The following is a 144,179-nucleotide window of genomic DNA, read 5'->3' as shown; positions in this document are numbered from 1 at the left end:
AATCAATGAACCAGCGTTGCACAACTCATCAATGGCGGAGGATGAAGAAACACAGTGGGAGTAGCAATGGAAGTAACAGGCACTAATTTCACAGCCGGCTGTGCCACGGGTATAGGAGCTGGCAAAAAGGACGCTGAAACAATGGGTGTGGCAGGAGAACTAACAGTCATAGTCGCCACAGGCAGCGAGGACAAAGAAAGTAGAGGAGGTGCCCGTGACCAAAGCAGCCTGAGCGACAGTAGCAGGAGCAGAAACAGCAGAGACAGAAGGAGCAGGCGGCTGGGACTGTGAGGGAATAGTGGTATATATCCTCTGCAGGCCGTATGGAGGTCGAATATCTAACAATTCTTCCACAAAAATATAATTTTCTTCTTTGGCCACATATGATTTATCAATCTGTAATCAAAACCGTATATCTTCACATTCAATACCCTTCTACTGCTTTTCCTTGTCATATGCTATGGCCTTCTGAGTCAATGTCTGCATCCTCCCTTTCTAAGCCTCTTTCTCTGCTTTTATTCACCTCTGTTTAGCTGCTTTTTGCCACATCCTGAGGGAATCAAACATAGACTGTCTACTTCTTTTCCTAAACAAGTGTTCTTGTAAACACTCAATATGTTGCTCATCAAAAGTGCTCGTCAAAGGCCCCTGCAATTTAGCATTTTCCCTCGTATATTTGTGCCATAGTGTACTAAACATAATGGGGCCAAGGCCATGCTTCACATACATATCACATTTTGGAGTGCTTTCTGGAGGCACTGGCTCACTTTCCTCTATTTGAGCATCAGCAGAACAACAACGACAGCCCAAAGAAACCAATTAACTTATTCCAGACATTCTCAAAAGAAAACAAGTTCACTACTTATGCCTGACAAAGTATTTGCAAACACTTTTTACCCAAAATCGGTCCTCAGAACGTACCAATTACAAACCATAATGGTACCATATCCATAAAGAACCAAAACAAACTCACCTGGTGCACGCAGGTCAAACAAATTTATTCTCCACTGTCAACTCTTCAGACCAAATGGTCAGATCCAAAGGTTTTGCCGTTCAGGACTCCAGTCGGAATGACCACTGGGCGAAAAACCATCCAGCTAGACAGAAGGGGCAGCTGTGAGTACAGGGACTCTCTCGTGCAGGGATCCCTGATCCGTCCGTCCAACCCGATGATGGCCTCAACCTCCCAACCCGTCAGGAGGGGATGGGTAACTCACCTGATGAAGTCCCTGTTCAGGCAACAACTGAAGGAAGTGACCCAATTAGGGTCACCTGGGTCCCTTTTGACCACCTCTCAGCCTTCCATACAAAAGAAGAGTCAGTCAGACAGTGGGAATACAAACCAATATATTTATTCATATACACTCGAGCGGAGCCCAGTTTGCCCAGTCTCTTAGGATTGCTGCAGAGGGACTGACATCAGAAAACATGGCGATACATTAATTCAAAAGGATACTGTTAGAAATGGGGGTCTCTAGTTGGCAGACGTAGGTACCTTTGTCTAAATAGGGACCTCAGGGTAAGGGGGATACACTCCTAAAACAACCCCTGCTCACCCCCTTGGTAGCTTGGCATGAGCAGACAGGCTCATCTCAGAGGCAGTGTGTAAAGCATTTTTGAACACATACAGTAATACAGTGAAAACACTACAAATGGACACCACACAAGTTTAGAATTATAAGTAATCTTTATCTAAACCAAGACAAGACCAAACGACAAAAATCCACAATAGAGTATCAAAAATAAGGCTCTTAAATGGTAGAATTAGTTCAGTTCAATGCAAGTTGTAAATGCAACACTTTTCCCACAAAGTACCTTAGAAGTGTCACGCAAAATTAATAAAAGGCTCGCACGGAAGTTCCTTGCTTTGGGAGAGGCGATGCGTCTGTTCCTTACTGCAGCGCAAGGGTAGCGATGCGTCTGTTCCTTACTGGAGAGGAGGAAATGCGTGTGTTTCTTACTGCATTCTGGTTATGACGTGACAAAATGGCTCCGCAATACGTGGTGACGATCCGGTGCGATATGACAAAATGGTGACTCGATGCGATGCGAAGATCCGGTACAATGCGTGAACGTTTGCAGCCACATGGCAGGTGTTGCGATGGTCTTCTCGGCGATGCGTCGGGACCCGGTGTAGATGCTGCGTGCTTCTTCCTGGTTGCTCAGCAAGGCGTCGGAACCAAGTGCAGATGCGCCACACTTCTTCACAGTGGTTTGGTGATGCATCAGGGCTTCTTCCTTGTTGTGTTGATCTTTCATCTCTCAGCAACAAACAGTCTCTACAGGTCCTAAACAGCAGCAGGCACCTCTTTGCAGGTTGGAATTCTCAGCAAGGAAATTCAGGGATGCTGGTGGGGAAGTCTTTGTGACCCAGAGACTTCAGAACAGGAGGCACGCTGAGTTTCATGCCTTTGGAGATCTTTTCTTCAAGGAGGTAACAAAGCAAACAGCAAAGTCCCTTTTCTCCTTTCCTTGGCAGCAAGTAGCCACTGCCGGTCAACCCCAGACAGCAAACAGCACAGGGGCAGTATTCCTCCTCAGCTTCTCCGGCTCTTCTCCTTGGCAAAGGTTCCTCTTGATTCCCAGAAGTGGTCTAAAGTTCTGAGGTCTGGGTCCCACTTTTTATACAGACAAATCCTTTGTTCTCTGAAGGCAGAGACGGTCTACACCCAGCCAAAACCAGTTCTGTCCTCTCTGGTGCAGCTTCCTAGCAGGAGGTGGAGACAGCATTGTTGAAAGCAGACCTGGCGCAGGCAGGTGAAAGAAAATCTCCTTCCCCTACTCTAAATTCAACCCAGGTCCATTCAGCCCAGCCCTGACTCATCAGACTGCCAGAGCCACTGCCCTCCTCCAGCCCCTGTCACTGACAAGCTAGACATGCAATACACAAACCTAGTAGAGGCACACTGGATGGTTGGGCAAGAAAATACCTACTTTCTAAAAGTGTTTTTTTCAAACACAGAATGTAAAAATCACCCTCACTAAAGGATGCACTTTAACATTCTGAGTTCAGGCATACTGAACTTTATTTTCCGATCTTGTTCCCAGGGTCAGTTATGTTTATGAGATGTTATAAAAAAAACTGCCCATTCTGGCCTATGGGAACAGCTAGCCTTGCAATAGTGAAAAACAAATATGGCAGTATTTTACTATCAGGACATGCCCCACACATCAGGGCATGTCCTACCTTTCACATACAATGCACCCTGCCCACAGGGGTATTTTGGGCCTACCTTAGGGGTGACTAACATGCAGAAAAGGGAAGGTTTGGGGACTGGCAAGTGTGTGCACTTGCCAAGATAACATGACAGTCCCAGACTGCACACAGGCTCTGCAATGGCAGGCCTGAGCCACATTTTACAAGCTTCTTCTGTGGGTGGCACAATCAGTTCTGCAAGCCCACTAGCAGCATTTGATTTACAGGCCCTGGGCACACATGATGCACTGTACTAGGGTCTGACAAGTAAATCAAATAAACAATCATGGAATCACTAATCCTTAACATCAATTTACAAAAAAGAGTACTTGCACTTTGGCACTGAACTGCAGTGGCAAAGTGCCCAAAGCATCTAGACCATCAAAAACACATGAGGCAACAGCAAAAAACTGGAAGGTAGACCCACGCCAATGGTGCCAAGTCTAACAGATATGGTTTGATCCTGGGTGCCGGGCACACACTATCTACTACTCAAGGTCGCTCTGTCCATGCCCACTGCTAGACTAGTGGGAGAAGGCCTCTATATAATGGAAAAAGAAGGGAAAGATTAGTTTTGGTCATGGTTCAAACTGTCGGCCAAACATAAAATGGTGCCACAAATGCTAACTTACATAGAACAATACATAATCAATACAGCGAAAATATTTTTATGATAACAGTCGGGTTTATTTTTAGGGCAGCAATGCCTTTACCACAAATTTGCATGGTAAAGGCATGCATGGTGAAGGCATGCGTTATAAAGAAATGCGTTGTTAAGATGCATTTTTTGTTTTGGAAGCATTGTAGAGGCACGTGTGATTTAGCCATGCACACCTCTGTCATAAAACCTTCTCGGAGCCTTCCCTGAGAAGAAATTAGTGCAAGATTTATTGTCTTTAATTTAGGTGGAATCAAGAGAAGAGTGTTATAGTGTTAGAGCTTCAAAGGTGTCTGTTTTGGGGCACTTTTGAGATGTTATTGGCAAGTTAGGTTGGTTTTCCAGAGTAGGGGGCTTTGTGGGTAATGCAAGCTGTTTTACAAATACTTCTAGCTTCAATTGGCAGCCAATTGAGTTTCTAAAGTGTGGAAGTGATGTGGTCATATTGTTCCTCTCCAGAGAGAAGTCTGGCTCCTGCAATGAGTGTGGACTTAATTGGTAAGAGGTAGATTTTTGTAGTGCTTGTGATCATTGCATTGTCGTAGTATAGTTTGGAGAGTACTAGGCATTCTGTTATGGTCTTCAGGTGAAAAAGGTATTTTAGCGTGATTTGTATTGTATTGTATTTATTGTTAATTGTACAATTAATTTAAATCATTACAGTAAAAGCAGTCATCGTGTTAAAGCTAAAACAGTGAGTAAACATTTAAAAAAAAATGTTTATACAATAAGTTTGCCGCCCCTCCCCAGTTCCACCACAATCAGCCTTCCCTAGGGTTTGTGGATGCGGAGGTAGGGCTTTATCGCAATCGGAAAGCCCACATTGTTCTATGGGGATGGATGACATTGTGCAACTGTGGCATATGTCCATTGACCATGGGTATGTATTCCTGCATGGCTCTGTCCTGGGGGGGATGCTAGAAGTATGGAGAAGCGTCGATGCAGTTACGAGGCCACCTTGCCATTGTTCCTTGGGTTTGTAATACATTGCTCCAAAGTTTTCTTTCGTTCATTTGCCTTTTTTAAGGTGAACCTGATGCTGTAGATCAATTTCCCCAGTCTTGCTAGGGTCATTGTGCTAGACTTGGAAAGGCACATTGCTGACGCTTCGCTACAGGATTTTATTCCATAGATGTTACAGATTGGGTGCAGTAGTCTTCTTCGATCGTCATTGAGATTCGGGCAGCAGCATAAAAGGTGCAGCCACGATTTCTTCTTATATGGGCAAAGTCTGCAATTTGTGGCATCTCCCCTTCGGGCCCATGCCGGATTGAAGTCCGCAATTCCTAGAGTGATTAATCTCATGGACAGTATTTTACTTCGGGTTGATGGAGTGAGAGCGTAACTTAGGTAAACCTGGGCTTTGCCTACCATGTAGGAGCTATTCAGCGGATCGAGGTGTGCACTTGAACGGAGGGATTTGCAATCAAGATCGAATGAAATTTCACCCACTTGTTTAGTTATAGCTCTTTTCCAGGTGATCATTGGAATTTCCGGTCTCGATATGCTCTCTTCCACTATGTTCAATGCCTTGATTGCTTTGTGCAGGGCGATGTGCCAGAGCGTGCTTGGTTCTTCAAAGATGGATCTAAGTTGGTGTTTTAATGAATTCGCTGGAGCCCTTAAAATCCTGAGATAAAGTTTTATAAAGTCCCCCTGGCGCATCAAATTGGGCCTTGCCAAGCCTAATTCCAGCCTTAGCCTTGCATTCCTTGCTGGCCTTGGAATATGGAGCACCGTTTTATGAGCTTTAGATTGTATTGAATTCAAGCTAGCGTGGTGTGACCCGGGGAAAGCAAGGTGGCCATAACGGATTGCTGGTTGAAGTTTCGCTTTTAGAACGTTCAGTATTGGGCCGGCAGTCGGGCGGCTCAGGTGGTAGTTTAATTGCTTGAGTAGATGTATCACCATGTTGGCCTTAGTACTCTGGTGTTTCAAGTGGGCCTTCGCGTTTGCCCGTTCCGTCGGCCAGTACCCCAGGTAATTGTATGACTTTGCTGTATTGATATGCAAGTTGCCCATTTGCCATTGCTCTTTCTTTTTCTAGTGGTTGGTCTTTCCTTGGTTTACTGTCAGGTTATTGATTCTGTTGAAATTATTTAGTGTTGTTAGGGCTCTTTGTAGACCAACCTTTGTGTGGTCCATTATGGCTGCATCGTCGGCGTATTGAAGGACCGGCAACCTCAAGTTACCTAGTCTTGGTGCTACTAGGCAGGCTCCTTTTAGGGTGTCCCCCAAGGTTGTACAAAATGGGTGCCTGCACACACCCTTGCTTCAGCCCGTTCTCTGTAATTATTTTTGAGGACACTGCGCTGGTGCTGGTTTTGACTCTTACCCAGGTGTCCTCATAGAGCGATCTTATTGCCTTTAGTAGGAATTCCCCAGTTTTCTAACTTCCACCATAATCTTCTGCGAACAACTTTGTCGAATGCTGTGCTGTAATCCACAAAGCAACAGAAAAGTAGGCGGTGGATCTTCCGGGTAGCCTGGGCAGATAGATGGGTCAATGCCAGTACATTAATTGTGACCTGAAGCCAGTTTGGTAAGGAGGAATAATACTATTCTACTCTACCCACTCCTCCAGGTCCTTTAGTAGCAGGCGGGCGTAGGCCTTGGCCTCAAGGTTGAGTAGGGCAATAAGCCTATAATTTGATGGCTTTAGGCGGTCTCCTTTTTTAAAAATAGGGACCAAGATGGAGCCCCTCAGGCATCAGGCGTTGTTGCTGGCTGGAAAGTGTAGTTGCATAGGGAAGTTAATATTGCAGCCCAAAAGTCGGGGACCTTTTTGAAAACCGGCGCTGGAATCCTGTTTCGCCCAGGGCCCCCATCATTCTTCATGTTCTTGATGGTCTTAATGACCATTTGAGGGTTTAGCTGGGCTGTTACTACACTGTGTGTGGCCGCCAGCACTCTATTACCCTCGGACCAGTTGCAATGGCTAGCTTTTGTGCTTTCTGGCATGATGTCTGATTCTCAGTCTGGGCCATTACCTCCGCGGGCCCCATCTGAGCTATCTTTGTATGCGGGGGTAGTTGTGTAAAGCTGTTTGATATAGATCAGCCAGTCCTTTTCTGTTACTCCGTTCTCTCTTGAGATTCCTCTGCTGCTCAGTTGGTTAATGTGTCTCCACAGCTGCGCTGGATTCTTCTGTTTTATTAGGGAGAAAACTTTGAGCCATTCCCTTTCGCTGGTGGCGTTTTTGTGTTCCCATATTTTCTTCCTTAGTGCTGCCCTCAATGAAGCAACCGATGGTCCCTCCGGTAAGCCGCCCCCTCTTTTCTTGTTTGCAAGGGCCTTGCGCAGGAGCGCTTTGCTGTCCTGTATGTCTTTGTTTAGCCCTATCCTCCCCCTTCTTGGTTGCCCATTAAGCCTGGGGAGATGTGGCTGGGGATTCCCGAGCTTAGCTTGTAGGTCCTCCACGATGTCCTCACAGGCCTATATGGGTGAGAGCGCCGAAGACAAATAGCCTTCCTGTTTTTCTTTGAGCCAAGTTTGTAGCGTGTTGCCTGTATTGTCCGACCATTTGATCCTCCTGAGAGCGCTGTATTTTTCATCCCCTCTTGATACTCCAATGGTTTGATGATAGAGAGCAGACGGAACTGTCATCTGGAAGACCGCTCTCAATGGCCTGTGGTCACTTTCCGACCTATCTTCTACTTCAAAGTCATCTATTCTGGCCACCAGTGCCTCGCTGACCATGATGTAGTCAATTCTTGAGATGTCTCTGAAGATGGGGAGAGGTTCCCATGTGTTCGAGTGGGCCTTTTTCAGTGCGTGATAGGCTGTGCCGGGTTGATGTAACAGTTAATTATTAAGATAGGCATTGGATATGAATTAAGGTACAGGCCTCTGATGTGTAAGGCTTGCAATCCAGGTGTGTTTAAGTCAATTGCCGTAGCTTCCAGGGTGCTTTCGTGCTTTATAAAAACTGATAGACCGCCGGCTGGTCGGCCAAATAGATTCTTTTTTATGACTGGAATGAAGTGTTTGTAGTACCCTACCAGTGGAGTGCTGGACGAGGCCCACGTCTCTTGGAGGCAGAGTATATTGCCTGTTTCCAGAAACTGCTTCAAAATGTCATTGCCGCTGATTTTTCTTATCCCTGCTATATTCCAGGAAATTATGGTTAGTTGCTGTTTGTGGCATGCTCTTCGCCTTGTCGCTCCCCTGGCTAGCTGGAATTCTCTGCTGTTAGGGATGCTGGTGCCCCCCATTTGGAATTCCTGATGGAATAGGAGAAAAGGGACCTGCACTAATGACCCGATAATTGTTTTGGCACGAAATTCTGATGTCCATTGGGACCCTTAGGGCGGTGCGAGTAATGCCCGAGCAACCCGGACTATTTTTCCCCGCAGGATCAACCAAGGGGCCCTTTCCCTGTTGTCTGGTGCCAGGACGTACGGGTATTTTGGATGTAGCGCCATCTGAACATCGATGCCACACTCTGCAAGTTGTGTGGAGTTGTTCACGATGGCTTGTTGTATTTTTATGTGGTTTAATCCCACCACTGATGAGTCGCCATGTGTGTCCCCCTTCGTACTCAGGAATTTCACCCATTCTGTGTCGCCTGTTTGTATTTGTTCTAGGGTGGCCAGGTGTTTAAAGAGGCAGAGTATATTACTTCTGTTCAAGATGTCATACTGTCCAGTGCTGTGATACCTTGGGATGAGGAGTGCCTCATGGACCACTGTTGGTGGGCTGTGAATTGGGGCCACTCTGCCCATGTGAGGTAGGGGCTCTGCCGGCCTTGACCCTGTGCTTTGCCTTCCTAATTTGATGCTAGGCTGTCTTGCTTGGGACCACTTGTTATGGCCTTGGTTGACCACGGTGTCAGACTCTTGTCCAGATTCCGGTTGAAGTGGGGATGGATCCATCTGTTCTAGCGCTATCGTAGGCGTCTCTGCTTGGGGGCTTGCCTCGCACACTGCCGAGCTTAGTCTGACTGCTGAATCGTGGCTGCTGGGCTGGTCAGGCCCTGTTAAGGGTTTTTGGGCCATCCCAGTGCGGGAGGTTGGGGAAGTCGGTTGTATTTGCTCTTCCACCAGGAGATGACAGTCCTGGGACTCCTTTTTGCTCCAGTTTTTGGCAATTTATTTTATTTTTATTTATGATCTTATATAGCGCTGAATCACCCCGAGGGGTATCTCTGCGCTTGTAACGGCCCTACTGCATCGGCGAGCTGATTAGAAGAGGTGGGTTTTGAAGAGTTTTCTGAAATGAGAGATGGTCATACAATCCCGGAGATGTTGCGGTAATTCATTCCAGAAAACCGGAGCCAGATAAGAAAAAGCTTTACCGCCACTCCGAGATTTTTTTATTCTAGGAATAGAGAGTAAACGTTTAGATCCTGACCTTAGAGAGCGTAAGGGCGTTTAGTTAGTTATTTTGCTAGAGAGATAGGACGGAGCAAGGTCGTTTAAGGCCTTGAAAACAATACAGCCTATCTTAAATTTCACTGTTTTCCTTACTGGAAGCTAGTGGAGCTTAGTCAAGAGGGGCACAGAGGGAAATCTGAGCGGGGCTCTCGTGACTAGGTGAGCCGCCGTATTCTGCACAACCTGCAGTTTATTTAAGGAAGCTTCATTGGTCGAAAGAAGCAGAGCGTTACAGTAATGATTCTACTCAAGATCAAAGCCTATATCAATGTTTTCCTGGTCGCAAGAGGAAGTAAGGGAAAGATTCTCCTGAGTAGACCCAAAACATAGTAGCAGGTGCCAATCGTAGAGTTGACATGAGCATCTAAAGTGAGCCTTTGATCAATTATGACACCAATATTTTTGACCACTTCTTTGGGGGTAGGGGCTGTACCCAACTCCTCAGGCCACCAATTAGGGGACCAACAGATGGCGGCACCACCAAACAGCATAATTTCTAATTTTTCAGAGTTTAATTGGAGAAAATTACTTTGCATCCACGAGGCAATAGCCATCATGCCCTTGGAGAAAATATGTTGGATGTCAGGTCTATTTTTGTCGCAGGTAAGGAGGAGTTGGGTATCATCTGCATAGGAAATGGGATTAAAGCCTAAACTTCTCATAAGTTTCGCCAGAGGAGTCACATAGATATTAAATAGAGTTGGGCTCAAACATGAGCCCTGGGGGACCCCCCTGGTAACCCGGGAAGGGGCAGATTTGAAAGGGCCTAGGGTGACTGTCTGCGTTCTATCAGTTAGGAAATCAGTCAACCATTTCAGAGCGAGTCCCTGAACTCCCAAATCCTGTAACCTCTCCAACAGAATCTGGTGGGAGATAGTGTCAAATGCTGCTGAAAGGTCAAGCAGCACCAAAATGAAAATTGGGTAAGGCTGAGGTGGATTGGTATTCCCATGCGGGGACAAGGTTGTACTCTTCATCAACTGCTGTTGTCTCCCTCTTATCTTCGTTTTTTTCCGTTGTATCCTCAGCTTCTTTATTGCTCGCCTCGATAGAGTGGTATCTTGTGCTTCCACTGTACTGGGGATGTGTTCCTGTGAGTCTAGTGCTGGAGTCTCCTCCCTTCCGCTGTGCCCCTTGATTACGCTGGATATCCCTTTGGCCCTTTTGGAGCAGACCTGATCGTCTGGAGTCTTTGAATCCGGGCCCGCTCGCCCTCCTACTTGTTGTCTTGCCTCCAGGTGGTTGTGGTTTATTAGCGCCATGTCATCTGTGGTGGATATACTAAATGTCTCCCGGCATCTTTTGACATTGTTCTACTATATTCGTTAGGATCTCAGGGAGGGAGGCCCATTTCTTAAGGAGTGTTGAGCAACAGCAGGTGCAGTCGCCCCAAATAGAAGTCGTGTACTGGTGGAGCTTGTTATCTGATTCATCCACTCTGGAACTTATGTTGACTAGCAAGGCTGTGATGGCTTGAAGGATGTCTATTTAAACTTCCATTTTGAATGACTGCCATAGCAGGGCTTTGTTAGTGGTATGACTCATCTCTGACGGGGGAGTTTTCTCCCAGTCTGCATCCATACTTACGTTGCAGGGTTTGTTGCCAGTTTTTACATTGACGCCCCCTGGGGGTGTCAAAGGCATCAGCAGATTTGGGGTAAATTCAAGGGTTCTTTCAATTTTCTGGCCCAGATTGTGGAGAAATTAGGCTGTTAGATCCCCTCCCACTGGGGAGGCTGGTTCCTCGATGACTGAGTGTGGCCATGTGCTTGTGCGGTTTGCTTCAGGTTCCATGCTCAGGGAGTCTGGACTGTAGGCTGTGGCCCGATGAATTTGCGCTTTCGTCATTAAAGTTGGTACGTCCTTGATTGGAACTGATTTGTGTGGCATGGTGGGTGTAATGTCTCCCCCCATGGCTGAGATTTTAGGAGGAATTGGGCATATGGTTAGACCTTTGGGCTGTGTTAGGACGGGGAGGCCTCGGGCTGCATCCTCCCTTTCCTTCTGTCCACAGGGTTCATTGCTCAGGAATAGTCCCTCTCCGCAAGTATGCTCTGGGTGTGATCTACCAAGCTCTTTGAAACTGCGGTCTTCTGACACACTTAGGCCATGGGGTAGAACGCCAGAGGATCCTGGTCATGGTTAGTGTTGGAGGTATCCTTTTTCCTCAGAAAGTGCCTTATCAAGCCCTTTTGTGCAGCGTCTTGCGGTGATTCCTTTCGGTCGTCTGGAAGTGATTTACTCCTTGTGGTCCTCGTGGACCCCTTTTTTTGGAGGTGAGCATTGAGAGTTCCTCTCGAGCCATGTGCGCTCGTCCTTTACTTTTGGGTCCCATGTCTAGGTGGAGCACTGGAATTGCTCCTCCTGCTGTGTCTCTGCTCACTTACAGATCTTGCCAGGCTGAGCAAGCGCTCCCTCGTTGGTACAAAGGAGTTGCAGTTATGCTGGGGGAGGAATGGCTTTAAAGGACCTTAACATGTCTGGCAGTATGCTCTGTGGAACCCTTCCTGCGGCCGCCAACTAAAGGGCAGCCGCGCTTGCCACCAACAGACACACTGGTCTTTTTCCAATTTTTCCAATTTTCCAGTTCCCTTTCCAGTGGGGGATTTTTCCCCAAAGCCCAAGGTCCAAGGGTCAAGTGCACACAGCCCATGGTTTTCTCAGTTTTTTGCCTCTCCAAGACCAGTGGTGCAATGGGGTTTTAACTGACAGTTTTAGCAGGCAGTGCTGGGGGCTGGCTGGAGTTCTGATAGAGCTAGTGAGGTGGAGCGAGCTAGCGGGCAGAGCTGGTGGGGGGAGCCGGTAGGGGGAAGGAGGAGGGGGAGGGGACGGCGGTGATAGTGGTGAGCGGCGGGCAATTTGCAGGCTAATTGCGTTTTGCTGTGATGGCTACGGCGTCAGATTTTGCCTGCTGCTGTTACCGCCACACACGATGTCCACACGCACTCACCTAGGCTCCACGACCCCCCTCCTTCCATGCAGCCTTGATTCCTGAGCTCCCAAGCTGGTGTATTCGGCTATTTTCTGCCGCAATTTCGGCTGCAATTTTTGGCCGCGGCGTGCGGCTCTTCCTGCTCTGCTCCGCTCCTGCTGCTTGCAGCTGGTTGCTGGTTGAACGTGGTCGAAAACCTGGACTGGACTTCCTCTGTCAGACTGATTTCAGTATGTAGAAGGTGCTTTTTGCAGGGGCATTAATGTGGTCTTTCATGTTCATGTTTTTTGTGGCGAGCGATCTGTAGAGATTTAATAGAGTTGGAGATGGATAGTTTACAGCATAGTGCATTTAGAATGTTGATCCAGTTATGGACAGGGTAAGGGCTAGTTTTTGGCTCAATGAGGAGAAGTTCAGTTTGTTGGGGTTGAGCTTTAGGTGTTTGTGGTCAGCCATGATTGTATCCAGGAGAGAGTGTTATTTAGGTTTTGGGCGTCTTTAGGTGTAGATTTCAGTGTCATCAGAATAAGATGGTAGGCAGTCCTGGCTTGTTTTAGGGTCAATGCAAGGAGCTCCATGAGGAGGTTGAATGGGGAAGGGGATAGTATTGAGCCTTAGGTAACTCCTTGATTGACTACTGCTGCTGATGCAGTTGAGGTATTTATTTTGATTAGGTTGGATATTTTGCTCAGGTATGATGCAAGCCATTGCAGACAGTACTGCTAATGCCTACACTTTGTGAGAGGGCGTTTAGATGAATGTTGCATTGACGGTATCAAAGGCAGAGGAGAGTTCCAGGTGGATTAAGAGGCAGGCATCGCCATTGTCGTGGGATCTGTGTAGATCAGCAGTGATGTTCAGGATGGCAGTTTCTGTACTGCAGCCTTTCCTGAATGCAGATTGGAAGGTGTCATGTAAGTTGGATTTTTAAATGTGGTTGTTTATCGTGGAGAGTGTGCAATTTTTCCATGGTTTTGGCAAGGAGAGGGATGTTGGTTATAAGTCTGTAGTTGTTGAGGTCAGTGGGGTCAGCATCTGGCCTTTTGAGGAGGGGATAATTTGGCTGAGTTTAAGAGAAGCCGGAATGGAGCCACTGGATAGGGAGGAGTTGATGGGTTTTTTCCAAGTTGGTGAGATGATGTGTCTTAGATTTTTGGCAAGAGAGGAGGGGAGAGTGTCAGAAAGATGGGAGGTCAAACATGATAGTATTTTTAGGACTTCCTTGTGAGAGTTATTTTCAAACATGGACCATGTTGTATTATTATTTTTCAGTGAAGGTGATTGGAGATGGTGTTCATGTTCTCTGAGGGTGTTGGTTTGGGAGGACCGTCTTCAGTTGTTGATGATGCAGGGGGGCATCTTTGGAAGAGGGGTCAACTCTAGTAGGCAGAGAGAGGGTCCCTAGAGAGTTCGATTTTTGTTATTTTATCTGAGAAGAATTTAGCTGCTCTTCACAGTGCTTGGTGGCGGTATCAATAGGGTGTTGTGTGATAGAGAAGATTTGATGTTTAATGGCATTGAAGAGGTTTTTTTTATCAGTTTCTAGAATTATCCAGTTGCATTAGGAAAAAAGATGAGGTTTCTCTGTAGATTTGTTTTGTATTTTGTGCATTCCACTTGAAGACGGAAAGATGACGTTGTTTGCTTCAGTTTCTTTCAATCAATCTGGGTTATGGTTTCTCCTAGGTGGTGGAGAGTGAGGTGTCAGTTCTCCAGGAGGTGGAGCTTGAATTGATTTAAGTGGCAGATAAGTTGCTTTGTGTGATTGAGTGCTTATGATACGATTTGGGGTAGGGCTTGGGGGCAAGGTTGGAACTGGATTGGGGGATGCAGTTGGTGAGGTCGGCCGTGGGATGCAAGTAAGTGAGGCTGTGTTCTTCGATGGTGGGAGGTAAGGTGGGCTAAAGGTAGAGGACAATACGGAGTGGAGCATGGGGAAGTGGCAGTTGAAAATGGTGAGATAGATTGCTGTGGCTTGGGTTTAGAATCTTTCCATTTCTGTAGATGGATATGGATAGTTCACCACCAAATGTTTGGGATGGGGATATGGTTAGTTTATATTCGTATGTAAGGTAATGTAGTAAGTTATCTCTCAATCTGGCAGGGTTTTAGTGAACCAAGTGAAGTCTGTTATAAGGCCTCTATATGTTATGTGGTGTTAGCTATCTGCTATTAGTGTTTCTGGGTGTTCATGGAGGAATTTGTGTTTTTAGGTTTTTGCTGCATGTTTGGAGAAATCATTGAGAGCATGTATTTTCATGGCAGATCTGAGTGAGGGCATAAATGGGTGCAGGGGTGTGGTGTGTTGCCAAAGGAGGAGTGGCTCTTGGTTGAGCTCTGGGCAATGGCTAAAGCAAACCACTTTTTATTCCTGAAGCATGTAGTTGGTGTAGGGACTGGGCTGGGATCAGAGTCCTAAGGTATTAGATGGGAATGCTTACTTGCTACCGTTGTGTGGGTGGGTGTATAGGGATAGAGGGAAGGTGGCTACTGTGGGGGAAGAGTATGTGACAGTTAGAATGGGGAGGAGACAATAGCATGGGTTTACGCTGTTGAGGAAGGTACGAAAAGCTGTAAGCAAGAATGAAGATGTGCGTAGAGTACTGTGGAAGGAGTGTCTGAATTGGAAGGTTATTCTGGTTATATGAGATGTGTGTAGTATATTGCAGATGGAGTGTCCTATGTGGGTGGGTGTTTGGTTCAAAAGGTCTGTGTTCAAAAGGGTTCTGAAAGGGATACTTAGTGATTATTTAATTTTTAAAAGAGTGATAGAAGGTGAGGAGTTTGATGGGGTTGGATCTTTGGAAGGGATATCAACTCTTGGACATTCAAAAGTTGAGCATTCAATTGTGTGGAAGGGTCTTAGGTGGAGGTCATCGTTGTGTGTGATAGGTAATCTACCACTGGTATTGTATTTACAGTCATGATGCATGATTGGGAAGTTCGGTGAGGTGAGGAGGTCAATAATAGCAGATGAGTGGTCATTTAGCCAGATTTCTGGCAGGATGCATATTTAAATTTTATGGAGAAGGGTGATTTTCACTATTTCAGTGGTGTGTTTGGCTGCTGACCAACAGTTTAGAAACATGCAGTTTAATGTGGTTGAGGATTTCCAATCACCATTTGTGAGTTGAACAGATTTGAGTTAGGCTGGTGGCCTGGGGAGTGAGGATGACTGGGATCTTGGAATAGGAGTTTTGACTGGGGGTGTTTGTGCATGAGTTGCTCAGCGTTTCCGCTTCAAGTTGTGACAAACCAGACATGGTGCAACCAGGTTTACGATGGTATTGGTTGAAATAGATAGTTACCCAGGTGGTGGAGAGTGAGGTGTCAGTTCTCCAGGAGGTGGAGCTTGAATTGATTTAAGTGGCAGATAAGTTGCTTTGTGTGATTGAGTGCTTATGATACGATTTGGGGTAGGGCTTGGTGTGCTTGCATAGTCAGGTGATTTCCTCCAATATGGTATTGATTTTGAGTTCTATATGATTGATCGTGGTGATCAGTTGAGGTGTGGTAGGGAATAGGGTAGACTGTTGGTCAGTGAAAGATGGAGTGGATCTGGCAGTTGGGACTGGTCTGATGTAGTTAGTTTCCTGTGTGGGTTCCAATGTGATATTTTGGGGTATTATCATTGTGGAAATGGGCCTTCATGTGGGGGAAGAAGGTTCATGTAATGCGATCAGAGATTCAAGGGGAATGGAGAGAGAGGAATATGAATGTGGGGCAAGGTTGGAACTGGATTGGGGGATGCAGTTGGTGAGGTCGGCCGTGGGATGCAAGTAAGTGAGGCTGTGTTCTTCGATGGTGGGAGGTAAGGTGGGCTAAAGGTAGAGGACAATACGGAGTGGAGCATGGGGAAGTGGCAGTTGAAAATGGTGAGATAGATTGCTGTGGCTTGGGTTTAGAATCTTTCCATTTCTGTAGATGGATATGGATAGTTCACCACCAAATGTTTGGGATGGGGATATGGTTAGTTTATATTCGTATGTAAGGTAATGTAGTAAGTTATCTCTCAATCTGGCAGGGTTTTTAGTGAACCAAGTGAAGTCTGTTATAAGGCCTCTATATGTTATGTGGTGTTAGCTATCTGCTATTAGTGTTTCTGGGTGTTCATGGAGGAATTTGTGTTTTTAGGTTTTTGCTGCATGTTTGGAGAAATCATTGAGAGCATGTATTTTCATGGCAGATCTGAGTGAGGGCATAAATGGGTGCAGGGGTGTGGTGTGTTGCCAAAGGAGGAGTGGCTCTTGGTTGAGCTCTGGGCAATGGCTAAAGCAAACCACTTTTTATTCCTGAAGCATGTAGTTGGTGTAGGGACTGGGCTGGGATCAGAGTCCTAAGGTATTAGATGGGAATGCTTACTTGCTACCGTTGTGTGGGTGGGTGTATAGGGATAGAGGGAAGGTGGCTACTGCGGGGGAAGAGTATGTGACAGTTAGAATGGGGAGGAGACAATAGCATGGGTTTACGCTGTTGAGGAAGGTACGAAAAGCTGTAAGCAAGAATGAAGATGTGCGTAGAGTACTGTGGAAGGAGTGTCTGAATTGGAAGGTTATTCTGGTTATATGAGATGTGTGTAGTATATTGCAGATGGAGTGTCCTATGTGGGTGTTTGGTTTGAGTAAATGCAGGAATCAATTGTCCTAAAGGGACTTAGCCATGCTGCAGGTGAGGTACTGATACAAAGGGAGCTGGTGAGAAACAGCACTCACACAAACCCTGAGACTGCTGAAAGCCAAGACCAACAGAGGATAAAATGTAAAATAGTCATAATATGAGTCAATTTCAGGAACCACACATTAAAGGTTTAAATTGTCCAAGTGGGGATCAACCCAGGCTACAAGCAAGAGACTAAGGTACAGATAGATAATACAAAAATGGCATTCAAAAGTACTGAAGACTCTACAGAGGAACATTAAGAACAAGGTTTATATGAAGGAGGTCGCCATTAAACATTTAGCCACTAGGTAGAGCTACAAGGTTGAGGATAGGACATAATCTTATTGTTGTTGCCTTGCATGTGGAGATCTGGGGATAAAATTCTTTTTTTAGTTTTTGGAAAGGTTTGTGGAGGATTATAGTGAAGATGGCTGCCTGTGGAAGAAGAGAACAAGTGGCATGGTAAGTGCAATACAATCCAAAATGACTGTCTTCTCATGACACACTAGGCCTGCTATCAGGTCAGGATTCAGAATGCTGGGATGTCTTAATCAGTTGCACTTAGGAAGAATGCAGGTAAGATGTAAAGTAGTAAAACTAAATGCATAAGAAGAACGACTCCAGTTTTGATGACAGGAGAGACCATTAAGGATCTTGGGAGCAGAGGAGCACCTCACACTTAAAGATTTCCTGTGGTCACCCTCAAGTAGTATGGCACAGAGCAGACAGGCTAATCTAAAGAGGCATTGTGTAAAGTATTTGAGCAACACACACATGCACAGTAACACAATGAAAACACCGCACAAAGATTCCATTCAGGTTTAGAAAAATATATTATTATAGTGTGAACAAAAGAAGACTAAAACAACACAAATCGACTAAGTGCAAGTTGAGATATGAATTTTAAAAGTATCAGAGACGTTAGAGGCAGTAGCACTTTAGGGGTTACTTAGGTTGTGCTGGACTAGGGCAAAGTGAATAGTTCAATCCGACCGCGATGGAGCCACACAGGCCCGGGAAACAGAGTATCTTGATCCTGGTCACAAACATGAAATGCTGGGTTGCTGCATCAATGTCACTCCCGCCGTTGGGGGGATTCACTCACACATTAATGGTGATGCATTGATTTCTGAAGACAAGCGTTGATGTTGTGATGCATTGATTCTGAAGGCGATGTGGTGGGTTTCTCCACACAGTCAAAGGAAGCGTCCATCTCTGTACACTGCTGCAGCAGCGATGCAGTGGTCTCAGTGCTGCATTGATGCCATTGTGCTGTGATTTTCCACTCTTTTTGAAGGGATGAGAGGATTCTTCTTCTGTGGTGGCAGTGATGCATCTGTCGATGCAGCGGTCTTCATGGTGCTGCTCGGGCCCCAAGTATGATATGCAGATTCTGCTCCCATAATAGGATCGATATGTAGTGCGCTGATTTCAGCGGGCAGGAGATGCATCTATTTCACAGGTGCAAGTATCCAAGTCCACTTCCGATGAACCAGGCATAGGAGCAGGGTTAGAGAGTTTGATTTTAATGAGTCTCAATTACTGGAGGTGAGCTAACAAGCCCTTGGAGATCACTTGGAGTTGAAAGACAGAGTCCAGCTCTTCATAGCATGGCTAGAGAGCAGCAGGACAGTCCCAGAGAAAACCAGTCCTTCCAGGCCAGCAGTCCAGTAGAGTATCAGTCTTTCATGCAGCACAGCAGCTATGCTGACAGTTTCAGTTCCATTTTCAGAAGTGTCTGATTTGACGGGGTCAGAGTCCCAGCTCTAATACCCAGTTGTGATGTTAAAGTGGGAGTGACTTCAAAGAAGGGTCTTGAAATGCACATAAGCCCTTTTATCCCAGTCCTGGCTCCAGACTTACTGTGGGTTGTAAATCAGCCCTTTGTGTGAGGACAGGACACTACCGATTCAGTGTCAACCCCTCACTTCTCTCTAGCTCAGGAAGAGCGATCAGAATGCAGATTAAATCTCAGACACACCTAACCTTCCTGTTTGTGTGGCTGTCTAGAGGGAATGCACTAAGTGTATCCAGCCCCCAGTCCAGACTTGTATTGGAGACAAGGCTGCAGGCTTACAGAACTTTAAGAGCAGAGACATGTCCACTTTCTCAAACTTGCATTTCTAAAATAATAATTTTGATTCCAACTTTATCAGTAAAGAGGATTTCTCATCACTATTCTAAAAATGTAAACCATCACAAAGCTACTCATTTCTAATCGAGAATTACAGTTTAATAGGTGTTTAAGAAATTCCCTATGAGAGGAGTAGGTCTTGCAATAGTGAAAAATGAGTTTAGGTGTTTTTAACTACCAGGACATGCATAACTTAAAAGTAAAAGTACTACCTTTTACTTACACAGCACCCTGCCCTATGGGCTACCTAGGGCCTACCTTAGGTGTAATCTATGTATATAAAAGGGGAGTTTAAGGCTTGGCAAAGGGTTTCAAATACCAAATCAAAGTAGTAGTGAAAATGGAAACACAGGCTCTGCAGTGGCAGGTCTGAGACCGGTTTGAAAACCTACCTGTGAGAGGCACAATCAGTGTTGGAGACCTATTAGTAGCATTTAAATTACAGGCCCTGGGCACAAGTGGGACACAGTACTAGGGACTTACAGATAAATTGTATATGTCAAACAGGCGTGAACCAATTATACCATGTTTAGAGGATAGAGTGCATGCACTTTAGCACTGATCAGCAGTGGTAAATTGGTAAGAGTCCTAAAGCCAAGCAAAACAAGGTCAGAATAATGGGTGGAGAAAGGAAAAATGTTTGTGGTGACCCTCAGAGAGGGCCATTTTCCAACACTACCCATCACCTAGTTCTGTGATACTCCTACATTGCTATCAACTGCTTCTCGTTGTCATAGACGCTCAACCTTCACCGTGATCGATCAGGGCTCTGCTCCTATGCCATAAACAAACCTCTGTTCTCCTCTCACCTGTTTAGAATCTGTCTCACCCACACTCACATGTTCTGCCCCCACAATCCTGTGTAGCCAGGTTTACATGTTCCTTGTGCCACTGACCTGAAATCACTTGCTGTTCCTTCTAGTCTGTAAATGGTGTGCTAGACTGGTACCACATTTGATGAATTCTTGAGTTCAAAATGTTTTATAAAATTTTTCCATAATAATGAACAAATACAGACAACACAGAAAAAAAATATCATAAGCGAAAATACCTATATAAAATAAGAAATTTCTAAAAGCAATTCTAAATACAATAGTTAAAGAAGTATAAATAATCAATTAAAGGAGGGAAGATAAACTAAAAAGAAGGGAAGGGAGGGAGCCATGAAAAATTGCAATGTCAACTTATTAGAAAAAAGAGCTACATTCATCATATAAGGCTTTAAGTAGAATGACTGTAAAACGGTGGATCAAGTATAAATATACAATTATAAAGATAAGTATACATCTATAGGTAACCAAAAAGAGTGAAACAAATTAGAATTATGATTTATCCCTTTCAGGGATAATTGAGCACCTCTTCTTGTAAAAATGACCCATGACCACCAAGCATGAACCGATAAAGACGAAATATCCTTCCAGCAAAATGTAATGGACTTTAAAGCAGCTGACAATAGGAAATTAAACAGTTTACCTTCTAAATCAGTTAAGTTATGCAGAAGACCAACAGATTTACATATTAATATTTTGTAAGAAATAACATCATGAATATGAAATATTTGTTGAATAATATCCCAAACATCAGACCAAAATTTAAAAATTAATGGACATTCAAAAAACATATGTCGTAATGATCCAGGAAGTAATTTACAATTCCAACAAATGTCATCTTGCATTAGTTTAGCACGAAATAAACGTACTGGGGTCCATAAACAATTAAATAAAATATAAGAATTGGTTTGGTAAAGTGAAACAGGCAGCCATCCTGAAATACTATTGAGCCAAACAGTCGTCCAGGTATTGTTGGACAACGAAAGTGAAAGCTCAGCATTCCAAAATGTTGAAATAATATTTAAATTGTTTCCTATAGAATTAGATAATTTTTTCTATAAAAAAGAGACAGTATGAGATGACGTAGAGATAGTTTGAATATATAGTGCTAAATCTGCTTTAACATTAAACGGAATACCATGAGGGAAGGAGTCTAAAATTGAATTACATAAAGACTCATATTTAATAAAATCAGATTGAGGTAAACTAAATTTCATTTGTAAGGCTTCAAAAGAAATAAAAACATTGTCGGAATAGATATCTTTAAGATAAAAGATACCAGCTTTAATCCAAGCATTCCAAAAATTAACATTTCTATTCAATTTAATCACATTACTATGCCACAATGACATATCTTCAGTATGAATCATAGGGGTAAAAAAAATTGAATCCAGGTCATTAAAATGAGTTTAGTGGATTTAATAATAACCGATTTATGCACATATGTTGACCTATTGGACATTGTTAGCAAGGTGGTCAATGGAAAAGGATCCACAAGAGACTGCTCTATATGAAACCATGTAGGTTGGTTATTTAAAGAGGAAGGAGGAAACCATATGGAACTTTGTTTCAGTATAAATGCTTTGTGATATAGAAAAAAGTCAGGCAAACCAAAACCAGCATTGCATTTCGGTATTTTTAATTTTTTATAACCAATACGAGTTAATTTATTATTCCAGAGAAATTTGGAGAGAAGTCTATCAATGTCTTTATAGAATTGTAATGGAAATTGAATAGGAATCATAGCAAGTGTATAAAAATTTTTAGGAGCAATAGTCATTTTAATGGAGTCCATTCTACCCCACCAAGAGAGATGAAGTGAAGACCATTTAGACGTTTTATCTTTGATATAATTCAGAATAAAGTTACTATTTAATGTTAATGTTGCTTTTATGGAGGACGTAAATGGAATCCCAAGATATTTTAATTCATCTTTTTGCCACACAATATCATCCATGGGTAACATATCAGGAGTACAAAAAATGTTGAAAGGGAAGAATTCAGTTTTATTAATATTAAGTTTATAGCCAGAAACCATGGAATATTTTGCAATAATTTCTAATAGGGCAGGCATTGAGGATATAGGTTCACTAATAAATAACAGCACATCATCAGCATAGGCTAAGGTTTTGATATTAATCTCCTTAATCTTAATACCTTTAATATCAACACAATGTCTTATATGAGTAAGAAAAGGTTCAATTCCAATGAGAAATAAAAGTGGAGAGAGGGGACAATCTTGTCTTGTGCCTCTAAAAAGAGAAAACTGACTAGATACTTGGCCATTGATAAATAAACGAGCAGTAGGGGCATAATACAGAGCAGAAATCATGCGTATAAACGAAGTACCAAAATTAAATGATAATAAGGTTTGAAATAAAAATTGCCAATGGATTTTGTCGAAAGCTTTCTCTGCATCCAAAGCCAGAATTCCTGCGGGGGAACTTAAAGTGGAACTCTGTTCAATAACGTGTAATAAGGTTCTTGTGTTATTTGTAGAATATCTATTCTTCATAAAACCGGATTGATCAAGATGTATAATAGAATCCAATATAGGGGCCAGTCTAGAAGCAAGTATTTTAGCATATAATTTACAATCTTGATTAATTAAAGAAATAGGGCGGTAATTTGAAACAAGAGTGGGGTCTTTATCTGGCTTAGGAAGTACAATAATTAAAGCATCAGTAAAGGAACCTGAGATCGTTCCTGAAGAACCAAAAAAAGTAAAAAGTTGAAATAAATAAGGCAAAAGTTGGGACTGGAACTCTTTATAAAACTCAGCTGGGATACCATCTGGGCCAGGGGATTTTATTTTTTTTAATGGATGTAATAGCAGCTAAAATTTCATCTGTAGTAATGGGTAAATCAAGCCTGTCCGAGTTTGAAATTTTGGGCAAATCACATGTATTTAAAAAAGAGTCCAGTAGGGAGGTATCATGAGTATCAGGCTTATTATATAAAGTAGAGTAAAAATCCAAAAATTCCTTAACAATATCGTTATGAGATATTGCAATTTTACCATTAGGGCCATGAATTGAGGTAATTTGCGTTCTATCTTTTTTTATACGTAAATAATTAGCTAAAAGTTTCCCAGATCTGTTGGCATTAAAACGGAATTTAGCCTTAGAATTAGAAATTTGGATGCCAGCTCTTGTACTAAGGATTGAGTTAAATTCATATCGAAGCTTTTGTAGCTTGACTTTAAATTGAGGATCATTTGATGAAATAAAAAGCCTTTCAAATTTCGCAATTTGTTTTTCCAAACATCTGATACGTGCGTTGAATGTTTTATTTTCATAGGCCATAATTGAAATAGTTACACCCCTAATGTAAGCTGTAAAGGCGTCCCATCTATTGACCATGGAAGTGGAACCTTCAGGATTGAGTAGCATTTAAGATTTTAGGCTTATTATGTTCATTAAGAACAATTCCAGTATTCATACGCCATCTAGTTTGGTTTGCAAAAGTTGAAGTTAAGTTCAGAACAAAATAAATCAAGGCTTGATCTGAGATGTCAATATTACCAATCTTAGGAGTCTTAACAGATTGGACTAGTTGTGTGGAGATTAAAAAATAATCAATTTTAGAATGCGAATTATGTGGATTAGAGAAAAATGTAAAACATTTTTTTGTAGGAAAGTGCAAACGCCAAATGTCAACTAACTTGGTGGTATGAATAAATGATTTAAAAGCATGAAAAACCTTAGGAGGGCGAAATTTAGTACTAGATATTCTATCCAATAATGGGTCAGCAATAACATTAAAGTCACCTCCAACAATTAAAGGAACTTTACCCAACTTTAGAACCTCAGTGGTAATATTAGACCAAAAAAGAGGGTCATCCGCAGTAGGTCCATAAACATTGAGTAAAAATATGACTGAATCATGAATTTTAATTTTAGCTATAATATATCTTCCATCTGCATCCAAAATTTTGCTTAAGACTTGGCAATGCAATTTTAAATAGCCACCCCATTTTTTTTTACCAATAGCAGGTGATGAAACAATAGTATCTACCCATTTCTTTTTCATATAATTTAAGATTTTGTCATCTATATGAGTCTCTTGAAGAAAACAAATATCTGCCTTACAACTACCTAAATAATCTAAGATTTTTGTACGCTTAACTGGATGACGTAAACCTTTAACATTTAGTGAAACAACTTTAATATTGTGAATATCAGCCATAATGAAGAGAGAAAGAATAAAAAAAGATCAAGAAGAGGAGAAAAAGAAAAGAAGGAGAACAATAATGAGAGAAAATAGTAGCTCCAGAACAAGTAAAAGGAGGTGAAAAAATTAAAAAAAGGAGAAAACGACAAACAGCGTACAGAAATATCAAAGATGAGACGCACATACGCTTAACAAGCATGACCGAACCGTTGGAGCCCAATGTAGTAATGACCCATTAACCTGTCAGAAAAAACGTAAATTAGCTATAATCAAGTATTAGAGTCATGAGTATCCATGGAGTGCTGTGAACGTTGATCCAAAAACTGACGCAAGTCATCAGGACGTTGCAAAGATTTTCACAGGTTGTCTTTCCAGATACGCATTGTTGAAGGGTCAAAAAGACCATATTTGAACCCAAGACTTTGCAGTTGAGGCCGAAGAGCAGAAAATTCCTTGCGGATTGCGACTGTTTCCTTGGCAAAGTCTTGATGAATAAAAATGTTATTCCCATTGACCATCAAGGAAGGAATCTCTCGTGCTGCCTTTCGAATCAAAACCAAATGATGATGTCTGAGGACTTTGAAAATCATTTGACGAGGTTTGGTATGTTGAGGATTGCGATGTGAAGGGATTCTATGGGCCTTGTCAATCTCACATTTTTCTGGAAATTTAATTTGTAGAAGCCCAGGAATCAAATTTTCCAAATACAGTCTACAGTTGCCACCCTCCACATCCTCTGGTAAATAAAAAATGCGTAAATTGTATTGTCTGTTACGATTTTCCATCTCTAGAAGTCGGGTAGACAAAGGAGATATTTTAGCTACAAGTGGAGTGAAAGTCTCAAGCTTAGCCTTATTATTGTGTATTTTAATTGCATTATCAGAGATTTTCATTGACATACTCGCCATTTCCTTTTGAACATTTTTAATCTCTGAGGCAAGAGAATCTGTGTTAACACGAAGCGCTTGAACTTCCTCCAAAATTAAGGATACTGAAGGTTCTGCTGACTCTACCGCCTTTGATTTAATTGGCGGAGGTGAAACCTGCTGCTTCCTTTTAGGATGAATATTTTTATTCTCCATGTTGATTTAGTATCGAAAGTAGGATAATAATAATAAAAATAAAATAAAATAACAAAATTGCAAAAATAACAGCAACAACGCAAAAAAATGAAGATAAAAATATTGCAGCAGTAAGAAAATCCTTATTAAAGCTGGTGCAGCAGCTATAACAGGTTATGGGAGTGGCTAGGCCCAAGCCAGGCCCTTTCCTGAATGCTTGCTCCGCCCCCTGACAGACAAAGCTGGGAATACCTGAAGGCAGAGCTGGAAGCAGAGGCTGGACACCTGAAAAACGCCTCAAACACCGTCCAAATCCAAGGAAAATCACAGCTGATGATGCTGATGATGTTCTTCATCCTATATCTAAAAATATGGATCACTTATTATTGCTTGGGTGGGTAATGGTCTAGTGTGGGCTATTGCTTAGGAGATCCTGGAGTAAGTTGGTGTTGCTTACACCACATCCACCCTACCAAGTGTGTGATCCATTGATGGTATAACTTAAGCTACCCCTTAATAGATCACACAGCCCCGGGCAAGAGGGTTAGGGGTTTGATGAATGGATGGATAGGAAAGGGGATTTGGGGAAAGGTGTTTTTTTTTTAAAGAGCTTTATTGAAAAATATGCATTTTACAGAGACATCATCAAAAAGCACATGTAAGTTAATGGTAATGTTAATATGATTTCTAAAGCGAGCAAATACCCTGGGGTGTCTTGGCGCTGAACTAGAATGTAAACCCTGAGAAGGTAGGAAGGAGGTGGAGTTAATTTAGAAATAACCAAGTTTTCAATCCTTTTCTGAAGGAGAGGCGAGAGTTAGCCTCTCTCATGTGTGTAGGGAGTGTATTCCATAGCTTGGCTGCACAATAGCCAATACTACGGCCTCCCCAACTCGCAGTTCGGATCCTTGGTACCAGCATTATTCTGGCATTGGTAGACCTTAACTGTCTGCATGGGTGGTACCAGGAGAAGAGGTTTTTCAAAGGTACGGGTCCTATATTATTCAATGCTTTATAGGCAAGGCATAGTGTCTTAAACTTGATGCGTTGCGCCACAGGCAACCAATGGACCTTCTGGATCTCCTCTTTGACTGATTGTCAAGTAGTTATGTTCAGTAAAAGCCTGGCTGCAGCATTCTGCACCATCTGAAGTGTTTTCAAATGTTGTTTCTGTAACCAGAGGTATAGGCCATTATAATAATCTAATTTTGATAGCACCTAAGTTGTTACGATCATTCTCCTGAGATCTGTGGGAATGTAAGGCATTACCTTCTTAAGTTTCCTTATCAGATGGAATGAGGCTGAAACTGTGGCATTGGTTTGTTGGGAGTAGGTGAGTTTGCTGTCCGTCAGCACCCCAAGATTTTTGGCCTTCTGTACTGGTTTTGGGAGCTGTCCAATTTCAGCCGGCCACCATAATCCATCTCATTTAGGTTGAAGGTTACCAAAGATCACCACTTCGGTTTTATCTGAGATTAGATTTAGACAATGTCTTCCCATTCGGTAGCTGATTTCCGTCATGCATTTTTGAAACTGTATTGCAGGTGATAATGTGTTTTGTGTGCCTCGACCATAATCTGAGTGTCGTTGGCGCATGATGTTAAATTGAAACCAAACTGTTGTGTTAACAGGGCTAGTTCTGACACGTAAACGTTGAACAAGGATGGGCTTAGCGAGGAGCCCTGAGGGACCCCACATGGCAGTACGTATGAAGTTGCCTGAAACTGATCTAAGGACACTGTCTGTTTTCTATTCTTCAAGAACGATGATATCAAGGAAAGTGCATGGTCCTTAACCCCTACGTGTTCAAGACAATGTAGCAATGTATCATGGTGCAGGGTATCAAAGACCGCTGACAAATAGAGGAGAATCAGTACGGCGGCACCGCCCTTATCCATCACTGCTCTGATCTCCTCGATGGCCTTGAGAAGTGCTATCTCCAAGCTATACCCTGAACAGAAACAAAACTGAGAGGAGTCGAGGAGTCAATTTTCTAGAATGAATTGTGTAAGTTGGGTGTTCATTATTTTCTCCACCATTTTGGCGGAGAAAGGCAGCCTGGCAATCGGGCGATACTTGCTAGTTATAGATGTGTCTAGATTTGCTTTTTTTAATAAAGGGAGAATGGCTGCATCTTTCCAAACCACTTGGAAGGTGCCTGATGAAAACATATTATTAAATATGTTTGTTAATATTGGACTTACATCCCCTGCTATATTTTTCAGAACGGCAGGGGGGCAGGGATCCAATGGGGATCCTGATTTAATTTCCTGGATAAGTTTTCCCACCAGCTCACTATATACCTGTGGGAAAGAAAAAAGCCTGTTCTTTTGAGTCTCAGTAATAGGTGGCGCTTCTACTGGCATATTGGGGGTGGCAGAGAAAATCTTATATATGTTGTTGACTTTATTCCTCAAAGCACTGGCAATGTCATCACATATGGATTGACTGCTCCCTGGTGTTGATCTGTTAGGTATGGTCGCGAGCTTCTTTACCACCAAAAATAGCTCTTTTGCAGAATTTTTAGAATGTTCTTTTGGTTGGGTGAAGAAGATCCTTTTTTAGTAGCTAGTAGGGTATTATAATTGGCTAGTGCGTGTTTGTAACTATTTTTTTCTTTTGCCTCATAATTCATTCTCCAGCACCGTTCCAGTCTGCGACATTTTGGTTTCTCTTGTCGCAGAGCTTCCGAAAACCAGGGGGCTGAGGGTTGATTGCGATTCCCAGTGTTTTTACAGATGTGTTGTAAACTTGGGCTTCTATTGGTATTCTCAAGGGCATATTATCAAGCCCATTATTGGCGCTTTAGCCGCAGTTTTCTGCCGCTAAAGCGGTGATAATTTTAACGCCCTTCTTGATAATATGCCCTCTGGCGCTTCACACAGAATTAGAAGGCACCTTGCGCACTCGTTCAACCCGTTGGAGACACTGCAGCTGCCTTAGTTAGACTTCTATAGCACCAAGATGCCCCTGGGCAGTAGTTGCACTCTATAAATGACATTTACATTACTAGGCACCATTTGCCTGCATCCATGGTCATAGCTTTCCCAACTACATCTCCTCCTCTTCCAATGACATAGTCATTGATCCGTTTGTGCTGCTCAAACAGATGTTGCAACATGTAAAAGGTTGTGTTGCAACGTGTTGGCACCTTCTGTATCAGGCTTTTAATTGGTGCTCTATTATTACTCTGAATAATCTTCAACTGCTTCCAGGCTTTAAAAGAATGGCAGAAATGAGTGCAGACTCTTCTGCAGGTGGTCAGTATGTTGCTGACTATGTCTTCCTTTTTGAAGTCTTGCACCACCAGGTTGATGCAATGGCCCAAACATAGGACCATGGAATGGCCTCCCTCTGATATGGCCCTGACTATGTTACTACCATTTTCTGTGGCAACAAATTTCGTTCTGCACCCTCTGGGTTGCAGCCATTGATACACCTTGCTGTTAAATTCCTCAAAGATGTTTACAGCTGTATGTGATTTCTCAGTGGTAAACATGGTCAATGATGCATGCCACCGAAATCTTTTAAAACTTTCTTCAGGGCCAAGACCTGAAGATATCTTTTGCTTTTCCGCAGCATAAGAGATCCAGTGTGCGGTGGTTCACATGTAATCATTCACCTGACAACAAGTCCACATATCTGTCATCAGGTGAATGGTGTGAACAACACTTTCCTACAAAACTTGTCCAACCAACTGAAACACATTGTGATGTAGAGATGGAACAGCAACTCTGGCCAAATTGATTCTACTTGGTACCTTCCATTTTGGGCAGATGTCTGCCACATATTGTAAGAATCCTGCTCCTTCCACAAAAGAAATGGACGGAGGTCCAGCGCTAACATTTTTGCCAGCTTCTCATTGTATAAAAAGTGCACTTGGGTGGTTCCACTCATAGGGCTCCTCCTGCCTAAACCTGCCCGTAATAGTACCCTGGATTTTTTTCTTTTCTATGGGGAATGACATAGGCATCCTTTGAGAAGTATATGGTAGTGGTAGACTCAATGTGCATCATGGTTGGGTAGTCACTGTATGCCCTGGTGTCTCCATCTCATGCTGAGCCTTCTTGTGCCATTGTGAAGTTGCTGAGGTGGGTGAATCTGCTTGGTCACTGCTGGGGACAGGGCTGATTTGTGTGAAGATGTCACCCTCTTCTTCCTCATCATCACCTTCTACCATGATTGTATTTTTAGCTGATTTTCCTCGTGTTTCCTCACCACCACAGTCATGTTAAAAAAAATGTTAAGGTGCTCCTCCCAATTGACTGTGTGGTGTTTTTTCATTTTAGTTGTCTGGCCTCCAGTACCATAATAAGTACCAGGCTTACCTCGATGAACATTTGTGTAGCAAGTGGTGCATACTGCAATGTGCTCCCCCTCTTTGCTAACCTTAGAAAAAAGTCCCAAACTGGGAAGGGGTACTTTTTTGCAGTGCCAATGCCTAGAGAAGAACATAAGGTAGCATGTCATTGATTGCCTCACTGCTTCTCCTGGGGCAGGGGTTAGTGCAGGTCTAATTTGGGGTTTTGAAAATATGGGAGCTGGTATTGGTGCTACCTGTGCCACATCCCTTGGAGCACTTTGAATTGCAATGTCAGACTCCTCTGGGTCAAGTTCCACCATGACTACCTACCATCATCATCATCCTCCTCATCATCCCCTTCCATAAGTCAAAGTCTTTCAGGAATATTTATTTTTCCTTGTCTCTCTGATTGCCTCCTGGCCTCTGCCGAGGTCCACCCCATGTCTCTATCATCATCATCAAAAGTGGTGCTTGGATAAGATGGTGAGGTAGTACCCTTCCTTTTCCTTGCTGAAGATCTGGAAACCATTGATTCTAATAGAGGAGGTTCAACTTCTTGCTTGGGCTTCTTGCTTGGAAGGAACCTCAACCTACTGTTCTGCTCCAACAGCAGACAAATGTACTTTTGGTGGCTGCAGCCGCTGTCCACTTTGCTCTGTTTCCTAAAAGGACTGTGTACTACTTTGCAAAAGGGACAAACCCAATTAAACATCACTACTTGTCAATGTCGACCTGATTGCACTGGCTGCCTCACTGACAGACATGGTCCTGGGCTTAGGTGGGGCGATGGGGCAGTTGATGCAGGAGTGTTGCTCTTAGCTTGATTGCTGGAAGCTGGTACGGCAGGCGCAACTTTGCCCCCAACAATTGTGATTGGCAAGCCAATAGTGGAAATCTGCTTCTTCTCCTCCCCAATGGCAACTTTCTTGGCTGCTCCTTTCTTCGGGGCCATCTTGAAGCTGTCAGTTGGCAATGGCATTCAGCCTCACGATGTACAGTTGATCGTGTTGCATAGTCAGTCATGTATCATGTCGTGCACAGGACTTCTGTCTGGCAGTACTGTGGGTGAAGGCTCTTTTCTTATGCACCTAAAAGCAAACAAGGAAGAAGAACATCAGTGAAAATTAGAACTATTGCATGACCGGTGCAGACCAGCAAGGTCTGAGGGACTCACCCAGCGAGGGTAAGTTACGGCAGGCCTGGCCAACCAGGGGAGCCCTTTGGTTCAATCAGAAAGTCTTCAGGTGACCCACAAGCCAACAGGCAAGTGACCGCCAAGACGCCTCGTGAGGAAATGCTTTATAGGAGCCCACGGTTCACTTGGGACGGGGTAGGCCTCTGATTTTCGCTGCAAAACTGCTGGAGGCTTGGGCCACAAATGGTCCAATGCACAAGTTCGTAGAACGTAGTGAAGGGGTTGCACTTGACAATAGTGCACAGTACCCGGGTATTGCTGTTCCTCGTCACTCGTGGGGTCCACTCGCCTCAGCTCTGCTGGGGACTCACAATGGCCATCGAGAAGTCAGGAAATCCACTTCCGGGGCTGCAGGGACTTCGGACTCCGGCGAGAGCGGGAAAGTTTGCAACCATTGATTGGAGTTTTTGGTGCCTGCCAAGCAGGAGAGTCACTCGTTGACTCCAAGGGAGATTCTTCCATCTTCTAAAGGTAGTGGAACGTCAAAGGACCAGGATTCATCTTGTAAAGCGTCATCCAGGGATATCTAGTTTGCAATGGCAAGGGTTCCCTATATTATACTAAAAGAAAGGGAGGGATTAGCTTTATGACCACTCCTCTGGGAGGGTCAGGGTAGGGGGTGGTTACACCCACTTCCCTTTGTCCAGTTTTGTGCCAGAGCAGGGACAGGTAGCCCCTGAACTGGTTTGAGCTGGCATACGCACAGAGGAGCCTACTGCTCCCCCAGTGCAGGACTTCAAAGCACTCTAGGAGTGCACCCACCCAGCCCCAATACACTAAATCCTGTCTGGAAGGTGGTGACACCACCCTGTGACAGGATGCCTATTGTTGTGCCTCCTTCACTGCGATTTTCAGTCATCAGCAGGAGGGCAGCCCAGTGTCTGTGCTGGTGGCATCCATTTTGTGATGCCAGGGCTCTTTCAGCTATCTACCATGTTACCACACTAGATATATGTCGCCCCCTCTAGAAGAGTGGGATCATACTCCCACACCAGTTACTGGTATGGGGGTATGATTCCAAGATGTTTGACACCAAACACAACATGTTTTGATGCAGTCATTCCAAAGTTAGCATTTACCGGTAGGTTATAATGCACTTAAGAGTATATGATTTAACCGCATACACAAACAGCCACAGAGAATAGACTCTGCCAGCTGCAGAGGGTTCCTGCTCATGCAGAGGCACCCCCTCACATTGTAAACCTAGCACCCTGCCCTCAGGGTTGATAGGGCCTGCCTTAGGGGTGAATGATAGGTTTATAGGTGTTTGTATGGTGAGATATAGGAACCTATACCTCAGTGAGGAGTGCTAACACTACCTCACCCAGGCTGCAGTAGCAGGCCTGTGGTGTCAGATTTAGTCTGCTTCCCAGGGGTGGCATAATACATGCTTCAGCCCCTGGTAGGCCTGTGAAGTACCTATGCCCTTGGTACCTAGGGTACCATATATTAGTGGCTCATAAGGTACCACAGTATCCAATCAGTAGTGCACCTAATATGCACACCAGTCATTTAAGGGAGTAAGCAGATAGGCTGGGGCCCCGGATAGCAGGATCCCTGCCAGACTAGTCAAACACCAGGAAAAAAGTGGGGGCAACCATGCAGTCAGATTCCACCTTCCTACATAACCTCCCCCCCCCCGCCAAAACGAAAGGAGATAAGGCTAACCTTGTCCAGATAAGCCTTTATTTCCTGAGTGGCCTTATAAGGAAGAACCTGCACTAGCATGGTTGCTCACTGTCTCATGGTCCACTTGGGGCATCCTACCCCATGGGGTTTTAGAGTTTCTCCAAAGTCTAGGGAAATTACCTGTATTGGGTTTTGGTACAGAAGCAGGCTGGTGGGGTGTCTGAGTCTGGAAGTGAGGCCCTATTTGGGGTGGTCTCAACCTCCTCAGGACACTGGTCACCACGGAAGCCTTTCTGTCCATGACTGTGTCATATCTGGCCCTAAGGGCCAACCTCTGGCTGCCTACAGCTGGGGGTTGGGTCCCTCTGGTTGGAATAGTGGAGGGCATTGGAATGTTTGGGGCAACTATGTCCCAGGTCTCCCTGTGCCCAACAGAGTCCATCTGTGGGATACCTGTACCTAGGGGTAAGGGGGATCCCTCAGTATGTAGAGGAATATTCACCTGGCTAGAACTACTCTGCTGGGTGTGGCTAATATGTTGATGTGGGGGTTCCTCTGGACAGGGGCCCACTAAGGGTCCACTGACCTCCCTGATCTCTGCAGCCCTGGGCTGACTGAGGCAGGGTAGAGAGGGGCAGGATACCTGCTCCAGACTGGGTACCACCTTGGAAGAATCCCCTGCATCAGAGATGTGGTCAGGACAGGCCTGACCACCTCTGGAGCCGTTACTTCACAAGGGGCAGGATCAGTTCCCTTAGAAAGCTGACCCTTACCTTTAGTCTGGTGGGGGGAGGACTGTTCCTCACCCCCTATGCTCTCTGTTTGGTTGGAGTGATCCATTATTTCAGGCTTTACTCCCCTTAATTTCTCCTGGTGTGGAGTTGAGGCCCTCAGAGTCTCATCCACTCTCTCAGGGATGCCTAACATTCTTTAATGGGCATTGTGATCTGCCTCAGCCCAGGCTGAGATTTCCAGATCATTCCCCAGTTGACAATCAACAGGCAAGTTTGGGGACACTGCCACTCTCTTTGGGCCAGTGAACCCTCCCCAGCTGAGATTTACCACTGCCATAGGATGGTCTGCCCTAATTCCATCAATATTGGTCACCTGGTATCTAAACTCACGTAAAAGCTGATCTAGGGGCACTAGTCTCCATGTCACCATGGTGACACTAGCTCCTGTGTCCCTGTAGGCCACAGCCTTCTTACCATTGATCATGGGCTCTTGTCAGTACTTGCCAAAAAAATTGGGACTCATGGTAAAGTTGGCAAACCCCATGCCACCATCACAGACTAGATTTGCTTGTGTAGGGGACCTGGTTAGGCCAGAGTCCACCTGAGTTCCCCAAGAAAACCCAACTTAGATTTTGGGGGCATTCCCACCACCTGGGGGATTACTACTGGTAGTAACAAGAGGTGTTGGAGCTGCAATGGGAGGAACATATTCTTTATTGCCATTCTTTGGACAGCTGGAGTCAGTTTTCCAGTGGCCAGGTTGTTTGCACTCATGGCAATATGGTTTCTTATTGGAAGAGGAAGGATTTTGGGACCCACCCCCAGAACTGGATTTTTGGGGCCCTTCAGAGGACTTTTCTGTTTAATTATCCCCACCTTTTTCTTTGGGCTTAGTGGAATCTTTCTTATGGTCACCACCTTGGTTCTTGGGCCTCACCCTGGTTCTGACCCATTTGTCTGCCTTCTTTCTCAATTCTTGGGGAGATATCAGATCAGAGTCCACCAGGTACTGGTGTAAGAGTTGGTTTTGACAATTGTTGAGGATCTGCTCTCTCATTATTAGATTATACAATCCCTTAAAGTCAGTTGCTCTACTGCCAATTATCCAACCCTCCAGAGCCTTGGTAGCACAATCTACAAAGTCCACCCAGTTCTGTGGCTGTGCCTTCTGGGTATCTCTGAACTTCAACCTGTACTGTTCAGTGGTTAAGCCAAACCCAACTATTAATGCACTCTTCAGGACTTCATAATCATCAGCCTCCTCTTCTCTAACAGTGAGGAGCTTGTCTCTACCTTTATCTGAAAAGGAGAGCCACAAGATTGCTGCCCACTGTTTCTGGGGGACCTGTTGTACTCTACAGGCCCTCTCCATAGCAGTAATCCATTTGTGGCTATCATCCCCACTCTGGTAGAGGGGAACAACCTTGGACAGGTTCCTATGGTCTGGAATATAATCTCTGACTCTAGGTACACTGTTGCTGCCACCAGGGGGTTCTAACCCCTCTTTTCTAGAAGCTCTCTGCAGCTCAAAGGCTTCTCTATCTAAGGCCAGCTGCTTGGTTCTGAGGGCAAGCCTTGCTTTCTCATACTGCAGCAGTTTGTACCTTCTTTCAGAGGAGGTCTCCCTTCTAGGAAGGTATGAGTTCCTCTGCTGGACAGATTCTCTGCCAGAGTGATATGAGTGGTCATAGTCCCTAGAAAGGGACCTAGGCCTCTCCTCCACTCTGTCAGTTCTCTTAGGGAGAATTCATCTGTCCTGTTCAGACCCATGTGGGTCTGGCCCTTCAACCACAGAGTCCAGGTCATCTTGATTTTCATCATCTGACCCAGAGACTATAGCTGACCCACCCCCTGATTCAGACCCCTTAGCTCCTAGAGCTAATCTAAGGTAATCTGTGGTCAACAGATCTATCAGGCCTAGTGTGGGGGGACTCTGTCCCAGCTTCAGGTGTCTTGCAACACACATGCCCTTCAAGTCAAAGAAGGTCATGTCCTTATACTGAGGCTGAGTGGACCCACTGGCTCCACCCTTTGAGGACATTCTAGTGTTGTGCAGTGTTGTACTACCTACACTAGTTTGTGGCCTACTGATCCTAGCTTGAGCTGTAGCAAGGGTGTGCTATCCCTTCACAAACAGCTCTAAGTTCAGTAGAACTTATTGATACTAAGCTTGACTTTTATATGTATCTTGAGTACCTTTAGTGGTTTTCACTTAGTAATTCAAATAGAGATTTTCTGGTAAAACAATGGCAAGCTGGAATCCCACGCCTGCCCACCAAAGTGAGAAGTTGGCCTGGCATATGCTGGTCACTAGTTATAGTGACCACCTTGCACCAGTCCAATTCGACTCTTATGGTAGATAGGTTTAAGGCAACCTTTTAAAGAAAGCTATCCTAGTGGTAGCTGCGGAGAGCAGCCTTCAGGCTACGTCTCTGAGGAATGTAAAGCAGCTTGTTTTACCTTATAATCATTTGAATTACCAAATGAAAGGCCACCACACAGGTATATATATCAAATATATATGTATTTATCTCTAGACACACTCTATTAATCTCTTCATGAGATTAGAAGTCAGGAACACATTCAAATATCAACGTTTCACAATAAGTTAAGAACAAATATGGCTGGGGCCCTAGGGGCGTACCAGACCATATACTAAAAAAGAGGTTTAGGAAAGTCAACTTGCAGAGGGACAAGTCCTAGGGCCTGTAGAATCGCTGGGGCTTCACTAATGCAGTAAAAGCAGGTAAGTAAAAGACCCACGGGGCACGCGTGCAGTGTGAGACCACAGCCACGGGTTCCCAATTGATTTCAATGGAGCAAGTCGCGGTTAGATTTTTAAAATTTTAGGGTACTTTGAGGAAGTCTACAAGCAAGCCACTTACAAGGTAAGTAATTTGAGGGTCAACACACACTAGGGCACTGGAGTGCACGAGTTACCTCACCCAGGGGAGCCGGCTGCATAGGTGTCTTTTGGTGTCGGGTCGCATCGCTGTTTTCTATGGAAGCCAAAGAAGATTTGCTGCTTACGAAGACTGAAGAAGTGTCCGGGGGAATCCAAGGCTGGATTCAGGATGAAGTTGACCTGAAAGCAGAAGGGACAGTGTTCACAGTCACTTGCCAGTGACCCGGGGCCAGGAAGATGGATGCCCAAGGAAGTCGGGTGATTTCTGGTTATCAAGGCTGTTTTGACTCTTCGCTCATGAGGACCAGGAGGCATCAACAATGACCAGCAGCTGGATTCAAAATTTCCCATGATGTGTGCAACATACTGAGGTGTCGGCAACCGGATTGGAGCCAACAAGCCTTGGCAACAGCAAGTCTTGTGCAAAGTGAATAAAGTCAGCGGTGCAGACCAGCAAGGTCTGAGGGACTCACCCAGCAAGGATAAGGGAGGGCACGCCTGGCGCAACCAAAGGAGCCCTTTGGTTTGATAAGAAAGTCTTCAGTGGACCAACAAGCCAACAGGCAATTGATTGCACAGACACCTCGAGAGGAAATGCTTTACTGAAGCCCACGGTCACTCGGGATGGGGTAGGCCTCTGATTTTCACAGCAAACCCTGCTGGAGGCTTGGACCACAAATGGTCTAATGCACAAGTTCGTAGAACATCGTGAAGGGGTTGCACTCAACAATAGTGCTCGGTACCCGGGTCCTCAGACAGCTGGATTAGAGGGGTCATAGAAATATTGAACAACAAAGGGCTCAATATAGATCCCTGCGGGACCTCTGTCTGGACGGCTTGGGTAGTTGACTCAAAAGGGGGAATCCACACTTGTTGGCTTCTACCATCAAGAAAGGATTTTAACCACTTCCATGCGGCATCAATGATACCTAACCTCTGCAATCGGGCCAGGAGTAGTGCGTGGGGGACAGTATCAAAAGCAGCAGATAGGTCCAATAGGACCAAAACTGACCTGCCCCATCATCTACAGTTTCCATGATGGCCACCGTGATTTCTGCAACTCTCTTGCTTCTTTCTGCACTTCTCTTGCTTCTTTTTGCACTTTTCTTGCCTCTTTCTACACGTATATTGCCTCTTTCTGCACCTGTCTTTCTTTCTGCACTTCTCTTGCCTCTTTGTGCACCCCTCTTGCCTCTTTCTGCACCTCTGTTGCTTCTTTCTATACTTCTCTTGCTTCTTTCTGCACCTCTCTTGCTTCTTTCTCCACCCCTCTTGCATCTTTCTGCACCTTTCTTCCCTCTTTCTATACCTCTCTTGCCTTTTTCTACACCTCTCTTACCTCTTTTTACAGTTCTCTTGCCTCATTCTGCACCTCTGTTGCTTCTTTCTGTGCTTCTCTTGCCTCTTTCAGCACCCCTCTTGCCTCTCTTTGCACCTCTGTTGGTTCTTTCTGGAGTACTCTTACCTATTTCTGTACCTCTCTTGCCTTTTTCTATGCATGTTTTGCCTCTTTCTGCACTTTTCTTGCCTCTTTCTGAACTTCTCTTGCTTCTTTCTGTGCTTCTCCTGTTTCTTTCTGCACTTCTCTTGCCTTTTTCTACATTTCTGTTGCTTCTTTTTGGACTTTTCTCGGCTCCCCTACTGGGTCTTTCTGCACCCCTCTTCCCTCTTTCTGTACCTTTCTTACCTCTCACTGAACCTCTCTTGCCTCTTTCTACAGTTCTCTTGCCTCTTTCTGCACCTCTGTTGCTTCTTGCTGCACTTATCTTGCCTCTTTCTGCACCCCTGCTGCCTCTCTATGCACCTCTGTTAGTTCTTTCTGCACCTCTCCTTCCTTTTTCTATGCATCTCATGCCTCTTTCTGCACTTCTCTTGCCTCTTTCTGTACTTCTCTTGATTCTTTCTGTGATTCACTTGCTTCTTTCTATGCTTCTCTTGCCTCTTTATGCACTTATATTGCCTCTTTCTGCATCGCTGTTGGTTCTTTCTGCACTTCTCTTGTCTCTTTCAGCACCCCTTATGCTTATTTCTGTACCCCTCTTGTAACTTTCTGCATCCCTCTTCCATCTTGCTGCACCTCTCTTGCCTCTTTTGCACTTCTGCTGCCTCTTTCTGCACCTCTGTTGCTTCTTTCTGCCCTTTTCATGCCACTTTTTGCAATTCTGTTGCTTCTTTCTGCACTTCTCTAGCCTCTCTCTGTATATTTGTTCCTTCTTTCTCGACCCCTCTTGCATTTTTCTGCACACCTATTCCCCTTTTCTGTGCCTCTCTTGCCTCCTTCTGCACCTCTCTTGCCTCTTTCTACAGTTCTCTTGTACAGTTCTCTTGTCTCTTTCTGCACCTCTGTTGCTTCTGTCTGTACTTCTCTTGCCTCTTTCATCACCACTCTTGCCTTTGTCTGCACCTGTCTTAGTTCTTTCTGCAGTTCTCTTCCCTCTTTTGCACCTCTCTTGCCCCCTTCTGAACCTCTCTTGCCTCTGTCTTCAGTTCTCTTGCCTCTTTCTGCACCTCTGATGCTTCTATCTGTATTTCTCTTGCCTCTTTCAGCACCCCTGTTGTCCCTGTCTCCACCTCTGTTAGTCCTTTCTGCAGTTCTCCTGCTTCTTTCTGCACCTCTCTTGCCATTTTCTGCCCATCTCTTGTCTCTTTCTAAACTTCTCTTGCCTTTTTTTCTGTACTTCTCTTGCTTCTTTCTGCACTTCCCTTGCTTTTTGCTGCTCTTCTTTTGCTTCTGTCTGCACTTCTCTTGCCTCTTTCTGCACTTCTTTTGCCTTTTTCTGCACCTCTGTTGGTTCTTTCTGTGCTTCTCTTGCCTCTTTCTGCACCCCTGGTGCCTCTTTCTGTACTTCTGTTGCATCTTTCTGGACTTCTTTTGCTTTTTTCTGCTCCTCTCCCCTCTTTCTGCACCTCGCTTGCCTCCTTCTACATAACATAACATGTGTATTTGTAAAGTGCACGTTTATCCATAGGTGTCTTGGCGCTGAATAACAGGTGTTTATTGTTACCCAACTCAATGGTACTCATTTCTATCAACCTCAGATGGATGAAAGGCTGAGTGGAAATGTCGGGATTTGAACCTGTGCCCATGAGTTTGAACACTGGCCCCTGCAGTGCATGCATTAGTCCACGGATCCACCAGACCCTTCTGCACCTCTCTTGCCTCTTTCTGCACATCTGTTACCTCTTTCTGTACCTCTGTTTCTTCTCTCTGTACTTCTCGTGCCTCTTTCTGCATTTCTGTATCTTCTTTCTGCACGTCTTACCTATGTAGGCATAGTTAGAAATTAGCATTTTAAAAACCTTAGCAATTCACTGAAAGAAAACACAGTTTTCAGGAATGATATAGTTAGGAATTAGCATTTAAAAAACCTTAGATAGTCACTAAAAAACACAGGTTTCAGGGATGTTATAGTTAGGCTGACAATTCACTCATGTAAAACTAGAGAAATCCAGCAGTTATACTTAGCTGAACTAACTATAACTCGTGCCTCCGCAATGCACTGCTGATGACATATTACAGCACTAATGACATGTTCAGTGAAATCACTCATGACATCACTGATAATATCTCAAATGACATCACTGATCACGTTATCCACATACTATCTGATGTACCTCCTCACACCCTAATCTATCCTTTCATACATCCGCTCTAAAATGTAGACCACCATTTTTGAAACCATAGACACACCAATATCAGTTAGCATATACCCACTCACTGATTCAAATGTCTACACACACATCCACTCACTCACTCATACATGCAGTCACTCATTAATACAGCCACTGATATATGCACTCATACACTCATACAGACACTCGCACACCGCCACTCACCCATAGAGTTATTCACACACCAAGTCAGTCACTCAAAGAAACAATCACAGAGCCTTTTACTCACCTATACAGTTATACCCACACCACCTCACTTATTCATTCAGATAGTACCACATACTTACTCACTTCTACCATCACTCACACACTCACTCACTCACACATACAGTAACTTATATACTCCAACACTCATATATATGCTTTTACTCACCCATATACCACTGAGACATTTATACACTCACTGACAAAGCCATACACACACTCACTCAACCATACTGTCCCTCACAGATGCAATCATGAACCCAAACACCCAGGGATTCACTCAATCATACATCCATGCAGTCACACATCCCCTGACCTATCCACACAACCACTCAGGCAACCATAAATGTACTCAAACAAATAATCAATAACCCATATAGACACTCATGTACCTACTCACCAACCAATGCAGCCACTTACACACCAAATGATAGACTGATATACAAATTTGCACAAATTATTCACTCACCCATACATTCTCTATCAATCAATCAATCAATCAATCAATCAATCAATCAGTTAATTTGTAAAGCGCACTACTTACCCGCAAGGGTTTCAAGGCACTGAGGGAGGGGGGAGTGCTGCTGCTAGTGAATGGATACTGTGGTACCTTATGAGCCCCTAGTATATGGTACCCAAGGTACCAAGGGCATAGGTACTTCACAGGCCTACCAGGAGCTGAAGCATGTATTATTATGCCACCCCTGGGAAGCAGACTAAATCTGACACCACAGGCCTGCTACAGTAGTGTTAGCAGTCCTTACTGAGGTATAGGTTCAGGGGCTTCTAGCCCCTGCTCTAGCGTGAAACTGGACAAAGGACATGGGTGTAGCCACCCTTCTTTCCTAACCCTCCCATAGGTGGGTCCCCATAGCTAGTCCAACCCCTTCCTTAGGTATAAGTAATGAACCCCTGGCAAAAGGACTTTAGATATCCCTGGATGAAACTCTGAAGCTGAATCCTGAAACTTCGATGCTCTTCTCAAGACTAGAGGACTGAGGAAACTTCCCTTGGGGTCAAGGAGTGACTCCCCTGCTTGGCAGGCACTAACAAAGTATTTTACCGGTCTGCATCTCCAAAGCTCCCGCTGGACTCTGAAGTATTTGCAGCCCAGGAAGAAGATTTCCAGACATCTCACAGGTTGACCCAAGTCCCCAGCAAAGCTGAGATCCGCAGCCTTCGTGAGTAAAGTGGAACTGGAACTCCTGGTCATCGTGCACATTTACAAGTGCATTGACTTCTTGACATCTTTTGAAGTTGTGCTTAGGGTTTCTTGTAGCACCCACCTCGATCACCATCTGCAACAAAGATTGTTGGCCTACACTCCACGAGTGTTCCGTGAGCCGCTTCTTGCATTTCAGTTCGAGGCTCCTTCGCGATCCATGGTCCATCGAATGGTGGGTCCCTGATAATTCAACTCTAATTTTCCTAGGGCTTCCCTGGTTTCTCCAGACATACCCTGACTCCCCACCATGTGGCGAGTCCCTCGGACCTTGCTGGTCTGCACCGAAGCATCTTTCTCCTTTCTGCATGGGATGCTTTTGCCAAGGCTTGTTGTTTCTAATCCGGGCACCAACACTGCAACACTCGACATCCTTCAGGGGACAGCTTGAATCCAGCTCCTGGTCATCCTCAACACCTCCTGGTCCTTGTGGATGAAGAGGCAAGCTTCACCTGAAATCACCCGACTTCGGTGGGCATTCGCCTATCGGGCTCCTGGTCACTGGCAAGTGACCCAGACTCTGTCCCCTCTGCTTTCAGGTTCTTCTTGACTTCGATCCAGGCTTGGATCTCTTCAGACACTTCGCATCTTCCCGGCAGCAGCACTTCTTCATCAGCTCCCATTAAAAATGACGACACGACCCAACACCCTTTGACACCTGTGAGAAGTTGGCCTGATATATGCTGTCCACTAGTTATAGTGGGCACCTTGTATCAGTCCAAACAACCCCTTATGGTGATAGGTTAAAAACAACCTTTATTGAAAGCTATCCTAGTGGTAGCTATGGAGAGCAGCCTTCAGGCTAAGTCTTGAAGGAATGTAAAGCAGCTTGTTTTACCAGTCTATAATCCCTTGAATGATCAAATGAAAGGACAATCACACCAGGTATATATTTAAAATATATGTATTTAAGATAAAACACACCCCTCTAGTCTCTTTATGAGACTGGAGTTCGAAGTACTTAAGTTACAAGTCGGTATTCAACAGTAAAAGCACAAATACACGTTTGGGCCCTAGGGGCGTACCAAACCATATACCGATAAAGTGGTAAAAGAACCATGACTGAACTAGACACAAAGCCTACAGCCTGTTGAAGTGCTTGGACCACAAGGATCCACCCAAGGTAGTGACACAGGGGACCCACGGGAGACGCGTGCTGTGTGAGAACACCGCAAGTGAATCGCCCTTAACTTCTATGGGGAAAGTCGGGGTTGGAAATTAAGATTTGGAGGACACTTAGAGGATGCCTACGAGTGAACCCTTTTGGACTTAGAGGTGTCTAGGGCCAACACCCATGGGAGCACCAGAGTACTTGAGTTACCTCACCCAGGGAAGTCGGGTGCATAGGTGTCAAATGGTGTCTGTCACTTCGCGGTTTTCAATAGAAGCTGCTCAAGAAGTGCTGCTGCCGTGAAGAGGAGAAGTGTCCGGAGAGATAAAAGCCTGGATCTAGGATGGAAGGAACCTGAAAGGAGACGGGACAGAGTCTGGGTCACTTACCAGTGACCAAGGGCATGATAGTCCAATGCCCACAGATGTCGGGTGCTTCAGGTGAGTTGACGGGTGTCTTGACTCTTCAGCCCTGAGGTCCAGGAGGCATCAATGACAACCAGGAGCTGGATTCGAGCTGTACCACAAAGTCTGTCAAGTGCTGCAGTGTTGGTGACCAGATTGGACCCAACAAGCCTTGGCAACAGCAAGTCACTTGGAAACAGAGAAAGGACTTTGGTGCAGAGCAGCAAGGTCTGGGGAGATTCAGAATTGCAGACTAAACAGTTGCTTCTTTGGTACCTGCCAAGCAGGAAAGTCACTCCTTGACCCCAAGGGTGATTTCTTCCATCTTCTAGTCGAAATAGAAAGTCGAAGGTCCAGGATATAAGTTGCAGAGTTTTATCCAGGGTAATCTAAAGTCGCAAGGACTGGGTTCCCATACTTATACAAAGTTTGGGGGTTGGACATACTCCAGGGACCCACCTATGGGAGGGTTTGGAAAGAGGGGTGGTTACACCCATTTCCTTTGTCCAGTTTTGTGCCAGAGCCGGGGCAGATAGCTCCTGCAACCGGCTTAAACTGGACTATGCACAGGGACACCAAGTGTGCCCCCAGTGCAGGACTTCAAAGCACTAGAGAGTGCTCCCGCCCAGCCCCAATACACATCTGCCTGTCTGGGGAGGTGGTTACACCTCCCTGGGACAAGAAACCTATTGTCTAGGCTTCCCCTGTCAGAGTTTCAGTCAGCAGCAGGAGACCAGACCTGTGTCTGTGGCATCCATTTTGTGATGCCAGGGCATTAGAAAGTCTTTACCGGGCAGACCACTGTGAACATGTCTCTCCCTCTAGAAGGGTGGAATGCTACCCCCACTACCAGAACTGGTGGGGGGGGGGTAGTATTCCAAAGCGTTTGAAACCAAACACGACATGTTTCCGTGCAGCCAGTCCAAAGTTAGCATTTACCGTGAGGTTATAATGCACTTAAGAGTATATGGTCAGGCCGCACCACAAACAGCACCAGAGGAGGCACTCTGAACGCTGCAGAGGGGCTCTGCTCATGCAGGGGCACCATCTCACATAAAACCCAAGCACTCTGCCTTCAGGATTGTTAAGGCCTGCCATAGGAGTGACTTATAGTTTCCTCATGTGTGTGCAATGGTAGTGATATAGGTAGCCTATACCACAGTAAGGGGTGCAAGCACCACCTTACCCAGGCTGCAATAGCAGACCTGTGGTGACATTTTGGAGTGCTTCCCAGGGGAGGCATAATACATGCATAATACATGCCCCTGGTAGGCCTCTGATTTACCTATGCCCTAGTTACATAGTACACCATATACCAGGGGCTTATAACTATAAGGCACTCCAGAATCCAATTAGGAATGTACGTAATGCACATGGAAACAATTTTAGAGAGGAAGCAGCTAGGTGGGGGTCCTGATTAACAGGGCCACAGCCAGACTAAGGTTGAAAAACAGAGAAACACCAGCAAAAAGTGAGGGTACCCATGTGAAGCAGATCCTACTCTCTTACATAACCCACCCCCAAATGCAGGGACATTAAACTAACCTTGACCAGTTGAGTCTTCATGTTCTAAGTGGAAATACCTAGAGAGTCCATCTGCATTGGCATGGTTACTCCGAGGTCTATGTTCCACTGTAAAGTCCATCCCCTGTAGGGAAATGGACCACCTACGCAATTTGGGGTTTTCACCCTTCATTTGTTTTAGCCATAAGAGGGGCTTATGGTCTGTATGAACTAGGAACTGAGTACCAAACAAGTATGGCCTCAACCTCTTCAGAGCCCAAACCACAGCAAAGGCCTCCCTCTCAATGACTGACCAGCGTTTCTCTCTAGGGGTCAGGCTTTTTCTTATGAAAGCTACTGGCTGATCCTGACCTTCATCATTCAATTGTGACAGTACAACCCTTACCCCCAATTCAGATGCATCTGTTTGGACAATGAACTTCTTGGAGTAATCAGGACTCTGTAGAATGGGAGCAGTGCACATGGCCTGCCTCACGTCATCAAATGCCTTTTGACAGTTAGCTGTCCACTGAAACTTTTTGGGCTTTTTCTTATAAGTTAAGTCATTCAGGGATGTCACTATTGATCCATACCCTTTGACAAATCTCCTATAGTACCCAGTCAGGCCTAAGAAGGTTCTCACCTGAGTCGGGTGGTTGGAGCAACCCAGTCCATGATGGTCTGGATTTTGCTCTGCAGTGGTTGAACCTGGCCTCCACCTACAAGGTGGCCCAGGTACACAACCTGACTCTGCCCTATCTGGCACTTGGTGGCCTTGATAGTGAGGCCAGCCTTTTGCAGGGCCTCCAAAACATTCCTTAGGTGGACCAGGTGATCCTCCCAGGTGAAGCTAAAGACAGCAATATCATCTGGATAAGCTGCACTGTAGCCTTCCAGACCTGTGCGAACTGTATTCACCAACCTTTGGAAAGTGGCAGGTGCATTCTTCAAACCAAAGGGCATCCCCACAAATTGGTAGTGCCCCACTGGGGGTCGAAAAAGCAGTTTTTGGATTTGCATCATCAGCTAGTCTGATCTGCCAGTAGCCAGCTGTCAAGTCAAATGTGCTGAGGTACTTCGCTGAGGCCAAAGTATCTGTAAGCTCATCTGCCCTTAGAATTGGATGGGCATCAGTCCTAGTGACTGCATTGAGACTCCTGTAGTCCACACAAAACCTCATCTCTCTTTTCCCACCACTGGTGTGAGGTTTTGGTACAAGGACCACTGGACTAGCTCAAGGGCTATCTGAGGGTTCATTTTCTGGACTTCTGTCCTGAAACAGTCCCTGACATGGTCAGCTTGCCTATAAATCTTAATTTTAATAGGCAGACTGTTCCCAGTGTCCACTTCATGAGTGCACCAGGTAATCTGACTTGGAGTCAGAGAAAACATGTTTCTGACCTGATTGAGTACCTGTCTACAATCAGTTTGTTGCTGGGCAGTTAAGCTGCCTGCCAAGGCCACACCATCAACTGACCCATCATCAGGGTTCTGTGAGAGGAGGTCAGGGAGTGGGTCACTCTCCTCCTCCTGTCCCTCATCAGTAGCCATGAGCAAGCCCATGTCAGCTCTGTCTACATATGGCTTTAGTCTGTTGACATGGAGAACCCTATGGGGACTCCTGGAAGTTCCTAGGTCTACTAAGTAGGTAACCTCTCCCTTCTGTTCAACAATAGTATGGGGTCCACTCCCTTTGTCTTGGAGAGCTGCTAGGGCCACAGGCTCCAAGACCCACACTTTCTGTCCTGGCTGGTAAACAGTCAGTACAGCCTTTTGGTCATGCCAGGCTTTTTGCAGTTCCTGGCTAGCCTCAAGGTTTTTAGTTGTCTTTTTCATGTACTCAGCCATCCTGGAGCGGACACCGAGTACATAGTCCACTATGTCTTGCTTTGGGGGCTTGAGAGGTAACTCCCATCCTTCCTTCACCAAACACAATGGACCCCTGACAGGGTGACCAAACAAAAGTTCAAAGGGGCTGTAGCCAACCCCCTTTTGTCACACCTCCCTGTATGCAAACAAAAGGCAGGACAAGAGAATGTCCCATCTTCGCCTAAGTTTCTCTGGTTGTCCTTTAATCATGCCCTTTAAGGTTTTGTTGAACCTTTCAAATAAACCATTGCATTGTGGGTGATAGGGAGTGGTGAACTTGTAAGTCACACCACACTCCTTCCACATTGCCCTTAAGTAACCATACATGAAGTTGGTACCTCTGTCTGATACCACCTCTTTAGGAAACCCCACTCTTGAGAAAACTCACAACAGGTCTCTTGCCACCACAGATGCTGTAGTGGTCCTAAGGGGAATAGCCTCTGGGTACCTGGTAGCATGATCCACTACCACCAGGATAAATCTGTGCCCAGATTCTGTTTGGGGATCCATGGGACCAACAATGTCAATCCCTACTCTTTTAAAGGGCACCCCCACCACAGGTAGTGGTTTCAGGGGTCCTTTGTAGTGCCACCTGCTTTGCCACTGGCTTGGCAGGTTACACAGGAGGGACAGAACTCCTTTGTGTCTTCAGACATGTGTGGCCAGTGAAAGTGAGGGGCAAGTCTGTCCCAAGTCTTGTTCTGGTCCAGGTGACCTACTAAAGGGATATCATGGGCTAGGGTCAATAGGAAGCCCCTGAACTTCAGAGGTATAACCAACCTCCTGGTGGCTCCAGGCTTGGAGTCTCTACACTCTGAGTACAGGAGTCCATCATCCCAATACACCTTATGGGTACCACTAGAACTCCCAGCAGCCTCAGCAGCAGCTTGCTGTCTGAGGGGTTCAAGAGAGGGGCAGTTCTGCTGCTCCTGGCTCAGATCTGCGCTGGAAGGGCCCCCTGTCCCCAAGAACTCAACCTGATCAGGCTCAAGCTCCTCTGGGACAGTTCCTTCTTCAGGACTGTGATCATCTCCCTCAAGAGACTGATCCTCCTTCTGAGTCAGGGGGGAAGCCTCTGCCTTAACCATTTTGCTCCTCCTCTTGGATGGCACTTGGCCCATTATTTCAGAATCCAAGGCCTGTTCAGTTTCAGACATTTTGGCCTGTGACCTGGTCACAGCAAACACGTCTGCAGGGATGCCCAGCATTTCTGCATGAGTCCAGAGCTCTACTTCTGCCCAAGCTGAAGTCTCTAGATCATTGCCAAGCAAGCATTTGACTGGTAGGTCTGCACTCACCACAACCTTCTTAAAGCCAGTTACCCCTCCCCAGGAGAAGTTAACAACTGCCAGAGAATGGTCTGTTCTGACATTGCTAGCATTGGTCACTTGGTACATTTCACCAAGTATAATCTGCCCAGGATCCACAAGATCTTTTGTCACCATAGTGACACTTGCCCCTGTGTCCCTGAATGCCAAAGCCTGTACTCCATTGATTAAAGGCTGTTGCCTGTACTTGCCCAAGTTACTGGGACTCTCAGAGGGGGTCATATCCATGCCCCCATCACAGACAAGAACAGCCTGAGTGTTTTCTCTGACTAGGCCAGAGCCCAACTCAGTACCCAGGGTCAAACCTACTAAACCCTTTGGCTGTGTATTCCCACCACCAATTGTAACTGCACTAGGGGGAGCAGGTGCCTTAGGGGCATTGGTGGGGGTTGGAGCATTCTTTTTGGACTTGGTACAATCACTGGTCCAGTGTGTCTTTTGCTTACAGACTTTGCACCATGGTTTCTTTTGGCATTTCCCTTTGTTAGCCTGTGAATCCCCACCTGAAGAAGATCTGTGGGGCCCTTTTGAAGACTTCTGGTCTTTACCCTTGTCCCCACCCTTGTCAGAGTTCTTAGAATCTTGCTTCTTTGGGCCACCACCTTGGTTCTGTACCTTCTGCCTCACCCTGGTTATGACCCATTTGTCTGCCTTCTTTCCCAATTCTGGGGGAGAGGTCAGATCAGAGTCTACCAGGTACTGGTGCAACAGCTGATTTTGACAATTATTAAGAATCTGCTCCCTCATTATCAGATTGTACAATCCTATGAAGTCACACACTTTACTGCCCAATAACCAATCTTCCAGAGCCTTAGCAGCACCATCAACAAAGTCCACCCAGTCTGGGGCTACTTGGGAGCTTTCTCTGTCATCCCTAGGGTCGACAGTGACCATAATCTCCTGTCACTAGAATTGGTAAATAATATCGGGGGTCGTAGTGTTTTTAGGGGTCTAGTAACAACAAGCAGTGTGAATTTAGTTTTAGCGGCAGGTGGTAGACGCATCAGGTGGGCAAAGATTGCGACTGAGGAGGCTAAGCTGGCGGAATTATACCGCCACGTTGCCTGCTCTTTGGCAGAAGTTTCCCACCTCTTGAGTCTCAATGGAGATACCTTCCAGCATTATCTCCTGGACCTGCAGTCCATTCACAATAAACTCCTTGGTTCTCTGGCTGGTTATTTTTATAGTACCACCACACAGAGGCCAAGGATAACCAAGAACGACCACTGGTATAATAAAAGTTGTAGGCCGGCCAAGAGTGCTTTGATTAGGGAAGTAAAATTGGGTACCCAGCCAAGCATCAGGGCTGCGAGGGATAACTACAAAAATCTGATAAAAGAGGCAAAATCCGAGTGGGAGGACTCAAGGTGGCTAAGTATGAAGCTAGCCCTAGAAGCTCGTGACTTCAGGGCATTCTGGAAACTTGTTCGAGTTGGTTCGGCAGAAAGTCCCTCTGCGATCATTCCTAATCTTAGCGGTTTGGCTAGAGCATTTCAAGCCCCTCTACTCGCTTAGTAATTCTGATAGTGGATTAGATCTAGTAACCCAATCAAATGATATTGTTATGGTTTACCCGGAACATGGGGACTCAGAGAGTTGAACCTGTACACTTCTGGAAATCGAGCTGGCTCCAATCGAGGCCCCGGGCCTCGATTGGATCCCAGGTGACCTATATCAAAGCGAACAAAAAATCTGGGCTCCTTATATTTGGGTTTACTTTAATGCTATCTTGCAGGGCCTTGAGATTCCCCACACCTGGCTAGGTGCCGAAATTATACCTATCCACAAAAAATCTTCCCCCTTGGACCCGGCCAACTATCGCCCCATAAGCCTGATTCATGTTTTACAGAAACTGTTTGCCCGCATGCTTTTAACAAGATTACAGAGTTGGATGGAGGAACATCACATCCTAACCTCTCTTTAAGCGGGCTTTCGAGCAAAAGTCTCCACTATTGATCAACTGTTCAGGCTACAGCTGGTCTATTGGAAGACGGTTTCTATGGGTGCTGGCAATTTGTATTTGATTTTCGTGGACCTTCGGTCCGCGTTTGACATGGTCCAAAGAGAGAAGTTATGGGCTTTATTATTGGAGATGGGTGCCCCCCCTTATCTGTGCCATCTATTTAAGCGAATGCATGATGAAACCTATGCAAGGGTGAGATACGGGAGATGTGGGGAAATCTCGAGTCCATTTCCGGTCGAAAAGGGTGTGAGGCAGGGGTGAGTTCTGGCTCCAACATTATTCTCTCTTTTTATTAATGGGCTGATTGAGCATTTATTGTGCGCTACTAATCTGGATTCCCCAAGGCTAGTGGGGCGAAAGATATCTGCCCTAATGTTCGCGGATGACACGCTTTTATTGTCAAAATCATTTATGGGCATCCAGCGTACACTATAGGCATTTTGCTCCTTTTGTAAAATAAGGGATCTGGAATTGAACTTATCCAAAACTAAATTTATGGTCTTCAGCCCTAGTTCGGCTAACTGTCCACATCCCCGGATGGAAGGAATAGAGCTGGACCGTGTGTCTACATTTGACTACCTGGGGGTAACCCTTAATGATAAAATGAATTGGGAGTCTCATCTGGTGAAGGCCAATCTGAAGTTGATACAAACTGTGGGGGGTATTTTGAAGGTCTTTAATAACTCCTCTTCTAAGCTCTTGGGCCCCCCAATGGAAATATATAAATCCCAAGCAAGAGGGGGTGCGCTTTATGGCGCAGAGCTTTGGGGCCATTGTAGTATTGCCCCTCTAATGTTAACCGAGAATAGTTTCATTAGGCGGCTTCTGGAATTACCAATGAGTACCCCCTTAATCCCTCTGAGATGGGATTTAGGTCTAGTTCCTATTGAAGAGATCGTCCTGAACCGCCCACTCCTGTATTGGAGACGTCTCAGGCAGGATCTCGGTGATCTCCTGTCAAGAGGGAATTTGGGGAAAATCTCATGGCTAATGTACGTTAAGAACCTTTGTTATGCCATAGATAAGAGGGACCTGTGGATGTCACCTGAAGAGTCTTGCCCTTTACTGACTAAGAAATCACTGATCGTGGCTCTCCAGCAGTATCGAAAGGAAATTTTACTAAACTCCTCCTTGGGCAGGCTTACCAACACCTTTTTGGACATTAAGACCAGTCCTCACTTTGAAATTTTTTTGGATGTTATCCAGCCCCCGCTGGCCAAGAAATTATACATCCAGTTCAGACATGGTTCCTTACCACTGAGGGTTTTAACCCATAGGTGGACTAGCGTGCCATGTCCTATGAGTTCTTGTCCTGAATGTGCCGTTATCTGCGAGACAGAGTTGCATGTCGTGCTCTTTTGTCCTCTTTACACCAAGGCAAGAGCAAAATGGATTATCCAACTCTGCAAGTCTAGGGCCTTAGGGACTATCAGGAGGTTTTCAGAATCCTTAAATATGACACTACCCCTATCATAGTGTTTGCGACGGCTAGATTCCTCCTTTCCATGTGGTACTCAAGGTGTAAAAAATTACAATATGATAGGTTATAAACTGTTTCCACAGAGATGAATTTAGCGTTGCAGCGAAAGCTCGCTTAGATATGAGATTGCGTAGGGATGGGATATTGTTCTATGTGTTTACATTGTTACTGATATTACTTCGTCCCTCTAATAATGCTTTCAATTGTGTTTTAAATGTTCACTTAAACTTTTAAAACAGGTTCTTATTCCTGATGGACTATACCACTTGTAAATGTTCATTTTTATCAATTTTTATTGTAAATATTTATTTATGTCTTTTTATGGTAATATACCGAAATAAAAGTTTTGACTGACTGACTGACTGACTGATTTTGTGCTTTTTGGGTATCCCTGAACATTAACCTGTATTGTTCAGTGGTTAGGCCAAACCCATCTATCAGTGCACTTTTCAAAACCTGGTAATCATCAGCATCCTCGTCTCCTACAGTGAGGAGCTTATCTCTACCTTTGTCTGCAAAGCAGAGCCATAGGATTGCTGCCCACTGCCCCTGGGGGACCTTCTGTACTTTACAGGCCCTCTTCAAGGCAGTTATCCATTTGTGGATGTCATCCTCACTCTGGTAGGGAGGGACAATCTTACTTATGTTTCTATGGTCATATGACCTATCCCTATATCTAGGGAAATTGCTGCCACAAAGGGACTCTAGTCCCTCATTTTTACTAGCTCTGTAGAGCTCTAGGGCTTCCCTATCTAGGGCCATCTGCTGCTTTCTGAGGTTGAATTTATCTTGCTCATACGTCAGCAGTCTCTCTCACCTATCCTGGTAGGTTTCCCTCCCTCTGTGAGAAGAAACAGAGGTCCCTAGAGATGAGGTAGACTGAACAGACTTGAGAGAGATCTATTCCTTCTATCCCTACCTTCAACTCTTCCTGGAGGGACAAACAGGGGAGCATTGGGCTCATCCTCATCTTCCTCATCCAGTTGAGCTGTGGTCACCAGATCCTGATCATTGTTATCAGTCTGGTCAGCAGCAGAGTTTGGGCCAGGGAGAGTTCCACCCCCAGATCCACCCTCCACTGCTGCCCCACCCACTCTGCCTACCCCTCCAGGTCCACTAGGCACTGAGAGATCATCAGGCCTAAGTATCTGTAAAAGATGCTGGGTGGTTGGGCTTTTGCCTGTCTTCAGCTTCCTAATGGAACATAAGGCCCTAAACTGTGCAACGGTGAGATCCTCATATTTATAGGGGAGAAGCCCACTGGCTTCTGGCAGGGACCCACTGGTTCCTGGCTGATTAGACATTACTAGTGTGGTGTGGTGTATTGCACTACCTACACTAGTGTGGCCTACTAAACTCTCTTGAGTTGTAGAAAGGGTGTGCTATCCCATAACCCACAACTCTAAGTTCAGTAGAACTTACTGTATACTAAACTTGATATTATATGTACCCAAGGTACCTTTAGTGGTTTTCAGTTGATCAATTCAATTGAGATTATCTGGTAAAACAATAGCAAGCTGGAATCCCACATGCTGCCACCAATGTGAGAAGGTGGCCTGATACATGCTGTCCACTTGTTATAGTGGGCACCCTGTACCAGTCCAAACGACCCATTGTTGATGATAGGTTTGAAGAAATCAAAACCTTCTCAGGGGTTTCACTGATACACCTGGTCCTTTTCAAGCAACAAAGAAGAGATTGGCACAGAAGCTATAATATAAAATACAACTTTTTTATTAATTTCAGATGAGTGAGACTATGTCACACAGTACCCTCAGGAACTGTAGGAGGCATTCTAAGGAGTACAGAGAACAGGGGCCTTATACACCCACACAGGAGCTCAAAAGAAGGTGGTACAAGTACACATGAGAAGAGTTACACACATAGATGTTCATACAGAAAATGCACAGTCAACAACTAGGAGGAGTAATGAGTTGCTGACATGAGTTAGAACAGCCTGACAGTTCTATACTAGGAGCAGGTACATTCTACTAGCTAGGGCCCTCTGAGCATGTGCAATGCTCTGGAAGAGGGAAACAGCAAATGGCTAGCACATAGCTAACTAAAATGGCTGCCAAGTACAAAATGGCTTTCAGCTCATGCTAACAGATCCCTGCAATCTTTAACAGGTTAAAGACAACCTTTATTGAAAGCTATCCTAGGGGTAGCTATGGAGAGCAGCCTTCAGGCTACGTCTTGAAGGAATGTAAAGCAGCTTGTTTTACCACTCTATAATCTCTTAAGTGCCTAAATGAAAGACATCCACACCAAGTATATATATATATATATATATAAAATATATGTATTTATCACTAAACACACCCTCCTAGTCTCTTTATGAGACTAGAGGTCAAAACACATAAGTTACACTTCAAATCATACAGTGATACTGGGGTCGAGCAGTGAATTTTTAATCTTTATCCCCCTGGTCTGTCATATTATCTAAGTGCTCCCTGGAACATTGATTGAGCCCACCGCGACTTATAGGGGTCGCGTTGTCCCGATGATGAAGCATGACACCACTAGGGTGTCCGAGGGAAAATAAATAAAAACAAGGATTTTTCCTGCACGACCCCGTCAGGGGCTGCTTCACGAAGGGACATCCCAGTGCCTCTCTCTCTTTCTATGGTCTCTTGGTTGTTGTTCTCAAACAACAATCTGATGAGAATAATAGTGGAGTACTTTTTTTGTGATTAAGGTAACCACCCAGTCCCCTGACCCTCCCATAGGAGGAGTGAAAAAGCTAGTCCGTCCCTTCCTTCTAGTATAAGTTAGGGAACCCTTGCCATTGCAATCTAGATATCCCTGGACGACGCTCTGAAGAAGAATCCTGGACCTTCGACGTTCCATTACCTCTGGAACATGGAAGAATCTCCCTTGAAGTCAAGGAGTGACTCCCCTGCTTGGCAGGCACCAAAACTTTGAATCAACGGTCGCAAAATTTCCCGCTCCCACCAGAGTCCGAAGTCCCTGCAGCCCAGGAAGAGGATTTCCTGACTTCTCCAAGGCGATGCTGAGGCAAGTGGACCCCATGAGTGACGAGGAACCACAATCCTTGGGTACCTTGCACTATTTTTGAGTGCACCCCTTCACGACGTTCTATAAACTTGTGCATTGGACCACGTGTGGACCATTCCTCCAGCAGGATTTCCACTGAAGATCAGAGGCCTACCCCGTCCCGAGTGACCGTGGGCCCCTGTTGAGTGAATCCTCCCATGGCGTCTTCGCGATCCCTTGCCGGCTGGCTTTTGGGTCCCCAGAAGACTTTTCTACAGTTCCAAAGGGCTCCCCTGATTGCTTCAGGCCTCGCCTGACTTACTCTCGCTGCGTGAGTCCCTCAGACCTTGCTGGTCTGCACCGCTGACTTGTTATCCTTTCCACAAGACTTGCTGTTACCAAGGCTTGTTGGCTCCAATCTGGTCACCGACACCGCAGTAAGCTGCAGACTTTGTGGGACACGCCGAATCCAGCTCCTGGTCATCGTCGACACCTCCTGGACCTCGTGGCTGAAGAGTCAAGACACCCGTGATCACCTGAAATCATCTGATGACTGTGGGCATCCAGCTTCCTTGTCCCTGGTCACTGCCAAGTGATTTTGAACACTGTCCCCTCTTCTTTCAGGTCTTCCTTCTTCTGAATCCAGCCTATGATTCCACTGGACACTTCTTCTGTCTTCACAAGCAGCAAGTCTTCTTTGGCTCCCATTGAAAACGACGCCACGACCCAACACCAAAAAAACCTATGCACCCGGCTTCCCTGGGTGAGGTAACTCCAGCACTACGGTGCTCCTGTGTGTGTTGGCTCTAGAGCTACTTACCCTGTAAGTGACTTGCTTGTAGACTCTCCCGAAGTATCCTAAAACTCTAAAATTCCAACCGCGACTTGCTCCATTGAAGTCAATTGGGATCAGCGGCTGTGTTCCCACAGTGCATGCGTCTCCCGTGGCTCCTTTATTTACCTGCCTTAAATGGATTAGTGAGGCCCCAGTGCTTCTGAAGTCCCTAGGCCTTGTCCCTTCTCAAGTCGTTGTTCTTAATTCTCTTTTTTTAGTATATGGTCTGGTACGCCCCTAGGGCCCCAACCATATGTGTGCTTAATTAATTGTGAAACGTTGATTTGTGCATATGTTCCTGACTTCTAATCTCATAAAATGGTTTCCATGTACATTAGGTACATATCTAATTGGATTCTGGAGTGCCTTATAAGCCCCTAGTATATGGTATACTATGTACCTAGGGCATAGGTACCTCAGAGGCCTACCAGGAGCTGCAGCGTGTATTATGCCACCCCTGGGAAGCACTCCAAAATGACACCACAGGTCTGCTACTGCAACCTAGGTAAGGGTGTGCTTGCACCCCTTACTGTGATATAGGCTACCTATATCACTACCGTATACAGACACATATAAACCTATAAGCCACTCCTATGGCAGGCCTTGACAATCCTGAAGGCAGAGTGCTTGGTTTTATGTGAGAGGGTGCCCATGCATGAGCTGAGCCCCTCTGCAGCATTCGGAAATACTTTCTTATACCTGTTCTGTGATACAGCCATACCATATACTCTTAAGTGCATTATAACCTCGCAGTAAATGCTAACTTTGGAGTGGCTGCATCAAAACATGTCATGTTTGGTGTCAAACGCTTTGGAATACCCCCCCTCCCGCCAGTTCTGGTGGCGGGGGTAGCATTCTACCCTTCTAGAGGGAGAGACATGTTCACACTGGTTAAATCCTTTCAAAACCCTGGCATCACAAAATGGATGCCACTGCCACAGACACGGGTCTGGCCTCCTGCTGCTGGGGGAAACTCCATCAGGGGAGGCCTGGACAATAGGTTTCCTGTCACAGACAGGCTGATGTGTATTGGGGCAGGGTGGGTGCATTCACAGAATGCTTTTGAGACACTGCCTGGGGCACACAAGGTGTCCCTGTGCATAGCCCAGTTCAAACCGGTTGCAGGGGCACTCAGCCCCTGCTCTGGCATGAAACTGGACAAAGGGGAAGGGGTGCAACCACCCCTACCCCAGGCCCACCCATAGGTGGGGCGTTAGAGTTAGTCCATCCCCTAAACTTAGAATAAGTATAGGAATCCAGTCCCTAGGACTTTGGATTACCCTGGACGAACCTCTGAAACATATATCTGGACCTTCGACTTTCTTTCTCGACTAGGAGACAGAAGAAATCTCCCTTGGGGTCAAGGAGTGACTCCCCTGCTTTGCAGGCACCAAAGAAGCAACTGACCAGTCTGCATTGCTGAAGCTCACACCAGACGCTGAAGTGTCTGCATCACCAGAGGTATATTTACAGACTTCCCCGAGGGTACCCTGAGTTCACAGCAAAGCGGTGGCCCGTGGCAATCGTGGGTACCGTGGAACCATGACCCCTGGACACCATGAACTTTTGCAGCAACAACACCTTCCTGGTCATCCTCGAAGTTGTGCTTTGGGCTCCAACTAGCCCCATCCTTGAGCAACTCCTGCACTGAATATTGTTGGCCTCCACTCCACGAGTGACCCGTGGGCCAGCTCCAAGTGCGACCGCTTGAGGCTCATTCGTGACCACTGGCCCGTTGGCTAGCAGGTCCCCACGAAGGCAACTCCACTTCTACTTGTGCTTTTCTGGTTGTTCCAGACTTGTTCTTACTTACCTTTGCTGGGTGAGTCGATCAGATCTTGCTGGTCTGAACTGCAGTCCTTTCTCTGATTTTCTGAGAATTGCCGTTGCCAAGACTTGTTGTGTCCTCTCTGGTCGCCGACACCGCAGCACTCGTCAGACTTTGTGGAAAAGCTTGAATCCGGCTCATGGACTTCATCGACACCTCCTGGACCTCGTGGATGAAGAGTCAAGACACCCATCAACTCACCTGACGCACCCGACATCTGTGGGCATTGGTCCATCCAGCCCTAGGTCAATAGCAAGTGACCCAGACTCTGTCCCCTCTGCTTTCAGCTTCCTTACATCCTAGATCCAGGCTTGGATCTCTTCGGACACTTCTTCTCTTCACGGCAGCAGCAGTTCTTTGCAGGCTTCCATTGGAATCGACGCCGCGACCTGACTCCAAAAGACACCTATGCACCCGGCTTCCCTGGGTGAGGTAACTCAAGCACTTCAATACTTTCGAGGGTGCTAGCCCTAGAACTGTCTAAGTACAAGAGGGTTTGGTTCCAGTTCGATTTGAAGTGTCCCTAATCTTTAAAATTCCAACCACGACATTCCCCATAGAAAGTAATAGGAACCCGCGGTTGTGTTTCCACACTGCATACAGTTCCCGTGTGTCACTACCTTGGGTGGCTCCTTAGGGTCCCAGTGATTCTAGAGGCAATAGGCACACTGCCTATTACAGTTGTGGTTCTTATACCACTTTTTTAGTATATGGTTTGGTACGCCCCTAGGGCCCAAACGTGTATTTGTGCTTTTCCTGATGCTTAAACACTTGTAACTAAAGTACTTCGAAATCCAGTCTCATAAAGAGACTAGAGGGGTGTGATTTATCTTAAATACATATATTTTGAATATATACCTGGTGTGGTTGTCTTTTCATTTGGTAATTCCAGAGATTATAGACTGGTAAAACAAGCTGCTTTACATTCCTTCAAGACTTTGCCTGAAGGATGCTCCCCATAGCTACCACTATGATAGCTTTCAATAAAGGTTGTCTTTACCAGTCTATAATCTCTTGACTGGCCAAATGAAAGGCAACCACACCAGGTATACATACAAAATATATGTATTTATTAGGTTAAAGACAACTGTGAGAAGTTGGCCTGGTATATGCTGGTCAGTAGTTAAAGTGGCCATCTTGCACCAGTACAATTCGAATCTTATGGTAGTAGGTTTAAGACAACCTTTTAAAAAAATATATCCTAGTGGTAGCTGTGGAGAGCAGCCTTCAGGCTAAGTCTTTAGAGGAATGTAAAGCAGCTTGTTTTACCTTATAATCTCTTGAATTACTAAATGAAAGGACACCACACAGTTATATATATCAAATATATATGTATTTGTTACTAGACACACTCTACTAATCTCTTTGTAAGATTAGAAGTCAGGAACATATGCACAAATCAACGTTTCACAATAAATTAAGCACAAATTTGGCTGGGGCGCTAGGGGCATACCAGACCATATACAAAAAAAGAGACTTAGGAATATCGACTTGCGAGGGGACAAGGCCTAGGGCCTTCAGAAGCGCTGGGGCCTCACTAATCCACCCAAGGCAGGTAAGTAAAGGACACACGGGTGACGCCTGCAGTGTGAGAACACAGCCGCGGATCCCAATAGACTTCAATGGAGCAAGTCGCAGTTGGAATTTTAAAGTTTTAGGATACTTCGGGAGAGTCTACAAGCATGTCACCTGCAGGGTAAGTAGTTCTAGAGCCAACATACACAGGAGCACTGTAGTGCTGGAGTTACCTCACACAGGGAAGCCGGGTGCATAGGTGTCTTTTGGTGTCGGGTCGCGGCGTCGTTGTCAATGGGAGCCAAAGAAGACTTGCTTCTTGTGAAGTCAGGAGTAGTGTCCAGTGGAATCCAAGACTGGATTCAGAAGAAAGAAGACCTGAAAGCAGAAGGGACAGTGTTCAAAGTCACTTGGCAGTGACCCGGGGCAAGGAAGCTGGATACCCACAGTCGTCGGATGATTTCAGGTGATCACGGGTGTATTGCGGTTTCTCATCACTCGTGGGGTCCACTTGCCTCAGCTTCGCTGGGGACTCACGATGGCCTTGGAGAAGTCAGGAAATCCACTTCTGATGCTGCAGGGACTTCGTACTCCAGCGGGAGCCGGAAAGTTTGCCACCGTTGATTCAAAGTTTTGGTGCCTGCCAAGCAGGGGAGTCACTCCTTGACTCCAAGGGAGATTCTTCCGTCTTCCAGAGGTAGTAGAACGTCGAAGGTCCAGGATTCTTCTTCAGAGCGTCGTCCAGGGTAATCTAGTTTGCAATGGGAAGGGTTCCCTAACTTATACTGCAAGGAAGGAAGGGACTAGCTCTATGCCCTATGGGAGGGTCAGGGGAGTGGGTGGTTACACCCACTTCCCTTTGTCCAGATTCACGCCAGAGCAGGGGCAGGTAGCCCTTGAACCGGTTTGAGCTGGCATATGAACAGAGGAGCCTACTACTCCCCCAGTGCAGGACATCAAAGCACTCTAGGAGTGCACCCACCCAGCCCCAATACACTAAACCCTGTCTGGGAGGTGGTCACACCTCCCTGTGACAGGATACCTATTGTTGGGCCTCCTCCACTGCGAGTTTCGTTCATCAGCAGGCGGGCAGTCCAGTGTCTTTGACTGGTGGCAAACATTTTGTGATGCCAGGGCTCTTCAGGATTCTACCGTGTTTCCACAGTGGGTACATGTCTATCCCTCTAGAAGGGTGGGATCATACTCCCACACCAGTTACTGTCGTGGGGGGTATGATTCCAAAGCGTTTTTACACCAAAGATGACATGTCTTGATGCAGGCCTTCCAAAGTTAGCATTAACAGCGAGGTTATAATGCACTTAAGAGTATATGGTTTAACCGCAACCACAAACATCCCCAGAGAATAGACTCTGAGAGCTGCAGAGGGGCCCTGCTCAGGTTGAAGCACCCCCTCACATGGAAACCAAGCACCCTCCCCTCAGGATTGATAGGGCCTGCCTTAGGGGTGACTGATAGGTTTATATGTGTGTGCAGGTAGAGATATAGTGTACCTATATATCAGTGAGGAGTGCTAGCACCACCTCACCCAGGCTGCAGTAGCAGGCCTGTGGTGTCAGATTTAGTCTGCTTCCCAGGGGTGGCATAATACATTCTTCAGCCCCTGGTAGGCCTGTGAAGTACCTATGCCCTTGGTACCTAAGGTACCATATACTAGGGGCTCATAAGGTACCACAGTATCCAATCACTAGTGCACCTAATATGCACTCCAAGTTGTTTAGAGAGACCAGAGAGGCTGGGGCCCTGATTCGCAGGGTCCCAGCCAGACTATAGCCAGAAACCAGTGTAAACATCAGAAAAAAAGTGGGGGCAACATAAGGTGCAGATCCTACTCTCCTACAACAACCTTTTTGAAAGCTATCCTAGTTGTACCTATGGAGAGCAGAATTCAGGCTAAGTCTTGAAGGAATGTAAAGCAGCTTGTTTTACCAGTCTATAATCTCTTGAGTCACTAAATGAAAGATAACAATACCAGGTATATATAACATACATGTCTTTATTACTAAACACACTCTTCTAGTCTCTTTATGAGGCTAGAGGTCAGAACACATAAGTTACACTTCAATAATCAAAGTAAAATAGCACAAATACACGTCAGGCCCTAGGGGCGAGCCAAACCATATACTAAACAAGCATTTGCAATGCAATAGGTCTCGCAATTGCGAGATTTTGAGCTACTAGCATTGTAAATGACAATGCCTTTTATGTATGTGTTTAAAAAACCTGCAATAATAAAAGGCATTGACATTTACAATTCCAATAGGTCAAAATTTTGAAAATGAGAGACCTATTGCATTGCAGATGCTTTTTTTTTGTTTTCACTTGGATTTCAGGTATGCTTATTTTGCTGATAACAGGTGTCCAAATAATCTGCGCTAAACTAGGCCATTAGTTTATTAAAGCCGTGTAAAATATACAGTGTAGATTTATTGTGTGTGTTCATCCATATGGATAGAGGGCTCTGGAACCCACATATAAATAATCCTATGGTGTCTCACAGGACAGATCGTTTCCTAAAACCTCTCTCTCCCAGTCAGGATTGGCTCACTTGTAAGTGCACCCGGAAGCCTGAATTAAACCGTTTAATAACACTTCAAGGCAATGCCAGGATTCAGGATCAGTGTTTTCACGTGCTTTTTTCAGGATATGTACACGCTGTTGAGAGCACAATATCATTGTGAAGTCGCCATGAGATAATAGCTGGCAGGTTTTGTTGTTTATGGGGTCACAACGGTTTGCTAGTTCTCAGTCTGCAGAAGCCAATCTCAGCAACCTTTTTTTGGTCTGGGCTTGTGAAATACTTTTTTATGTTTGTATTTATCGATCCGATATGGATTGATACATGAAAAACCATGATACAAAACGCTACAAAAGCCAGAAGTGTCAGCAGCAGTTTGCTTAAAAAAAAAAGTTACAAAACGAGGGTGGGGATGGGGCAACAGAGGAGCGAGTGGGGGAGGCAACAGGGCGTGGGAGGGGAAAAGCATCAGATAAGGGAAATCGACATGGGGTTAGGGCGAACCACATGAAGGATTAAGCAACATTGGCCAGCAAGGGAATTTTTTGCTGGGCGGGAGGGCAATCACGGAAGAGGTTTTATATGCAGTTAAGCACGACCAATTACAGTACGTAGGGCATCAGATGAGCAAAGAGTCATTGATGTGTGTGAGCAGTTTAAGCGGGACGTCAGCAGCTTTCCATGGAAGAACATGCATTCTCCACTATCCTGCGTGAGCATTCAACAAATTTATAGCCACGTGTGAGTCATGCTGAAAAGCCAGAAAGATTTAAAAGTCCCTTCACCCAACATTGTAAATACGGTGAGAAGCACTACAAGGCATTTTTTGTATCTGCCTTGCGAGTGCGTGTTGTTAAAAGACGTGCGGGCTTCTAATAAAAATAATTGCACCCACTCCAAAAGCACACAGTTATCTCCATGCCGCTGCCCAAAGTAAACAGAGACAGGCAGCGGATGAGTGGTGGGGGGAGGGTGGGCAGCCCACAAGGAGGTACGGCACTCTCTGTTTATGTGTGTGTTTTTATCCGCAATGGACTGCGTGCTGTTAAAAGGCATGCTGCCTTCAATTTACAAGCAGGGGGGAGATGGAGGCAGCCGCCACCAAGGAAATGAGCGAGCAACAGCTGAGCCCGAGCGCTGCTGGAGTACAGCTAAAAAACAAGCTTAGGCAACGCGGCTGGGAAAGCGAAAGTGATCGCGATTACGATCGCATGCTACGGAGGAAAGACACATGGCGCTGGGCGCGTGCACGTTCACGTGCACTGAAGCTTTAGGCCACGGCAGCACTTTGAAAAGCCTGTATACAAAATGTCTCAGCCAGATCAGCGCAAGCGCTGGATCAGACGAGACCTAAAAAGAGGTATAAGAACCATGACTTAACTAGACACAAGGCCTAGAGCCAGTAGAATCGCTGGGACCCCAATGAACTACCCAAGGTAGTGTCACAGGGGACCCACGTAGGCCGTGTGCAGTGTGAGCTCCCGTTGGCTTCTATGGGCGAAGTTGCGGTTAGATTTTTAAAGATTAGGGACACTTAGAGATGAACTAGTACCAAACCCTTTTGGACTGAGGAGGTTCTAGGTTCAACACCCAGGTTAGCACTGGAGTATTCGAGACACCTCACCAAGGGAAGCCGGGTGCATAGGTGTCAAATGGTGTCATGTCGCGTCGTCATTTTCAATGGGAGATGGCGAAGAAGTGCTGCTGCCAGGAAGATGCGAAGTGTCCGAAGAGATACAAGCCTGGATCGAAGTTGAGAAGAACCTGAAAGCAGAGGGGATAGAGTCTGGGTCACTAGCCAGTGACCAGGGGCATGATAGGCGAATGCCCACCGATCTCTGGTGTTTCAGGTGAAGAAGGTGAAGAAGGTGAAGCTTGACTCTTCAGCCACGAGGACCAAGAGGTGTCGAGGATGACCAGGAGCTGGATTCGAGCTGGCCCACGAAGGATGTCGAGTGCTGCAGCCTTGGTGCCTGGATTGGACATAACAAGCCTTGGCAACAGCAACCCGCGCAGAAAGGAAAAAGATGATTTGGTGCAGACCAGCAAATGTCTGAGGGACTCACCACGCTGTGGGGAGTCTGGGTACATCTGGAGAAATCAGGGAAACCCAAGGAAAATCATAGTTGCCTTCAAAGGGACCCCCCAGTCGACCGACCAGGGATCACGAAGGAGCCTTGAGCGGAAATGCAAGAAGCGAGCTCACGGAATACTCATGAAGTGTAGGCCCACAATATTGAATGCAGATGGTGCTCGTGGTGTGGGCAACAAGTAACCCAAAGCATGACTTCAAGAGAAGCCGGGAAGTCGATGCACTTGCAAATGTGCACAATGACCAGGACTTCTGGATGCATGTTACTCATGAGGGCTGCGGGTCTCAGCTTTGCTGGAGCCTCAGGTTTGCCTATGAGAAGTCTAGAAATCCTCTTCCTGGGCTGAAGATAATGCGGAGTCTGGCGGGGGCTTCAGAGATGCAGATTGGCAATTGCTTCGTTGGTGCCTGCCAAGCAGGGGAGTCACTCCTTGACCCCAAGTAAGATTTCTTCAGTCCTCTAGTCTTGAGTACAGCATCAAAGTTCCAGGATTCAGTTGCAGAGTTTCATCCAGGGATATCTAAAGTCCTGTTGCCAGGGGTTCCTTGCTTATACCTAAGAAAGGGGTTGGACTAACTCAGGGGACCCACCAATGGGAGGGTTTGGAAAGAGGGGTGGCTAAACCCATTTCATTTGTCCAGTTTTGCGCCAGAGCAGGGGCTGGAAGGTGACAAACCGGTTTGAGCTGGACTATGCACAGGGACACCAAATGTCAATCAATCAATCAATCAATCAATCATGAAATTTATATTGCGCACTACTCACCCGGATGGGTCTCAAGGCGCATGGGGGAGGGGGTCTGCTACTGCTCAAACAGCCAGGTCTTGAGCTGTCTCCTGAAGGCGAGGTGGTCCCGGGTCAGTCGCAGGTGGACGGGCAGGGAGTTCCATGTCTTATCCGCCAGGTAGGAGAAGGATCTTCCTCCGGCGGTGGTTCTCTGGATGCAAGGGACGACTGCGAGGGCGAGGTTTGCGGATCGTAGCTGGCGGGTGGGCATGTAGAAGGTCAGGCGGTCGTTGAGGTATCTTGGGCCAAGGTCGTGTAGGGATTTGTGTGCGTGGGTGAGGAGTCTGAACGTGGTCCTCTTGTTGACGGGGAGCCAGTGCAGGTCTCTCAGGTGGCTCGAGATGTGGCTGCGTCGGGGGACGTCCAGGATGAGTCGGGCGGAGGCGTTCTGGATACGTTGAAGTATTTTCTTAAGCTTGGCTGTTGTACCGGCGTAGAGGGCGTTTCCGTAGTCTAGTCTGCTGGTGACGAGGGCCTGGGTGACCGTCTTCCTGGTCTCGGTCGGGATCCAACGGAAGATCTTACGGAGCATGCGAAGGTTGTGGAAGCAGGCTGAGGATACGGCGTTGACTTGTCTGGTCATCAATAGGGAGGAGTCCAGGATGACGCCCAAGTTGCGTGCATGGTCCGTTGGTTTTGGTGCGGTGCCTAGGGCCGGGGGCCACCAGGAGTCGTTCCATGCGGAGGGCGACGGTCCCAGGATGAGGACTTCTGTCTTGTCCGTGTTCAACTTCAGGCGGCTGATGTTCATCCATTCGGCGACGTCTTTCATCCCTTCGTGTAGGCTGGCTTTGGCGGTGTCGGGGTCTCTGGTGAGGGAGAGAATCAGCTGGGTGTCATCGGCGTAGGAAATTATGTTGAGGTTGTGTTGGCGTGCGATGGCAGCGAGGGGTTTCATGTAGATGTTGAAGAGAGTGGGGCTGAGTGATGATCCTTGCGGGATGCCGCAGATGACTTCGGTGGCCGCAGAGCGGAACGGAGGGAGGCGTACTCTCTGTGTTCTGCCGGAGAGGTAGGAGATGATCCATTTCAGGGCCTTCCCTTGGATGCCGGTGTCGCTGAGGCGTTGGACTAGGGTGCGGTGGCAGACAGTGTCAAATGCTGCGGAGCGGTCTAGGAGGATGAGTGCCGCTGTTTCACCGTTGTCGAGCAGGGCTCGGATGTCGTTGGTGGCAGCGATGAGGGCGGTCTCGGTGCTGTGGTTGGCTCTGAATCCGGACTGCGATGGGTCGAGGGATCCGTTCGTCTCGAGGAAGGCGGCCAGTTGCTTGTTGACGATCTTCTCGAAGACCTTGGCAGGGAAGGGAAGGAGCGAGATGGGGCGGAAGTTCTTGAGGTCGGTCGGGTCCGCTGTAGGTTTCTTCAGCAGTGCGCTGAGCTCGGCGTGTTTCCAGCTCTCCGGGAAGGTTGCTGTGTCGAGGGAGGTGTTGATGATGTCTCGGAGGTGGGGTGCGATGGTAGAGGCGGCCTTGTTGAAGACATGGTGGGGGCACGGGTCGGTCAAAGATCCGGAGTGGATGGTGTTCATCATGCGTGTCGTGTCTTCGGGGGTCACCTTGGTCCATGTCTGGAGGGTGGCGGTGGGGTGTGTAGGTTCGACCGATGGGTGCTGGGGTGGAATGCCGAAGCTGTTGTGGATGTCGGCGATCTTGCGGTGGAAGTACGAGGCGAGGGAGTCGCAGAGGTCCTGCGAGGGAGTGATGTCGTTGTTGCCCGTGCTGGGGTTGGAGAACTCCTTAACGATGTTGAAGAGCTCCTTGCTGTCATGGGCGTTCTTGTCCAGTCGTTCCTTCAGAGATTTCTTCTTAGTGGTGCGGATGAGCTGGTGGTGTCTGCGGGTGGCGAGTTTGAGGGCGGTCATGTTGTCGGTGGTCTTGTCGAGGAGCCAGGCCTTCTCGAGGGTGCGGCAGGCCTTCTTGGAGTCCTTGAGTTCGTTGGTGAACCAGGGGGCCTTCTTGCTTCTGGGTCTGGTGAGAGGGTTCTTCATTGGGGCGAGGTTGTCGGCACAGGAGGTCAGCCACTGCGTGAGGTCGAGGGCAGCTGTGTTAGGGTTCGTTGTCCTGACTGGTGGGTTCTGGCTGAGGGAGGTGGTGAGCTGGTCGACGGTGATCTTGCTCCAGTTTCTGTGGGGAACCTGCTTCGGGTGGTGGTGGATCGTGTTCTTTTTGAAGCTGAAGTGGACGCAGCTGTGGTCGGTCCAGTGAAGTCCAGTGGAGTGGCTGAAGGTGATGTGCTTGCTGGATGAGAAGAGGGGGTCGAGCGTGTGGCCGGCGTAGTGGGTGGGGGTGTTGACCAGTTGCTGGAGTCTGAGGTTGGCGAGGTTGTCCAGCAGGGCGGTGGTGTTGCGGTCGTTGTTGTTCTCCAGGTGGAAGTTGAGGTCCCCGAGGAGGATGTAGTCGGTGGAGGGGAGGGCGTGAGGGCTGATGAAGTCCGTGATTTCTTCGCAGAACTGTGCGCGCGGTCCAGGGGGTCTGTAGACGAGGGTGCCTCTGAGGGTAGTCTTGGGGTCGGTGTGGATCTGGAAGTGCAGGTGTTCGGCGGCATTGAATGCGTCGATGGAGTCAGTCGAGATGCAGATGGTGCTTTTGTGAACGATGGCGATGCCCCCTCCGGTCTGGTTAGTGCGATCCTTCCTGATGATCTTGTAGCCGTCCGGGATGGCGATGGCGATGTCGGGGGCTGAGGAGGCGTTCATCCAGGTTTCCGTGAGGAAGGCGATGTCTGGAGATGTCGAGTCGAGGAGGTTCCAGAGTTCCACGGCGTGTCTGTGGACGGAGCGGGTGTTGAGCAGGATGCACTTGTGGTGGTTGCTGTTGTCCGTCCTGATGGGTGCGGTGCCGGTTCGGAGGCAGGAGAAGTTGCAGGATTGGCAGGTGAAAGGTCCATGGGTGCACCGCGGGGATGCCCGGTAGCACCCGGGGGCTCGAGCGGTGTTGAGTGCGATGAGTGTGGCGGCATCGTAGGTCCTGCGGGGGGGCTGGCGGACGCGGGGGCCAGGGGGTCTGGCGCTGGGCGCGGTCCAGGCACGGATGGGCGCAGACGGGCTTACCTTTGGCGCACCTTCGGCGCTCAGTCGGCGCTCCCGCTGCGCGCATCCGCTGCGCGGTCGCTGAGGGGGCGTCATAAGTCGTGAGCCGGGAGGGAGGGTCAGCTGGGAGGCGGGAGGCTGGGTGGCCAATGGGCAGGAAGGGGAGGCGGGACTGCGGGGTCAGCGGCGGGAAACCGGAACAGGGAAGCGGGAAAAGGAAGGAGAGTGACCGGGGCAGCGGCAGCGGTGAACTGGCGAGGAAATGGGCAGCAAGCAGGCAGCGAGCGAGCAGGCAGCGAGCGGAGGGCGGTGCCTGCAAGCGACAGGGCAGAGGTCAGCGGCGACGGAGGAGGTAAGTGGCGTCAGCGGTAGCAGCAGGCAGGCAGGCGTCAGGTAGCAGCAGTGGAGGGGGAGCGACCGCCTGTGAGGTACAGGGGGTCACAGTGACCAGCGCGATGTGGACCCCTTAAGTCGTGAGCCGGGAGGGAGGGTCAGCTGGGAGGCGGGAGGCTGGGTGGCCAATGGGCAGAAAGGGGAGGCGGGACTGCGGGGTCAGCGGCGGGAAACCGGAACAGGGAAGCGGGAAAAGGAAGGAGAGTGACCGGGGCAGCGGTGGCAGTGAACTGGCGAGGAAATGGGCAGCAAGCAGGCAGCGAGCGAGCAGGTAGCGCGCGGAGGGCGCTGCCTGCAAGCGGCAGGGCAGAGGTCAGCGGCGGCAGCGGAGGTAAGAGGCGTCAGCGGTAGCAGCAGGCAGGCAGGCGTCAGGTAGCAGCAGTGGAGGGGGAGCGACCGCCTGTGAGGTACAGGGGATCCCCAGTGCATGACTTCAAAGCACTCTGAGAGTGCTCCCACCCAACCCCAATACACATCATCCTGGCTGGGGGGTGGTTTCACCTCCATGTGACAGGAAACCTATTGTCCAGGCCTCACCTGCCGGAGTTTCGGTCAGCAGCAGAAGGCCTGACCCGTGTCTTTGGCTGCAGCATCCATTTTGTGATGCCAGGGCTCTTTTAAATTGGTACCGGGTATACCGGTGCTGTAATGTCTCTCCCTCTAGAAGGGTGAGATCATACTCCCACACCAGTTACTGGTGTGGGGTATGATTCCAAGGTGTTTGACACCAAACACAACATGTTTCCGTCCATCCAGTCCAAAGTTAGCATTTTGCGTTTGTTTCTAATGCACTTAAAAGTATATGGTCAGGCTGCACCACTGACAACCCTGGAGAAGAGATTCCAAAGGCTGCAGAGGGGCTCATCTCATGCCTGTACACCCTCTCACATATAAACAAGCACCCTGCCTTCAGGATTTATAAGGCCTGCCATAGGGGTGACTGATAGATTTCTATGTGCAGTGATAGGTGAGATATAGTGAACCTATACCTCAGTAAGGGGTGCATGGACCACCTCACCAAGGCTGCAGTAGTCCCTTTGGGACTTAGGAAGTTTTTAGGCTTGCACCCACGTGAGCACTGAAGTACTCATGTTACCTCACCCAGGGAAGCCGGTGCATAGGTGTCTTTTGGTGTCGGGTCGCGTCGTCGATTTCAAACGGAGCTGGCGAAGAAGTGCTGCTGCCGTGAAGATATGAAGTGTCCGAAGAGATCCAAGCCTGGATCAAAGATGAAAAAAACCTGAGAGCAGAGGGGACAGAGTCTGGGTCACTAGCCAGTGACCAGGAAGGCGATGGACAGATGCCCACCAATGTTTGGTGATTTCAGGTGAAAGTTGTGAAGGTTGACTCCTCAGACACGATAACCAGGAGGCATCGAGGACAACCAAGAGCTAGATTCCAGCTGTCCAACAAAGGATGTCGAGTGCTGCAGTGTCGGTGCCCGAATTGGACACAACAAGCCTTGGCAACAGTAACCCATGCAGAAACGAGAAAAATGCTTCGGTGCAGACCAGCAAGGTCTGTGGGACTCACCACTTGGTAGGGAGTCAGGGCACATCTGGAGCAACCAGCAAAGCCCAAGGAAATTTACAGTTACCCCCTCAGGGACCCACCAGTCAATGGACCAGTGATCGCGATATACCACAAGACGAAACACAAAATGGCGGCCCACTGGTCACTCGGAATGACCAGGCTGACAATCCTCAGTGTTCTCAGTGCTCGCGGTGGGGGCTACAAGTCAGCCCAAGCATGACTTCAGGAGACATTGAGAAGTCTATGCACTTGCAAAAATGCACTGTTACCTGGAGTTCCGGTTCAACGCTACTCACGAGGGCTGCAAATCTCAGCTTTGCTGGGGACTCGGTCGGCCACTGATATGTCTGTAAAGCCTCTTCCTGGGCTGCAAATACTTCGGAGTCCGACGGGAGCTTCGATAATGCAGACCGGCAAATTGCTTCTTTGGTGCCTGCCAAGCAGGGGAGTCACTCCTTGACCCCAAGGGAGTTTTCCTCAGTTCTCTGGTATTTAGCAGAGCATCGAAGGTTCAGGATTTGGCTTCAGAGTTTCATCCAGGGTAATCTAAAGTTCTGGTTACAGAGGGTCCTTACTTATACCCAAGGAAGGGGTTGGACTAGCTCTGGGGACCCACCTATTGGAGGTTTTGGAAAGAGGGGTGGTTACACCCATTTTCTTTGTCCAGTTTCACACCAGAGCAGGGGCTGGAAGCCCTTGAACCAGTCCGAGCTGGACTATGCACAGGGACACCAAATGTGCCCCCAGTGCAGGACTTCAAAGCACTCAGAGAGTGCTCCCACCCAACCCCAATACACATAATCCTGTCTGGGAGGTGGTTACACCTCCCTGTGACAGGAAACCTACTGTCCAGGCCTCCCCTGCCAGAGTTTCAGTGAGCAGTAGGAGGCCAGACTTGTGTCTGTGGCTGCAGCATCAATTTTGTTTTCTACCGGGTATACCAGTGCTGTCATGTCTCTCCCTCTAGAAGGGTGGGATCATATTCCCACACCAGTTACTGGTGTGGAGGTATGGTTCCAAGGTGTTTGACACCAAACACGACATGTTTCGGTGCAGCCAGTCCAAAGTTAGCATTTACCGTTTGGTTATAATGCACTTAAGAGTATATGGTCAGGCTGCACTACTGACAACCCCGGTGAAGATATTCCAAAGGCTACAGAGGGGCTCAGCTCATGCCTGGGCATGCCCTCACATATAACCAAGCACCCTGCCTTTAGGATTGATAAGGCCAGTCATAGGGGTGACTGATAGATTTGTATGTGCAGTATATGGTGAGATATAGTGAACTTATATCTCAGTAAGGGGTGCATTCACCACCTTACCCAGGCTGCAGTAGTATACCTGTAGTGTCATTTTGGGTGGCTTTCCAGGGGTGGCATAATACATGCTTCAGCCCCTAGTAGGCCTCTGGGGTACCTAAGCCCTGGGTACATAGTATACCATATACTAGGGACTTATAAGGGCACCTCAGATCCAATCTGAACTGTACCTAAAGTACATGGAATCATTTTAGAGAGGAAGCAGCTAGGCTGGGGCTCTGAATAGCAGGGTCCCAGCCAGGCTAAAGTCGAAAAACTGTGATATACCAGCAAAAAGTGGGGGTAAATATGTGAAGCAGATCCTACTCTCCTACAACCGATATACAGAAAGAAGGAAGAGAAGTGCAGAGAGAACCTTCAGAAATGCAGAAAGAGGGAAGAGAAGTGCAGAAAGAAGCACCAGAGGTGCAGAAAGAGGAAAATGAAGTGCATAAAGAGGCAAGAGGGGTGCTGAAAGAGGCAAGAAAAGGGCAGAAAGAAGCATCAGAGGTGCAGACATAGGCAGGAAAACTGCAGAAAGAGGCAATACATGTGCAGAAGGAGGCCATAGAGGCACAGAAACAAATAAGAGGGGTGCAGAAAGAAGAAACTGATATAAAGAAAAAGGCAAGAGACGTACAGCGGTAGGTAATAGAGGTACAGAGAGAGGGAAGAGGGGTGCAGAAAAAATCAAGAGGGGAGCAGAAAGAAACAAGAGAGGTGCAGAAAGAAGCAAGAGAAGTGCAGAAAGAAACAATAGATGTGCAGAAACAGACAAGAGGGGTGCAGAAAGAGGAAGGAGAAATGCAGAAAAGATCAACAGAGGTGCAGAAAGAGGCAATAGAAGCGGAGAAAGAGGCACGAGAGGTGTAGAAACAGGCAAGAGAGTTGCAGAATGAGGCAACAGAAGTGCAGAAAGAGGCAAGACAGGTACAGAAAGATTCAAGAGAGGTACAGAAAGAGACAACCAAGGTGCAGAAAGAGACAAGCGAGGTGCAGAAAGAGGGAAGATAATTGCAGAAAGAGGCAACAGGGGTGCAGAAAGAGGCAACAGGGGTGCAGAAAGAGGCAAGAGGGCTATAGAAAGAGCCAAGAGAAGTCCAGAAAGAGGCAACAGAAATGTAGAAAGAGACAAGAGAATTGCAGAAAGAAGCAAGAGAAGTGCAGGAAGAGGCATCGGAGGTGCAAACTGAGGCAAGAACTGTTCTGATAGAGGCAAGAGAAGTGCAGAAAGAAGCAACAGAGGTGCAGAAAGAGGCAAGAGAACGGTAGAAATAGGCAAGAGAGGAGCAGGAGGCAAGGGAGGCACAGAAAGAGGGAAGAGGGGGTGCAGAAAGACACAACAGAGGTACAGAATGAAGAAACTGAGGTGCAGAAAGAGGCAAGAGATATGCAGGAGGAGGCAATAGAGGCATAGAAAGAGGGAAGCGGCAGTGCAGAAAGACCCAAAAGGGGTACAGAAAGACACAAGAGGGGTGCAGAAAGAAGGAACTGATATACAGAAAGAAGCAAGAGAAGTGCAGATAGAACCTTCAGAAATGCAGAAAGAGGCAAGAGAAGTCTAGAAAGAAACAACAGAGATGCAGAAAGAGGAAAAAGAAGTGCATAAAGAGGCAAGAGGGGTGCTGAAACAGGCAACAGAAGGGCAGAAAGAAGCATCAGACGTGCAGAAAAAGGCAATATAACTGTAGAAAGAGGCAATAAAGGTGCAGAAGGAGGCACGAGAGGTGCAGAATTAGGTAAGAGGGGTGCAATAAGAAGAAACAGATATACAGAAGGAGGCAAGAGAATTGCAGAAGAAAGCAACAGAAATGCAGAAAGAAGCAAGAAATGTTTAGAAAGAAGCAACAACGGTGCATAAAAGAGCAACAGAAGGACAGAAAGAGGTTAGAGAAATTCAGAAGGAGGCAAACGAGGATCAGACAGAGAGAAGAGGGTGCAGAAAGGTGCAAAAGGGTTGCAGAAAGAAGCAAGAGAGGTGCAGAAATAAAGAAGAGAAATGCAGAAAGAAATAATAGAGGTGCAGAAACAGACAAGAGGGGTGCAGAAAGAGGCAGGAGAAATACAGAAAGAAGCATCAAAGGTGCAGAAATAGGCAAGAGAACTGCGGAAAGAGGCAATAAAGGTGCAGAAGGAGGCAATATAGGCACAGAAACAGGTAAGAGGGGTGCAGAAAGAAGAAACTGTTATAAAGAAAAAGGCAAGAGACGTATAGCGGGAGGTAAGAGAGGTACAGAAAGAGGGAAGAAAAAACCAAGAGGAGAGCAGAAAGAGGCAAGAGAGGTGCAGAAAGAAGCAAGAGAAGTGCAGAAAGAAACACTAGTGGTGCAGAAACAGACAATAGGAGTGCATAAAGAGGCAGGAGAAATGCAGAAAGAACCAACAGAGGTGCAGAAAGAGGCAATAGAAGTGAAGGAAGAGGCACGAGAGGTGCAGAAACAGGCAAGAGAGTTGCAGAATGAGTCAACAGAAGTACAGAAAGAGGCAAGACAGGTACAGAAAGATTCATGAAAGGTACAGAAAGAGAAAGCCAAGGTGCACAAAGAGTTAAGTGAGGTGCATACAGAAGTAATACGAGTGCAGGAAGAGGCAACAAAGGTGTAGAAGAGGCAAGAGGGTTGCAGAAAGGCCCAAGAGAATTCCAGAAAGAAGCAACAGAAATGTAGAAAGAGGCAAGAGAAGTGCAGAAAGAGGCAAGATAATTGCTCAAAGAAGCAAAAGAAGTTCAGAAAGAGGCAAGAGATGCACAGAAATAGTCGAAAGAGGTGCAGAAAGATGCAAGAACACGGCAGAAAGAAGGAACAGAGGTGCAAACAGATGCAAGAAAGGTGCTAAAAGAGCCAATAGATGCACAGAAAGAAGCAACAGATGTGCAGAAAGAGGCAAGATTACTATAGAAATAGGCAAGAGAGGTGCAGAAAGAGGCAAGAGAACTGCAGAAAGAACAAACAGAGGTGCTAGGGTGGCAAAGGGAGTGCTGAAAGAGGCGAGAGAAGCACAGAAAGAAGCAGAACTGTAAAAAGAGGTGAGAGAGGTAAAGAAGAAGACGAGAGGTTAGACAGAGGGAAGAGAGGTGCAGAAAGAGAAAAGAGAGGTGCAGGAAGAGGGAAGAGGGGTGCAGAAAGATGCAAGAGGAGTGCAGAAAGAAGCAGAAGAGATGCAGAAAGCAGCAAGAGAAGTGCAGAAAGAACTGAAAGAGGTGCAGACAGAGTCAAGGGGGGCAGAGAAGGAGGCAAGAGTGGTGCAGAAAGAAGCAATAGAAGTGCAGAAAGAAGCAATAGAAGTGCAGAAAGAAGCAACAGAGGTGCAGAAAGAGGGGAGGAAGAGGGGTGCATAAAGAGTCGAGGGGTGCAGAAAGAAGCAATAGAAGTGCAGAAAGAAGCAATAGAAGTGCAGAAAGAAGCAATGTAGGTGCCGAAAGAGGCACAAGGGGTGCTGAACGAGGCAAGAGAATTGCAGAAAAAGGCAACATATGTGCAGAAAGAGGCAACAGACGTGCAGAAAGAACTAACAGAGGTGCAGACAGAGGCAAGTGGGGTGCTGAAAGAGGCAAGAGAAGTGCAGAAAAAGGCTGTAGGAGAGTAGGATCTGCTTCACATGGTTTGCAGCTGTAATACTGTTTTTCAACTTTAGTCTGGCTGGAACCCTGCTATTTAGGGCCCCAGTCTAGCTGCTTCCTCTCTAAATTGATTCCATGTACTTTAGGTACCCTCCAGATTGGATTCTGGGGTACCCTTGTGAGTCCTTAGTATATGGTATACTACGTACCGAGGGCATAGGTACCCCAGAGGCCTACCAGGGGCTGAAGCATGTATCATGGCACTCATGGAAAGCCCTCTAAAATGACACCACAGGTCTGCTACTGCAGCCTGGGTAAGGTGGTCCATGCACCCGTTACTGAGGTATAGGTTCACTATATCTCACCTATCACTGCACATAGAAATCTATCAGTCACCCCTATGGCAGGCTTTATCAATCCTAAAGGCAGGGTGCTTGTTTATATGTGAGAGGGTGCCCAGGCATGAGATGAGCCCCTCTGCAGCCTTTGGAATCTCTTCTCCAGTGTTGTCAGTGGTGCAGCCTGACCATATACTTTTAAGTGCATTAGAAACAAACGGTAAATGCTAACTTTGGACTGGCTGGACGGAAACATGTTGTGTTTGGTGTCAAACACCTTGGAATCATACCCCCAAACCAGTAACTGGTGTGGGAGTATGATCCCACCATTCTAGAGGGATAGACATGACAGCACCGGTATACCCGGTACCAATTTAAAAGAGCCCTGGCATCACAAAATGGATGCTGCAGCCACAGACACCGGTCAGGCCTTCTGCTGCTGACCGAAACTCCAGCAGGGGAGGCCTGGACAATAGGTTTCCTGTCACAGGGAGGTGAAACCACCTCCCAGACAGGATGATGTGTATTGGGGTTGGGTGGGAGCACTCTCAGAGTGCTTTGAAGTCCTGCATTGGGGCACATTTGGTGTCCCTGTGCATAGTCCAGCTCAAACCGGTTTGTAGCCTTCCAGTCCCTGCTCTGGCGCAAAACTGGACAAATGAAATGGGTTTAGCCACCTCTCTTTCCAAACCCTCCCATAGGTGGGTCCCTGAGTTAGTCCAACCCCTTTCTTAGGTATAAGCAAGGAACTCCAGGCAACAGGACTTTAGATATCCCTGGATGAAACTCTGCAACTAAATCCTGGAACTTTGATGCTGTACTCAAGACTAGAGGACTGAAGAAATCTCCCTTGGGGTCAAAGATTGACTCCCTGCTTGGCAGGCACCAACAAAGCAATTGCCAGTCTGCATCTCTGAAGCTCCCGCCAGACTCCGCATTATCTTCAGCCTGGGAAGAGGATTTCTAGACTTCTCATAGGCCAACCTGAGGCCCCAGTAAAGCTGAGACCGGCAGCCCTCATGAGTAACATGCAACCAGAAGTCCTGGGCATTGTGCACATTTGCAAGTGCATCGACTTCCCGACTTCTCCTGACCACACCACGAGCACCATCTGCATTCAAGATTGTGGGCCTACACTCCATGAGTGTTCCGTGAGCCCCCTTCTTGCATTTCTGCTCAAGGCTCCTTCGTGATCCCTGGTCAGTCGAATGGTGGATCCCTGTGAAGGCAACTTTGATTTTCCTTGGGCTTCCCTGATTTCTCCAGATGTACCCAGACTCCCCACAGTGTGGGGAGTCCCTCAGACATTGCTGGTCTGCATCAAATCATCTTTTTCCTTTCTGCCTGGGTTGCTGTTGCCAAGGCTTGTTGTGTACAATCCAGGCACCAAGGCTGCAGCACTCGACATCCTTCGTGGGCCAGCTCGAATCCAGCTCCTGGTCATCCTCGACACCTCTTGGTACTCGCGGCTGAAGAGTCAAGCTTCACCTTCTTCACCTGAAACACCAGAGATCGGTGGGCATTCGCCTATCATGCCCCTGGTCACTGGCTAGTGACCCAGACTCTATCCCCTCTGCTTTCAGGTTCTTCTCGACTTCGATCCAGGCTTGGATCTCTTCGGACACTTCGCAACTTCCTGGCAGCAGCACTTCTTCGCCAGCTCCCATTGAAAATGACGACGCGACCCGACACCATTTGACACCTGCGCACCCGGCTTCCCTTGGTGAGGTATCTTAAGTACTCCAGTGCTAACCTGGGTGTTGAACCTAGAACTTCCTAAGTCCAAAAGGGTTTGGTACTAGTTCATCTCTAAGTGTCCCTAATCTTTAAAAATCTAACCGCAACTTCGCCCATAGAAGCCAACGGGAGCTCGCTGCTGTGTTCTCACACTGCACACGGCCTACGTGGGTCCCCTGTGCCACTACCTTGGGTGGTTCCTTGGGGTCCCGGCAATTCTACAGGCTCTAGGCCTTGTGTCTAGTTAAGTGGTGGTTCTTATACCACTATTTTAGTATATGGTTTGGCTCGCCCCTAGGGCCTGACGTGTATTTGTGCTATTTTACTGTAATATTTGAAGTGTAACTTATGTGTTTGGACTTCTAGCCTCATAAAGAGACTAGGAGGGTGTGTTTAGAAATAAATACATATATTTTGTATGTATACCTGGTGTGGTTGCCTTTCATTTGGCCAGTCAAGAGATTATAGACTGGTAAAACAAGCTGCTTTACATTCCTTCAAGACTTCGCCTGAAGGATGCTCCCCATAGCTACCACTAGGATAGCTTTCAATAAAGGTTGTCTTTAACCTATCATCAATAAGGGGTTGTTTGGACTGGTGCAAGGTGCCCACTATAATTAGTGGACAGCATATATCAGGCCAACTTCTCACATTGGTTGCAGCGGTGGGATTCCAGCTTGCTATTGTTTTAAAAGATAATCTCAATTGTGTGACTAACTCAAAACCACTAAAGTTAACTGAGGTACATATAATACAAGCTTTAGAATACAGTAAGTTCTACCAAACTTAGAGTTGTGTTTTAAGAGCTTAGCACACGCTTTCTACAACTCAAGAGAGTTTAGTCTGCCACACTAGAGTAGGTAGTGCAATACACCACACCTCACTAGTAATGTCTTCAAAGCCAGCAACCCTGGGTCCCTACCAGAAGACAACGGGCTTCTTCCCTCCAAGTATGATAACCTCCCATTCTTGGAATTGAGAGCATTATGCAGTACTTGGAGACTGCAGACAGGCAAAAGTCAAACCACCCAGCATCTCATAGAGGTACTCAGTCTGGATAATCTCAGAATACCTATAGGGTCTGAAAGGGTAGGCAGAGTGGGTGGGGCAGCATATGAGAAAGGGCCTAGGGGTGAAATTCCCCATAACCTGACCTCTAATGCTGACCAGGAAGATGACAATGATCTTGACCTGGAAAATCCAGCTCCCCTGGAAGATGAGGGGAAGGGCCACAATGGTCACCTCTTTGTCCCTTCTGGAAGAGTGGGTGGTGGGCCTAGAAGGTCTAGATCTCCCTCAGTGGAGTCTAACCATTCTGGTTCATCTATAGGGACCTCTATCTCTGTTCATAGGAGGGAAACCTCCCAGGAGAAGAGAGAGAGTCTGGTGAAGTATGAGGAAGCCCATTTGAAAATCAGAAAGCAGCAACTAGCCCTAGACAGGGAGACCCTAGGGCACTACAGAGCTGGAAAAAAAATGGGACTAGAGTCCCATGGTGGCAGCAACATCCCTAGTCATAGGGAAAGGTCTCATGACCATATAAACCTGACTAAGATTGTTCCTCCCTACCAGAGTGGGGATAACATCCACAAATGAATAACTGCACTGGAAAGGGCCTGTAAATTTCAAAGGGTCCCATAGGAGCAGTGGGCAACAATCTTATGGCTCTCCTTTACAGACAAAGGTAGAGATAAGCTCCTCACTGTTAGAGAGGAGGATGATAATGATTATACCAGTCTGAAAAGTGCATTGATTGAAGGTTTTGGTGTAAGCAACTGAGCAATACAGGTTAAGGTTCAGAGATACCCAAAAGGCACAGAATCAATACTGGGAGGATGTAGGAGAGTAGGATCTGCACTTATGTTGCCCCCACTTATTTTCTGATGTTAACACTAGTTTCTGGCTATAGTCTGGCTGGGTCCCTGCTAGTCACGGCCCCAGTCTCTCTGTTCTCTCAAAACAACTTGGAGTGCATACTAGATGCACTACTGATTGGATATGTGGTACCTTATGAGCCCCTAGTATATGGTACCCTAGGTACCAAGGGCATAGGTACTTCACAGGCCTACCAGGGGCTGAAGCATGTATTATGCCACCCCCGGGAAACAGACTAAATCTGACACCACAGGCCTGCTACTGCAGCCTGGGTGAGGTAGTGTTAGCAATCCTCACTGAGGTATTGGTTCCTACATCTCACCATATACACACATATAAACCTATCAGTCACCCCTAAGGCAGGCCCTATCAATCCTGAGGGCAGGGTGCTTGGTTTCCAGTGTGAGGGGGTGCCTCTGCATGAGCAGGACCCCTCTGCAGCTGGCAGAGTCTATTCTCTGTGGCTGTTTGTGGATGCGGTTAAACCATATACTCTTAAGTGCATTATAACCTACCGGTGAATGCTAACTTTGGAAAGACTGCATCAAAACATTTTTTAAAAAAAATATTTTTATTAGAACAGGAAAAAATTAGTAAATAGTTTACATGTCAGTTTACATATCAAATAGCAAGACCAATAAATTAATCAAGCATAGTCAACAGTTAAAAAACAACCAAAAAAATCCAAATAGAATATCCTAACTAAATTTTTGTTAATAAGTTACATTAAATAGGATTAATAAATAAAGTGCAAAGTGCCAAGTGCAAGTCATTTTGTTTAGTGTCTGACGAATATAAGAATACGATAACTTCTACAAAGTGCAGCGTGCATATATAACTTTTTTTTTTTAACTAGTTCGTGATCATCAGGTTTCATCTATGAACCCATAATGAAAAAACGGTCACCAAATACCCCTATATCTTACCACAGCTCCTACACGTTTGGCATAGGCCTCTTCAAGTCTACAAGTCCTCGTCATTTTATTAAACCAATGTGCAATGCTAGGTTGTAGACTAGTTCTCCAGTCTTGCAAAACAAGTGATCTGGCAACTGCAATAGCAATTAAAATAAAATATTGCTGATTTTTTGTAAAACATTTCACTTCTCCTGAAGAACCAAATAGCACCAACATGGCTGACGGACTAATTTGCATGGATAAAATCAAAGAAATTTCCGCAAAGACCCTCTTCCAGAAATATTGTAAATCATTACATTCAAAAAATATATGTACCCAGCCCCCTTCACCCTCTCTGTTACAACGAAATCATTTATTTGGGCAGGTTAAAAACATTTTAGACAGTTTCAGTGGTGTAAAATATAGTAACCATCTAGATAAAAAATTCATTCTTTTAAAATTGGCGCCTCTAAGAGCTTTATTCACTAGATCACTAAGCTGTTTCCACTCTCTGGTATTGAACTTGCACCCTGTCTCTGAATGAATTTTTTGGAGCTTTTTGTCAGGATCTCTTCCGAGTTCGCTTTTTGATGAAGTAGCTGATACCAACAGCCAACCCAACCATTTTATTTACTATCTGCTTGACAATTGGCCTTACCGTCTCATCTAGCATTGCGTAGTTAATTTTAAGGAAGTTGGCTATTTGTACAAAGCTCAGGGCCAGCGCAGTATTCGTTGTAGTAGCCTGGAGACAGACCGTTTCCCAGTTAATTAAGGAATCAAGGTTAAAGAAATCCCCAAGCTGAAGATAACCCAGTTATTGCCAGTCCTGAAAAAGCCCTCTAGAGAGTTTAAGACCTCCTACTGCCCCAGCGTGAAATAAAGGGACATCTCGTGATTTAAAAAATAACTGCATTCTGTCAGCCAGTGTGAAGATAATCTTATATCGCGTTTTTTGGGGAAGTTTTGCCAAACGTAGGAACAAGGGGAGTCCAATGGTGCTTTCATTCAACATACGTATCATTCTCCTTACCCAATTGAGAAAACAGATTAAGTAAAGAAGCCTGATGATATGTTAAAAAATGTGGGAGTGCCAGTCCTCCTGAAGTTACATCAAGTTACAATATAGGGAACTTAACCCGAGGTTGTTTATTATTCCAAACGACTGCATCAAAACATGTCGTGTTTGGTGTCAAACAACTTGGAATCATACCCACACACCAGTAACTGGTGAGGGAGTATGATCCTACCCTTCTAGAGGGGACGACATGTACCCACTGTGGAAACACGGTAGAAATCTGAAAGAGCCCTGGCATCACAAAATGGATGCCACCAGCACAAACACTGGGCTGCCCTCCTGCTGCTGACTGAAACTCGCAGTGGAGGAGGCCCAACAATAGGCATCCTGTCACAGGGAGGTGTCACCACCTTCCAGAGAGGATTTAGTGTATTGGAGCGGGATGGGTGCACTCCTACAGTGCTTTGAAGTCCTGCACTGGGGGAGCAGTAGGCTCCTTTGTGCATATGCCAGCTCAAACCGGTCCCTGCTCTGGCATGAAACTGGACAAAGGGAAGTGGGTGTAACCACCCCCTACCCTGACCCTCCCAGAGGAGTGGTCATAAAGCTAGTCCCTCCCTTTCTTTTAGTATAAGGTAGGGAACCCTTGCCATTGCAAACTAGATATCCCTGGATGGTGCTTTACAAGAAGAATCCTGGTCCTTCGATGTTCCACTACCTTTGGAAGATGGAAGAATCTCCCTTGGAGTCAAGGAGTGACTCCCCTGCTTGGCAGGCATCAAAAACTCTAATCAATGGTCGCAAACTTTCCCGCTCCCACCAGAGTCCAAAGTCCCTGCAGCCCCAGAAGTAGATTTCCTGACTTCTCGATGGCCATTGTGAGTCCCCAGCAGAGCTGAGGTGAGTGGACCCCACGAACGATGAGGAACAGCAATACCTGGGTACCATGCACTATTGTTGAGTGCAACCACTTCATGATATTCTACAAACTTGTGCATTAGACCATTTGTGGCCCAAGCCTCCAGCCAGTTGTGCACCAAAAATCAGAGGCATACCCCATCCCGAGTGACCGTGGGCTCCTGTAAATCATTTCCTCATAAGGCGTCTTCGTGATCCCTTGCCCATTGACGTGTGGGTCCCCTGAACACTTTCTCATCAAACCAAAGGGCTCCCCTGGTTTCTCTAGGCCTGCCCTCACTTACTGTTGCTTGGTGAGTCCCTCAGACCCTGCTGGTCTGCACCGCTTACTTTCTTCAATATCCACGAGACTTGCTGTTGCCAAGGCTTGTTGGCTTCAATCCGATTGCTGACACATCAGTAAACTGCAGAGTTTGTGGGATACTCAGAATCCAGCTCCTGGTCATCCTCGATGCCTTCTGGACCTCGTGGCTGAAGAGTCATAACACCCTGGATCACCTGAAATCACCGACTTCTGTGGGCATCCATCTTCCTGGCCCCGGGTCACTGGCAAGTGACTGTGAACACTGTTCCTTCTGCTTTCAGGTCATCTTCATCATGAATCCAGCCTTGGATTCCACCGGACACTTCTCCAGTCTTCGCAAGCAGCAAATCTTCTTTGGCTTCCCTAGAAAACAGCGATGCGACCCGACACCAAAAGACACCTATGCACCCGGCTTCCCTGGGTGAGGTAACTCGTGCACTCCGGTGCCCTAGTGTGTGTTGGCCCTCGAATTACTTACCTTGTAAGTGGCTTGCTTGTAGACTTCCTCGAAGTACCCTACAACTTTAAAAATCCAACAGCGACTTGCTCCATTGAAAATAATAGGGAACCCGCAGCTGTGTTCTCACACTGCACGTGTCTCCCGTGGGTCTTTTACTTACCTCCCTTGGGTGGATTAGTTAATCCCCAGCGATTCTACAGGCCCTAGGTCTTGTCCCTCTGCAAGTCGACATTCCTAAACCTCTTTTTTAGTATATGGTCTGGTACGCCCCTAGGGCCCCAGCCATATTTGCGCTTAAGTTATTGTGAAACGTTGATATTTGAATGTGTTCCTGACTTCTAATCTCATAAAGAGGTTAGTAGAGTGTGTTTAGAAATAAATACATATATATTTGATATATATACCTGTGTGGTGTCCTTTCATTTGGTAATTCAAGCGATTATAAGGTAAAACAAGCTGCTTTACATTCCTCAGAGACTTAGCCTGAAGGCTGCTCTGCACAGCTACCACTAGGATAGCTTTCTTTAAAAGGTTGTCTTAAACCTATCTACCATAAGAGTCGAATTGGACTGGTGCAAGGTGGCCACTATAACTAGTGACCAGCATATGCCAAGCCAATTTTTCACAGAGGACTTTATAGATTGTGCTACTAATGCTCTGGAGGGTTGGCTACTTGGCAGCCAAGTGCATGACTTTCAAGGATTGTGCAATTTGATTATGAGGGAGCAGATCCTTAATAACTGTCAAAATCACCTGTTGTACCTGGTGGACTCCGATTAACCTCTCCCTAAGAATTGGGAAAGAAGGCAGACAAGGTGGTCAGAACCAGTGTGAGGCAGAAGGTACAGAACCAAGGTGGTGAACCCAAGAGGCAAGATGCTAAAAAACTCTGACTAGAGAAGTCTTCACAAGGTCCCCAAAAATCTTCTTCACGTGGGGATTCACACTCTAACAAGGGAAACGGCCAAAAGAAACCATGGTGCAAAATCTGTAAACAGAAGTCTCACTGGACAAGTGATTGCACCAAGTCCAAAGACTCAATTCCAGCCACCATTGCCCCTAAGGCAACTATTCCCCCTAGTACAGCTACAATTGGTTGTGGTAATGTTCAGAATAAGGGTGTAGTAGGGTTCACCCTGGGTTCTGAGATGGACTGTGGTCTAGTCAGGGTTCCAACTCAGCCTGTCCTGATCTGTGATGGAGGCATGGATATGTACTCTTGTGTGAGTCCCAGTAACATGGGCAAATACAGACAGCAGCCTTTGATTAATGGAAAAGAGGCTTTGACATTCAGGGACACAGGAGCAGGTGTCACAAGGGTGACAAAAGATCTTGTGGATCCTGGGCAGATTATACTTGGGAATTGTACCAAGTGACCAATGCTAGCAATGTCAGAACAGACCATTCTCTGGCAGTTGTTAACTTCTCCTGGGGAGGGGTAACTGTCCTTAAGAAGGTTGTTGTCAGTGCAAACCTACCAATTGCATGCTTGCTTGGAAATAATCTGGAAAGCTCAGCTTGGGCTGAATTGGAGCTCAGGACACATGCAGACATGCTAGGGATGCCTGCTCTTGTCTTTGCTGTGACTAGGTCACAGGCCGACATGTCTAACACTGGACAGGCCCTGGATTCTGGAAGAATGGGCAGGTGCCTCCCAAGAGTAGGAGCAGTAGGGTTAAGGCAGTGCCTTCCTCCCTGACTCAGAATACAGATCAGCCTCCTGAGGAGGATGATCTTGAACTTGAAGAAGGAACTGCCCCAGAAGAGCTAGAACCTGACCAGGTTGAGTTCTTGGGGACAGGGGGGCCCTTTCAGGGCAGATCTGAGCCAGGAGCAGAACACCTGCCCCTCTCTTGAACCCTGCAAAAAGAACTATTGATGGACAGAATGCAGAACAATGTCATACATTCACCCCAGTACAGAGATCTGAGCCTAAATCCATCTTTTGTTTCTCACCATGCCATTCCAGTTTAGACCCAGCCACATGAAAATCAGTCTTGACCCTGTGCTCTATGGGAACAGTCCAGCGTGAACTGCCAGGGCAGGTCCTCCCTGGACTGGAAACAAGAATCCTAGGATGGGTTTCATAACACCTCTCTTCAACTCCCCAGAAAGCAAGCTGCTGATGAGGCTTCTGGGAATGCTAGTGGCACCTATAAAACGTATTGGGATGATGGACTCCTGTATTCAGAGTGTAGAGACCCCACTCCTGGTGCTTCTAGGAGGTTGGTTATACCGCTGAGGTTTAGGGGCTTCCTATTGACACTAGCCCATGATATTCTCCTAGCAGGACAGCCGGGCCAGAACAAGACTGTCTGAAGACACTAAGGAGTTTTGTAGCTCCTGTGTGACCTGCCAAGCCAGTGGCAAGGCAGGTGGAACCACAAAGGCCCCCCTGATAACACTACCTTTAGTGGGCGTTCCCTTCGAGAGGGTTGGGATTGACATTGTTGGTCCCATGGATCCCCAAACTGCATCTGGGCACATATTTATCCTGGTGGTGGTGGACCATGCCACTAGGTACCCAGAGGCAATCCCACTTAGGACCACTACAGCACCTGTGGTGGCAAGAGCCCTCTTGGGTGTATTTTCAACAGTGAGATTTCCTAAGGAGGTAGTATCTGACAGGGATGCAAACTTCATGTCAGGTTACTTGACTTGAATGTGGAAGGAATGTGGAGTGAATTACAAATTCACCACACCCTATCACCCACAATGCAATGGTTTATTTGAAAGATTCAACAAAACCCTAAAGGGCATGATCAAAGGTCTCCCAGGAAAGCTTAGGTACAGATGGGACATCCTTTTGCACTGCCTTTTGTTTGCCAACAAGGAGGTGCCACAAAAGGGGGATGGTTACAGCCCTTTTGAACTTTTGTTTGGCCATCCTGTTAGGGGTCCTTTGTGTCTGGTGAAGGAGGGATGGGAGTTACCTCTCAACCCCCCTAAACAGGACATAGTAGACTATGTACTTGGTCTCCGCTCCAGGATGGCTGAGTATATGAAAAAGGCAACTAAAAACCTTGAGGCTAGCCAGGAATTACAAAAGGCCTGGTATGGCCACAAGTCTATGCTGACTGTTTACCAGCCAGGGCAGAAAGTGTGGGTGTTGGAGCCTGTGGCCCCAGCAGCCCTCCAGGACAAATGGAGTGGCCCCCATACAATTGTTGAACAGAAAGGGGAGGTCACATACTTGGTAGACCTTGGAACCCCTAGGATTCCCTGTAGGGTACATCATGTCAACAGACTGAAACTATATGTTGACAGGGCAGACATGGGCTTGCTCATGGCTACAAATGAGACCGATGAGGAAGAGAGTGACCCACTCCCTGACCTGCTCTATCAGAACCCTGATGATGGATCAATAGATGGTGTAGCCTTGGAAGGCAGCCTCACTGTCCAGCAACAAACTGACTGCAGAAATCTTCTCAGCCAGTTTAGACATATTCTCTGACTCCAAGTCAGACTACCTGATGTACTCATAAAGTGGACACTGGAGACAGTCTGCCTGTGAAGAATAAGATCTACAGGCAACCTGATCATGTCAGGGACTGTATAAGGACAGAAGTCCAAAAGATGTTGAATTTGGGAGTCATTGAACCCTCAGAAAGACTTTGGGTTAGTCCAGTACTCCTGGTACCTAAACCTCACACCAAAGATGGCAAGAGATAGATGAGGCTTTGTGTGGACTACAGGGGTCTCAATACAGTCACAAGGACTGATGCCCATCCCATCCCATCCCAAGGGCAGATGAGCTAATAGATACTTTGGCCTCAGCCAAGTTTATAAGCATATTTGACTTTACTGCTGGCTACTGGCAGATCAGATTAGCTGATGATGCAAAGCGAAAGACAGCATTTTCTACCCCTAGTGGGCACTATCAATTTGTGGTAATGCCCTTTGGTTTAAAGAATGCACCTGCCACTTTCCGAAGGTTGGTGAATCAAGTCCTTGCAGGCCTGGAAGACTATGGTGTAGCATATCTTGATGATATTGCTGTCTTTAGCTCCACCTGGGAGGATCACCTGGTCCAACTGAGGAATGTTTTGGAGGCCCTGCACAAAGCAGGCTTAACTATCAAGGCTACTAAGTGCCAGATAGGGCAGAGTCAGTTTGTGTACTTGGGCCACCTTGTAGGTGGAGGCCAGGTTCAACCATTGGAGAGCAAAATCAAGACCATAATTGTTAGAAATGGGATTTCTGGTTGGCTAAGGTTTGCACCCAAGACAGGCAGAAACCACCACTCTAGTCAGGACAAGGGAGTTACACTCCAAAAATAACCCCTGCTCACCCCCTTGGTAGCTTGGCACGAGCAGTCAGCCTTATCTTAGAGGCAGTGTGTAAAGCATTTGCACAAAACCAGCAGTAATACAATGTAAGCACTACAAACGGACACCACACCAGTTTTAGAAAAATATCCAATATTTTTACATAAACAAGACTGTAGGAGAGTAGAATCTGCACCTTAGGTTACCCCCACTTTTTTCTGAAGTTTACACTGGTTTCTGGCTATAGTCAGGCTGGGACCCTGCTAATCAGGGCCCCAGCCTCTCTGTGCTCTCTAAACAACTTGGAGTGCATATTAGATGCACTAGTGATTGGATACTGTGGTACCTTATGAGCCCCTAGTATATGGTACCTTAGGTACCAAGGGCATAGGTACTTCACAGGCCTACCAGGGGCTGAAGCATGTATTTTGCCACCCCTGGGAAGAAGACTAATTATGACACCACAGGCCTGCAACTGCACCCTGGGTGAGGTGGTGCTAGCACCCCTCACTGAGATATAGGTTCACACATATACACCTATCAGTCACCCCTAAGACAGGCCATATCAATCCTGAGGGCAGGGTGCTTGGTTTCCATGTGAGGGGGTGCCTATGCCTGATCAGGGCCCCTCTGCAGCTCTCAGAGTCTATTCTCTGAGGCTGTTTGTGGATGCGGTTAAACCATATACACTAAGTGCATTATAACCTCACGGTTAATGCTAACTTTGGGATGGCTGCATCAAAACATGTTGTGTTTGGTGTCAAATGTTTCGGAATCATACCCCCACACCAGTAACTGGTGTGGGATTATGATCCCACCCTTCTAGAGGGATAGATGTGTACCCACTGTGGAAACACGGTAGAATCCTGAAGAGCCCTGGCATCACAAAATGGATGCCACCAGTCACAGACACTGGGCTGCCCTCCTGCTGCTGACCGAAACTCGTAGTGGAGGAAGCCCAACAATAGGCATCCTGTCACAGGGAGGTTTAACCACCTCCCAGACAGAGTTTAGTGTATTGGGGCTGGGTGGGTGCACTCCTAGAGTTCTTTGAAGTCCTGCACTGGGAGAGCAGTAGGATCCTCTGTGCATATGCCAGCTCATATCGGTTCAGGGGCTACCTGCCCCTGCTCTGGTGCAAGACTGGACAAAGGGAAGTGGGTGTAACCACCCACTCCCCTGACCCTCCCTTAGGAAGGGCCATAGAGATAGTCCCTCCCTTTCTTCTAGTATAAGTTAGGGAACCCTTGCCATTGCAAGCTAGATTACCCTGGACGACGCTCTGAAGAAGAATCCTGGACCTTCGACGTTCCACTACCTCTGGAAGATGGAAGAATCTCCCTTGGAGTCAAGGAGTGACTCCCCTGCTTGGCAGGCACCAAAACTTTGAATCAACGGTGGCAAACTTTCCCGCTCCCGCTGGCGTCCGAAGTCCATGCAGCATCGGAAGTGGATTTCCTGACTTCTCCAAGGCCATCGTCAGTCCCCAGCGAAGCTGAGGCAAGTGGACCCCACGAGTGATGAGAAACCGCAATACACCCGTGATCACCTGAAATCATCCGACGACTGTGGGCATCCAGCTTCCTTGCCCCGGGTCACTGCCAAGTGACTTTGAACACTGTCCCTTCTGCTTTCAGGTCTTCTTTCTTCCGAATCCAGCCTTGGATTCCACTGGACACTTCTCCCGTCTTCACAAGCAGCAAGTCTTCTTTGGCTCCCATTGAAAACGACGCCGTGTCCCGATACCAAAAGACACCTATGCACCCGGCATCCCTGTGTGAGGTAACTCCAGCACTACAGTGCTCCTGTGTGTGTTGGCTCTAGAACTACTTACCCTGTAAGTGACATGCTTGTAGACTCTCCCGAAGTATCCTAAAACTTTAAAATTAAAACTGCGACTTGGTCCATTGAAGTCTATTGGGATCCGCGGCTGTGTTCTCACACTGCAGGCGTCTCCCGAGTGTCCTTTACTTACCTGCCTTGGGTGGATTAGTGAGGCCCCAGCGCTTCTGAAGGCCCTAGGCCTTGTCCCCTCGCAAGTCGATATTCCTAAGTCTCTTTTTTTGTATATGGTCTGGTATGCCCCTAGCGCCCCAGCATATTTGTGCTTAATTTATTGTGAAACATTGATTTGTGCATATGTTTCTGACTTCTAATCTTACAAAGAGATTAGTAGAGTGTGTCTAGTAACAAATATATATATATATTTGATATATATACCTGTGTGGTATCCTTTCATTTAGTAATTCAAGGGATTATAAGGTAAAACAAGCTGCTTTACATTCCTCTAAAGACTTAGCCTGAAGGCTGCTCTCCACAGCTACCACTAGGATAGCTTTCTTTAAAAGGTTGTCTTAAACCTATTACCATAAGAGTCGAATTGTACTGGTGCAAGGTGGTCACTTTAACTAGTGACCAGCATATACCAGGTCAACTTCTCACATTGGTGGGCCGCGTGTGGGATTTCAGCTTGCCATTGTTATACCAGAAAATCTATATTTGAAATACTAACTGAAAACCATTATAGGTACTCAAGGTACATATAAAGTCAAGCTTCGTATCAATAAGTTCTAATGTACTTAGAGCTGCGTGTCAAGGGATAGCACACCCTTTCTACAGCTCAAGCTAGGATCAGTAGGCCACAAACTAGTGTAGGTAGTACAACACTGCACAACACTAAAATGTCCTCAAAAGGTGGAGCCAGTGGGTCCACCCAGCCTCAGTATAAGGACATGACTTTCTTTGACTTGAAAGCCATGTGTGCTGCAAGGCACCTGAAGCTAGGACAGAGTCGCTCCACACTACACCTGATAGATCTGCTGACAGCAGATGATCTTAAATTAGCTCTAGGAGCTAATAGGTCTGAATCAGGGGGTGGGTCAATTACAGTGTCTGGGTCAGATGATGAAAATCAAGATGACCAGGACTCTGTGGTTGAAGGTCCAGATCCACAAGGATCTGAATAACAGAGGAATTCTCCATAAGAGAGCTGACGGAGTGGAGGAGAGGCCTACGTCCCCTTCTAGGGAATCTGACCACTCCTATCACTCTGGCAGAGAATCTGCAGAGGAACTCATACTTTAATAGAAGAGAAACCTCCTCTGAGAGAATGTACAAACTGCTGCAGTATGAGGAAGCAAGATTTGCCCTCAAAACCAAGCAGTTGGCATTAGACAAAGAAGCCTTTGAGCTCCAGAGCGCTTCTTAAAGAGAGGGGTTAGAACCCCCTGATGGCAGCAACAGTGTCCCTAGAGTCAGAGAATACATTCCAGACCATAGGAACCTGTCCAAGGTTGTACCTCCCTACCAGAGTGGGGATGATATCCACAAGTGGATAACTGCTATGGAAAGGGCCTGTAGAGTACAACAGGTCCCCCAAAAGCAGTGGGCAGCAATCTTGTCTTTTCAGATAAAGGTAGAGACAAGCTCCTCGCAGTTAGAGAAGAGGATACTGATGACTATAAAGTCCTGAAGAGTGCATTTATAAGTGGGTTTGGCTTAACCACTGAGAAGTACAGGTTGAAGTTCAGAGACACCCAGAAAGCACAGACTCAGGACTGGACTGACTTTGAAGATTGTGCAACCAAGGCTCTGGGGGGTTGGCAGTAGAGTTACTGATTTTAAGGGATTGTATAATCTTATGATGAGAGAACAGATCCTTAATAATTGCCAGAACCAGTTGTTGCATCAGTACCTGGCGGACTCTGATCTGACCTCTCCCCAAGAATTGGGAAAGAAGGCAGACAAATTGGTCAGAACCAGGTTGAGGCAGAAAACCCAGAACCAAGGGGGTGACACTAAGAAGTAGGATTCTAAGGGCTCTGAAAATGGTGGGGATAAGGCAGAAGACCAGAAGTCTTCACAAGGGCCCCAAACATCTGCATCTGGTGGGGATTTACAGTCTAACAAGGGAAAAGGCCAAAAGAAGCCCTGGTGCAAATTCTGTAAACAGAAAGCGCACTGGACTTCTGATTGTAACAAGTCCAAAGACCAAACCACCGCCACTCCTGCCCCTAAGGCAACTGTTCCCCCTTGTTCAGCTACTGGTGGAGGTGGTACTCAGAATAAGGGTGTAGTAGGGTTGACCCTGGGTTCTGAAGTCGACTCTGGCCTAGTCAGAGTACCCACTCAGGCATTGCTGATTTGTGATGGAGACATTGATATGTCCATCCTAGTGAGCCCCAGTAATCTGGGCAACTACAAATATCTGCCTGTAATAAATGGCAAACTGGCTTTGGCATTCAGGGACACAGGTGCTAGTGACACTATGTTGGCAGAGGATCTTGTGGACCCTGGGCAGATCATCCTGCGCAAAATGTACCAGGTAACCAATGAAAGCAATGTCAGGACCAACCATAGTCTGGCAGTTGTGAATTTGGGAAACTGGCCTCAAGAAAGTAGTAGTCAGTGCAGACCTCCTTGTAAAATGTGTATTGGGCAATGATCTAGAGACTTCAGCCTGGTCTGAAGTAGAGTTATGGACTCATGCTGAGATGTTGGGTATCCCTGCAGAGGTATTTGCTGTGACCAGGTCACAGTCCAAAATGCACCCAACTGAACCAGCTTTGGTTCCTGAAACTATGGACCAGATGCTTCCCAAGAAGAGGAGCAGTAGGGTTAAGGTAGTGCCTTCCCCTCTGTCTCAGATCACATATTCACCTCTTGAGGGAGGCGAAGCAGATCTGTCGTACTTTAATATTTGGGACCGCGTAGGGGACAGGGCCCTACCCCTGTCTATCTTGGTATTAGCGAACCGCAAATGGTAAATGCGGCATGTACGAGTGCTTTATATACCGTTCTAGCTATGAATGCACTGTGTACACGTTATTCTGCTTCACTACGCGGGTTCCATTTTGGAAGCAGTGGCCATCTTGTCATTGCCCTCACATAGGCTATAATGGAGTAAATACGGGCCTCACAGTACATGGGCTTTCCCTCTGACTTCTCTGTGACCTGGGCAGCTGGCTCTGCTGCCCCAGGTCAAACCGGTCTCACGAGCTCCCCTTCCTCCGTCCACCTGTGATTAGCATCAGGGTTTGACCCGTCATAAAACCCTTTCATTCTACACAATCCCCCGGCTAATCTCTTCCACACCTGCTTGTTCCTGCTTTATGACTTGTTTCCCAAAACAGGAGATGCTCATGTTTATTGGGGGGTCTATTGACATACGATGTGGGATCTGAACCTTACTGTGTAAATCATTGTGGGCTGGCCGAACTGGAATGTGGGATGGTCATCATGACTCTGCTTTTTCGTTTGTAATGTATACGTTTATATGGCCATATCGTAAACCAAGGAATGTGTGCCTGGAGCATGATATTTTGTACTTAAGGAGAAGTCCGTTCCTATGATTTTCAGCAGTCTCCTGAGAACATACACGCTGTTGTACTTCTAGGATACCTGTCATTGGTCTGCAGCCAATAAACAAATCTTTGACTTCACCCAGAAGACTCTGTGTTTCTGTAGGTCCGGAACAGGGTGAACCCAGAAGTCATAGGGTGTGTGCCCCTGCACCGCTGGGTCTAAAATACCCAGTACTTCAGTTTGGCGCCCAACGTGGGGTGATTTCAGCGGTACCAGTCCAAGCCAGAGGTTCGTGAGGAGCTTCGTGTGGAAATTCCGGAGGAAGGCCGCCACTTCATCGACCCCTGCATGTCGACGTGGTCCGAAAGTCTTTTCTGCGAGGTTCTCCGCGACCCGACGGCTACGAAGGACTGCTGCCCTGATTAATCGACCTGTTTTGGACCCTTGACGAGATTTGAGAGAGCAAAACAATCGAGAGAGTCTTCTGGTGACGCCATCGATCAGCAATATTCAGTTAAGTATAAGTGGAGCTTCTCCCATTTGTTTTTGGTATCCTTCGGGATCGTTTGATTTGGTAATTTGGTACTTTGGAGTTTGCAAACGCCAAAACCAGAGGACTCGTGTATTCACGAGAATATCGTATTTGATAATCCTTTGACGTTTGGATCTAGACTAGTGAGCAAAGATGCCTGGTTCTGGACTATTTGGTAGATTATTCTGTTTGGGTTGTGGAAAAGATTTCCAGCTAGAGGAATCATGTCCGGTTCCTCCGGTTGGAACTCCAACTTATGAGCTCTATGTAAAACTTGGCGTAGGCCCCATTGCATATAACGAAGTGTGGATCCACTACACCAGGAAAGATGGTGTTTTAAAATGGCCCCAAAATGGTAGTTTTGATACCGATATTTTAGATAATTTGGAAATTAAATTGTTTAAGAAGAAAGCCCGGCCGGCGATGTTTGACTCTTTCCGCTTATGGCGAAAGGAAGCCAAACAGAAGGAAATTAAGTTAGCGAAAAAGAATAAGAGAGAGAAAGGTATGACAGTAATGCAAGCAGCTGTACAATTTAAAGACAATGAAGAGGAGCAGATGAGTGAGCAATTGCACAGGCAGCGTAAGTTAGGAATTGACAAATGTTACCCAGCTTTACCACATTCTAAGCAGAATGAGTTAGAAGAAAAGGAGAAAGATCCCCTGATGTCACATTTGTTGAGTTCGCCACCCCCGTATGCTCAAACTGCCACGGCGCCTCCCCAGCTTGTAAATATGCCGCCTCCAGTGCATATACTGCAAGCCTTGCCGCAACCGCCAGTTGCTTTGCAGCCGGTTCCCATCCCTGTAGCGCAGCCCTCTCAAGCGCCGCCAGTTGTGCTTCCAACTGCCCCCGCACTTCCTGCGACTTTGACTAATACAGCAACTGCCTCCCCTGACACTCTTCCTTCCACCACTCCAGTACCTGTCTCTACATCCTCTTTTCTTCCCTCTGTTTTTCCCCCTGTTCTCGCCTCAGCTTCTCCTTCAGCGCGACAGCGCTTAGCTAATGTGGTTACTACATTAATGTCTCCTCTCTTTGAGTCGTCTGGTGCGACTCCTGGTTTACAGCGTAAGCAGTTGCGCAGCCAATTGCCTAACCCCGATGAGAAAAAGGTAATAGATAACATGGCGCGTAGATGGATTGTTTTTCCTTCACTGTATAATGTGGAATCAGTTGTTAACGTTTTCCATCAATGGGATGCCCCGAAACAGAGATATGTGTTTGAGAAAATGTGCGAAATTCTCTGTGAAGAATTGGAGGATAGTGGTAAAAATCCGAACCCACAGGAATTGTGTAGAGTGAGGTTCGATTTTGGAACTGGTATAATTGTGGACCGCGAAGTAGATAAAGCAGTTGCGGTTGTATTGTCCTTTAGGAATGATGATTGCCAACAATCATTGTTTGAACAAGATGTCCTTGTGGGGAAAAAGGCAAAAGCGCGACAATACCCTATGAGAGAAGTTCCCCCGGTATGGAAGGAAGCGGTTGCAGCTGCCGGTGGTAACCCCGCTGTGGCAGCGCATTTCCAGCGTGTTTGGGTGCATGTTCCATGGAAGCGCTCTGAGGTGTTAGCGCTTAAGCAGTCCTTGCCTGATCCCCGTAAAAACCCAGCAGGTTATTATAAAGAGTTGTCACAGACGGCAGGGTCATGCATTATGAATCTGGCCGACATAGACATGTTGTTTGGTAATGTTGTTCCACAGCCTCTATGGGGATCAATTCGTAATGTAGATCACTATGCAGAACTAGGGGATACATGGGCTAACATTGTTGCTGCTGATGCTAGACAAACTGGTGGTGCGAAACCAGAACCTTTAGTAGCTGAATTGCCTGGTAGAATCATCACGTATATGAAGACAATAATGCCTGCGATGCGCGTAAATTGGGACAAGTTATCTGCATGCAAGCAGAAGAAAGATGAGACAGTGTCAGACTTCTTTACTAGGTTTGAAGAAACATTTATTGACCACAGTGGGCAGGATATGAGTACTGAGGGTGGCCAACGGCTGTTTGTGGATAAGTTTGTGCAGAATTTACTTCCTGACTTGTGTAAAAAGTTAAAAGATTCAGAAAGTTCTTGGGCTGTTTCTTCTTCAGCGCAAATACTGGCTACTGCACAGTATTATGAAAACAGAGATAAAGACGAGAAAGATAGAACAGAAAAGAAAACGAAGGAACTGAAGACAAAGGTCCTTTTACAGCAGGCCTATCCGCCACGTGGAGGTCAGAATAATTATAGGCAACCCCAAGGTGTCTATCACCAACCCCAACAGTTTCAGAACAATCAGCAAATGAACGGGTATTACCAACCACGTGTCCCTGTAGGTCCCAACCAATGTTCATACTGTAAAGAGGAAGGTCATTTTAAATACAGTTGCCCTAAATTAATGCAGCGGAACGGTAATGCGTATGGCGCAAGAGGTAGGGGTGGTCAGCAAGCTCCTAGAGGCAGAGGGCGTGGAAGTGTTCCCCAGAACGCGCGTCCTCTGCCGCCTCAGAGTACCATCAATAGTTTTGATCAGCAAGCTAACGCGATTAGTAATACGGCCCAGTATTACAATAATGATTATTATGCAAAGGACGGTGATGCAGAGAATAATGATTACTAGGACAGCCATAGACAGAGAGAGGGAGTTGTTTCAGTGCCAGTGGATCAGAGTGGACCGTATGTTGAGGTGACTACAGCAAATGTAACGGAGCCTTTTCTGCTAGACACTGGTGCTGCAAAGAGTTCAATCATGTATTCAAAACTCCCTGGCGCACCTTTGTCTGGCGATATAAATGTTTCAGTAGGTTTTTCTGGCGCCCCAGTTAGGAACCCGATTTCTAGTCCCATGTCACTTTCTGTTGGACCTTGCGAGCTGAAAGCACCCCTGATTCTGACAACAGGTTGTGGTGAGAATTTGCTGGGATTAGATTTGTTGAAAAGATTGCACGCTACACTGTATTGTTCTCCTTCAGGAGTACAACTTACATTAGGCAAGAAAGTGATTTCCCCAATGTATTTGTCTAAAAATACAATGCCGCCTGAATTGTCATCCCTTCCGGATGCCCTTTGGGCTACTGGTCCCAATGATGTGGGCCTCTTGGAGATACCGCCATATGTGGTGACTTTAAAGGCTAATGTCAGACTGCCACGTATTCCCCAGTACAAGATCTCTAATGAAGGGCAGAAAGCATTGTTAGACATTGTCAGCGACTTGATTAATAAGGGTGTGATTGAAGAGACAAGAGGCAACGTTTGCAATAGTCCGATTTTACCTGTCTTAAAACGAACGGACCCTTCACAGCCACCTGTTTACAGATTTGTGATTGATCTTAGAGAGGTTAATAAGATTGTTGTGCCACAGTTTCCGGTTGTCCCCGATATAACTGCCTTGTTAACGATGATTCCAGCCTCTGCTGCATGGTTTTCAGTGATTGATTTAAAGAATGCTTTCTTTAGTATTCCAATTGCAGAAGAGAGCAGGGACATTTTTGGTTTTAGTCTGGGAGGCCGAAGCTTCCGCTTCAAACGCGCTCCCCAGGGCTACTGTGAGAGTCCATCCATATACAGTCAGGCTTTGAAGGCGCAGCTTGATGCACTTGTTTTACCTAGTGGCGCTATCCTGATTCAGTACGTGGACGATTTACTGATCGCCGCGGATACTGAGAAGATTTGTAAAGAAGCCACATTGTCACTGTTGCGCCATTTATCCGCTTTCCATCACAAAGTGTCCCTCTCTAAGCTGCAATATTGTCGACAAGAAGTGACCTACTTAGGTCATCTCTTATCGAAGGAGGGAAGGAAACTGACCCCAGAGAGAATTCAAGCCATTGCACAGTTGAGTGTGCCGAAAACACAGAGAGAAGTACGTGCTTTCTTGGGCATCACTTCATACTGTAGGCATTGGATCCCTAGTTTTTCTTTATTGGCAAAACCTTTGTTAGCCTTAACATGCAAAGACACACCGAATCCTATCCCATGGTCTGAAGAGTGCCAGAAAAGTTTTGTGGAATTGCGTAATGCATTATGTTCAGCTCCTGTGTTGGGTACTCCTGACTACAGTAAGCCTTTTACATTGTATGTTCACGAGAAAGATGGATGTGTGTTGTCAGTGTTAACACAGCCTTTTGGCGACAGACCGCGCCCATGCGCATATTTTTCATCTACCTTGGACCCTGTAGCGAGGGCATTGCCAAGCTGTCTGAGAGCGACAGCTGCTGCAGCAATGTCTATCCGACAATCTGCTGGTTTGGTAATGGACAACACATTGATTGTCATGGTTCCACACGCTGTAGACACATTATTAAATAGGACCAAGACACAACACTTGACTAGTGCGCGGCTATCAGGTTATGAACTTACACTGTTAGCTAATCACATAAACATAAAGAGATGCAATACGCTGAATCCAGCCACATTGTTGCCAATTCCAGCAGACTCAGATGAGATTGAGCAACATGACTGTCTGTTCAGGACAGAAGAAGAGACGAAAGGGAGAGTAGATCTAAAAGATACTCCCCTGACTGAGTGTGATGGCACTTTATGGGTAGATGGGTCATGTTTCAAGCTCCCTAATGGTGACACGACTGCTGCATATGCTATCACGACTTTGCACACGGTCGTGGAAACTGCACGAGTGCCACATAATTCGGCCCAAGCAGCAGAATTAATCGCCCTCACGAGAGCATGTGTGTTGTCTGAAGGAATGAGAGTGAATATATACACAGATAGCCAGTACGCCTTTGGCGTGGCTCATAATTTTGGGCGACTGTGGAAAGAGCGTGGGTTCCTGACGTCGCATGGAGCTAAAATTCAGAATGGCAAGTTGGTGAATGATCTCCTTGAGTCACTGACCCTACCGTTGCAAGTTGCGATCATGAAATGCAGTGCGCACAGGAAAGTCACAGATGATGTTGGACGTGGGAATGCGTTTGCTGATGAGACCGCGAAAGAAACAGCACAGAATGTGAAGACTAGAATGTATGTTGCAGGCCCCGCAAGATGGGTTAATGATGTGGGAATGTGTGAAAACACAATAGAGAGTGTGAAGTCGCTTCAAGCTGAAGCCACAGAGGAAGAGTTAAGCAAGTGGAGAGAAAGTATGGGTAAGTTGGATTAGAATGGTTGTTGGATTGATCTGACAGAACATAGGCGATGGTTGTTGCCTGATGCATATGTGCTTCCAGTGGTTACTATGGCACATGGAATGGCACATATCAGTACGAAAGGTATATGCAAGTTGTTGGCTCCAGTATGGCAGAATGCTGGGATTCCCAAGTGTGCAGAGAATGTGGTCAAGAATTGCATAGTATGCTTGAAGTACAACCCTGGTAGGGGAACCCCAACTCCGGCTGGTCACTTTGCACCCCCATCATGTCCATTTGAAGTTTTGCAGCTGGACTTTATTCACATGGAAAGATGCAACAACCTGAAATATGTACTGGTGGTTGTTTGTGCTTTCTCAAAATGGATAGAGGCTTATCCTCTGAAAGATAACACTGCCCTATCCACAGCCAAAGCCCTTGTGAAGGAGTTCTTCCCTAGGTTTGGGATGCCAAGAATGGTGTGGTGTGTTAACGGAAGTGAGTTTGAGGGTAAAGTGATGAAGAATGTATGTGAAGGGCTAGGGATAAAGCAGAAGTTCCATGCTGCAAATCACCCCCAATCAGCTGGATTAGTAGAACGCTACAATGGAGCCTTAAAGCTCAAGCTGGCCAAAATCCAGGCGAGCGCCGGTCTTAAATGGCCTGACGCTCTGCCTCTAGCACTCCTGTCCACCAGAATGACCATACACTCACGAGTGGGACTTAGTCCCTATGAGGTCGTCTTTGGCCGCCCGGCTAATGTATGGGGCGTGCCAAGACCGGCGAAATTTAGTGAGATAGAGCATCCAGTACTGCTCGATTACCTGTATGATTTGACTGTTAAACTGTGTGTTTTGCACCAACAGGTACATGATACTCTTCCCCAAGCCTCTGAACCTCCTGGACACCCTATCAACCCTGGTACGTGGGTGCTAGTCCGAAATTTCCAGCGCAAGAGCAACGACGAGCCTCGCTGGATCGGCCCTCATCTTGTTCTCCTTTCGACAAGATCAGCAGTGCGAGTGAAAGGGAAGAAGCATTGGATTCATGGTACCCACTGCAAAGTAGTCCCCTTGCCTCTGCCATATGACCAGTGGGTCAAGGAGGGTATCGCTGACTCAGAGACAGACACTGTACCTCGTTCCGTACCATTCAGTGACGCACGCTTAAGAGGCACAGTTTCAGACCAAGAGAGTGACAATATTCTGCAGGAAGCTGTGCCACCATCAAGTCGACTGGACACCACTGAGCCTGAACTTTTGTTTCAAGACCAAACAGCACCTGGCCGTCTCCGCTATAATTTGAGACCTAGGCCCATGGACAAATAAAGATTTCCTCACTATTTCCCTTTTGACATTTTTTGCTCTCCCATCTGAAGGACTTTCTTGATTTTTGTTTTTCGAACAACCATCCGGGTTCTGCCGCAGGGTCGCGGTGCCAAGACTTTGGGGTACAGGCCGAAGACGCTAGGTTGACGGTTCTGGTTGGTCTAGGGCGTTTCCCTGGACTGACAGGCGTGCCCCTCAGCAGAAGAAACTCATCCACCGCGAGCGGCCCGAGTAGAGGATGGAGTTTTTTAAGATGGAGAGACCGATTGAGGAAATGAACTCTAACGCAAGGATGTGTAGAATTGTAAAAAGTAAATGTTTTGTCTTTTTGTGCCTTTTTACACTGTGTAGTATCATAATGTTTATTGTAGGATTTGTGTTTTTCTCCGCTCAAAAGCCCATTGCACCCACTGAACAGCCTATATCTCCTTCTACTGCCTCCTCTCACTCTTTTCACCCTTTTCCTGAGCACGAACAGACCAGACGATCAGAGTTCGTAAATAACTCGTTTATCCAGCTCTTGCACCAGCACCAACTAGTAATGAATACGACCTATTGCTGGGTGTGTGGGTTAATGCCACATACCATTAACAAGGGTATTCCCTACCTGGTGCTGCCGTATAGTTACAATGGATCGTCATGGGCATTCCAAACCATGTTTCTCTATGCTCTAGATACATACTCCCCTCGCCAACCGCGTTCCATCAGACCTATCACCAATAACAAGGCTTTGATGAAAGGAGTTGCCGATATGAGTAGGGATATCGATGCATACTCATCCATTCCCAAAGAAGAGTTGAGACCTTATGTAGGATGGAACGCGACGGGGTATAGTATTAGTCTGGGTGAAAGACAGCGAAAAATCTCATCTCCAATCTGGGTCGTACCCCACATGGGTCGGTTCTGCTTACAGGGTAATGGTCAGAATCCTAGAGCTCAACTGGGAAGGAGTGACTGTACTGAAACGTACACTTTCCCGTCACAGTTTTCCCCTGCGTTTTTGGCTGCCAAGGGCACATATTTCATCTGTCATGACCGAGCATATACATGGCTGCCCCCTGATTTCTCGGGCACATGTTATATTGCGAACTTGCTACCGCCGACATTTACTGCTGCCTCTGACTATCACAAGACCAGAGTTGTGAGAGGTGTGATTAGTAAGGAGGACACTGCCGGTCAGGAAGCGGGAGACTTCTTCTTGGGTTTCCTGCCGTTTTGGGGACCTATGGTCAATAGTAGGAACCTGAGACAGCTGACTCGTGTGGTTGAATCCACTGTCAATGTAACGGCTGGTGCCCTTAGTAATCTGACAGCTGAGCTCCAAGCGGATCGCCTTATGACTCTGCAGAACCGCATGGTTCTAGACGTTATTCTTGCAGACCGCGGTGGGGTATGCAAGGTCATCCAATCCAGTTGCTGCATTTTCATACCAGATAATGCTCCAACGGTGTATCAAGCCATCTCCAAACTCCATAAAATATCTGAATCCATACACGTGGATAAGGGAGACTGGTCACTGGTGGGGTGGTTCTGGGAATTGATATCTGCCTGGGGTTGGAAAGTTCTGATGGTCATTGGAATGATCTTAGCCATTCTTTTCCTGTTCTGTCTGTGTATACAGTGTGCTCCCGCGATATGTGGCCTCTGTGCTACCTTATGTGTAAGGAAACCTGTATCGAGGGACGAACTAAGTAATAGGATGATGCTACAGCAACATCTCCATGACTTTGCGGACATTGACCTAGACTCGGATTAAGTGATTGCCTATGTAAGGGCAAAAGGAGGGTCTGTCGTACTTTAATATTCGGGACCGCGTAGGGGACAGGGCCCTACCCCTGTCTATCTTGGTATTAGCGAACCGCAAATGGTAAATGCGGCATGTACGAGTGCTTTATATACCGTTCTAGCTATGAATGCACTGTGTACACGTTATTCTGCTTCACTACGCGGGTTCCATTTTGGAAGCAGTGGCCATCTTGTCATTGCCCTCACATAGGCTATAATGGAGTAAATACGGGCCTCACAGTACATGGGCTTTCCCTCTGACTTCTCTGTGACCTGGGCAGCTGGCTCTGCTGCCCCAGGTCAAACCGGTCTCACGAGCTCCCCTTCCTCCGTCCACCTGTGATTAGCATCAGGGTTTGACCCGTCATAAAACCCTTTCATTCTACACAATCCCCCGGCTAATCTCTTCCACACCTGCTTGTTCCTGCTTTATGACTTGTTTCCCAAAACAGGAGATGCTCATGTTTATTGGGGGGTCTATTGACATACGATGTGGGATCTGAACCTTACTGTGTAAATCATTGTGGGCTGGCCGAACTGGAATGTGGGATGGTCATCATGACTCTGCTTTTTCGTTTGTAATGTATACCTTTATATGGCCATATCGTAAACCAAGGAATGTGTGCCTGGAGCATGATATTTTGTACTTAAGGAGAAGTCCGTTCCTATGATTTTCAGCAGTCTCCTGAGAACATACACGCTGTTGTACTTCTAGGATACCTGTCATTGGTCTGCAGCCAATAAACGAATCTTTGACTTCACCCAGAAGACTCTGTGTTTCTGTAGGTCCGGAACAGGGTGAACCCAGAAGTCATAGGGTGTGTGCCCCTGCACCGCTGGGTCTAAAATACCCAGTACTTCAGATCCTGAAGAAGGAACTGCCCCAGAGGGACTTGAACCTGATCAGTTTGAGTTATTGGGGGCAGGGGGACCTTCTAGGGAAGATCTGAGTAAGGAGCAACAATGCTACCCCTCTCTTGAACCCCTCAGACAGCAGGTTGCTGCTGAGGCTGCTGGGAGTGCTAGTGGGTCCCATAAGTTTTTTGGGATGAGGGACTCCTTTATTCTGAGGCTAGAGATCCAACCCCTGGGTCCCCCAGGAGGTTGGTAATACCTCAGAAGTTTAGGGGGTTCCTCTTGACCCTAGCACATGACATCCCTTTAGCAGGTCACTTGGGCCAAAACAAGACCTGGGACAGGCTTGTTCCACATTTTCATTGGCCACATATGTCAGAGGACACCAAGGAGTTTTGTCACTCCAGTGTCACTTGCCAAGCCTGCGGCTAGTCAGGTGGCACAACAAAGCCCCCCTGATACCACTACCTGTGGTGGGGGTACCCTTTGAAAGAATAGGGATTGACATTGTTGGTCCCCTTGACCCTCCAACTGCATCTGGGCATAGATTTATCCTGGTGGTAGTGGATCATGCCACCAGGTACCCAAAGGCAATTCCCCTGAGGACCACCACAGCCTCTGTGGTGGCAAGAGCCCTCATTGGAGTTTTCTCCAGAGTGGGTTTCCCAAAGGAGGTCATATCTGACAGAGGTACCAACTTCATGTCAGGATGTCTAAAAGCAATGTGGAAGGAGTGTGGTGTAAATTATGAATTCACTACTTCCTATCACCCACAATGCAATGGGTTAGTTGAATGTTTCAACAAAACCCTGTAAGGGAATGATTAAAGGCCTCCCAGAAAAGCTTATGCGAAAATGGGACCTTTTACTTTCCTCCCTTCTGTTTGCATACAGAGAGGTTCCACAGAAGGGGTTTGGCTACAGCCCACTTGAACTTCTGTTTGGGAACCCTGTAAGAGGTCCATTATGTTTGGTGAAGGAGGGCTGGGAGTTACCTCTCAAACCTCCCAAACAGGATGTGATGGACTATGTACTTGGTCTCCGCTCCAGGATGGCCGAATACATGAAGAAGGCAACCAAAAACCTGGAGGCTAGCCAAGAACTATAAAAAACTTGGCATGACCAAAAGGCTGTGCTGACTGTGTACCAGCCAGGACTGAATGTGTGGGTGTTGGAGCCTGTGGCCCCAGCAGCCCTTCAAGACAAATGGAGTGTCCCCCATACAGTTGTTGAGCAAAAGGGAAAAGTGAAAAGTCACCTACCTGGTGAATATTGGAACTCCCAGGAGCCCCCTTAGGGTGCTCCATGTCAACAGATTGAAACCATATGTTGACAGGGCTGACATGGGCTTGCTCATGGCAACTGATGAGGAACAGGAGGAGGAGAGTGACCTTCTCCCTGACCTGCTCTCACAGAACCCTGATGATGGGTTAGTAGATGGTGTTGCTTTGGCAAGCAACCTCACTGACCATCAGCAAACTGAGTGCAGACAAGTTCTGCAGCAGTATAGACATATGTTTAGCCTAACCCCTAGTCAGACTTCCTGGTGCACCCATGAGGTGGACACTGGAGACAGTCTGCCTGTCAATAGTAAAATCTACAGGCAACCTGACCATGTCAGGGACTGTATCAGGACTGAAGTCCAGAAACTGTTGGAGTTAGGTGTGATTGAGCCTTCAGATAGCCCTTGGGCAAGTCCAGTAGTCCTAGTACCCAAACATCATACCCAGGGTGGTAAGAAAGAAATGAGGTTTTGTGTAGACTACAGAGGCCTCAATCCAGTCACCAAGACTGATACCTACCCAATTCCAAGGGCAAATGAGCTGATTGACACTTTGGCCTCATCCAAATATCTAAGTACATTTGACCTAACAGCTGGCTACTGGCAGATCAGGTTAACTGATGATGCAAAAGCCAAAACAGCATTTTCAACCCCTGGTGGGCACTACCACTTTGTGGTGATGCCCTTTGGATTGAAAAATGCACCTGCCACTTTTCAGAGGTTGGTGAACAAAGTTCTGGCAGGGATGGAACCTTATTGCTCAGCTTATCTAGATGATATTGCTGTCTTTAGTTCCTCCTGGCAGGATCACCTGGTCCACCTCAGAAATGTTTTGGAGGCCCTGTAGAAAGCAGGCCTCACTATCAAGGCCACTAAGTACCAGATAGGGCAGAGTCAGGTTGTGTACCTGGGCCAACTTGTAGGTGGAGGCCAGGTTCAGCCTTTATAGAGCAAAATCCAAACCATCATGGAATGGGTTGCTCCAACCACCCAGACACAGGTGAGAGCGTTCTTAGGCCTGACTGGGTACTATAGGAGGTTTGTTAATGGATATGGATCCATAGTGACCCCCTTGAATGATCTTACCTCAAAGAAAATGCTAAAAAAAGGTTCAGTGGACAGCTAGCTGTCAGAAGACATTTGAAGACCTAAAGCAGGCCATGTGCACTGCCCCCATCTTACAGAGTCCTGACTACACCAAAAATGTCATTGTCCAAACAGATGCTTCTGAGCTGGGTGGGGGAGCTGTACTGTCTTAACTGAATGATGAAGGTCAAGACCAGCCAGTAGCTTTTATTAGCCGAAGGCTGACCCCTAGAGAGAAACGTTGGTCAGCTATAGAGAGGGAGGCCTTTGCTGTGGTGTGGGCCCTGAAGAAGCTGAGGCCATACTTGTTTGGCACTCACTTCATAGTTCAGACTGACCACAAGCCCCTCCCATGGCTCATACAGATGAAATGTGAAAACCCAAAACTTTTAAGGTTGTCCATTTCCCTACAGGGGATGGACTATACAGTGGAACATAGACCTGGGACCCAACATGTCAATGCATATGGACTCTCAAGGTATTTCCACTTAGAACAAAAAGACTCAACTGGTCCAGGTTAGTTTAGTGTCCCTTCGTTTGGGCGAGGTTGTGTAGGAGAGTAGAATCTGCACCTTATGTTGCCCCCACTTTTTTTCTGATGTTTGCACTGGTTTCAGGCTATAGTCAGGCTGGGACCCTGCTAATCAGGGCCCCAGCCTCTCTGTTCTCTCTAAACAACTTGGAGTGCATATTAGATGCACTAGTGATTGGATACTGTGGTACCCTATGAGCACCTAGTATGTGCTAACTTAGGTACTACCAAGGACATAGGTACTTCACAAGCCTACCAGGGGCTGAAACGTGTATTATGCCACCCCTGGGAAGCAGACTAAATCTGACACCACAGGCCTGCTACTGCAGCCTGTGTGAGGTGGTGCTAGCACCCCTCACTGAGATATAGGTTCACTATATCTCTACCTGCACACACATATAAACCTTTCAGTCACACCTAAGGCAGGCCCGATAAATCCTGAGGGCAGGGTGCTTGGTTTCCATGTGAGGGGGTGCCTCTGCCTGAGCAGGGCCCCTCTGCAGCTGTCAGAGTCTATTTTCTTGGGCTGTTTGTGGACGCAGTTAAACCATATACTCTTAAGTGCATTATAACCTCGCTGTTAATGCTAACCTTGGGATGGCTGCATCAATACATGTCGTGTTTGGTGTCATACGCTTTGGAATCATACCCCCACACCAGTAACTGGTGTGGGAGTATGATCCCACCCTTCTAGAGGGATAGACATGTACCCACTGTGGAAACACGGTAGAATCCTGAAGAGCCCTGGCATCACAAAATGGATGCCACCAGTCACAGACACTGGGCTGCCCTCCTGCTGCTGACCGAAACTCGCAGTGGAGGAAGCCCAACAATAGGCATCCTGTCACAGGGAGGTTCAACCACCTTCCAGACAGGGTTTAGTGTATTGGGGCTGGGTGGGTGTACTCCTAGAGTGCTTTGAAGTCCTGCACTGGGGGAGCAGTAGGCTCCTCTGTGCATATGCCAGCTCAAACCGGTTCAGGGGCTACCTGCCCCTGCTCTGGCATGAAACTGGACAAAAGGAAGTGGATGTAACCACCCACTCCCCTGACCCTCCCATAGGAGGGGTCATAGAGCTAGTCCCTCCCTTTCTTCTAGTATAAGTTAGGGAACCCTTGCCATTGCAAACTAGATTACTCTGGATGACGCTCTGAAGAAGAATCCTGGACCTTCAACATTCCACTACCTCTGGAAGACGGAAGAATCTCCCTTGGAGTCAAGGAGTGACTCACCTGCTTGGCAGGCACCAAAACTTTGAATCAACGGTCGCAAACTTTCCCGCTCCTGCCGGAGTCTGAAGTCCCTGCAGCATCAGAAGTGCATTTTAGGACTTTTCCAAGGCCATCGTGACACCCCAGTGAAGTTGAGGCAAGTGGACCCCACGAGTGACGAGAAACCGCAATACCTGGTTACCGGGCACTAATTTCAAGAGCAACCCCTTCTCGACATTCTACGAACTTGAGCATTGGACCACCTGTGGTGCAATCCTCCAGCAGGATTTCCTTCGAAGATCAGAGGCCTATCTCATCCCGAGTGATAGTGGGCTCCTGGTGTGATCCCTTGCTATCTGGCTTGTGGGTCCCCAGAAGACTTTTCTACAATTCCAAAGGGCTCCCCTGGTTGCCCCAGGACTGCCCTGACATACCCTCACTGGGTGAGTCCCTCAGACCTTGCTGGTCTGCACCGCTGACTTTTTACACTTTCCACAAGAATTGCTGTTACCAAGTCTTGTTGGCTCCAATCTGGTCACCGACACCGCAGTAAGCTGCAGACTTTGTGTGTCACATCAAATCCAGCTCCTGGTTGTCATCGACACCTCCTGGACCTCGTGGCTGAAGAGTCAAGACACCCGTGATCACCTGAAATCATCCGATGACTGTGGGCATCCAGTTTCCTTGCCCCGGGTCACTGTCAAGTGACTTTGAACACTGTCCCTTCTGCTTTCAGGTCTTCTTTCTTCTGAATCCAGCCTTGGATTTCACCAGACACTTCTCCCATCTTCACAAGCAGCAGGTCTTCTTTGGCTCCCTCTGAAAACGATGCCGCGACCCGACACCTATGCACCCGGCTTCCCTGGGTGAGGTAACTCCAGCACTACGGTGCTCCTGTGTGTGTTGGCTCTAGAACTACTTACCCTATAAGTGACTTGCTTGTAGACTCTCCCGAAGTATCCTAAAACTTTAAAATTTCAACCTCGACTTGCTCCATTGAAGTCTATTGGGATCTGCGGCTGTGTTCTCACACTGCAGGCATCTCCCGTGGGTCCTTTACTTACCTGCCTTGGGTGGATTAGTGAGGCCCCAGCGATTCTGAAGGCCCTAGGCCATGACCCCTCGCAAGTCGATATTGCTAAGTCTCTTTTTTAGTAGATGGTCTGGTACGCCCCTAGGGCCCCAGCCATATTTGTGCTTAATTTATTGTGAAATGTTGATTTGTGCATATGTTCCTGACTTCTAATCTCATAAAGAGATTAGTAGAGGGTGTCTAGTAATAAATACATATATATTTGATATATATATCTGTGTGGTGTCCTTTCATTTAGTAATTCAAGAGATTAGAAGGTAAAACAAGCTGCTTTACATTCCTCTAAAGACTTAGCCTGAAGGCTGCTCTCCACTGCTGCCACTAGGATAGCTTTCTTTAAAATGTTGTCTTAAACCTACTACCATAAGAGTCGAATTGTACTGGTGCACGCTGGCCACTTTAACTAGTGACCAGCATATACCAGACCAACTTCTCACAAAGACCAAATACGATAAATATCCACCATACAGTACTTCAGAAATAGTTACTTCTCAAAATGTCTTTAAGTTGCAAAATACGTTGTAAAACACAGTTCGTACGAATCGGTGGCTCGGTCTGAGCCTACCGCAATGCTGAAAACAACAGACTCTCACAGTTCCCGCTGACCGCGTCGGTACGGGCCAGCAACAGCGGGAGAGATTCGTTCACAGTACCTTTCTTAGTGTGACCCACACAGCGGTGCGAGTAGGTCTTGGCGTCCATCGCGGTTTCGATGCAAGGTGGAACCGATGCACGGTGTGGTGTCCCTCGATGTGGTGCGAGCAGTGGCTCGGTGATGATCGCGCAGACAGCGTCGGTGAGACCAAGGCTTGCGGTGCAGGGCGAGTTGGTGCTCGATGCGGTGCTGGCAGGTTGCGGTGCAGGTGACAGAGCTGGTTGTGACATTTGTCGCTTTCACAGTGCAAGATGGAAGCGGTGCAATGTGCAGTGTCCCTCGATGCGGTGCGAGCAGCAGCTCCGTGACGATCGTGTAGATGGCGTTGGTGAGAACAAGGCTCACGGTGCAGGGTGAGACGCTGCTCAATGTGGTGCTGGCAAATTGCGATGCAAGCGACAGAGCCAGTCACGGGTGTCGAGCCAGCAGCGACCGTGTCGGTGAGGGGGCCAGCGAAGTGAAGCGAGGCGATTCAGATTGCAGTGTCTCCCGATGCGGTGCAGGCAGCGGCTCCGTGACGGAGTCGTTAAGTCCAAGGCTTGCAGCACTCGGCGAGGAGGTGTGGCTGCGGTGCCTTCAGGATACAAGGCCAGCGACGGAGTCGGTGACGGAGTTGGTCGTGGTTCCCTCTTCTCTGTGGCAACTGAAACAGCGGTTCCAAGAGCGGTACCCAGAGGTTGGTGAAGTCTTTGCAGTCCCTGAGACTTCTTAACAGGAGGCCAGCTCATTTCAGGCCCTTGGAGATACTCAGCACAAGTAGAGAAAGTTCAGTACAGTCTTTTCACTGCCCAAGGCTGAAGCAGCAGCTGCAGGCCAACCCAACAAAGCAACACCACAGCAAAGGGGCAGTACTCCTCCTGGCAGCTCTTCCAGCTCTTCGTCTTGGCAGGTTCCTTGATTCCAGTGAGATCTGTGAAGTCTTTTCTATCCCTGAGACTTCCAACAGGAGGCAAGCTCTACTTCAAGCCCTTGGAGAAAACTCTAACAGCAGGATGATGAAAGCACAGTCCAGTCCTTTCCCTATCCAAGGCAGAAGCAACCATTGCAGGCCAACCCCTCAACACACAGCATAGGGGTAGTACTCCTCTTCCAGCTTTCACCGTTCTTCTTCCTGGCATGTTTCCTTAGTTCAGAAGTAATCTAAATTCTTTGGATCAGGGTCCCACTACTTATACCCCAAAATCCTTTGTCCTCTGAGGGCAGAGGGGCCTTTGCCTAGTCCAAACCAGTTCTGGTCAGTCCTGGAGCACTTTGTTTATATGACTCCTCCTTTCCTTTCAGAGTGCAGGGCAGAGACATCAGACGCCCCACAGGAGGTGGAGTCTGCATTGTGGAGGAAAGGCACAGCCCTGGAGCACTCTGTTGACATTATTCCTTCTCTCCTTTCACAGTGCAGGGCAGAGACATCAGACTCACCACAGGGGGTGGAGCCAGCACTGTGGGGGGCAGGCACAGTTCTATTCAGGTTCCAGGTACAACTCCTCCCTCCCATCTATGCAGATCTCTCTATTCACCACTGGGCGGACTCACCCTGTCTCCTGGAATTCCCCAGCCCTGTCACTCAAACTCCAGACAGGGAATACACAACCTAGCAGAGGCAGGTTTGGATGGTTAGGCAAGAAAATTCCTACTTTCTAAAAGTGGTATTTATTTTCAAACTCAGAATGTTAAAACCAACTTCACTAAAAGATGAAATTTTATCATTCTGAGTTCAGGTATACTAAACTCGTATTTCTACCATGTTCCCTGGGTCAGTTAGGATTATAGGATGTAATAATCCAACTGCCCATTCTGGCCTATGGAGAACAGGTAGCCTTGAAATAGTGAAAAACAAAAATGGCTGTAATTCACTATTAGGACATGCCACACACACCAGGGCATGTCCTACCTTTCACATACAATGCACCCTGCCCACAGGGGTACCTTGGGCCTACCTTAGGGGTGACTAACATGTAGGAAAGGGAAGGTTTAGGGACTTACAAGTGTGTGCACTTGCCAAGTCGACAAGGCAGCCCCAGGCTGCACACAGGCTCTGCAATGGCAGGCCTTAGACACACTTTACTGGCTGTTTGCGTGGGTGGCACAATCCAGTGCTGCAGCCCACCAACAGCATTTGATTTATAGGCCCTGGCACACGCAGTGCACTTTACTAGGGACTGACACATAAATCAAATAGCCAATCATGTAAACACCAATCAAAATACAGTTTACACTGAGAGTATATGCACTTTAGCATTGATCAGCAGCGGTGAAGTGCCCAGAGTCCTAAAACCAACACACACAGGTCAGGAGAAAATAGGAGGAAAAAGCAAAAAGTTTAGGGATAACCCTGCAAAAAGGGCCATTTCCAACAGTTGTGAACTTGTTTGCTCCAACTACCCAGAATCAGGTGAGAGTCCTTTTAGGCCTGACTGGGTATTACACAAGATTTGTTAAGGGGTATGGATCAATAGTGACACCCCTGAATGACTTAACCTCTAAGAACATGCCCAAAAAGGTTCAGTGGACAGTTAGCTGTCAAAAGGCATTTGATGACCTGAAGCAAGCCATGTGCACTGTTCCCATTCAGCAAAGTCCTGATTACTCCAAAAAGTTCATTGTGCAAACAGATGCATCTAAGTTGGGGTTAGGGGCTGTACTGTCACAGCTGAATGATGAAGGTCAGGATCAGCCAGTAGCTTTCATAAGCAGAAGGCTGACCCCCAGAGAGAAACGTTGGTCAGCCATTGAGAGGGGGGCCTTTGCCTTGGTTTGGGCTCTGAAGAAGTTAAGGCCATACTTGTTTGGTACTCACTTCATTGTTCAGACAGACCATAAGCCCCTCTTATGACTGAAACAGATGATGGGTGAAAACCCCAAACTTCTCAGGTGGTCCATTTCCCTACAGGGGATGGACTATACAGTGGAACATAGACCTGGGAGTAACCATGCCAATGCAGATGGACTCTCCAGATATTTCCACTTAGAACATGAAGACTCAACTTGTCAAGGTTAGTTTAATGTCCCTGCGTTTGGGGGAGGGGGGGTTGTGTAAGAGAGTAGGATCTGCTTCACATGGTTACCCCCACTTTTTGCTGCTTTGACACTGTTTTTCGACTTTAGTCTGGTTGGGACTCTGCTATTCAGGGCCCCAGCCTTGGTGCTTCCTCTCCAAATTAATTCCATTTACTTTAGGTACACTCCAGATTGGATTCTGGGGTACCCTTGTGAGTCCCTAGTATATGGTATACTATGTACCCAGGGCATAGGTACCCCAGAGGCCGACCAGGGGCTGAAGCATGTATTATACCACCCCTGGAAAGCCCTCCAAAATTACCCCACAGGTCTGCTACTGCAGCCTGGGTAAGGTGGTGCATGCACCCCTTACTGAGATATAGGTTCACTATATCTCACCATATAAAGCACATACAAAACTATCAGTCACCCCTGTGGCAGGCCTTATCAATCATGAAGGCAGGGTGCTTGGTTATATATGAGAGGGTTCCCAGGCATGAGCTTAGCCCCTCTGCAACCTTCAGAATCTCATCTCCGGGGTTGTTAGTGATGCAGCCTGGCCATATACTCTTAAGTGCACTATCACCAAACGGTAAATGCTAACTTTGAACTGGCTGCACGGAAACATGTCATGTTTGGTGTCAAACACCTTGGAATCATACCCCCACACCAGTAACTGGAGTGGGAGTATGATCCCACCCTTCCAGAGGGAGAGACATGACAGCACCGGTATACCCGGTACCAACTTAACAGAGCCCTGGCATCACAAAATGGATGCTGCAGCCACAGACACGGGTCTGGCCTCCTGCTGCTGACTGAAACTTCAGCAAGGGAGGCCTGGTAAATAGGTTTCCTGTCAGAGGGAGGTGTAACCACCTCCCAGACAGGCTGATTTGTAATGGGGCTGAGTGGGAGCACTCTCAGAGTGCTGTGAAGTCCTGCAATGGGGGCACAATTGGTGTCCCTGTGCATAGTCCAGCTCAAACCGGTTCAAGGGCTACCAGCCCCTGCTCTGGCGCGAATCTGGACAAAGGAAATGGGTGTAGCCACCCCTCTTTCCAAACCCTCCCATAGGTGGGTCCCCTGAGTTAGTCCAACCCCTTTCTTAGGTATAAGTAAGGAACCCCTGGCAACTGGAATTTTAGATATCCCTGGATGAAACTTTGCAACTGAATCCTGAAACTTCGATGCTCTACTCAAGACTAGAGGGCTGAAGAATTCCCCTTTGGGGTCAAGGAGTGACTCCCCTGCTTGGCAGACACCAACGAAGCAATGCCGGTTTGCATCTCCGAAGCTCCTGGATTCTGCAGTATCTGTAGCCCAGGAAGAGGATTTCCACACTTCTCACAGGCCGACCTGAGTCCCCAGCAAAGCTGAGACCCGCAGCCCTCGTGAGTAACTTGGAACCGGAACTCCTTGTCACCGTGCACATTTTAAGTGCATTGACTTTCCATTGTCTCTCGAAGTTGTGCTTTGGTTTTCTTGTAGTCCATGCCCCGAGCACCATCTGCTCCGAAGATTGTGGGCCTACACTCTATGAATGTTCCGTGAGCCCGCTCCTTTGCGATCTCTGGTCCGTCGACTGGTGGGTCCCTGTATAGGCAACTCTGATTTTCCTTGGGCTTCTCTGGTTGCTCCAGATGTGCCCTGACTCCCCACCATGTGGTGAGTCCCTCAGACCTTGCTGGTCTGCACTGAAGCATCTTTCTCCTTTCTGCGTGGGTTGCTGTTGCAAAGGCTTTTTGTGTCCAATCCGGGCACCATCACTGCAGCACTCAACATCCTTTGTGGGACAGCTCGAATCCAGCTCCTGGTTGTCTTCGACACCTCCTGGTCCTCGTGGCTGATGAGTCAAGCTTCACCTTCTTCACCTGAAATCACCCGACATCGGTGGGCATTCACCTGTTGTGCCCCTGGTCACTGGTTAGTGACCCAGACTCTGCCCCTCTGCTTTCAGGTTTGTCTTGACTTCGATCCAGGCTTGGATCTCTTCGCACACTTCGCATCTTCCCGGCAGCAGCACTTCTTTGCCAGCTCCCATTCAAAGCGACGACGCAACCCGACACCATTTAACATCTATGCACCCGGGTGAGGCAACTCGAGTACTCTGGTGCTCCCGTGGGTGTTGACCATAGAACTTCCTAAGTCCAAAAGTGTTTGTTCCTAGTTCATTTCTAAGTGTCCCTAATCTTTAAAAATCTAACCACAACTTTCCCCATAGAAGCTAATGGGAGCTCACAGCTGTTTTCTCACACTGCACATGGCCCCGTGGGTCCCCTGTGTCACTACCTTGGGTGGTTCCTTGGCGTCCCAGTGATTCTACAGACTCTAGGGCTTGTGTCTAGTTAAGTTGTGGTTCTTATACAACTATTTTAGTATATGGTTTGGCTCGCCCCTAGGGCCTGACGTGTATGTGTGCTATTTTACTGTAATACTTTAAGTGTAACTTATGTGTTTGGACCTCTAGCCTCATAAAGAGACTAGTAGGGTGTGTTTAGAAATAAATACATATATTTTATATATATACTAGGGGTGGGCGGAATTTGCGAAATTCACTTTAGCAAATTATTGCGAAAATGTTAAAAATCTCTGCAAACACGCGGAAATATCACGAAGAGGCAGAAGTTTTTTTCCCGTCCGTTCGCGGTATTTTCTGCGTGGTCGCGGCTCGGCAACTTACCCATGTGGTTGCTCGCGGGCGCGGCCATCTTGTTTTCACTTGTCTCGCAGAGCATGATCGCGAGAAGAAAGACGTGATCACACGACGAATGACTTTACTGCGGGCGCGAACTGTCGCGAGACAGCGCAAATGGCTACCAACAATCCAACATCTCGTGGAGAACGCGACCAGACCGGGAAAACTTGTCGGCGAACGCAGGGATTCAGGTAAGGCGATCGCGCGCACGCGAGAATGTATTATTTTACAGCGCGAGCAAGCAAAAAATTTCCGGTAAAATGCGGATTGCGGAAATGTTGACATTTTCGCACTCTCCACGGAACGCGTAAATGTCAAATTATCACAATTTCTGCGAGCGGAACGGAATTTTAGCCCAGGCCTAATATATACCTGGTGTGGTTGCCTTTCATTTAGCCATTCAAGAGATTATAGACTAGTAAAACAAGCTGCTTTACATTCCTTCAAGTCTTAGCCTGAAGGCTGCTCTCCATAGCTACCACTAAGATAGCTTTCAATAAAGGTTGTCTTTAACCTACCATCAATAAGGGGTTGTTTGGACTGGTGCAAGGTGCCCACTATAACTAGTGGACAGCATATACCAGGCCAACTTCTCACAAGCAGGAGCTGTTTTCCTGCTCTCGCTTCCATAAAGCGAAGCAGATGTTTGCTATGGCAGGGTGGGAGCAGAATTCAAAATGAGTCAGGCCCGGAGGGTGGGTCCATGGGCCCAAAAAGCACTAAGGGAAGGGGGGCTGCATAGCCTCCTTTCCTAAGTTCTTTAAAAAAAATAGACAAACTGGCAACTCATCGGAAGACCCGCCCCCTTTTACCATCACACTGCTAAAGCGCCTCCTGGCGTGATATTGGTTGGGGAATGAAGTCCCCATCACTACTGAGTTTTCTTAGAGGCCAACTAGCCCACCAGGTACCTCCAGTAAGCCATACATATCTGGTTTGCTGAAAGGTGGTCAGAGACCATGTCCCTTTTTACAAAACTCTGCAAACGCGTCTTTTGCCGCACTGGTGGTGGGGCGATGTGGTCCCCTTGTGTCTTGAGGAACTGGACAGCAGTGCACCAAGAGCAATTTTCTAGAGTGATGTAAAAAGGGGACATGGCCTCTGACTACCTCTCAGAAATCCCAGTTTGTGGGGCTTACTGGAGGTAACAAGAGAGCTAGTTGGTCCCAGGGACCATCAAGAGATATGGGGACTTCATCCCCCAACCTAGCGCACACAAGAGGTGCATATGCAGAGTGATGGAGAAAGGGGGCATGGCCTGTGACCAACTCTCAGCAATCCCACTGTTTGGGGTCTACTGGAGGTAACAGATAGGCTAAGTGGCCCATTAGGACCCCCAACAGTGAAGGGGACTTCATTCCTCAACCATGAGCATGCCAGGGAGCGTGTTTGCAGAGTGGTGGGCAAAGAGGGTGTGGCCTGCTATGAGAATTTAGCAAGCCTGCTGTGTGGGATTTACTGGAGGTAATAGGAGGAGTAGTTGGCCCCCTGGAATGTCCTTGTGAGGCAACTACCCCATCTGTTACCTCTAGCAAGTCCCACCCAGTGGGATTGCTAAGAGGTCTTTGGAGGCGATGCCCCCTTGCCCATCACTCTGCAAATATGCGTGCCTCCTGGCACACTACTGGTTGGGGGATGAAGCCCACTTCACTCCTGAGGGATTTGGGGGCCATAAAAGCCCTCTTGGTGCGTCCTCTAAGTCCTACGCAGCAGAATTCCTGAGCATTGGCCAGAAGCCCAGCCCCCTTTATCCAACACTCTGCAAGTTGACTACTAGTTAAAGAAGCATTTGCAATGCAATAGGTCTTGCAATTGAGAGAGTTAGAGATATTGGCATTGTAAATGTAAAGTTATTTTACTAATGTTTTTTGGAGTGGAGTGGATGTACATTGTGTGTAGTGGAATTATGTGGTATTTAGTGCAGTGAAATTATGTGGATTATGTGGTACTTAGTGTGTAGGAATTATGTAGAGTGGGCTTATGTTTTATGGAAAGTAATTCTGTGGTATGATAGTCTGCATTTTGGAGTGGCAACCTCAGGTTTAGTCTTCCTCATTTCCATAGAAGCTAAACTATAAACTCTATGAGACACAAAAAAGAAGGAACCATTGAAGAGCATTTCTGGACTTAGTCAGAGGAATGAGCAGGGACACTGTAATCACGCGACTGTTTTTCCTGCAGTGAATTTCGCATAATTATACATTTTCCGCATTTGCCACATAACCCATCATCTGCAGCATAATCTGCAAATTTGAACAAAAAAACATGTTTCCACCTCAAACAGCTCAAACATTACCAACAATGCAGCGTTACAGCGTGGTGGAAGGCCCTTGGAAAAGCTGGAATGGTCACCTGGTACTTATTGCTAAATATGGATGTTAAATTGGTACTAATGGTGTGCAAATCACTCTTGCTTTTTCTGTGCATCTCTTACCTCTTTCTGCATTTCTTTTGTTTCGTTCTGAATGTTTCTTCATTTCTCTTGTCTCTTTCTGCACATCTCTTCTGTGTTCTGCACCTCCCTTCTTTCTGCACCTCTCTTGCCTCTTTCTGCACCTTTGTTGCTTCTTTCTGTTCTTTTCTTCCCTCTTACTGCACACTCTTCTGTCTTTCTGCACCTATCTAGCCTTTTTCTGCACCTCTCTTGCCTCTTTCAGCACTTTTTCTTGCCTCTTTCTGCTCTTCTCGTGCCTCTTCCTGTACCCCTGTTTTTTCTCTCTGCACTTTACTTTCTTGTTTCTGCACCTTTCTTGCTTCTTTCTGCATCCTTTTGCCTCCTTCTGCACCTCAAATGCCTTTCTGTACTTCTCTTGTCTCTTTATGTACCTGTGTTGTTTCTTTATGCAATTCTGTTGCTTCTTTCTGCACCTCTATTGCTTCTTTCTTCACCACACTTACCTCTTTCTGATTCTCTCTTCCCTCTTTCTGCACCCCTCTTGCTTCTTTCCATACTTTTCCTGCCTCTTTCTGCACATTTGTTGCTTCTTTCTGCACATCTGCTGCTTCTTTCTACAACTCTCTTGCCTTTAATACACTTATCTTGCCTCTTTCTACAGCATTGATGCTTCTTTCTGCAATTATTTAGCTTCTTTCTGCACCTTGTTTGCTTCTTTCTGCACCTTGCTTGTTTATTTCTGTACCTCTCTTGCTTCTTTCTATACCTTACTTGCTTATTGTTGCACCTTTATTTCTTCTTTCTGCACCCCACTTCTCTCTTCATGCAATTGTCTTGCCTCTTTCTGCACATCTTGTGTCTTCTTCTGTGGTTCTCTTTCCTCTTTCTGCACCTCTACTGCTTCTTTATGCATTTCTCTTACCTCATTCTGTACCCCTCTTGCATATTTCTGCACCTCTTTTGGTTCTCTCTGCACTTCTCTTGCTTCTTTCTGTACCTCTTTTGCTTCTTACTGTATCCCTCTTGCATCTTTCTATACCCCTTCCCTCTTTTTGCACCTGTCCTGCCTCTTTCTGCACCTCTCTTGACTCTTTCTGCAGTTCTCTTGCCTGTTTCTGCACCTCTGTTCCTTCTTTCTGCACTTCTCTTGCCTCTTTCTGTACCTCTTTTCCCTCTTTCTGCACCTCTCTTGCCTATTTCAGCATCTCTCTTGCCTCTTTCTGCACTCTTCTTGCTTCTTTCTGCACTTCTGTTGTTTTTTTCAGCATCGCTCTTACCTCTTTCTGTACGCCTCTTGTCGCTTTCTGCACCCCTCTTCTCTCTTTCTGTGCTTTTCTTCTTTCGATATCTTTTTTGCTTCTTTCTTCACTTCTCTTGCTTCTTTCTACACCTCTCTTACTTCTTTCTACATCTCACCTGCCTGTTTCTGCATCCTTCTTCCCTCTTTTTGCACTTCTATTTCCTCTTTCTGCACCTATCTTGCCTCTTTCTGAACTTCTCTTGCCTCTTTCTGCACCTTCGTTGCTTCTTTCTGTACTTTTGTTGCTTTTTGTACACCACTTTTGCCTCTTTCTGCACTCCTCTTTTCTTTTACAAAACTTTTGTTGCTGCTTTCTGCACCTCACTTGCTTCTTTCTGCACTTCTCTTGTCTTTTTCTGCAACTCACTTGCTTATTTGTAGGGGTGGGCGGAATTTGCGTAATCGCGTTACGCAAATCTCCGCGAAACGGTAAAAAATCTCCGCGAACACGCAGAAATTCCGCGAACACGCAGAATTGCTTGTTCGCGATACTTTTTTCCTGTTCGCGATCGCTGTTTGCGTGCTTGTGGTGAAATATCTCGCGAACACGCATATTGAGAACGCGAACAAGCAAAAAATTTCGCGAAGTCGCGGAACGCAGTTTTTTGGGCAATTTCGCGTTCTCCGCGGAACGCGAAATTACCCAAATTCCGCAAATTCCGCGAACGGAACGGAATTTACCGCCCAGGCCTACTTATTTGTGCACCTCTCTTTCTTCTTTCTATACATCTCTTGGTTATTTTTGCAACATTCTTGTTTCTTTCTGCCCTCCTCTTCCCTCTTTCTACACCTCTCTTACCTCATTCTGTAGTTCTATATCATCTTTCTATACCTCTATTACTTCGTTCTGCACTTCTCTTGCCTCTTTCTGCACTTTTCTTGCTTCTTTCCGCAACTCTCTTGATTCTCTCTGCAACCCTCTTCCCTCTTTTTGCACCCCTCTTCCCTCTTTCTGCACCTGTCCTGCCCCTTTATACACCATCTATCCTCCTTCTGCACTTCTCTTGCCTCTTTCTGCACCTCTGTTGCTTCTTTTATTGCCTCTTTTTGTAACCTTTGCCTCCCTTTTTTCTGTATCCCTCGTCCCTCTGTTTGTACTTGTGCTGCCTCTTTCTGCACGTCTCTTGCCTCTTTCTGCAGTTCTCTTGCCACCTTCTGTATCTATGTTGCTTTTTACTGCATTTCTCTTGCATCTTTCTGCATCCGTCTTCTCTCTTTCTGCACTTCTCTTGCCCCTTTCAGCAACTCTCTTGCCTCTTTCTGCATTTCTCTAGCCTTTTTCTGCACCCTTGTTGCTTTTTCTGCACTTCTTTTAGTTCTTTCTGCCCATCTCTTGCTTGTTTCTGCTCCACTCTTGCCGCTTTCTGCAACCCTCTTCTCTCCTTCCACATTTTTCTCGCTTATCTTGAATCTTCTGCACCTCTCTTTTTTCTTTCTGCAACTTGCTTTTCTTTTTCATTACTTCTCTTGCTTCTTTCTGCACCTCTTTTGCTTTCTTCTGCACTACTTTTGCTTCTTTCTTTACTTTTCTTTCCTATTTCTGTACTTAAATGAGAAGTGCAAGCTGTCAACATTAAAAGTCTGTTTGCTCTTGTGACTGAGGTATATGTCCAATTGTACATGTATTCTCAGATGTTTTATGCATCTGAATATGGTACCTTAAAAAGCTGGTAGCTTTTCTGTAGGTGGTCAAATCTTCTCAGTTATGCTCTGTCATTTGGTTGCAAAGGCAGGCATATCTTATGTTGTAGGTGTTTTAGAGCTCCTCAAATATACTATTGAATTCCCATGTGCCCTGTATTATGAGCAGAAAGAAATACATACACCTTTTTGTACACACATTTACAGAGTATGCTATTTGAAATAGAGGTATTCAAGTAATTGTACGTTACATTTTTTGTAACATGTCACTAGGTAAGAGCACAGACACACACATGCATACCTTTGTCAAACTTGGTGAGACTTGCAACAGTGATATGGTTAAGATTGCTCTTTTACATTTTGTAGTCCTAACATTCTAAGCAGTTGATGAATAGTGAATCTTCAAGAGAAAACTGAGGTCTAAGAAATCTTGGGAGAAGGATTAGTGATTAGACTACTTTGTATGAGTGTGTGAAAAGGTACAGTCAAAGTATGCCTCTTTCTGCAACTGTGTTGCTTCTTTCCGTACCTTTCTTCCTCTTCTGCATTTCTCTGGCCTCCTGCATTTTTCTTGCTTTTTTTAACCTTTATTCCTCTTGCTTCTTTCTTCACTTCTGTTGCTTCTTTCTGTACCTCTCTTGCCTCTGTCTGCATCCTCCCTCTCTCTTTCTGCACTTCTCTTGCTTCTTTCTGTACCTCTCTTTATGCACTTTTTGTTCCTCTTTCTACACCTTTGTTGCTTCTTTCTTCACCTATCATGCCTCTTTTTTCACTTCTCTTGCCTTTTTCTGCACCTTTGTTGTTTTTTTAGTCACTTCTGTTGCTTCTTTCATCACCTCTCTTGCCACTTTCTGTACTCTCTTGCCTCTTTCTGCACCTGTGTTGCTTCTTTCTTCACTTTTCTTGCTTCTTTCTGTACATCTCTTGTTTCTTTCTGTTGCTTCTTTCTGTAATTATCTTGCTTATTTCTGCACCTCTCTTGCTTATATCTGCACCTCTATTGTTTATTTCTGCACCCCTCTTGCCTCTTTCTGCACCGCTCTTCCCTCTTCCAGCACCTGTCTTGCCTCTTTCTACATTTCTCTTACCTCTATCTGCATTTCTCCTGTATTTTTATGCATCCCTCCTCTCTCTTTCTGCACCTGTTTTGCCTCTTTCTGCCCCATTCTTGCATCTATCTGCACTTCTCTCGTCTCTTTTTGCACCTGTTGCTTCTTTCTGCACTTCACTTTCTTCTTTCTGAACCTCTCTTGCTTCATTCTGCACCCCTCTTGCCTCCTTTTGCACCTCATGTGACTGTTTCTGCACTTCTCTTGCCTCTTTATGTACATTTGTTGCTTCTTTCTGGAATTCTGTTGCTTCTTTCTGCACCTCTCTTGCTTATATCTGCACCTCTCTTGCCTATTTCTGCATACCTCTGTTGGTTCATTCTGCATTTCTCCTGTCTCTTTCTGCACCACTCTTCCCTGTTTCTGCGCCTCTCTTGCCTCTTTCTGCCCCATTCTTGCATCATATATGCATTTCTCTTGCCTCTTTGTGCACTTCTGTTGCTTCTTCCTGCACTTCACTTTCTTCTTTCTGAAACTCTCTTACTTCCTTCTGCATCTCTCTTGCCTGCTTTTGCACCTCACATGCCTGTTTCTGCACTTCTCTTGCCTCTTTATGTACCTTTGTTGCTTCTTTCTAGAATTCTGTTGTTTCTTACTGCACCTCTCTTGCTTCTTTCTGCATCCTTTGTACCTCTTTCTTCATCCCTCTTCCCTCTTTCTGTACCTTTTTGCCTCTTTCTAAACTTCTCTTGCCTCTCTCTGCAACTTTGTTTCTTTGGTCTGTGATTCTGTTGCTTCTTTCTGTGCCTCTCTTGCTTCTTTCTGTACCTCTGATTCTTCTTTCTGCACACTCTTTCCTCTTTCTACACATCCCTTGATTATTTCAGCACCTCTCTTGCTTCTTTCTGTACCTCTCTTGCTTACTGCTCCACATTTCTTGCTTCTTTCCGCACCCCCTTCCCTCTTTCTGCAAATGTATTGCCTCTTTCAGCACATTTCTTGCCTCATTATGCAGTTCTCTTTCCACTTTATGCACCTCTGTAGCTTCTTTCTGCACTTTTCATGCCACTTTCTGTACCCCTCTCCCCTCTTTCTGCACCTCTGTAGCTTCTATCTGCACTTGTTTTGCTTCTTTCTGCACCTCTTTTTTTTCTTTCTGTACCCCTCTTGCATCTTTCTGTACCCCTGCCTCTTTTTGCTCCTGTCCTGCCTCTTCTGTACGTACCTCTCTTGACTCTTTCTGCAATTCTCTTGCCTCTTTCTGTACCTCTATAGATTCTTTCTGCACCTAGCTTGCCTATTTGAATGCTTCTCTTGTCTCTTCCTGCACCCTTGTAGCTCCTTTCTGCACTCCTCTTGCTGCATCCCTCTTCCCTCTTTCTGTAGTTCTCTTGCCCCTTTTTGCACCTCTCTTGACTCTTTCTGCCCTTCTCTTGCCTCTTTCTGCACACGTGTTGCTTCTTTGTGAACTTTTGTTGCATCTTTCTGCACCTCTCTTGCCTCTTTCTGCACCTTTGTTGCTTCTTTCTGCACTTCTCTTGCTTCTTTCTGTACCTTTCTTGTTTCTTTCTGCTTCTCGATTGCTTCTTTCTGCACTTCTCTTGCTTATTTCCGCACCTCTCTTGCTTATTTCTGTACCCCTTTTCCTTGTTTCTGTACCCCTCTTGCCTCTTTCTGCACCAGCCTGCCTCTTTCTGCCATTATCTTGCCTCTTTCTGTACCTCTGTTGCTTCTTTCTGCAAGTCTCCTGTCTCTTTCTGGACCCCTCTTTCTGCACATGTGGTACCTTCTTTCTACACCTCTCTTGCCTCTTTATGTACCTCTTGCATCTTTCTGCACATCTCTTGCTTCTGTCTGCACCTCTATTGCTTTTGTGTGTACCTCTCGTGTTTCTTTCTGCAACTCTCTTATCTTTTTCATCACTTCTCTTGCTTCTTTGTGTACCTCTCTTGCTTCCTTCTGCACTTCTCTTGCTTCTTTCTGTACTTTTCTTACCTATTTCTGTACTTAAAGGGAAAGTGCAAGCTGTCAAAATTAAATGTATGTGTGCTCTCGTGAGTGAGGTATATGTCTACTTGTACTTGCATTCTCACATGTGTTATGCATCTGAAGATGGTAGCTTAAAAAGCTAGTAGCTTATCCAATAGGTGGTCAAATCTCAGTTCTACTTTGTCATTCGGTTGCACTGGCAGACATGTCATATGATGTAGGCGTTATAGATCTCCTCAAATATACTATTGAATACCCATGTGCCCTGTATTATGATGAAAAAGAAATACATTAACCTTCTTGTACACAGACCTACAGAGTATGCTGTTCGAAACACATGTATTCAAGTATTTGTATGTTCATTTTTTGTAACATGTCACTAGGTAAGTGCACAGACACACACTTGCATACCTTCTCAAACTTGGTGAGACATGCATCCGTGATATGGTTAGGATTACTGTTTTTCATATGGTAGGCCTAACATTCATAGCAGTCGATGAATAGTAAACCTTCAAGAGAAAACTGAGGTTTAAGACAGCTTGGGAGAACGATTAGTGATTAGGCTACTTTGTATGAGTGTGTGGAACAGTACAGTCAAAGTAGGCCTCTTTCTGCACCTCTGTTGCTTTGTTCTTGCCTCTTTCTGCATTTTACTTGCTTTTTTCTGCACCTTTATTCCTCTTTTAGTACCTCTCTTGCCTCTTTCTGTACTTCTTCCTCATGCTTCTCATGCATAGTTAGAACTTAGCATTTAAAAAAACTTAGAAATTCACTGAAAAAAGAGAGATTCCAGGGACGTTATAGTTAAGAATTTGCTTTTTAAGAAACCTTAGAAATTCACAAAAAATCACAGGTTTTAGGGAAGTTAAGGCTGACATTTCACTTGTACAAACCCGATAAATTCAGCCGTTCTAGTTAGCCAAGCTAACTGTAACTCGTGCCCCCACAACATACTGCTAATGATGTCACATGTCACATCACAGGACAGATTTTGACCAATCTTCATGAACGTTTAAAAAAATGTGTCAAAGTATGTTCTGTGTGTCATGGGAAGTTTGGGGGTAATCCATGCAGTGGGGACTGAGAAATAGGGGGAGAGGGTGCTTTTGTAATGTTAATTCCCATCGGAGCGCATTGTCGCACCTACAGCCTTAATCACTTGATTGAATTACGTCAAATTCGGCAGAAAGATAGATGCTGTTAAACAAATTGTGCTTTTTGTTGTATGGTGCAAATCCTTTTAGTAGTTTTTGAGAAATTTAAGGTGGAATTTATGGATGAATCTCTGGCCGCAATATTTTGCAACGCTTTTGTGATTAATCCTGATAGGAATGCTGTGATTGGCTAGATGCAATCTGAACAGAAAGCTGCGGCCACCATTTTATCTATCTGGAATGGTACCGGGCTAAAATGTTCTCTAAAAGCAAACATAAGGGGCCAGAGTTGAGGTACTCTGACTCCCTGTTTAAGAATTATAAGTGTTAAAGACACAAGTAATGTGTCCAAAATTGATATTCACAATAATGCTGCGACCCCCAGTGTGGCCCCTGTGTCACTGCAACATTTGGAATATTGGGGAAAAATAAAAAATATATCAGTGATTCATTAATGCACATTGTATTATATTGAGATTCTGATACTTTCTTTAGAGTTTTATAAATAGTTATTTATCTAGTGTGTTGGTTAGGATTAATTATATAGTTATCATTTTTTAATGTGGTGGTGGCTATTGAATTCCTACTTTTACTTTCTGATTTCGGTCCGTATCTGCGGGGATCGCGATTACTGACATCATCGCTATCTCCAGCCTCACTGAAAAAATGGAAAATAGATTTTAGAGATGGTTGTTCTAGAAATACATTAGAAAAACTTGATTTTGAAGTATACTGTCATAATCCTAGTGTTTAAAATACTGTAATATTTGTTTTTATGGAAGAAGCACAATTGTAGCAGTTAACTGCAGTCGCAACTTCTCAAATAACTGCAAAAATTGAAAAAGGTCATACAGATGGATTTTAAAGAAGATTAGTACAAAAACAAGAGTCTAAACAAGTTTTTAAAGACGCATGTTTATAGTAAAATCTGTAGCTCAATGTTTACAATGATTAGTTCATATTTTTTATCTGGTGGCGGTTAAATGGCTGCTTTTGTTTTGTGTTTTTGTGACTTATTCATGACCATTGCCAAAAATTAAAAAAATTGATCTTTCTAAAGAAAATTAGCAATATTTCGGGCACTAGGTGCAGATTCTGCCTACCGAGTCATCCTACCTTATCCCTAACAATTAATGAATCAATTCAAACAGTCAAAAAACAATCCTAAAAGTCTATTCCTAGAGAAATAACCCTATGTGTTTGATCTAGTCGAAGAAAAAGAAGAAAGCTCAATATCTAAGAGATCTTAGGTCTTGAAGTAAAAAGTTCCCAGAAACCCCATTGTGTGCCTGTCGTTGTAGCTCAACTATTTGGAGACTTTGGTAAAATTTTCCAAAAGCTCATCCGCTACCTGCACTGTTTTTAAGTTGTGCATTTTATTATTGAGCATGATTTTTAGGAGTGCAGGAAATTTTAACTGGGCCATTTTCCTGCCCAACTCCCATTGTCAATCCAAAGTGGCACGTGCAAGGTCAGAACGGATTTGGATGGCAAAGTCTCTAGGTCTCAATGATTTTTTTTTCAAGGCACTGATCAAAATGTTTTCTTTCAAAGAGAATGTGAGAAACTTTATTAATATCTTTCTTGGCACAGGATAGCTAGAGAGAGATTCTTCTTCGGAGCTTTCTGAGGTAATCTCTGCGCCTGGTGAAATGGGATTGTCTCCCCCATCCTTAGCCTTAGCACCACGCAGTATTGCTTTTTTTGCCAAGGTCTGGCGAGTTTTTTTAAGACAGGCTATAGTCTCCTTAGTGGTCTATTAGAGGTGTTGCAGTCTTTTAATTGTTTCCCCATTGTTTTCTCTTTCTCCCCCCTTTTGCGCCGGGGTGTCTTTCTCTATAATATATACCTCTTGCGTCTTTTTTCCCTCTTCCCCTTTAAGTAATTCTTTTATCCTTGCCAACTTGACACGTTTCCTAGCCTCCTGCCCTTCAACCTTCAACCTCAGGCCTTATCCACCACCGCTCCTGACCTCTCTCTTCACAGTTCACAACATCAATTCCATGGCTTCTTGACTCTTTTTAGCCTTTTGTTTCTTCCCCTTGTTTCAATCTTCAAAAGGCAGCCATTGATCATTTCATTGTCAATTTCCAAGTTTTTTTTTCCACCAAACACCCGCAGAAAGTAGTCGATGTCCTCTGGGCCCCCACCGCCTCCGCACATGAGCTGTGCTGTAACAGAGCTTCAGAGCCGGAGATCGGGGACCAAGAAGCCAAAATTTCTTTATTTCTCTCTAGCTATCCTGTACCCTTGCAGGACGATGGACTCTTCGACCTGGTATTACCCCCTGTGGATATAGAGGCAGGCCTGGCTAAAGCAATTACATCAGCAACTACACCAGCCTCTATGTCAGCAATCTCAAATGTAAGATGTGACAAAAAAGAATTAAAGGAAATTAAGGAGTTATTCACCAGCAAAGCCACTCCTAAACCTAAGCATCCTTCACCCTCCTCCGTAGGCGTATCTACTCTCGGGCCGGCTGATATATTAGCCATAGAAAAAGGCGTGGGCAGAGCTGGTAGTCTCCCCGGGATGGCGCAAAAGATTATCGAAATATCTGGCTTAGTGGCTCTCCCACATCAACAGCAACAGCATAATATCCAAATGAAGGTACAGTCACATGTACAACCTCAACCGCAAGTTCAACCTCAGCTTCAATCGCAAACAGAGCAAACTGAGCAAAACCGGTTGACATCTAGTTGCACCAACTCGCAGAGCATAATGGGTAAAGAAATACAGAATACAGACCACTCGCTGCAAGTGCTACTTAATGAAATCTGTGATTGTATAACAGAGGTACCGGCACGCCCGTCTATAGGGCTGGCGGTTGCCACTTCAATGGAAAGTAGGAGAGCAGTTCCGGCTGAGACTGCATCTCTGCCCTCAACTTCCCTGTACAAAGTAGATCCCAAGGCAGGAGAGGTAATTGCTGGCATGAAAGGCATGAAAGATCAACTTACCAACACTTACCAGAATGCTGAGATCAAGGAAACGCATCAACTAGACATTAAGGATATGCTAAATCTAATCCTCGAAGAAATACGGGACATGAAAAACACACAACAAGCAGAGATCGCTGCCCTGTACGCAAGGTTGGGAAAGATGGAAGAGACAATGGCAGAGCTCCCGAATAGACTGCAGGAAGCAGAGTCTAGGGTTTCAGTGTTAGAGGATCAAGTGTCTATTGTTATAGGAGAGGTGAAAGAGGTAAAAGACACTCACTGTTGAAGCCAAGCTGGAGGAACTCGAAAATTATTCTCGCAGATCGAACCTCAGAATCGTTGGGGTTCCGGAAGGGCTAGAAGGAGCCCAAACAATTCAGTGGGTGAGCTCCTTCATTAAAAAGCAAGTTCTGCCAGAAGTTGACGGAGATCTCACAATAACAAGAGCCCATCGAGTCCCAGCACAACCCTTTCCCAACTCTTCCTATCCTCGAACAATTCTAATAAACTTTGCAGACTTTAGAATAAAGGAGAGAATTTTGGCAAAGGCATTCCAGCAGAGACAGTTTCCAGTTACAGAGACTTGTAAATGTAGAATATTCTCAGATATGACAGCAGCCGCTGCTCGGCGATGAAAAGAGTTTGTTAAAATTCTCCATCTATTCAAAGCGCATGGTGCCCGAGCTACAATTGCACATCAGTCTAAACTTAAAGTTCTGGTGAAGGGAAAGTTTTTTTGTTTTCTGATCTAGAAGAGGCCCAGGCTCTGTTGAAGGAAATCTCAGAAGGATCTAGTAGATGATGGTAGGTGGTAGGTGGTAGGTGGTAGGTGGTAGGTGGATTGTAAGAGATCTAGGCTGTGAGGCAAAAAGTGCTGTTGCTTCCTCCTTGTGATTTCAATGACAGGCCTGGGCTTCAATACCACTGCTAAATTATCGAGTTGAGCACAGTGGGTTTTGCCACAGATAGGATATATGGAAAAAAAAAAAATATATATATATTAAAAAAAAAAGAAACTAGATGGGCGGGATCCGGGGACAAGGGGTGGTTCAACTTGGGTGTAATTCCAAGACGCCCATAAGGTTTTGGGAAGGGTGCAATGTGGACAGCGTGGCAGCTAGGGGGATTTCCACAATGCAAGGGGAGGGCACATGGTAGGTGGTGGGGACAGGGAGAACCTCCAGTCCGTAGGGGGGGTGTAAAAGTAAAATAAAAATGAGCAGTAGCAGAGCAGAAGCAGAAGTAGAAAAGCTAAAAATTGTCAGTTTGTGGTTAGTTAAGTTAGGCAGGTTATGGCTACGATATGCTTTTCAAGTAGTAGGCGGAAGGAATAATGAATTGTTTAGGATATGACAAACTTGTGTAGTATATATTCTCTAAACGTTAACGGGATTTTAAATAAACAGAAATGCGGGGCTCTTTTTAGATGGCTTACCTCCCTGACACCTCAAGTCGTGTTTCTACAAGAAACACATCTAAAAACAAATTCCCCAAGTATATTTCTTCCTCGTTGGTTTTCACACGTTTTTTTGCCTCTGCTGGACTGGCTTGCAGAGGAGTTGCTGTATACTATAAAAACCTCCCCTGGGAATTCGGCTAAATAGTAAGAGATCCTCAGGGCAGATGGATCTGGGTTGAAGCTAGATTAAAGGGTGTTACATTCAATTTTGTGAACTATTATGCGCCTGTAATGGATGACAATACAGTTTTACTTAAAATAGGGGAAACACTAAGGGGGGTACTGGGGAAGATTATTTGGGGTGGGGATTTCAATTTTATCCAAAACTTAAAAAAGGATACCTCAAATAGGAAAAAAAAAGAGCTGAAACCCCAAACCAAAAAAGTGATAGAAGGTTTATTAGCAGAACATGTTTTAATAGATCCTTGGCGTGACGCGAATCCCCTCAAGATGGAGTTTACCTGTCACTCTAATAAATATAATACAGCATCTAGAATTGACTTTTTTTTAATAACTAAATCATTGGGGTATAATAGCACAGAAATATTGACAAACCCATTTTCGGACCATTCCCTAATTAAAGTGGAGATAAGAATTAATGAGGATGTGAAACCAAGATCCAAGTGGCAGATGGATCGACTCCTCTTACAAGACATCCAATGGGTGAATAATATGGGGGAATGGATCGAGGAATTTTTTCACAGAAACGAGAACACGGCAGAAATATTCTCGGTATGGGGCGGGTTTAAGGCTGCCTTAAGGGGCCAAATAATAGCCTACTCCGCCGCCCAATCGAAGCAGAGGAGAGCAAGAATCAATAATCTCCAACAGAACGTTGAAAAGGCAACAAAGGCAGTAAATATTCGGTCTGTAGCGTTAGAGGAGGACAAAAGGCATCTCATTAAGGTTGAATATGAACTAAAATAATTTTTTATTATGGAAGAGATAGCTAGTTCAAGAGCTTACCAGCAACGAGTATACGAAGAAAATCAGTTGATTGGTAAAATGCTTGCTGGGTCTTCTAAAACAAAGCAAGAGACAGCAATGATCACTGAAATCGTCGACCCTAGAAATAATGGCCTCTTAACTGAAAAAGGAGAGATTGCACAAATATTTCTGGAACATTATACTAAATTATATGCAACCCAATACCAGGTTGGAGTAGAGCAGATTAATCAATTTTATGAGGAGGTTGAGGTACCCAGTCTTACAAGAGACATGGATATATCCTCAGATGAAATAGAAAAGGCTATAGGATCAATTCCAGGGGCAAAAGCCTGTGGAGCGGATGGGCTCCCGATCGAGCTTTATAAAACGTTTATGAAGAAGCTAACCCCCTTTCTAAGAAAAATATTTACTTATATTAAGCAGGGTGGCAAGGTTCCCATAACTTTTAAGGAGTCTATCTTGATTAGTTTTGTTAAAAAGGGGAAGAGTGAAAAAGATGTTAACTCGTATAGACCGATTAGCCTTCTGAATGCAGATTTTAAAATATTAATGAAAATTTGGGCACAGCGTTTTACTCCTATAGCACAAGTTTTAATTCATCCGGACCAGACTGGGTTTATTTTAGGTAGATCTATGTCAACTAATAGCCGGTTTTTAACCCAGACTATTGATTATGTCACTGTAAATAAACTGCCTACTTTTATCGCTATGGTCGATGCCGAAAAAGCATTCGACTTAGTGAATTGGGAAGCTCTTTTTACTGGTTTATCAAAGTTTGGTTTCCCTAGCCAAATTATAAAAATGCTTAAGAATATATATCAAGGAGCTCATGCCAGGCTGATTATAAATGGGGAATCAATTGGGGAAGTAGAAATAAAACGAGGGACAAGGCAGGGGTGTCCCCTGTCGCCCATCTTGTTTACGTTTTTTATAGAGCCACTGGCATGTAGAATAAGGGATAATCTTTTAATTAGAGCTCCCATTGATGGGATGCCAAAAATGAAATTATTTGCAGATGACATAGTCTTGTATTTATATCCGGATGAAATGAACTGGAGTAAGGTACTACCGGAGTTTAGAAGATTTGAACAAATAGGGGGTTATAAAATAAATCAAAACAAAACAGAAATGTTAATATTGAATAATGACCATAATTTTTTACCCCCGAATTTAAAACTCCCGGCGTTGAAAACAGGCCCAATAAGGTATTTAGGCATTTATGTTTCTAGCCAAGTTGATCAACTTTTTACCCTGAATTATATGACAATGAAATGTAAGATCAAAAGTTTATTGGATAAGTGGTCTATTTTACCATTGACTTTGATAGGCCGTGTTGGGCTTTTAAAAATGTCTATTTTACCCTTATTAATATTCTTATTTATCAATGTTCCTCTCAAGATAAATGTCAAGTTTTTTAAAGAAATTGATTCAATGTTCAGAGAGTTTATATGGAATAATAAGATGTCCAGAGTCAAGCTCCCCATATTACAACTAGAAATAGATCAGGGGGGATTGGCTCTACCCAATATCCAAATCTATTATGAGGCTGCCCTACTGGACATAACTGCCCGTCTACTAGATTGTAATGATTTGACAGAAATCTTTTTCTATGAAAAAATGCTCAGTCATTGATTCTACAAAAATGGAGAACAGAAGAGATCCCTTCCTATTCGTAATTGTTAATTAAAATGTGGAGGACAAGGAGATATGAAGAAGCATATGCCAAGTGGGTAGGGGCAATAAAAAAATTCACTCTGGTTTGGAGGTTTTTGGATAAGTATCAAGCCATATAGAATTTTAGTATGGTAGCGGTTTAGCTCTATAACACCTAGCACTTTAGCACACTGCACTTTAAGGAGAAAAAAAAAGGAATTTTTGTATTTTTGCACAATTTATTGCTGATTCGATGAAACAGATTAAAATGTGGTGGGATAGAAGGGTAGGGAAAACCAGATGCTTTTCTTAACTGTGTTGGATAAGTATCAAGCCATATAGAATCTTAGTATGGTAGTTGGTCAGCACTTTAGCACTTAGCACTTTAGCATACTCCACTTTAAGGAAAAAAAACAACAACAAAAAAGGATTTTGTACTTTTGCTCAATTTATTGTTGATTCAATGAAACTGAATAAAATGTGGTGGAATAGAAGGGTGGGGAAAAGCAGATGCTTTTCTCACTGTCGATTGGAGGCCTTTAGATAAATTATTATCGATATAAAATTGAAGTTTTGTAGAAAGACCAATAGTCCTGCACACTGCACTTTACTAGTTTTACACTTTGTTTTAGGGTATTTTTATGGCTTGTACTATAAGAAAGCACTATGCTATTTTATGTGGGGTTGGTTTATAAGTCTATCTCCTTGATTTCAGATTGGTATGTTAGGATGTGTTGTTTCAGACTAATGCATGTATCAGAAAGAAATTGGAATAGTGTTTAAAGATTGTTTTTTATCCTGCTCTTCTCTGCTCAATAAAAATTTATAAAAAAAAAAAAAAGATCTTTCTTGGCTTTGTCTGGTTGGGGTGTTTCCTGAAAGGATCCCTATGGATCCTCTGTATATCCTTCTTTAGGTTTTCTTCCGATTCTTCAATCTGGACTGATTCCTTTATGAGAGTTACAATAAATATTTTAAGGTCTTCCCCCTACTTTCCCTCAGGAACATTCAAAAGACGTCAATTATAACGCCGAGAGTTATTTTCAAGCATTTCAAGTCTATCTCGGAAAAAAAAATCCTTTCTAATGTCTGTTGAAAGGGTATTAAAAAGCACCTCCAGAGCTGCCACAGAGGACCCCCCATTATCATGGACCACAGATGTTTTTCCCCCTCTGGGAGAACATGGTGGCCGTGAGCTAAGCAGTCACTTGTCTCTAGAGGCACCTTCGTCCCACACCTAAAAATAGGGCAAAATTGAGAGCTGTATACTCGCACGATTCCGGTTCCAGTGACCCGCTATGAATTTGGAGGTTATATTCATATATCGGCGCCTAGGGAATGTGTCATGGGGCATCGGTAAACTTACCCCGTTGGACTGCTGATGCCCTGGAGTTGAGGAGGGGCTGTAGAGCGGCGGCACGCAAACTCCTCCGAGTGGAATCCGGAAGGGACAGAGACAGTGCGGGGAACATTTCTGCACCGTTCACGCTGCAGAAAGCTGTTTGCTTGGAGGAGACGGTTGGGAGTTTGCCCTTGGGGATCGCTGGGCTCACCTCTGCTCTCCAGCACTCACAGCCACATCGACAGGAGGTACAGGGGGGCCTGGAGCAGGGGGGTGACTCCAGTTCGGTTTTTACATTTGTGGCGCCTGCAAAGGAGGACAGTAAGCTCTTCCTTCCCTCTCTCTCCACGCCGCGGAGTCCATCAGAGCAGTCATCGGCAGGGCTGCAGGTGGGCCCTTTAAGATGTGCATTGCACAGCACAGTTTAGCCTCTGTCAACATTAGCACCCCGATAGTAAAGAGTGTACGGAGAGGCAGGAAGCAGGGAGGAGTAGCGGAGGGGGTGACTGAAGTGAAACCCTCCGATAAGAATATCAAGCAGCCTTCGGACGGAGAATCTGTCACACATAAGAGTCCAACATGCAGGAAGGAGGGTACCACCTCGGCCACAGAATCTGAAAACAATTCAACCTTCCAGCTTGGCGAAATTAAGGGCAGGAGCTTTAAAACAGGCAGAGTCAAGGGTAAATCTTTAGAGTCAATAACTAGGCTTACCCTTTCCTTGAGATCCTACTTTAAAATTCAACCTCAGGTGTTAGACGAGGCAAAGCAAGGGGAGACTCTTTGGAAGACGTCTGGGCAGACTGAGTTGAGACCCTTGGACAACATGGAAGAGGTAGAGGTAGAGGCAGTTGATCCCCCCACGTTTGCTGTGCAAACTGCACCTGTGGCTAAACCTGTAACTCTGGGATCAAATGAGGGTAATAGCCATGCAGGAGTTGATAGCCCTGTACATGAAAGAAGAGGAGTGAGTGGAGGTGGCGAGGGTGACACAATAAATGTACTGTAGTGTTGCTATAACTGCTGGTGAGCAGAGTGTAACAGGTATTCACAATGCTGCAAATAATCTTACATGCAAATATTTCCCCTTTTATATTTTTGCACATTTTTGTTACCATAAAAAAGAACAAAAAAATGTTCAAAACTTAAAAAAAACACCAAAATCAAATAGAAAATCATGTCACAGGAAATAAAGGAATGTCATTGTATAATACACTTTTCAACTAAAACAATAAGAAGAACATGCCCATTTATCAACCTTGAATATTCTTTAAGACGAGTTCATAGTGTGCAGGTCTATGCAATGTACAATATCTCATAAGACATTTTCAAGGAGTTAAAATAAGAAATATTCTTGTAGGACTATGTACATGCATTACTATCTAAGAGCATACCAAACAATAGTGTAAAAGCACAAAGAAAGCATAGCAAGTTTGAAGGACCCTCAAATTCAATAGCAGCCACAACAAAACTAGGGCAGGGAGGCCATGGAGAAGTGTAGCTCACTGGTTAGAGGAGGCATACCCTGAAGCAGAGGTCTGACCCGGGACCAGGGTTCAATTCCCGACACGGCAGGGTCTGGAGCCCAATTGTCCACGGACTTGATAATTCTCGCTTCGGTGCCTACTCTAAGCACGAGTTCACACTATGCAGCTCTGGGCAACAAGCTTGCTTAATCTCCACAATGGCCCCCTACGGCGGGATGCCTGGCTTTCACCTTGGGTATGCCCAGTACGGGTTATCTCACAGGGAAAAACCAGGACGGGTTCCCAATGCAAGCGCTGAGATGCCCAAGGGTAATTTGAGCGCTATATAAGACCATATATACATACAGCGGTCCAATCTCAACTTCAGTATTTGGCTCCATGGTTTTCCTGGATTGCATCATACTGCATTGATTGTGGAGTTGTAGTAAGTGCTGGAGAGCAGTCCATAACAACCCTTCGCAATGCTGTAAAGGCTTATAAATGTTGATGTTTTATTTTTGACCCTTCATGGTTTTTCTACATAAGCAGGCATTTTATTATCTTACAAAATGGTTACGTAATATCTATGTGGTGTTCATTTTATTATCTTCTAATTTATTGTAACTCTACTTACATATACCTTGCCGTATAGGCAAGTTAAAGTGTTCCTCTACAAATAAATACACAGCTAACTTTTGCCAGTTATCATTATTTACATTTTCCCATTTTAAATATAAGTCAGCAGTCTGTGTTAAAATCTTCTAGTAAGTGCATCAACAACATATACAAACATACTCTGTTTTTTTAGAACACACTGTGTTGCATTTTGTAATCACTTCTTTAAAAGTATCAACTGTAATACATGTCTTCTGTTCTGCAACTCCTCCTCTTAACAACTCTTCATTTTCTATAGAATTCTGCTCAGGACCAAATAAACAAAACTGTACATCACCACATTCCTTTTTTGCATCTGCCACAGTACCATGCAAAAGCGCCTTAATAATTTATCCTAAACATAAAGCTGGAGTTTTTACATAGTACAGACTCCTAACTAAAGTGTGCATTGTTGAGTGGCATACAGCTAACATCTTAAAATGATGAAAGATCATTTGGAACACTTTGATAGAAAAGCTAGTGAGTGTTCCTGCAAATGTGTATGTTTTATTATCTTGCAAGGATCCGATCCTTGTAAAGTAGTTATTTTTTGTTTTTAACCTCACCTTGGAAAGATACGTAGAAAGTTCCTTAATATATCAATTGATTGCTGTCAAATACTACAAACACTACTACAATTCCATTTCTATACAGGAGCCTGAGTCTGCCTTTCTTGTACCTGTTCTTCATTAACTTGTTCTACATTTGTAGGTATCATCACCTCTTTAGGTATAGGAGTGCCATTCTTCCTTACATAACATCGTCCTCTGTAATCAATAGCATGAACTAATCTATTATCCGAGACATAGCTTTCTTCATTAAAGAAAGATGCTATACTAGAAGTATGTATATATTCACCACTAAAAACTGGACAAAAGTTCCTTCTATTCACTATTCTTTTATTATGTTTTTGTCTCCTCAAGTACAACACCATTTTGTCAATAGTCTTCATTCTATTTATAATAAAAAGCTTCACCTTCAAAGCAAAGGCCTTATAAACTATTCTCCCAACTCTTTCTTTCTGTTTCACTGCATATCTCCTTCTTCTATACTTCTTAACATTTCTCAGTAGATTTATAAGTACTCTTCTACGAAGCATCCTAGCTATGATTTCCTTACACTGCTTCTGTCTCTTGGTTAAAGTGCATACATCTTTGTTATATTTCCTTACTGTTCTTGCTATATAGATTTCGTCCATTGCTATTCTTTCTCAAAGTTTGAATTGTATTTTCATTATTTCATAATCTTTGAAAATGTCCGCATATGTTTTTAAAAAACGAGTTTATCCTCTTACCGATAGCTATTTTTTCGTTCACCACATTTTTTATATATTACCCTTTTTGAGTCTCAGTTCTGCATAGATACTGTACCTGCTTATTTTCCTTTTCCCTCCAAGCTTTTGTAGGCACTTGTCTGTAATTATGCAGATATAGTTCTATAAAAAATAAAATGTATTTGAATTTCGTTTCTAGCCTATGTACCAGCTACTTTACTACTGGATTACACATAATACAAAAATAGTTTTTGTGTTATGTTGCGGTTTAAAATGTACATATCATCCTACCAACTACAATCCCATACTTAAATATACCAGTCTCATCACAAAACACTAAACTTAATTTATTACTTACCTTTTAAAATTATTGCACCCTCACCTACAACACAGCTGCACCAGATGTCAATTCAAACTTATACACAGTAAATGACCACCTTATACCTTTTGTAGTACATTTTAAAATAAACATCAACCAAAGTGTAATGGAACATACAATGTCTCAATACTCTAAATACGATAACACGACTTAAGAGCTATTTCTGTGCCTCTCTACCACTGTGTCACTGGTAGATTAAGTGTTTGAGAACTTTTCTACTTAGATTTGTCAGCTTTATATTTTGAGAAACACTGCATATAAAAATCTGCACATTAATCTGTATCACACTTGATATAATTGCATACATGGCTCTCTAAGAGTGTACATTGTTCGGTTACTCAGCGCCGACATGCATCAATACGTTTCTGACAGCAATTCTCACCTTTTGAAAGCACAAACCCTTTTTCTAATGGCATACCTACATCATTGCACAAATATTTCTTTTGTTTTTAAATACATATTCAGAATTTCTCAAAGAAAAGTTACACACCAAGTATAGCTAGCACACACACTCTCAAAAGACATTCTTCACTATTACCATCTCAAATTTTAAACAAAGCATATTGAAAGAAATGCACCACCATTTTCAACAGTCTTAAAGAAGACAGATCACCATGTAAACATATACGTAAATTTCATAAAAGATATACACCTACAGGCCAACTTTTCAAAAATATATAGTTTTTTGCATCTTTAATTAACTTAACTGTCTCATTGTATATATAACTATCCGCAACCAGTAAAATACATATCTCACTACCTAATTATGTGCAAACCAATCAGATAGGTTAAAAACCACATCATCAAACACTTCCTAAAACACAACTAACAAGTATTGCTACTTTATAATTCATATACAGGCACAGCATATTTTCTTATGTTGTACTCATGACTACAGTACACCTGTTTAATAATGTGATTAAAACTACCACAACTCCCAGAATGCAAATATTATAGATGTATCTATTCTGAACATAATTATTAGACATATAAAAAAATATCATCATTAAAGGCATTGCTTATGATAATTTTTAACAGTACTAACATCTTAAACCTATACCTTCTGCCAGATACAGTTCATCTGATATATTCTTTTATATCAAACTCCCATGTAAATTTTAATTTCTAATGTATAAGTTTCATATAATCAAAACGTTATATATATGCCAGTGAATTGATTGTGTGGACTATATTGTTGTTTTAGCTCTATCTGGATAGTTTTGAGACTGTAAAGATTTGCAAAAACTTAGCACAAGGCAACTCTAAAATGGCAACCTATTCAACTTTGCACTCTATCATCATGAGAAAGGCAGCAAATGAAGGCAAGATATACATATTTTTATCAATAAAAATCATAATGTTTTACACAGCTGGATCATTAAAAATGACAAATGTGTTAAATATGTAGGAGTATTGATATCTAACATTAAAATTGCATTTTAGGCAAAGTAATTTTAAGAAAAGCTAAACTACATATACATTTACTGAAACTAGCATATCACAATGTTTATGTTTCTGTGGTCTTATTTTGCCATTTTATTGATTCTTAAAAATCCAATTTTCTGGCTTTTGGCATAATGAGTTGCGATCAAATTTGTGCAAAGTCTCCTTTAGTAATGAGAAAAAAAAAGAAATAATACACATCCTGTTCCTTCACTTTAAAGTGTACCAACTTGCTGAGTTGACTATTTCTACATCCAGTGCAAGCTATGATGATCAAATACCTTTCCCCAGGGTAGTTCAAAGGTGCTGACATTACATAGTAGTCAACAATCCCTTTGTATTCAATAACCGACCTGCTTTAAGATAACATTTTATAAGGGCTGCTGTTATTTTCAGAGTCTCCTTTTTCATACAAAAATGTAAGGCGTGCCAATATGATCTAATGTCACGTGAGTCAAAAATTCTTTTCAATAAGATTTTTTGTTCAATTAATAAAAATTGGGCAGACCAATAAAATGTTTATCAGACTTTCTTCATGTAATTGACATAGTCTGCACTTGGTATTCTGTGGTTTTGGTTGCATTTTGGAAATACATTCTGACATAAACCAAATCGCAGATGAAGTAACTTGTTTTTATAAAATGATCTAAGTAGTGTTGTAAAATATTTCGGTGGGCATAGTTCCCTGTAAGATTCGATCGTTGTCCAGGAATAACTTCTTTTTACTAAACTCCTGTTTATCTTGGGACCATGACAACTTCCAGATTTTTTTATTGAGTACTTTTTTGAAGGGGATGTGAGAAAGTGCCAGATCACATATCTCTTTTGCTTTCAGATTTTTTAAAGCTACTTAAAAAGCTCAGGACCAAATGTTCTGATTTTGATGTGTACTGTATTGATTTTCTTCCCATATCATGACACACAGTGTTGTTTCACCAGAAGACCTTATTAACAACATATATTTGATCAATGAGCCTGTTTGTGTTAATTTAAAAAATTTCAAACCGAATTCCACCGTTGTCTGGGAAGGTGATGCACTCTGAGTAGGATGGAATAAAAGTTTCAAACTTGCCAGGAAATTCTATAGCACCAGAGCAAAGAGTTAGAATGAATTTGGCTTGTGTTGCAGCGAGTAATGGCTGAAAGGTTGGGCTTTGCAATTTTGATTTATTATATGGAACACTGAGATTAGGGAAGCAATTCTTGGGTTCAAAGTATTTAAATGTAATTGATGTGATTGCTGGTCTAGTAGCCACATGCCGAGATATTTGTATGACGTCCCTCGGAGAATTAGCTTCCCAGTCTGTGAGCTGTTGCCCTTCTCATTTATTTTCCAACCAAAGATCCCAACCTGTGTTTTTGAAAAAATTAATAGCCATTTCCTTTTCAGTGAAATAGATATGTGATTGGTTAAGTAACCTTCATAGGCCCATTCCAGTTAGGTTCATCAGGACTAGATAATCAGCATATTGTAGTGAGGTCACTTTTTTAGCTGCCAGACTTGGTGGATGAGAGTTGGCTGTGTCTAAATAGGTATTAAGACCTTCGAAAAAAAGATTAAAAAACATTGGTGCCAAGATGCAACCTAGCTCCAGGCCTCTCTTTATTGAGATTTTATCTGACAAGCTATTGTTTTAATCAAGTTTAATCTGGGCCCAATTATTAGTATATAAATGCTGAATTGTGTGGAGTAAATTTGTGGAAATATCTCAATTGTACTGCTTTTTCCATAATACATTTTGGTTGTCATGATCAAAGTCTTTGGAAAAATCCACAAAGAATATATTTAAAAGTTGTTTGTTTGACAGACATACTGGATTTTGCTCTGAACCCTGTCTGATTGTATGGGATTACATTTTTCATTTCAGCCCATTCTTCTAGTTCAGCCAAAATAAGTCCTGCAAATATTTCAGCATCTGTGTCCATTAGAGCTCTCATTGGATAGCTATCTGGAGAGGATTAGGGGTTCTTATAATATATTGGCTGTAAAATAGAACCACAGTAAGGGTCCTATTAGAATGGCGGGCGGTCTTACGTCCACCCGCCACCCTAGCAGTACTGCAACCGGCCGCCAGTAGTGCAGCGGTCCCGCACCGGCAATTAGGATGCCACCACCACGGTGGCAGCGGCACCCCGCATACATTGCATTGTGGCGGGAGATGCTGGAAGCAGCACCCGCCACAATGCAATATATGCATGTCATACATTTGCATGCACAACATGGCCTGCCACATTGTGCAGGCAAATTCAGCGGGTACCATAGGTACCCCCCATGTGCACCCCCCAACACCCTGGGGGCCTGCAACGGGCCCCAAAATAAAAAACGCATGGCTTCCCATGGCAGAGTCTCCACCATTGAAAGGCACTTCTCCACCATTATAATAATATGGATGGCGGTGCCTGCAAGGCAACGCCACCATATTGCTGTGCTTTTCTGCCCGGTAGACAATCTGGCGTATTGCCTAGCAGCAGAAAAACGGTTGGCGGTCTTCCCATCCCCCAGGGTCCCCTCGCCATCGTAATGTGACAGGGGGAAAGTCAAGCGGGCGGTAACTTTTGACGGGAGGATCGCCACCGCCATATGGGTGGTGGTGATACGCCCCCTATACTAATCACCCCCTAAGTGTCAGGGATTGCTTCAGCAGCTAAACCATAGTTAAATAAGATTTGAAAGCAACTGCTTCAAAACTCCCAATCTTATTTGTATATGTCCCCAGGATGGCCATTTTGGACTGGGAGTACCATTCTCCCTGCTTTTCGCAATCCTTTTTATAATTTTGCTTTGTGTTAAGGTCAGTGGTGTTTCACATATAATGTTGGTTATTTTTAGTGGTTGCACATCATCTGTATCGTATACATTATTTCCAACTTTTCCTGCACTGTAGCTATCTTAATGACAAAATCAATGTCCTGAGCAATACTCATATATTAACGTCCAAAATAAATCCACACAGTAGTCTTCTCCAAAACTTCTTCTTTTATTATGCCAGATCTTGTCAGATGAGTACATCAGCTTTCATTTTCTTTTTTTCTTTCAACAACTGATAGCCACAAAGCCAACACGTGTTTCGTCTTATATGGGCAATTACCCAAGACTTCCTCAGGGCTATAATAAACAAACACAGAAGCCTCATTATACATCTATGAAGCCAAACACATAACAATCATTACCACTATCACCCAAGATAGTGAGCTTTAAGGAAAAAGAAAAAATAAAAAAGAAGAAAAAGGAGCCACCTCAAAGTGAAACAAACTATTACGAGTGAATAAAGTTCCAACTACACAAGATTAGTATAATGTGACTAATACACCCCTAGTGTCTAAAATACTGTAAAATGTTTGCATATATATGTTTTACACAAACAAAGGCGCAATCATCACAGTTACTGACATTTTCACAATACATGTGAATATGAAAAATTGGTTTAAAAGATTGTTTTTGTACAAACTCTCCATAAAAATAAGACTTTAAACACGGCAGTAATAAATATGTAGTATCCAAAATACGTAAAAATGTGTGCATATATGTGTTTTAAACCTCTGAAAAAACATTGTTGTGGTTCTCAAAGTCTTTGCAATTCTTGGTGTAATTGCGTAAATGAGAAGTAGGGTTCAAGCAAAGTTTTTAAAACATTTACAACAAATATATGTGTACAAACATGTTCTTTAAGTTAGTTATGTTTGTAGTGCAATTGTTAAAATACATTTTTTAACTTAGAATTTTTTTAATGTCTTGGTGGTTGTTGAATGTTTGCATTTGTTTTGCGATTTTGCAATGTGATTGCGATCATTGTGACGTTCCTGCAAATTAAAAAAAAATCAACAAGAAAATGAACAACATTTTGGCCTCTTGGTTGGCTCTGACAATAGCTTTTGTGTTGAGAACATATATAAGACAGCTAAATATATAGAAAAATACATACAAAAGGGGAAGTTAAATCAATATCTCACTAAACAGCTATACTCAAACTTTATGTAAAGTATGTTTATATATGTGTTCTAAACTTTGTCAAAACACATGGCATTCACACTGTGTCCGAGACAATTGCAACATTGTCGCAAACACCAAAAATATCTTAAAATAAGATGAATTGTGTACTTTATATATATATTAAGTACTGGCGCTCACCAGTATGTAGTTATTATTAGTACATAGTTTCCATAAGAAAAGCATTTTTTGTTTTGCCAATAACTATAGCGAGGAAATTGCAGGTAGTAGAGCCTACCAACAAAAATTATACGAGGAGAGCCAGCTGATTGGTAGATTTCTGGCTTGGTCCACGAAATCACAAAAGACGGCACAATTAATCTCTCAAATTAAAAATCCAGTAACTGGCCATTTAGTTGAGGATAAGCAGGGTATAGGTGAGGTGTTTAGTTCACATTTTGAGCATATTTATGGAGAAACGCTGGGAGTGGATGAGGTAGATCTTGAGAGATAATTTGATTTACTGGAGCTACCTTTGTTATCTGAGCAATTCTCCAACACACTATGTTCGCAAATTGGAATCCCTGAAGCACAGGTAGTATTAAAGAGTATGGCGAATGCCAAAGCTAGTAGAGCAGACGGGATTCCTGTAGAAATTTATAAGATATTTCAGGTAGAACTGCTTCCTTTTTAGTAAATGTGTTTAACGAAATTAAGGATGGTATAGATACCCCAAAGAGTTTTAAGGAATCGGTTGTAATAGTTTTTTTAAAAAAGATAAGGACCCTGCCGATCCAAGTTCTTACCATCCTATCAGTCTGTTAAATACAGATTATAAATTTCGTATGAAAATTTGGGCTAGAAGGATTGCTCCCTGTGCACAACAGCTGGTTCATAGTGATCAAAATGGTTTTATTCCTGGACGTTTAATGGCATCAAATACTCATTTTTTAATGCAAGCTATTGATTATTTTTCTATTAATCAGACAGATGCGGTGATTATGATGATGGATGCTGAAAAAGCTTTTGATTTGGTTGATTGGAGTGCGTTATTTTTTATTTTATCAAAATGTGGTTTTCCACAACAATTTATAAAGATGTTGATTAAAATATATAGAGGTGCAGAAGCTACAATTATGATCAACGGCTTAGTAAATGGCAAAGTTGCTCTTAAGTGAGGCACCCATCAGGGATGCCCACTGTCTCCTCTTTTATTCTCACTGTTTATCGAACCCCTGGCGCAGAAGATTCGGAGAAACATAATTATCGTCTCCCCTATAGATGGTATGACCAAAATCAAGCTTTATGCAGACAATAATATTTTATATTTGAAGCCAGGGGTAGATATTTAGATGAAATTCAAAAGTTTACACAAGTTGGAGGATATAAAGTCAATCATGCAAAAACCGAAATTTTGGTATTTAATACGACTCCTCTAGATTTTCCACCTACCATCCATCTTAAACCCCAGCATCCAATTAGATATTTGGGAATTTATGTTACAAATGATTATGCACAACTATTCTCTATGAACTATGCTAGTTTGCTTACTAAAGTCAAAAAGTTACTGGATAATTGGTCTTTGCTGCAATTGTCCTTGGTGGGAAGAGTATCAATGATCAAAATGACGGTACTTCCATTGTTCTTGTTTTTATTCATTAACCTCCCTATGAAAATCCCCAGTTACTATTTTAAGGAGCTGGATCAATTAATAAGGAGGTTTGTTTGGAATAATAAACAACCTAGGGTCAGGCTCTCTATACTGCAATTTGATGTAACCTTAGGAGGACTGGCACTCCCCCACTTTTTAACATATTATCAGACTTCTTTACTCGATTTGTTTTCTCAACTGGGAAAGGAAAATTCTGTTTTTGATCCATTTTTCGTGATACATATGCTAAATTAAAGTGCCATTGGGCTCCCGGCCTACCTACGTTTGGCAAAACTTCCCCAAAAAACGTGTTATAAGGTTGTTTTTACTCTAGCAGATAGAATGCAGATATTTTTTAAACCTTGGGATATCCCTCTATTTCATGCGTATACCCCCATACAGGACGGAGCATTTGGAGGTTTTAAACTTTCTGGTAGGCTTTGTCAGAAATGGCAAGAACAGGGATACTTTCAGTTGGGAGATTTTTACAATCTAGATTCCTTAATTACATGGGAAACTGTTTGTCTTCAGGACAATACTCCGAATACTGCCCTGGCCCTGAGTTTTGCACTAATTTCCTTAAGAACAAGTATGCAATTTTAGATGAGACAACAAGACCAATTGTCAGGCAGATAGTAAATACATTGGCAGAAGTTGGCTCCTGGTAGCAGATACTTCATCAGAAAGCCAATTCAGAAGAGGTCCTGACAAAAGAGCTGCATAAAATTCATTTAGAGACAGGCTGCAAGTTTCATACTAAAGAATGGACTAAGTTAAATGACTTAGCAAATAAAGCTCTTAGAGGCGCTAATTTTATATTAATTGCTATAGCAGTTGCTAGATCAATCGTTGTGCAAAATTGGAGAACCAGTATACAACCTAGTATTGAACATTGGTTTAATAAACTGACTAACACTTATAAACTTGAAGAGGCTTATGCCAAACGTGTAGGAGAGTTAGTAAGATTCAGAGCTATTTGGCGTTTCTTTGTCCCCGTTGGCTGCACGACCCAAGTCTGATAATGTAAAATATGAGTGAAAATGATTTGCACATGGCAATTTGCACTTTATTTGTGTATATTGAACTTGTCACTTTATTTGTTATGTGTGGTTAACCTAATCTTTTAAACTAATTTGCTCAGCTAGGATTAGGATTGTGGAAGGCTGATTCTTTATCAGTGCTGTTTGAAATTTTAATATGAAATCCTTTTTCTTTTTTTATTCTTGAACATGCTTGCATTGTTTATTGGCCTGGTTATTTGATATGTAAAATGATGTGTAAAATGATTGCTTTTATTGTTTCTCCTGCTCTGATACAAATATTTAAAGGAAACTATAGCGTTGTATGATGATTCTTCACAAAATGTTCAAAATGAATACGCTGCTCACTACAGCTACTATCTCTAAAGTTTCAGTGTGATCTGTCAAACAGGGACCGAGAACCAGGGGGTGAATAAAAGCATCTTTTCCCCATGTTATTTCTTGCAGGACCTTTAGACACAGCTACAGCCCAAACTGCTGAACAGAATAACACCAAATTTATCAGGAAGATACATGTTGGTTCAGGGATGTACCTTTATCTGTTTTGGTGTAAATCTATTTATTAGTTACAGAAAATGTTTAATAAATTCCCAGTTGTATACATAGGGACGTCATTAATGCAGGACCCCTCCCAATCTCATGCTGAGATCTGATTGGTTGCCAACATGCCAACACTTCAAACCAGGAAGTGTTGGCAGCTATCTTGTGACTAGGTAGAACCAAGTCACAGAAAAAAAAGAAAACAGGACAGGGCAGAAACCCCCTAACCCCCTAGTACTATCACCAAAAAAGCATTTAGAAAAATACAAATAAATTGGTGAGAGTCATGCTGGATCTGTGAACCACACCAGAATAAAAAAAATGAAGCACATCCTTCCATTCTTCATTTCTAATTGGACCCCAGTGGGCCAGTACCTGTAAATATGTAGGAGGTGGGCTCACAGGACCGACCTCCTAAAATCCCTAAAGCCACAGGGACTGCCACCTCCCTTGGGCAAGCATCAATATTTATGCTGGGGTTTTTCTTGTAGCAACACCTGTACCCTGTGGACTGCCACCTCCCCAGGGCAACCTAAATATTTTAATTATGGGAGGGGGCCTGCATAGCCCCCCACAACCCCAAGCACCTCCACCTCCCCTGGGCTAAATGTGACAAATATGGGGGGTCACACAGCCCCAGGGACTGCCACCTCCTTGGGGCTAATTTAAATATTAATTTGTGGGGGGCTCTACCCCCCCAGCCCCAAGGACCACCACATTCCCAGGGCAACTCTTTAACATTAAATTTAGGGGCCATGCAGCCCCCATAGCCCTGGGGACCACCATCTCCCTGGGGCTTAATTAATAATTTTTCCAACCATCTGACAACATTCCCATTTCACTTAATGAAGAATTAAAGCCCTATAACAAAATTGCAATATTAACAATGGTAGTAGCGTGAATTGGGCTAAAGTTGTAGCACAACCTGGTCTTAGAATCAACATGACTAGGGTCCTGGAAAAGCAATTTCCAATTTAGATATATTTCCTTTCTCCTCTAATAGGTACCCTGAAGACCTACAGATTCATGACAAGTTATTCTGCATCTTAGGCAAGTGCTTTACATATCACAAGGCAACGAATTGTAAAGCCCCTAAACTGGTCCATCCCTGTTTCAACATTGCCTGTAAATAGGCTAATTGGAGTTGTGCTTGTCCAAAGAAAGACTCATTTTGAGTGGGACACGCAGTTATGGGAAGATGTGTATGCGGCTGCAGCCAACAAAATTCCATTAAACTCTGGCGGATAGTTGAAAATCAGGGGAAGTGCCCTAAATCCCATCTGGCTAAACATTTCTCTTCTTTGTATGCCCAGACAACATTAAGGAACTTGAATAGCACAATTTACCCTACAGCAACCCAAGCCCCTTTCCCACATTAGTCATCACAAGCAGTGAGAAAGAGAGGGCCATTACATCTATAGCAGGTGGTAAAGTCACAGGACTGAATGGGGTACCAGGAGACCTCCTTTTATCAGACATACATAACCGATATCATTACATAAATAGGGTAAATAATTTAATTTTAGGAGGGATGGAAATTCCATCCAGCTGGGAGGCAGCGGAGATTGTCCCTGTTTATAAGAAGGGGCCAATACACTCCTTCTTGAATTATAGACCAACCAGTTTAATTGATGTAACCCAGAAGAACTTTAGCAGGCAGATCTTGTTTCTGTTGGAACATTGGATCAAGGAGAACGGGGCTCTGTCATACCTGCAGGCAGCATTTAGGAGCCACATCAGCAACACAGATCAGACATTAAGGTTCCTGATAATTTACTGGAAAAATCTGTTTTTTGTAGACCTAAAGTCAGCAAACGACTTGGTTCCTAGACAAAACCTATGGGAGGTTCTAAAGGCTAACTGGGTGTGCAACCCATATGCACATGTCAGATGGGACCCCAGTGGGGAAGTGACAGAGCAGATAGGAGTAAATAAGGGTGTCCGAAATGAGTGTGTCTTTGCTCAAACATTGTTCTCATTATTTCTAAGTGATGTGGTTACTTATCTGGAGGTCAGTGAAAACTACTCTCCCAAGTTTGCAGGTAGGAAGATACCCCTGTTTACAGATGATACTCTATTGGTTTCCAAAACACCAATGGTCTTCCAAAATCTTGGCAATTGATTTGTGTCATTCTGTAACAATCTGCCCCTGGTCACTAACCACGTTTATGGCCATAAATCCCCATAAGACTTTTATTGACTTCATCTCACTGGAAGGGCAACCACTAGGGAAAGTTAATGAGCTCACCTATCTAGATATAACCCTCATGGTCCACCCAGGTCAGGAAAAGCACTTTAACCTAACACACCAGGCTGCTGCAATGTCAGAACTCTATAAAGCTTCCAAGAACAAATATACTTTACTTGCAGTAAAAGTATATAGGGCCAAGGCAGAGAGCAGTGTGATATGCTGGGCAGAGGTTTGGGGCAACTCGGCCTTGGGCAAGCTGGGAGTTACAGAGAAAATGTTTCTTAGGGCCTTAGCTAACTTACCTAAAATTATGCCCCTTATTTCACTATGATGGGATATGGGTCTTGCCCCAGTGACACACAAAGCCAAGCTAAGGCCCCTGCTATTTTGGAGCTGGTTGAAGTATACACCATCTCTGGAAGACAACCACAGTGGCCTTAATGAAATAGCTGTACTGGACAAGTCGAAAAAGATTAAATGAATAAGATATGGAAACAGCATGCTGATTTATCTTGGTCTACATGGATATTGGTCTAATGACAATCACTCCCCCAACTTTCTA

This window comes from Triturus cristatus, chromosome 2_1 (genome assembly GCF_964204655.1).
Source record: "Triturus cristatus chromosome 2_1, aTriCri1.1, whole genome shotgun sequence".
Taxonomy (NCBI): domain Eukaryota; kingdom Metazoa; phylum Chordata; class Amphibia; order Caudata; family Salamandridae; genus Triturus; species Triturus cristatus.
Note: the sequence above shows the minus strand (reverse complement) of the source record.